Raw genomic sequence first — 144,179 nt, forward strand, 5'->3', positions numbered from 1 at the left:
AGGTACCGACCTATACCAGCTGATAATGGGTTGGGGGCGAGGTTTGAGAAGAAACTATCCACGGCCACTGGGATGCCGCTAGTCTGCCGCCCCCCCTTTCAGAACCGCCCCACCCGCAGGGGTGTAGGGGTACACGGCGAATGGCTCAGGGAGCAGGTGGGGAGCATGCTGGGGCTCCACTGTAGGCGCCTGGGCCAGTCAGTACTGCAAGTTTAGGCATGATGGATCTTAGTGCTCTGGCAGTCACCCTTGGTGCGCCGCTATGGGGCAGGTTTCATAGGGCGGGGACAGCGGTACAAACAGGGCCCACAGCATACTGCCGGGGGAGGGGTGGCAGCAGAGCTCAAGGGTATTTGGGAAAGGCTAGTCCGCCCCGGCACCAGGGCCTTGGGAATGATTGTTGGCGTCTTATCCACGGACCGTAGACGCAGGGCTCTTGCGCGGGGCTTAAGGAGGGTTTTCAGCTCGGTTACGATGGTCCCGGGCCGCTAGGTGGGCCGAAGATTTGAAACTGGAAATTGGCTACGACACACGGGGACGTGGTGCAAGCAGAGTGGAACCAAAAAACTCGGGAAGGGCGCAGGGTGGGTCCGTTTGCGGGGGCCCCCCTTGCTAACCGCTCACTTCCACATATTGGGGTGGTGCCAAAGAAAGACGCAGGCAATACAGGTTGATCCCACTCCTCTCCTGGCAGGAAGGGCATACAGTTGGAGGTTCCATCTTTACAGACAAAACACTGCCGCTGGGATGCTTCATCTCCTGTGCACTGTTTGAGCATTCTCTATTGTTTACGGAGGAGTTTTTTGCATGGCGCACTGGGACGGAGTCGGTGACACACTGCCTGGATGACTGTTCCTGGGGGCCAGCCCGGTTCTGCAGACTGTTGGCAGCAACTGACAAGTTTTTAGAGCTCACGGGTTACCTGGGGGTGCCCCTGGCATCAGAGTGGACACAATGTCCCAGTACAGTGTTGTCAATCATTGGTATTGAGTTGGGGTGGGGGCAATCGAAGCCCGCTTGCCGATAGACAAACAACTGCACATGCTGATGTGGATGGATGGGTCGCTGGCCACAATGGAGGTAACAGTTACGGTGGTGTGGGGTAGGACAGGTTCTGCTAGGATACCACAATTTTGGCTGTAGGGGGGGCAGACGTTCCGTGGGAGGTTGGGGGTGCCGTGGGCAGGTTTGACAATACTCCATCCTTACGTGCGTTTGTTGGCCAGAACTCAGAGGGGACCTGCGCAAGTGGCGCACATTTCTGGGGCGTGCCTACGACATTCTCATGGTGACGCCGGAGGAATGGGAAGGGGGACATCACGATCTCTGTGACCGCGGCTGGGGCGGGAGGCTTTGGGTTATACTGGCATGGGAGGGGGCGCGGGAGAATGGCCGGGACCCTGGAAGAACGTGAAGAAGAGTTTTGCTTTTCGGGAACGCATTACACTGGTGGTGGACGTGACGGTATGGGCTCGGGAATTGGCACTCGGGAAGGCGTGGACAACGTGTCAGTTGGACGGGTGGTGAACAGGCAATAAGCCAGGCAGGCCCGGGTGCGGAAGTGGCGGGGGTTTGTTGGTGCGGAGAGGTTTGGAACCTGATCAATTGTTTCAGGCCAGGCATGGGCCGGGAGTGGACACTGACATTGCGGACGCTTGGTCGCGCTCACCGTGGCAGAGGTTGCACATGCTAGTCGCGGAGGCGGTCAAGGGCTGGATGCCAGTTCCTGCAGGGATGCGGGATGTCGGAGACAAAGAGTGATACAGTTAGTGATGGGGTCACTGGCCTCGGCCACGCGAAGGCCATATGTGCAGGCTTGGAAGGAACTTCTTGAAGGCGCAAGGCGACGAGCAGGACAATGGACAGGGGAGGAGCAGGTGGGGCAGTTTATGTTGTACAAGAATGACAACGGTCAGTCTAGAGTATCTATGGCAGGTATGTTGTCGGGCATAACCTTCATGGGCACATTATGTTGGAGTAAGGTGCTTTCGGTGGGAGACTTGGGCAGGTCTTAATGAAGGTTGGACGCGTGCACGGGGAGGCAGCCCCCAGGCCTTTGTCAGTCGGGCTGCTGGCCGGCTGTATCGGGTCCTGCAGCAGATTATTCCGGGGTGCAGAAGAAGGGGTGTAGTTTGTCACGTTAAGGTCTGGGATGTATTTCGGGGCATTTCAGGTTCTGGAAATGCTGGGTGCGAAAAGGGGGAGGTTGACCCGAAAAGGGGGGGGGGGGGGGGAGGAGGAGTGCAGCTCGACCGAGCCAAAACGGGCTCCCAGCCTTGTGGGGACTCATGCCTTTTCGTATAGGGCTGACTACAGTCGCAGCAAATCGGGGCGAAACAGATGGTACGGGCAGTTCACAGGGGCTATGCGTGCTTTTTAAACAGGTTTGTGGTGGGTAGACTTTATGCGTTCAGGACTTCGGAAGTCGGGCTGCGCTATAACATACATTCGGCTGCGGGGCTCCGGGGAAGGTGTAGCATAGTGCTCATTTCTTCATCTCATATATGTGTCTTTCACATGCGGTGGCGGGGCCTGGCTGTGGTGGATTTCTCCATCTGGATCGAGGGACATTCCTTTGTAATATGGGCAGAGCGTTATGAGTTTTTTAAGGGAAAAGGTTTGAATTTGGGTTTTAGTCTCACTGTTGTTTCATTGTCCTGGCACGGTACGGGGGGTATGACGTGGCACAAGTTGTTTCTTACAGAATGAGTCAAGGTGATATTCGTTCCCGATGCTTTGCCTTTGCATGTGGGGGGACATGACTTGGGTCAGTGTAAGGCTGGGCACTGTTCAAACGAAGGAAGAGGGATCTCCTGGGGTTCTGGCAGCAGGGGTCAGGTCGTCAGGTTACATGGACAAAATTCATATCACAGAGGCACTGGAGGGGAACAGAGCGGCAAGCAGCGCTCGATGAGGCCAGGAGGAGGATTAACGGGCCTTGGTGACGAGAGGGCATAGGGTGAGCTTAGGTAGGCTGCTGTTCATTTCAGCGGAAAGGATGGGGGCACACTTGTCACGTTCTGGACTGGATTTAGAATGCAAACAACTCAAGGAGGTTGGATAGGGTACTGGACGTACGACAGTAAATAAAAAAATGTTTTAAAAAAAGGGGTCCCTAGTGGGGGGTGAGGGGGGAGGTCGGAAAAGTCTGGGCCCAGAATTTTCTGAGTGCGTTCTCCTTAGTAATAGTTGGTAGATCTGTTTACAGTTTAAGTTTATTGTTTGGAAAATGGCACTTCGGGTACACGCAGGAAGGGGAAGTAACATAGGAAGGTGGCCTAGATAGTTATTTAGGAAATGATAAGACGTTACATGTTTATGAGTCAGCAGGGAAGTCAGAGTTGGGGGTTTATAAATGGTTGAAAATGGGGAAACTTTAGGGGTGGGGGTGGGGGGTAAGGCAGGAAGAAACTATTTAGTGAGGTTTCGTTTTGAACGGCACAGGCCAAGGATATTTGTTGTAAGGTGCACCGGTCTTCAATAAAGCGGCCTTTTTCACACTTACCAAGCTGGTTGTGGTCTGTGCTGCCCCCCCTTTTGGCCCCAAAACAGGTTTGCACCAGGGCAAAAAACAATAACATTTTCTACCTATAAACTACGTTATATGCAGCAAACATTTTTAACAAAAAATGTGTTCGAAGAATTTGTTTGCGCTAATTGTGCTGTATCATACGAAGAAAACCACTTTCCTCAAACCTGGTTTCCTTTTTCTCGTTTTAATAGTGAAAAAATATTTTCCATTTCTTAGTCAGCAATAATATGGCAAATGTAGTCTGCTCTATTTTTTAAGAGGTGCTAAATTTTTAAATGTGTGAATTTTCCCCTTTACACAAGAAGGAAAAGGGTATAAAAGGGCCCTCAGTCCATTTCTGCAGCAGTCCAAAGTTTACGTAACCTGGCCTTGCATGTTTCTCTTGATGACATTAATGGGTGTGTCCTTACAGCAAGCACATAGTAGCCCTGCAACTGGAGTCTCCCCTGAGATTTAAATCCACCCTTTGGACAGAGGCTGAACTGCACAAACCAGTTCTGTACGTCATTGCCGCCATTCCCATGACAGTGAAAGTTATCACCAGGAAACAGCCAGGCGGGACTTACAGAAAAGCTACCAGCTGATGTGCGCCATACTTTATACAGCACCATTAAATAATGCAATAAACCCATTTTCACTATTCTATGTACTATTGCTTTCTGTTAGATGCATGGATAGGATATTTCCCACAAAAGATGAATTACAGCATAATGATGGGTACGCCCGTGGTGCTTTCCGTCTGAGGTTTCCTTTGCACATTCAGACAAAAGGCAGGAAAGAAGCGCTTTGTTTTATCAGCCCGGTAAGTTTCAGCAGAAGAATGGCAGCAAAACAGGATATATTTTTCAGACATCTGAAATTGCCCAGTTCCATGCGTAAGGCAGCAAGTTCGGTAATTTTCTTTAAATTCTGGAAGGTATATGCATGGTTTTATAATTGGTGAAACAGGACTACAAATCCCAGAATGCAACAAAAACTGGACTGGATATGGTACTCATGGTACTGGGTAGCTTGAAAGCCCTGCTTTTTCAAGGTGAGAAATGCAAGTTAAAAGCCATTCACAGCAAACGAAGAAAATATAGAGTACTGTTAATCCTCACTTGTAGGCACTAACTACAGGTGCAGTCAGACGAGGAATGCAATGTATTTCCTGAGCTAGCGCGTGACCGCTGCAGTTTCACTCACTCAAGAATGAACACCTGACCACAGCTCATTGAATCCATAGAGCCAGGCGGCACCACACCCCGGAACCCTGTTTGCTTTGACGGAACCGGTTGTATCGCGCCTTTGGCAAGTGTCTCTAAAGCGTATGTTAATACCAGACGACAACCGAGATAAAGGCTATGCATAATGCAGCATAAGTCACTTCCGGCCCGGCCGCCGCTCTGTCCGCCGCTGTCTCCGTCGGCTGGGGATAAAGCCCTGGAGCCTGCCCTGAAATGGGGGCTGCGTAGAGGTCAACGCGGGGTCAGAGTGCGTGCTGTCAATGGCCGCCCCGTCGTCGCTGCTCCTGATGCTGCTGGGGCTACTAGGGCGTGGTCTGACTTTTTCAGGTAAGGGCCAAATGATTAGTTTACAGGTGTGTGAGGAAATAACGACTCTTGCGCAAGCACCGGGTGGTACAAAACTACAAGCAAACGATAAGCAGCTCCACTCTAATTATGCGGCAGGGGAACACCAAATTATGCGCCAGGATTTTCTAAATTATGGGGTAAGAACAGGCAAATTATACACAATAATGCCGCACATTTTTGATAGCATTACTTCATTATTTAGGTGTCTTTCACACATGGTAATACTGTCCAGATTGTACCTCATTTGTAAGAGTTTAACAAGCAAATACAGAAATAACCAACTGAAAGACGACCACTCAACTCTATGAAGGGCATTCCACTGCACATTTCACAAAGTTTCAGTAACCTTAGATCCATTTGAGCTCCAACCTATTTTTTTGTTAAATCTGTAAATTATGCAGCAGTTGATGATTCATGTGGCAAATGCCGTAAATCTATAATAAAAAAAAAGTTGTACCACCTCTATGGGATCCTCTTTTCCTTGGGTAACATATGGTTGCCTCTTGGCCCCGTGTTGTCAGGAAAGCATGTTTACAGTTTTGGACATACATTTGACAACCTAATGCATTCTGGGATTATTAGTCTTGGCTTTCCTGTTTTACCCCAATTGGACTAACAAATCTAATAGCCAATGTTTGTAGCAGTAAAGCGTAAAACTGGGAACATGATGTCCTCACAGCACATAGGAATGTGGCATCCCTACGAGTATGCCTCTTTGGGTCAGGAATTTTGGGATTGCAAACCCTGGGATTCACAAAATCAACAAATTACATTTTGTAGTATAAGAAAAACATTTTACAAGTCAATAACTTTTTTCTGACTCGTACTATGGGTTGTGCGACCCATACTGAATCACAATTTGGAAGGGGGGTGTTAGAAGGACATTACTTCCAATTTGCGATTTGGTATGTGTCAATGGATTGCAACTAAACTCGTGACCAGCTGCTGACACCTTCAAGGGAGTGATGACTTGTTCCCAAAGGGGAGGGGCACCATTTGGATCTCCTTCCCTTTTGGGAATCGTGCTGGTCGTCTCAAGGTGAGTAGGTAGCGATCTATTGGACCATTTCCTGCTCTTGTTGATGTTTTCCAAAATGGTAAACATTTAGGGGCAGATTTACAAGAAACTGACGCATCTCTGCATCATAGCAGAGATGCGTCAGTTGACTTGCGTCACGCAAAAAAACGCTTGCGCCACCATGGATGCATCGCATTTACAATGCGGCGCACCATGGTGCAAGGATTGACAGATGCATCTGTTGCTGTAAAGGTCACGCATTGCTGGAGACGTGTAGCAAGCACAACGCAACTCCAGCAATGCTCAGGAAGGCCTATACCTATTGTGCTCTGTCACTCCTGCAGGCATAAGGTTTTGACGCAGTGGTGTCATAGAAGTGGTGCAGTGAAGACTTGTAGATTTTACTGCGCCACTTTTATGAGGCTTTTTTTTGTCGGAACGCCCACCCTGCAGACATTATACCTGCGTCAGGTATAATGTGGCGCAGGGCTTTACAATGTAACGCATCTCTCTAGATGCGTCATGTTGTAAATGTGTCGCAACGTGGCGCATTGTTTATGACGCCGCTGCGTCACAAAAGCGACGCAATGGCAATGCAAAAGTTTCGCAAGGGGCTTGTAAATCTGCCCCTTATTTTTTAACACCGGTTCCTTTCAGGAACTCAGGCTGCTTTAAATAAAAAGACTTACCCGTTTGGCTATATAAACACAAGGACATTGATCTGCTGTTCCTTAAAAGCCCCCATCCCTGTGATTGTAGTCAATCACAGGGGGGGTTTACAATTTCAACCTTCCAAATTAGTATTCATTAGGTAGGTTGTTCTACGATTACCTGCTGATTTTGAGAACCAACTTAATCGTATATAGGTCGGCTCACAGAATCAAGAGTCCACCCTCAAAATGGTGCAATTTTCAATTTTGCGGAAGGAATATTGGTTTATTAGGCCCAAAGTCACTAGGACTTCTTTTATCCTCTTCTGAACTTTCATTTAAGAAACCAGTGCTGTTATGGGGCTTGTAGTCCTGGTTTTGTTCAATGAAACCAATTAAACTAAAAGACCTGAAAACAATGATTTGTGTATGCAAAGCTACAGACTGGGATAGTTTTATCCCAGTACCACAAAGTCTGGGTTTTTCAAAGTATCACAAAAGTGCCACTAATGCCACCTAATAAAGCCATTGCCTCTTCTTGACTCGATACTGCCCGGCTGCCTAAGGAAATCTTTATTATCTTTTCTCAAGTTGCTTAAATCTGAGTAGTTATGGCCACCTTTGCTTACTACCTAGAATTTGGGTGACTATTAGACTTCATGTCATCACTGACACTATTTACAGTCCAGCGCTTTTCAAACCTTGGCAATGCATTCTGGGTGTTGTAGTCTTTGTTTTCTTCAATGCAGGTAGCTACATTAACACCTTTGATAGTAATGATGTGTTGATTAAAAGCCCTGTACTGAAATGCAGGCAACTTTACATCGAATCTAGCCAGTCTCTCCATTTGGGCTGGCCAAAATATTTGCTTTGCTAACTGTAGGAAGGTGGAATCTGACTAATGGTTGCCCCCAACTTTTTGCCTGGTATTTGAGTGGTTTTTGACTAGTCTGGCTGGGATCCTGCTATCCAGGACCCAAGCCTATCTGCTATCTCCTTAAAACTGATGTGAGTACCCTAGGTACCAACCGATTGGATGCTGAGGATGCCCTGACAGTCCCTTGTAGATGGTACCCTAGGTACCCAGGGCATGCGTCCCTCAGTAGGCCTACCAGGGCTGCAGAACTTATTGTGCCACCCTGGGAGAGCCATACAAACTGACACCACCAGACCACTACTGTAGTCTGGGTAAGGTAGTGCTAGCACCCCTTACAGGGATATAGGTACCCTATAGCCCACCCATTACAACACATATACTCTCATAGGTCACCCCTATAGCAGGCATTGCTAAACCTACAAGGCAGGGTGCTGAGGTATGTGTGAGGGGGGACCCCTACCTGAGTAGGGCCTCTCTGCAACCTTCGTAAAATCATTGTTGGGTTGTTTGTAGTGTAGCCATACCATATACTCTTAACTGCATTATAAGTCTATTGCAATAGCGTGATAACTTGAGAATGGCTACACAGAACCATATCGTGTTTGGTGTCAAACATGTAGGAATCCTACCCCCAGTCCAGCCATGGGCATGAGGGCACGATTCCCCCCTGCTAGAGGGGCAATATGGGAAAAGCGGCAGAATTTAGCCACCAATTTAAAAGTGCACACGTAGTGCAAAATGGCTACTACCCGCCACCCACACGACTCTGGCTGGCTGTTGCTGGGGAAAATCCCAGCCTCGCCAACTGGACAATAGGGCTCCTGTGGCAGGGAGGTGCTAGCACCTCCCCAGACAGGATATGAGGATTGGAACTGGGTGGGTGCACCATATATTGCCTTTCAGAGTTGCACATAGGCTGCTACAGGGCCTATATTCTGCATACACTGCCTGGAACCGGTTCAGGGGCATCCTGCCACTCGCCCAGGCGGGAAACACACAAAGGGGAGAGGGTGTAGCCACCCTTTCCCGCCTCACCTCTCATTGGTGGACACTACTCTGGACACTCCTCTAATCTTGGGGATAAAGGTGAATAACGTGGCCCCAGAGCCTCAGATTAATCTTGGACTTCACAGCCTTGACCTTCGACGAGCTGCTGCCCAGCTGACTGAAGAAATCTCCCTTGGGGTAAAGGAGTTACCCCCCTGCTTGGCAGGCACCTGAAACACTGCAAGTGACCCGGTTGGAACTTTGCTGCTCCTACAGACTTCGTAAACTCCCAGCAACCTTGAGGTGGGTTTCCTGAGCATCCCAGAGACCAGTGAGTATGCACAGCAAGTCTGAGCACCGTGGACCGCGTGAGTTCCGAGATTCCCAATACCCCAGGACACCGGCCACCTCTTGCGTAGCACACGACCCTGACAAGTGGGGAAGTTGTGCTTTGGCCCATTTTTGAGCCAACCACCAAGCAGCAATTGTGCCAAAGATCAGTGCCCTAGCCCCCTCCGGTGGCCCGTGGGCTCCCTTTTACATACTCCATTTTGATGCCTTCCGCGGTTCCTTGTCTCTCGACTTGTGGGCTCTAGCGGAGGACAATCTCAACTTCCAAGAGTACCCCTGGTTGCTCCAGGCCTGCTCTACAGTCTCTCCAAAGGAGACCTCTCACAGACCTCGTAGGTCTGCACCGTAGCTGATTTGTTCATCTTTCATGGGTTGCGGTTGCCAAGGCTTAGTGGATCCAATTCGGACACTAACACCGCAGCAACCCTCATCCGGTGTGGGAAAGTTGCCCTGCTAAAGCTGGCTTTCCTTGAAGCCTCCCGGAGCCCGTGGCTGCAGATCCAAGCTACACCTCTTTCCACTTGAAGCACCCGACATTGCAGGGCTCTTTCCTTTGAGCTCCCTGGTCACTGTGCCGTGACCCAGACTCTGTCCCCTCTGCTTTCAGGTTCTTCTCTTCAAGATCTACAACTTCATTCTTCACGGCATCATCGACGCTTTTGGCTAGCAGCAGTTTTGAACATTTTCCCATTGAAAATCAGCCCGCGACCCGGCATCGAAATCGACCTATGCACCCGGCTTCCCTGGGGCAGGTAACAGTGGTACCTCAGTACTCTCGTGGTAGTGGGCACCTCAAAGGCTTAACTCTAAGCCCTTAACTTTGAACTCCTGCTAGAAGTGTCTTTAATCTGTTTAATTCAAACCGCACCATTCTCCATAGACTATAATAGAGATCCCGATAGCAGCTATTTGCACTGCACGTGTCTCCCGTGGGTCCCCTTCCTCATAACCTGGGGTGGATTCTTAAGGGGCCAGCGATCCTAAATGCCCTAGACATTGTCTGTAGAATTGTCGTGGTTCTTATACCACTTTTTTAATATATGGTTTGGTCCTCCCCTGGGGCCCTGTGATTCCAGTGCTATTTATTGTATCTATCAATGCTTGTGTGAATTGTAACTTTGCCTCAGTCTCATAAAGAGACTTGTGGGATTCAGTCTAGAATAAATACATATATTTTATATATATATACCTGTGTGGGCTACTCTTTCATTTGGTCATTCAAGAGGTTATCTATGGTGAAACAATAAGCTTAACACTCCTTCAAGACTTAGCCTGAAGGCTGCTCTCCACATCTACCACTAGGACAGCTTTCTTTAAAGGTTGTCTTAAACCTATCATCAATAAGAGTCGAATTGGACTGGTGCAAGGTGTCCCCTATAACCAGGAGACAGCTTATGCCAGGCCAACTTCTCACATTGGTGTGCAGCGGTTGGATTCAAGCTTGCCATTGTTTTACCAGATAACAAATTGAATTTCTAAAGTGAAAGCCACTTGGTACCAAAGGTACATATAAATTCAAGCTTAGAATATAATAAGTTTTACTGAACTTAGGAGTTGTGTGTAGAGGGTTTAGCACACCTCGACTACAACTCAAGAAAGGGTTCAGTAGGCCACACCTAGTGTAGGTAGATACACCAGTACCACTACACTAGAAAATGTCTTTAAATGGAGGTGCCCATAAGGCTATGGAAGGATCCCAAAGGATCCCAGTCAACAAATATGATGATCTCTCCTTTGCTGAGCTGAGGGAGATGTGCACCACTAGGAAACTAAAGACAGCCAAAGGTGCCAACACCCAACGCCTCAGGGAAATCCTGCTCATAGCAGACTTTAAGCAGACTTTAGTGTCTGATGGGGTAGGCAGGTCGGGTGGGCATCCCTCAGAAGAGGACATTCTCAGAGTGGACTCTGATGAGGACCAGGAAGAGGAACATTTTCCTGACCTGGAAGAACCAGACCACTCACAACATGGAGGTGATGGCCCCAGAGGCACTCTCTCCATCCCTAATGGGAGGGTGGTGGATCCAAATAGAAGGAACAGATCCCCCTCAGAGGGGTCCAACCGTTCTAGGAGATCCAAAAAGACCTTTGCCTCTCCTCAGAGGAGAGAATCCTCCCAAGAGAGGAAATGCAGATTGCTCCAGTTTGAGCAGGCAAGGCTTTAGCTCAGGAGGCAACAGTTAGCATTAGACAGGGAGTCCCTGGAGCTTCAGAAAGCTTCAAGAAGGTGGGGTCTAGAGACCCCTGGTGGAAGTAATGAAACCCCTAGAGTTAGAGAGAAAGTCCCTGACAATAGGAACCTCCATAAGATTGTGCCCCCCTATCATACCGGGGAGGATATCCACAAATTGATCTCTGCTCTTGAGAGGGCCTGTAAAGTACAAAGGGTCCTAGTAGAGCAGTGGGCAGCAATCCTGTGGCTCTCCTTTGCAGACAAAGGAAGAGACAAGCTCCTCTCTGTAAGAGAAGAGGATGCAGATGATTACTATATCTTGAGGGATGCTTTAATTGATGGGTTTGGCTTAACCACTGATCAATATAGATTAAAGTTCAGAGACACCCAGAAAGCACAGGATCAAGATTGGGTAGACTTTGTGGATTGTGCTACCAAGGCATTGGAAGGTTGGTTAACTGACAGTAAAGTAAATGATTACAAAGGATTGTACAATCTCATTATGAGGGAGCAGATTCTTAATAATTGTCAGAACCAACTCTTACACCAGCACCTGGTAAACTCTGATCTGACCTCTCCCCAAGAATTGGGAAAGAAGGCAGACAAATGGGTCAGAACCAGGATCAGGCCCAAGAACCAAGGTGGTGACCAGAAGAAAGATTCTACCAAGCCCAAAGAGAAAGGTGGGGATAATAAAACAGAAAAGTCCTCTGAAGGGCCCCAAAAACCCAGTGCTGGGGGTGGGTCCCAAACTCCTTCCTCTTCCAACAAGAAACCATATTGCCATGTGTGTAAGCAGCCTGGCCACTGGAAAACTGACTCCAGCTGTCCAAAGAATGGCAATAAAGAAAATGTTCCTCCCATTGCAGCTCCAACACCTCCTGTTACTACCAGTAGTAATCCCCCAGGTGGTGGGAGTGCACCCAAAAACTTAGTTGGGCTTTCTTGGGGAACTCGGGTGAACTCTGGCCTAACCAGGTCCCCTACACAAGCAACTCTAGTCTGTGATGGTGGCATGGGGTTTGCCAACTTTACCATGAGTCCCAATATCTTGGGCAGGTACAGACAAGAGCCCATGATCAATGGTCAGAAGGCTGTGGCCTACAAGGACACAGGGGCTAGTGTTACCATGGTGACCAAGAGACTCGTGCCCTTAGAACAGCTTGTACCTGGGTTTAGCTACCAGGTGACCAATATAGATGGAATTAGGACAGACCATCCCATGGCAGTGGTAAAGCTCAGCTGGGGAGGGGTCACTGGCCCAAAGAGAGTGGCAGTGTCCCCAACCTTGCCTGTAGATTGTCTACTGGGGAATGATCTGGAAATCTCAGCCTGGGCTGAGGTAGACCACAAGGCCCATTTGAAAATGGTAGGCATCCCTGAGAGAGTGGATGAGACCTTAAAGGCCTCACCTTCACCCCAGGAGAAAGTTAAAGGGGTGAAGCCTGAAACTATGGATCACTCCACCCAAACAGAGAGCATAGGGGGAGAGGAACAGTCCTCCCCCCCACCAGACCAAAGGTGAGGGTCAAGTCTCTAAGGGAACTGATCCTGCCTCTTGTGAAGTAACTGCCCCAGAAGTGGACAGGCCTAGCCTGACCACAGCTCTGATGGCAGGGGATCCTTCCAAGATGGCACCCAGTCTAGAGCAGGTATCCTGCCCCTTTCTACCCTGCCTCAGTCAGCCCAGGGCTGCAGAGGTCAGGGAGGTCAGTGGACCCCTAATGGGCCCCTGTCCAGAGGAATCCCCTCCTCAGCAGATTAGGGACACCCAGCAGGGTAGTTCTAGCCAGGTGAATATTCCTCTACAAACTGAGGGATCCCCCTTACCCATAGGTACAGGCACCCCCCAGATGGACTTTGTTGGGCACAGGGAAACCTGGGGCATAGTTGCCCCAGACATTCCAGTGCCCTCCACTATTCCAACCAGAGGGACCCAACCCCCAGCTGTAGAGCAGCCAGAGGTTGACCCTTAGCGCCAGATATGACACAGTCATGGGCAGAAAGGCTTCCATGGTGACCAGTGACCTGAGGAGGTTGAGACCACCCCAAATAGGGCTTCACTTCCAGACTCATACACCCCACCAGCCCACCTCTGTACCAAAAACCAATACAGGTAATTCCCCTAGACTTTGGAGAAACTCTAGAACCCCTTCGGGTAGGATTTCCCAAGTGGACCATGAGACAGGGAGCAACCATGCTAGTGCAGGTTCTTCCTTATATGGCCACTCAGGAAATAAAGGCTTATCTGGACAAGGTTAGCCTTATCTCCTTTCGTTGGGGGGGGGGGGGGTTATGTAGAAAGTTGGAATCTGACTAATTGTGGTAAATAATTTAATTACCGGAACTTAATTTGATGCGGAACATTAATAAGAATAGCTCAATAAAATAAGAGGCAGAATCCGTGGTATTAGAGGTTCGGAACGGGCTTTATTCCTATACAAAGGAACATAATTCGAATTATGGGCCTTCTATTCCATCACCACGAAAGTTCAGGAAGGAAGGAACCCTACATTATTGACAGGTAATCATTTTTATAGAAAAGGCATTACAGTGAAACAGATGCAGGAGGCGTAACAGTTGATAACAGAGATAAAGGCATACATGCGTAACTAAAATGGGTGTAACTAGGCGTAACTAAAGAACGTCATTGGGTATGATGTCACAAATGGGTGGTTCCATGAAAGAATTTCGCAATGTCAGCAGAAATACTTGGCAGAGATGCGCGTGCAGCAGCATGACGTGTGATTTGACGTGCAACTAGAAGGAGAAAGGAACTTGACATTTAGCTCTACATGTGGAGACAAAAGTCTGGGGTTATGTCAACCTAATCCCAAATCATATGTAATATCCTATGTTTAAAGAACTGTGTTATCCAAAAAGAGAGGTCTCTTAGGATAGAATCTTATTCTATACTGACTATACTGACTGTTAGTGCGTGTACAAGCGTCTAAGTATCTACACTAGATGCGAGGGGGTAGGAATATTCCATGGTAACAGGGCTATGAATTACTGGCATGAGGGCAGCGAGGCCTGGCCCTTTGCGCGGTAGCTGGAGGAATGTTTACCTAAACTACTAGACAGGAATGCATCGGATGAGGGGCGAAGGAGAGCAGATAATCTTGAAGGTGAAATACAGTTTTTGGCAGGCAGACAGGCCGACAGGCCGAGTCAGGCACCGTTAGCCACGCAGGGAGTAAGACAAAGTTCATGGTCACAGATGCAGGCTCAGACTGGAGCTTTCAGAGGCAGAAGGCAAGAAAAGGCTTGGTGGCAGAATCAGGGCCTACTCGCCTGGACTGTAAAATGGGATAAATGAACCATATAAAGCCGGTGGCCTTTCATACTTAGGAATAGAATATCCGGCTCATTCATGGCGGATCTGAAAGAGGACATGTTGACGGTGGACGCACATGTATTTGCGTCTTCATAACTGGAACTGGAGGGAACATACATGTACTTGTGACTTATACATGAAACCGTTGGGGTCCAAGATAGGGGACATAACCGACCATAAAAATCCATATTTCCACATTCCCTCCTTGTCCCCTACTTGCCCTTAGGACATATCAATCTTCATCAATCCATCGATCTGTTCATATAACATCATTTGTTCTTCTTTCTTCTTCCGGGATCTTGAACGAAAACTTGGATGTGGGATACACGAGGTGGCACATAGACCACAAATCGCTGGCCCACATTGTAGACATAAGCAGCAACTGAATAGTATGAGAAAGCCAATACCTAGGAAGGAGAGCATTCTCCATCCCCAGGCTGACAACACGCCCCAGAACCAACCGGACCAAGTCCAGGTGCCTGGACTCTGGTGTATCTGGCTTACAATCTTATGAAGGCGGGTTATGGCTTTATATACTGATGGTGAATTTTCTGGTATGAAAATGCAACAACTTGATCCGATGACCCTACAAGCTCCGCCCCTATCGGCCAGGATGACGTCAAGGACAAGACGATTCTGAAGCACAACAATCCGCATAGCAGACTGCTCTTCTGTTAAATTGCCTAAGGCGGAAATAGTTTCGTTCACTACTGCTTCAAGGGTTCTGGTTAATCTACGTATCAACTTACTATTAGTGACTGTACCTATATAGGGGAAGAAACCTTTATTGAAATCTGTGTATTTTTCCCATGCTGTTTCAGTGTAATCGACGATTGGGAGATCTCTCTGCTGTCTATTGTGTACTAAATGAGTATTTCTATGATAATCAGGAGGAGCTAAGAAAACAGGTGGTAGGAGGAATGCTATGTAACAGGTACCATCCCAATCTAGAGGTAGGCGTATATATGCGGTCTGGCCACATATAAAGTAGGAATGACGAGAAGCTCTAAATGTAGACTTGCCTTGATCACTGAATTTTATCACAGTGGTGCATTTACTATGGCCCATGTGTATGGAGCCATTCTTTTTTATACATAGTTCCCCTTTTACTGGGAATACCGACATGGTGGACAAGATTGGTGTAGCTTCAGATTCAACGTTCAGGATCATGAGGTTAAGTGTAAAATTACCTAATCCATATACTTCATTTTCTAGATCAGTTCCTGTTCTTTTGGGAAGTCCCTCCTTGTTAGGGTAGCAGACTTTGAGCAAAACTAAGTTCAGGTTTCCCCATACCCAGTTGTCTTGATAAGCTACTGAGTTTGAATCTAAGGAATTAATTAAACTAAACCATGCTCCACAGGAGCCATTGTGTGTGAATGGATATGGAAAGAGGGGCAAAACTCCCTTATAGTTCTGATAGGGAGGGAGTCGGCCACATATCCAACAATTTGTAGCATTGCTAGTCTGATGGGAATGATGTAACATACTAATAAAAGTGTTGTTGCGCAGCGCAAATCTATATGACAACTCATGCGGGGGTAATTCACTAAAAGAATGTTCAGCAGTAACATTGTAAACATGTTTAGAAATAGGATAATATATGTGCAACAATATACTTGCAGCGATTATTAAAAGACATAAGAAAAACAAAATTAACAACGTCACTGTGCAATGACTACGCAGTGATTTACAGTACGCATGTTTTTTCAACTGCATTTGATTATTTCTTTCTCTATTCCGGTCCAGAGGATACATGTCAGAGACAAATTCAACCGATTCACCTTGGAGAGGACTTAAACAATCAAATTGTCTGACTGACTGGACCTCAATTTTAGTCTATATAGTTCTGAGTTCGATTGCTCAACCAAAGGGAGCTTTGAGTCTGTCTTTGAGGAAATACAGGGTTTAGTCTCTATATCGGATGGTAGTCCATAAAATTTCTTGATATGACTCGAGTGTATCCAACCTTTGCGACCTTCGAGCTTCACGGCTGTCCTCGTGGTGAGCAGTACAAGTTGAGGCGATTTCCACCTAGGATCCAGCTGAGTCTTCTGGTCAAAATTACGCACTAACACCAGGTCCCCGGAAACTACGTCATGGGGTTTCACCTCGGTGTTGTCGGGAAAGGCTGCAGCTACCTGTGAACGACAAGATTGTAGTGCAGACATCAAGGAAGCCAGGTAATCTGTCAGCATATTACAGTCAACGTCAGTTATTTTACGAGGTATAGGCGTCCCCCACATATTTGGTGGTCTACCGAAGATCACCTCATACGGGGATAGCCCTGTTCGAGAGTGCGCTACCATTCTCATGTAAAAGAGTGCAACTGGTAAGGCTACTACCCAATCGACACCTTTCTTTCTACATATTTTGGACAATCTAATTTTCAGAGTTTGATTATGTCGTTCCACGAGACCTGCTGCCTCGGGGTGTCGGACACAGTGAAATCTCCATTGATAGCCTAACAAAAGTGAAACGTGTTTCATTAGTTCGGATGAGAACGGCTGGCCGTTATCTGAGTAGACAACACGTGGTAAATCGTACCGTGGGAAGAATTCTCGAACCAACTGTTTGGCAGTAGTCGGGGCAGTGTAATCTGAGACCGGGTATGCTTCTGTCCAACGGGAAAGAGCACAAACAACTACAAGAACATATTTGAATCCTCGACATCGTTCCATCTGGATATAATCCATCTGGAGGACTTCAAAAGGGTGATCAGGAGGCTGAAATCCACCCTGTTCTACGGGAATGCTTTTACCTGGGTTAAACTGACAACAGATCATACAGGTACGAACTTTTTGTTTAGCTGCGGCTCGCAAATGTTTGTTGAACCAAATGTGTTGAATGCTGTCTAGCATAGCCTTTTCTCCTAGATGCGCTGGACTATGTATAGTGTTAATGATGACTTGGACCATTGAGTCGGGAAGAAACCATATAGATTTTTCCTTCGTCATCCATCCCTGATCTGTTTGGATCCCTCCTAATTCAGTCCATTTCTTTATTTCATCTGGTGTAGCGTGTGTCTGTATGTCGATTACGTCAAGAGCGGGATCCTTAACCGTCATGCAATGTGTCGGTGTCAGAACTATTGTCTTTGTCATGTCAGATGTGTGAGTTTGAGCAGTCTGTTTAGCTGTTCTATCAGCTAGATCATTGCCTTGGGAAATGATATCAGTAACTTTCGTGTGAGCTTTACATTTCATAATTGATATTGCAGTGGGTAGATGTATTGCATCTAATAAGGCATGAATGAGGGGTCCGTGCTGAATGTGGGCACCGTGAGAAGTTAAATAACCTCTCTCTCGCCACAGCACGCCGAAGTCATGTACAACTCCGAATGCATAACGTGAATCAGTGTATATGTTGACTTTCTTATTTGTGGCTTGAATACAGGCTTGTGTCAGAGCGATGAGCTCAGCTGCTTGAGCTGACAAAGTGTTAATACGATTTGTTTCAATGACTTCAGTGTCGGTTGTAACTGCATACGCGGCCACTAGCTCTCCTGTACTTGTTCTCATACATGAACCATCTACATACAACGTCAGGTCTGGGTTTGACAATGGGACGTCTGTCAAGTCTTGTCTGGGTTTCGTCGTGATAGTAATAACTTCAATACAATCATGTGCAAGTGGGTCTGTTCCGTTTACTGGCAAAAGTGTGGCAGGATTCAATGTACTACAACGTCTGATTTCTATGTGTGGCTGAAACAATGTCAATTCGTAACCGGTAAGTCTCGCTATAGTCAAGTGTTGTGTCTGTGTGCGGTTCAAGAGAACTTCTACTGCGTGTGGTACTTGTACTGTTAATTGATGTCCTAACACTATGGCATCGCTTTGTCTGATTGCTAAAGCTGTTGCTGCCACTGATTTCAGGCACGCAGGCAGAGCCTGAGCTACTGGATCTAATGTACTAGAGAAATAAGCACATGGTTTATGTGATCCTGCTTGTTCCTGAGTGAGTACTGACAAAGCAGTACCTTCGCGTTCTGTAACAAAGAGTGTAAACTGTTTACTGTAACATGGTGTTGCTAGGACTGGTGCTTGACATAAAGCTTTCTTTAGGTTTTCAAAAGCTTGTGTATGTTCCTGAGTCCAAGGGAGGACAGTCGATGTGGCCGCCTCCTGTGTTGTCAACTGAATGAGTGGTTTTGCTAGAAATGCATACTGAGGGATCCACTGCCTACAATATGAAGTGAGGCCTATAAAAGCCCGTACCTCCTTTTGTGTCTTGGGTATTGGCATGTTAGCGATTAACTGGATGCGGTCGGATGTAAGCTGCCTTCCCTCCTTGGACAGCGAGTGCCCAAGGTAAACAACTCGCTGGACACAGAATTGCAGCTTAGAAGGGGACACCTTGTGCCCCTTTTCGGCCAAAAATTGTAAAACCGTCAGTGAAGCTTTTTCACATTCAGGTTCGCTTCTAGCGGTGATCAGCAGATCATCGACATATTGAAGCAGTGCAGTGTTGACTGGCATGTGGATACTGTCAAGTTCTCGTTTCAGTGCTTGGCTATAGATGCTGGGGCTTTCTGTGAATCCTTGAGGTGCGCGTGTGAATTTAAAGCTTCGTCCATTTAAACTAAATCCGAACAAGTATTGGCTTTCCGGATCTATTGGGACGCTGAAAAAGGCATTCTTGAGATCAATTACAGTAAAGAATGTTGCTTCGGAATCAATGGCTGTCAGTAATGAAGAAATGTCTGGAACTACGGGGTATTGTGGTACAATACATTTATTTAATTCGCGCAGATCAATAACCAATCGATATACTGGCGGGGCTTTTGGATCAGTACGTTTAAGAATCGGTATTATCGGGGAATTACATACATTGGAGTCGGTTTCCACAACCACTCCTTGGGTAATAAGCTCGTCAATGATTTGCAGTAAAGCCACTACAGCATCTGGGGGTAACTTGTATTGTCGCATTCGTGGTAGTACCACTCCTTTCTTTAGTGTGACTTGATATGGTGTAATGTTCATGCAACCAACATCTGTAGGGCCTTGCGCCCATAAATGTGTGGGTAAAGTCTGCAGTCGGTGATCCATGTCTCGGGACACATAGTGCCCTTTGAAATCACGTAAAAACAGTCTTACTCCTTCCGGAGAACAACATATTATAGCTCCTAGAGCTTTCAATGTTTTTATACCTAACAAGTTTTCTGGACATGATTTAGTAAGCAATAAATCTGTAGTTCGTGTCAAGGGACCAATCGTAAGTGGAAGAGGCTGTGACACTTCGTTAATGATAGGTTTTCCTGAAAAACCAAGGGAAATATTCTGTGAGCCTGAGAGGGGTGCCCCTGGAACTTCACTACGTTTTATGGTTGTTCGGCTTGCCCCTGTATCAAGTAAAAATTTTCTATCTTGGCCTAATAGTTCACTGTGTACATAAGGTCCTTCTTGATCTACAGGGACCTCGATAAGGGGTAAGCCAACTTCCCTCTCTAGGCTGTTTCATGAGTATCGTTGATAATCAGGGTAGTCATACTGTGCGGTCTGGTACATCTGTCGTGTCGTTGTTGGTGTGGCAGCAATAGGCTGCGGTGGTGGAGCTGGCATAGACTGTTGCGGAGCTGGCATGGCCTGTGCATGCTGCGGGGCTCCTTGTTGGTTCTGATCCTGTCTAAGTGGCCGTGGTCTTTCTTTTGTATTACCTATGGCGATATTATGTTTTAAAACTGGACAATCGTGTACATAATGACCTGGCTGTTTACAATAGTTGCATGTCCCTTTTGCAGAACCTGCTGAAACACTGGACTGTGTCATACCCTTTTTATGACCGTCAGCTGGAACTGTCTGGGAAACTAGCATTTTCATTTTCGTGTCTTTCATGCGTCTTTGTTCATGTTCTTGTTCCTCTCTAATTCTGTTGTGATGGTACTGTAGCATTTGTAACATTTGTGACGGAGTGTTACCTTGCCAGGTACTCTCGAATTTCAATACTCTATTCTTAACTTGGGGCAGGGCATTTTCAACTAATTTTGTCACAAACAGATGTGGGTACGATTCGCTACTTGCTTTTATTCCACTATTTATACCAAAACACTTTTCGAATCGGGCATAAAAATCACTAGTGTCTTCATCTTGCTTTTGTTTACAGGCTGAGATTGCACCCCAGTCTTCCTTTTTCGTAGTTAATAAACGTGGCAGTACCTGTACTAGTAAACCTGGTAGTATTTTGGTCTTTTCCCCAAGCCCTAAACCTGGACCTCGAGCTGTTTCTTCGTTTTCTAATGCTGTCCAATCTATCTTTTGGTCTCCCACCTCCCAATCCTTTTCTTTGAGTTTTTCATAAATGCCCGCAGGCATTAATACCTTTAATATTTTCATAATGTCGGGATAGGTATACTCTCCCATGAGCAACATGTCTTTAATTTCACGGTGGAAACCCGCTGGGTCTTTGTCATGACTGGGTACCACTTTCTTCATTTCTAATAGTTCCATTTTAGATATGGGTGTGTATACAAACACACGTTTAAACTGATTGTCCTCACCTTTTATCGGGTGGACTTCGCGTAAGGGATTCTGTCTATCCATATAATACGTCGTTCTTTCCTTGATGGGCAGTGAGACATGTTCGGGGCATACAAAAAGAATGTACTGCTTTCTGGATTCTAGTATTTCTCTAATTAACTCAGTACCTGAACCTCTCCATTTATTCGTGAGTAATTCAGTCAATATATCAGGTAAGGGACCAGGATCGGAGTGTTGGCTTTTATATAATATAAGGAGTTGTTGAATCATGTAGATACCAGCTAAACGCTGTTCATCTGGGGTGAGGTTCAAAAACGTGTGCGCTAGTGTATCATCACTATATTTTCCGGGACTGTCAACCCAGTGAACGGCTGACCTGGCTAATTCTTGTTCGTCCATAGAATCTAGTATATGATAACCCCTTCGTTCTCAGAGTAATTTGTCAGCGGCTTGGAACGAATGTTCGGGGGACCTTATATTTATTATAGGGGTTTGGACATCTCTGTTATTAACTGGACGTATCGGACGTATCGGATCAGTAAAGCATCTAGTATTATTACAAGATCTTCCTCTACCTACATAGGCCATGGTTTCTAACTGTCCTGTGGGCAGTTCTAATTCTTCCTCCTCCTCGTTTTGTTCAGGCTGGTCTACCGCCAATCTTTCTTCGTGTATTCGTTCTACTTCTTTGCGGATCTTTCGGCACATAGCTACTATGCTTAATAGTTTATCATGTCTCCCCTCTGATATATTCCGACTCCATGTGGTAAGAATTCGCATTTCTTCCGGATTTACCCCTGGTCGGTCTTGATTTCTGACCACACAATTTATGAGGAAACGTAACAGTTCCCCCTGTATCTCCACTTTCTGGTACTCCATGGCTCTATTAATACTTTCAGAATCTCGCCCTGACTGGACAAAATGATATATATTTTCTAAATGTGTAGTCATTCCTGGTAGCCTCCCTAAATATATTGCAGCTCGTCGGATACGTAATGAGGCCAGCAGCATTTCATCCTTTTTGCCGGGCACAGGGTCATATCTACAATCTACTAGAAGTTCCTTAAGCATGTCGGGAGTTACTAGTTTGGGCGTACGTTGGTGGGCTAATTCTTGAAAGGAAAGTTTATTTACTCTGGGTGGCGTGGAAAAAATGTTTGTTGTACCTCCTGTAGCACCGCCTGGGGTGCTGGATGTGAAAGGATTCGTTGAACGTGATATAGCAACCATAGGTGTGGGTGCAGCTGTAGAAACAGATGTGCTTGCCGGAACTTGTGTCGGAGTTTGTTGTTGCGGAGGTACAGACGGAGGGTCTTGGCGTTGAACCCCCTCAGCAGGCGGTCTATGTGGTGCAGTATTAGCATACTCGGGAGCTGCGTCGTCTAAATAAGAGGAAAGAAAAACATCTTCTGCGGTTCTGGGATGCGCTCTGGGATGTGCTTTTATCGGAAACAATGGAGGTGGCAAGTCTTTTGGTATCTCCGGAGTAGCCTTACGTAACCCTTCGGCCAGAAGAGGATACATACCATTCATAAGGGCATTTCTTTGTCTGTCTACTTGTTCTGATTTTGCTCGGATACCTTCTTCAATTAATAGATTTTCTCGGACTTTATTTGAATTCTCCTTACTCTTCTCTTCCTGTCTGCGTGCTTTTTCTGTACGTCTATACGATTCTTTACGCCATAATTCAATGGCATCTTTCTGTGATTGTCTAGCTTTCTTTTTCCATAATTCTTCTTCTACTTTCATGATGCAATCTGCATCCCAGGTCCCAGCTGCGGGCCACCTCTGACTTTCTGGTAATTCCTTGGTGTAGTCTACCCATAAATCAAGAAATAATATGGCGTCTAGGCCATGTTTATGATACATGAAGTACCCTGGAGTGTCCCTAGGAGGAATGGGAACAGCTTCTTCGAGTACCCCTTTTCTAGTTTTGATCTGTCTTAATTTCGAAAAGAGCGGCATATTGAGAACTGATCTGATACCTAATTTTGAACACGTTTAATACAACAAAACACAATAATGAACAGTCATTCACACCACAATATGCAGAACGTATTTAAAACATTTAACATTTAATGAACAACAATGATGGCCATTTAGGGAACTAGTCACTAAGCATAATACTCGACACTAACTAGGTAATTCTGAATTATATACTAGACATACTAGATATACTGCTAAACAGTACAGATACACTGCTGAAACAGTGCAGACCGGATTTGTGTACCCAAACCCGTCTTGACCGGCACAACCTATGTGCACGTCAGAACGCCTCCCCGGCAATGGTACTCACCGGGTAGCTCGGAACGGAAGGCCTCGGAACTGAACTTGAACTGAACTTGGACCGGACTGGACTCGACTCGATACTTCGAAACTTCGGAACTTGGTGGGCCTCTGTATACCTCGGATCTTGCTCTCTCAGCTAGGCTCTGGTCGGGATACTTCGCACTTCTCACCGCCTCGTCTGGGTGTTGATCGCAGCCTCAGTTACCCCCGCTCGGCAGGAGGGAGATACAGGAAATCCTGTGGGTACGCGTTGTTGTCCGTCCAGCTGTGGCAGGAGACCGGGCCTGCAACGCACCTCCGGCGCGTGAGATGAGAAAGTGTCCCTGTTCGGGCGCCATATATGTGGTAAATAATTTAATTACCGGAACTTAATTTGATGCGGAACATTAATAAGAATAGCTCAATAAAATAAGAGGCAGAATCCGTGGTATTAGAGGTTCGGAACGGGCTTTATTCCTATACAAAGGAACATAATTCGAATTATGGGCCTTCTATTCCATCACCACGAAAGTTCAGGAAGGAAGGAACCCTACATTATTGACAGGTAATCATTTTTATAGAAAAGGCATTACAGTGAAACAGATGCAGGAGGCGTAACAGTTGATAACAGAGATAAAGGCATACATGCGTAACTAAAATGGGTGTAACTAGGCGTAACTAAAGAACGTCATTGGGTATGATGTCACAAATGGGTGGTTCCATGAAAGAATTTCGCAATGTCAGCAGAAATACTTGGCAGAGATGCGCGTGCAGCAGCATGACGTGTGATTTGACGTGCAACTAGAAGGAGAAAGGAACTTGACATTTAGCTCTACATGTGGAGACAAAAGTCTGGGGTTATGTCAACCTAATCCCAAATCATATCTAATATCCTATGTTTAAAGAACTGTGTTATCCAAAAAGAGAGGTCTCTTAGGATAGAATCTTATTCTATACTGACTATACTGACTGTTAGTGCGTGTACAAGCGTCTAAGTATCTACACTAGATGCGAGGGGGTAGGAATATTCCATGGTAACAGGGCTATGAATTACTGGCATGAGGGCAGCGAGGCCTGGCCCTTTGCGCGGTAGCTGGAGGAATGTTTACCTAAACTACTAGACAGGAATGCATCGGATGAGGGGCGAAGGAGAGCAGATAATCTTGAAGGTGAAATACAGTTTTTGGCAGGCAGACAGGCCGACAGGCCGAGTCAGGCACCGTTAGCCACGCAGGGAGTAAGACAAAGTTCATGGTCACAGATGCAGGCTCAGACTGGAGCTTTCAGAGGCAGAAGGCAAGAAAAGGCTTGGTGGCAGAATCAGGGCCTACTCGCCTGGACTGTAAAATGGGATAAATGAACCATATAAAGCCGGTGGCCTTTCATACTTAGGAATAGAATATCCGGCTCATTCATGGCGGATCTGAAAGAGGACATGTTGACGGTGGACGCACATGTATTTGCGTCTTCATAACTGGAACTGGAGGGAACATACATGTACTTGTGACTTATACATGAAACCGTTGGGGTCCAAGATAGGGGACATAACCGATCATAAAAATCCATATTTCCACATAATGGTTGCCCCCAACTTTTTGCCTGGTATTTGAGTGGTTTTTGACTAGTCTGGCTGGAATCCTGCTATCCAGGACCCCAGCCTATCTGCTTTCTCCTTAAAACTGATATGAGTGCCCTAGGTACCAACTGATTGGATGCTGAGGATGCCCTGACAGTCCCTTGTAGATGGTACCCTAGGTACCCAGGGCATGGTTCCCTCAGGAGGCCTACCAGGGCTGCAGCACTTATTGTGCCACCCTGGGACAGCCATACAAACTGACACCACCAGACCACTACTGTAGTCTGGCTAAGGTAGTGCTAGCACCCCTTACAGGGATATAGGTACCCTATAGCCCACCCCATTACAACACATATACTCTCATAGGTCACCCCTATAGCAGGCCTTGCTAATCCTACAAGGCAGGGTGCTGAGGTATGTGTGAGGGGGGACCCCTACCTGAGTAGGGCCTCTCTGCAACCTTCGTAAAATCATTGCTGGGTTGTTTGTAGTGTAGCCATACCATATACTCTTAACCGCAATATAAGTCTATCGCGATAGCGTGATAACTTGAGAATGGCTACACAGAACCATATCGTGTTTGGTGTCAAACATGTAGGAATCCTACCCCCAGTCCAGCCATGGGCATGAGGGCACGATTCCCCCCTGCTAGGGGGGCGATATGGGAAAAGCGGCAGAATTTAGACACCAATTTAAAAGTGCACACGTAGTACAAAATGGCTACTACCCGCCACCCACACGACTCTGGCTGGCTGTTGCTGGGGAAAATCCCAGCCTCGCCAGCTGGACAATAGGGCTCCTGTGGCAGGGAGGTGCTAGCACCTCCCCAGACAGGATATGTGGATTGGAACTGGGTGGGTGCACCATATGTTGCCTTTCAGAGTTGCACGTAGGCTGCTACAGCGCCTACATTCTGCATACACCGCCTGGAACCGGTTCAGGGGCATCCTGCCCCTCGCCCAGGCGGGAAACACACAAAGGGGAGAGGGTGTAGCCACCCTTTCCCGCCTCACTTTTCATTGGTGGACACTACTCTGGACACTTTCCTAATCTTGGGGATAAAGGTGAATAACGTGGCCCCAGAGCCTCAAATTAATCTTGGACTTCACAGCCTTGACCTTCGACGAGCTGCTGCCCAGCTGACTGAAGAAATCTCCCTTGGGGTAAAGGAGTTACCCCCCTGCTTGGCAGGCACCTGAAACACTGCAAGTGACCCGGTTGGAACTTCGCTGCTCCTACGGACTTTGTCGACTCCCAGCAACCTTGAGGTGGGTTTCCTAAGCATCCCAGAGGCCAGTGAGTGTGCACAGCAAGTCGGAGCACCGTGGACCGCGTGGGTGCCGAGATTCCCAATACCCCAGTACACCGGCCACCTCTTGCGTAGCACACGACCCTGACCAGTGGGGAACTTGTGCTTTGGCCCATTTTTGAGCCAACCACCAAGCAGCAATTGCGCCAAAGATCAGTGCCCTAGCCCCTTCCGGTGGCCCGTGGGCTCCCTTTTACGCACTCCATTTTGCTGCCTTCCGCGGTCCCTTGTCTCTCGACTTGTGGGCCCTAGCGGAGGACAATCTTGACTTCCAAGAGTTCCCCTGGTTGCTCCAGGCCTGATCTACAGTCTCTCCAAAGGAGACCTCTCACAGACCTCGTGGGTCTGCACCGTTGCTGATTTGTTCATCTTGCGTGGGTTGCGGTTGCCAAGGCTTAGTGGATCCAATCCGGACACTAACACCGCAACGACCCTCATCCGGCGTGGGACAGTCGCCCTCCCGAAGCTGGCCTTCCTTGAATCCTCCCGGAGCCCGTGGCTGCAGATCCAAGCTACACCTCTTTCCACTTGAAGCACCCGACATTGAAGGGTTCTTTCCTTTGAGCTCCCTGGTCACTGTGCCGTGACCCAGACTCTGTCCCCTCTGCTTTCAGGTTCTTCTCTTCAAGATCTACAACTTCATTCTTCACGGCATCATCGACGCTTTTGGCTAGCAGCAGTTTTGAACATTTTCCCATTGAAAATCAGCCCGCGACCCGACATCGAAATCGACCTATGCACCCGGCTTTCCTGGGGCAGGTAACAGTGGTACCTCGGTACTCTTGTGGTAGTGGGCACCTCAAAGGCTTAATTCTAAGCCCTTAACTTTGAACTCCTGCTAGAAGTCTCTTTAATCTGTTTAAATCAAACCGCGACATTCTCCATAGACTACAATAGAGATCCCGATAGCAGCTATTTGCACTGCACGCGTCTCCCGTGGGTCCCCTTCCTCATAACCTGGGGTGGATTCTTAAGGGGCCAGCGATCCTAAATGCCCTAGGCATTGTCTGTAGAATTGTCGTGGTTCTTATACCACTTTTTTAATATACGGTTTGGTCCCCCCCTGGGGCCCTGTGATTACAGTGCTATTTATTGTATCTATCAATGCTTGTTTGAATTGTAACTTTGCCTCAGTCTCATAAAGAGACTTGTGGGATTCTGTCTAGAATAAATACATATCTTTTATATATATCTACCTGTGTGGGCTACTCTTTCATTTGGTCATTCAAGAGGTTATCTATGGTGAAACAATAAGCTTAACACTCCTTCAAGACTTAGCCTGAAGGCTGCTCTCCACAGCTACCACTAGGATAGCTTTCTTTAAAGGTTGTCTTAAACCTATCATCAATAAGAGTCGAATTGGACTGGTGCAAGGTATCCCCTATAACCAGGAGACAGCATATGCCAGGCCAGCTTCTCACATTGGTGTGCAGCGGTTGGATTCAAGCTTGCCATTGTTTTACCAGATAACAAATTGAATGTCTAAAGTGAAAGCCACTTGGTACCAAAGGTACATATAAATTCAAGCATAGAATATAATAAGTTATACTGAACTTAGGAGTTGTGTGTAGAGGGTTTAGCACACCTTGACTACAACTCAAGAAAGGGTTCAGTAGGCCGCACCTAGTGTAGGTAGATACACCAGTACCACTACACTAGAAAATGTCTTTAAATGGAGGTGCCCATAAGGCTATGGAAGGATCCCAAAGGATCCCAGTCAACAAATATGATGATCTCTCCTTTGCTGAGCTTAGGGAGATGTGCACCACTAGGAAACTAAAGACAACCAAAGGTGCCAACACCCAACGCCTCAGGGAAATCCTGCTCATAGCAGACTTTAAGCAGACTTTAGTGTCTGATGGGGTAGGCAGGTCGGGTGGGCATCCCTCAGAAGAGGACATTCTCAGAGTGGACTCTGATGAGGACCAGGAAGAGGAAAATGTTCCTGACCTGGAAGAACCAGACCACTCACAACATGGAGGTGATGGCCCCAGATGCAGTCTCTCCATCCCTAATGGGAGGGTGGTGGATCCAAATAAAAGGAACAGATCCCCCTCAGAGGGGTCCAACCATTCTAGGAGATCCAAAAGGACCTCTGCCTCTCCTCAGAGGAGAGAATACTCCCAAGAGAGGAAATGCAGATTGCTCCAGTTTGAGCAGGCAAAGCTTCAGCTCAGGAGGCAACAGTTAGCATTAGACAGGGAGTCCCTGGAGCTTCAGAAAGCTTCAAGAAGGTGGGGTCTAGAGACCCCTGGTGACAGTAATGAAACCCCTAGAGTTAGAGAGAAAGTCCCTAACAATAGGAACCTCCATAAGATTGTGCCCCCCTATCATACCGGGGAGGATATCCACAAATGGATCTCTGCTCTTGAGAGGGCCTGTAAAGTACAAAGGGTCCCAGTAGAGCAGTGGGCAGCAATCCTGTGGCTCTCCTTTGCAGACAAAGGAAGAGGCAAGCTCCTCTCTGTAAGAGAAGAGGATGCAGATGATTACTATATCTTGAGGGATGCTTTAATAGATGGGTTTGGCTTAACCACTGATCAATATAGATTAAAGTTCAGAGACACCCAGAAAGCACAGGATCAAGATTGGGTAGACTTTGTGGATTGTGCTACCAAGGCATTGGAAGGTTGGTTAACTGGCAGTAAAGTAAATGATTACAAAGGATTGTACAATCTCATTATGAGGGAGCAGATTCCTAATAATTGTCAGAACCAACTCTTACACCAGCACCTGGTGGACTCTGATCTGACCTCTCCCGAAGAATTGGGAAAGAAGGCAGACAAATGGGTCAGAACCAGGATCAGGCCCAAGAACCAAGGTGGTGACCAGAAGAAAGATTCTACCAAGCCCAAAGAGAAAGGTGGGGATAATAAAACAGAAAAGTCCTCTGAAGGGCCCCAAAAACCCAGTGCTGGTGGTGGGTCCCAAAATCCTTCCTCTTCCAACAAGAAACCATATTGCCATGTGTGTAAGCAGCCTGGCCACTGGAAAACTGACTCCAGCTGTCCAAAGAATGGCAATAAAGAAAATGTTCCTCCCATTGCAGCTCCAACACCTCCTGTTACTACCAGTAGTAATCCCCCAGGTGGTGGGAGTGCACCCAAAAACTTAGTTGGGCTTTCTTGGGGACCTCAGGTGGACTCTGGCCTAACCAGGTCCCCTACACAAGCAACTCTAGTCTGTGATGGTGGCATGGGGTTTGCCAACTTTACCATGAGTCCCAATATCTTGGGCAGGTACAGACAAGAGCCCATGATCAATGGTCAGAAGGCTGTGGCCTACAAGGACACAGGGGCTAGTGTTACCATGGTGACCAAGAGACTTGTGCCCCTAGAACAGCTTTTACCTGGGTTTATCTACCAGGTGACCAATATAGATGGAATTAGGACAGACCATCCCATGGCAGTGGTAAATCTCAGCTGGGGAGGGGTCACTGGCCCAAAGAGAGTGGCAGTGTCCCCAACCTTGCCTGTAGATTGTCTACTGGGGAATGATCTGGAAATCTCAACCTGGGCTGAGGTAGACCACAAGGCCCATTTGAAAATGGTAGGCATCCCTGAGAGGGTGGATGAGACCTTAAAGGCCTCACCTCCACACCAGGAGAAAGTAAACGGGGTGAAGCCTGAAACTATGGATCACTCCACCCAAACAGAGAGCAGAGGGGGAGAGGAACAGTCCTCCCCCCACCAGACCAAAGGTGAGGGTCAAGTTTCTAAGGGAACTGATCCTGCCCCTTGTGAAGTAACTGCCCCAGAAGTGGACAGGCCTGGCCTGACCACAGCTCTGATGGCAGGGGATCCTTCCAAGATGGCACCCAGTCTGGAGCAGGTATCCTGCCCCTCAATACCCTGCCTCAGTCAGCCCAGGGCTGCAGAGGTCAGGGAGGTCAGTGGACCCCTAATGGGCCCCTGTCCAGAGGAATCCCCTCCTCAGCAGATTAGGGACACCCAGCAGAGTAGTTATAGCCAGGTGAATATTCCTCTACAAACTGAGGGATCCCCCTTACCCCTAGGTACAGGCACCCCCCAGATGGACTTTGTTGGGCACAGGGAAACCTGGGGCATAGTTGCCCCAAACATTCCAGTGCCCTCCACTATTCCAACCAGATGGACCCAACCCCCAGCTGTAGGCAGCCAGAGGTTGACCCTTAGGGCCAGATATGACACAGTCATGGGCAGAAAGGCTTCCATGGTGACCAGTGACCTGAGGAGGGTGAGACCACCCCAAATAGGGCCTCACTTCCAGACTCAGACACCCCACCAGCCCACCTCTGTACAAAAAACCAATACAGGTAATTCCCCTAGACTTTGGAGAAACTCTAGAACCCCTTGGGGTAGGATTTCCCAAGTGGACCATGAGACAGGGAGCAACCATGCTAGTGCAGGTTCTTCCTTATATGGCCACTCAGGAAATAAAGGCTTATCTGGACAAGGTTAGCCTTATCTCCTTTCGTTTGGGGGGGGGGGGGGTTATGTAGGAAGGTGGAATCTGACTAATGGTTGCCCCCAACCTTTTTGCCTGGTATTTGAGTGGTTTTTGACTAGTCTGGCTGGGATCCTGCTATCCAGGACCCCAGCCTATCTGCTTTCTCCTTAAAACTGATGTGAGTACCCTAGGTACCAACCGATTGGATGCTGAGGATGCCTGACAGTCCCTTGTAGATGGTACCCTAGGTACCCAGGGCATGGGTCCCTCAGTAGGCCTACCAGGGCTGCAGCACTTTTGTGCCACCCTGGGACAGCCATACAAACTGACACCACCAGACCACTACTGTAGTCTGGGTAAGTTAGTGCTAGCACCCCTTACAGGGATATAGGTACCCTATAGCCCACCCCATTACAACACATATACTCTCATAGGTCACCCCTATAGCAGGCCTTGCTAATCCTACAAGGCAGGGTGCTGAGGTATGTGTGAGGGGGGACACCTACCTGAGTAGGGCCTCTCTGCAACCTTCGTAAAATCATTGCTGGGTTGTTTGTAGTGTAGCCATACCATATACTCTTAACCGCATTATAAGTCTATCGCGATAGCGTGATAACTTGAGAATGGCTACACAGAACCATATCGTGTTTGGTGTCAAACATGTAGGAATCCTACCCCGAGTCCAGCCATTGGCATGAGGGCACAATTCCCCCCTGCTAGAGGGGCGATATGGGAAAAGCGGCAGAATTTAGACACCAATTTAAAAGTGCGCACGTAGTACAAAATGGCTACTACCCGCCACCCACACAACTCTGGCTGGCTGTTGCTGGGGAAAATCCCAGCCTCGCCAGCTGGACAATAGGGCTCCTGTGGCAGGGAGGTGCCAGCACCTCTCCAGACAGGATATGTGGATTGGAACTGGGTGGGTGCACCATATGTTGCCTTTCAGAGTTGCACGTAGGCTGCTACAGCGCCTACATTCTGCATACACCGCCTGGAACCGGTTCAGGGGCATCCTGCCCCTCACCCAGGTGGGAAACACACAAAGGGGAGAGGGTGTTGCGACCCTTTCCCGCCTCACCTCTCATTGGTGGACACTACTCTGGACACTCCCCTAATCTTGGGGATAAAGGTGAAAAACGTGGCCCCAGAGCCTCAGATTAATCTTGGACTTCACAGCCTTGACTTTCGACGAGCTGCTGCCCAGCTGACTGAAGAAATCTCCCTTGGGGTAAAGGAGTTACCCCCCTACTTGGCCGGCACCTGAAACACTGCAAGTGACCCGGTTGGAACTTCGCTGCTCCTATGGACTTCGTCGACTCCCACCAACCTTGAGGTGGGTTTCCTAAGCATCCCAGAGGCCAGTGAGTGTTCACAGCAAGTCTGAGCACCGTGGACCGCGTGGGTGCAGAGGTTCCCATTACCCCAGGACACCGGCCACCTCTTGCGTAGCACACGACCCTGACCAGTGGGGAAGTTGTGCTTTGGCCCATTTTTGAGCCAACCATCAAGCAGCAATTGTGCCAAAGATCAGTGCCCTAGCCCCCTCCGGTGGCCCGTGGGCTCCCTTTTACGCACTCCATTTTGCTGCCTTCTGCAGTCCCTTGTCTCTCGACTTGTGGGCCCTAGCGGAGGACAATCTCATTTTCCAAGAGTTCCCCTGGTTGCTCCAGGCCTGCTCTACAGTCTCTCCAAAGGAGACCTCTCACAGACCTTGTGGGTCTGCACCGTAGCTGATTTGTTCATCTTGCGTGGGTTGCGGTTGCCAAGGCTTAGTGGATCCAATCCGGACACTAACACCGCAGCGACCCTCATCCGGCATTGGACAGTCGCTCTCCTGAAGCTGGCCTTCCTTGAAGCCTCCCGGAGCCCGTGGCTGCAGATCCAAGCTACACCTCTTTCCACTTGAAGCACCCGACATTGAAGGGCTCTTTCCTTTGAGCTCCCTGGTCACTGTGCCGTGACCCAGACTCTGTCCCCTCTGCTTTCAGGTTCTTCTCTTCAAGATCTACAACTTCATTCTTCACGGCATCATCGACGCTTTTGGCTAGCAGCAGTTTTGAACATTTTCCCATTGAAATTCAGCCCGCGACCCGACATCGAAATCGACCTATGCACCCGGCTTCCCTGGGGCAGGTAACAGTGGTACCTTGGTACTCTCGTGGTAGTGGGCACCTCAAAGGCTTAACTCTAAGCCCTTAACTTTGAACTCCTTCTAGAAGTGTCTTTAATCTGTTTAAATCAAACCGCGACATTCTCCATAGACTATAATAGAGATCCCGATAGCAGCTATTTGCACTGCACGTGTCTCCCGTGGGTCCCCTTCCTCATAACCTGGGGTGGATTCTTAAGGGGCCAGCGATCCTAAATGCCCTAGGATATGGTTTGGTCCCCCCCTGGGGCCCTGTGATTCCAGTGCTATTTATTGTATCTATCAATGCTTGTTTGAATTGTAACTTTGCCTCAGTCTCATAAAGAGACTTGTGGGATTCTGTCTAGAATAAATACATATATTTTATACATATATACCTGTGTGGGCTACTCTTTCATTTGGTCATTCAAGAGGTTATCTATGGTGAAACAATAAGCTTAACACTCCTTCAAGACTTAGCCTGAAGGCTGCTCTCCACAGCTACCACTAGGATAGCTTTCTTTAAAGGTTGTCTTAAACCTATCATCAATAAGAGTCGAATTGGACTGGTGCAAGGTGTCCCCTATAACCAGGAGACAGCATATGCCAGGCCAACTTCTCACACTAACCCAAGCTCGTCCAGGATTCACTCTGTGCCTTTTGGCAATCAGAAAGAAATATGATAGTGTTTTGCCTCAGATGTAATACAGTTTAAGGCTCTCTGCATCCTATTTAGCCCTAACATAACATTACCACTCCGCTCCTGGAAGACACATCTGTTCTTTATCATGCCTAAACGTGTCTTTCTGCAGCGGAATGTCTCCATTCTCTTTAGGTCGATTTCAAAGGCAATGCCAAGTGTTTTATTGACTGGTTGCAGAGCTGGGGAATTATTATTCATTATCATTTTTTTTCTAATTTCCCTAAAACCATAAACACCAGTTTCTTTCCTAGTTACTATAGCTGCCAAGTGTGTCCTTGTCCTGACTTTTTAACTGTAAGAACTTTGCATGCTGGAAGGTAGTTTAATTATTCCATTAAAGGTATGTTGTTCAGTGTCCCAGATTGTCGTGGGCTGTTGGTTAAACCCTGAAATATTTGAAGGTGTTACACCCAACATGGGGCCCTAGGTAGCCAGGCATTAGTCTTACCCTGGAGGCTTAGTTATTTGCCTTACATGCCACACGTGAACTGATCAATCTTAGGGGGAGGTTCATCAATACTTTTCTTATTATATGGCTGTCATGTCAGTTATTGAATATGATGCATCAATGTTAGCACTGTAGTTACCAGCTGAAATTACATTGCCTGATTTATTACACAAATGCTAATGGCCCACAACTCATATTTATTTGCTTTGGAAATCTGTCTCCTGATGAAGGACACGTACAATGATGTGCAGTCCGGAAATATATCCCAAATAAAATGGATTGCCTTTGATAAAATAAAGACATTTTGGGGATTAGATTGCATGGGTAAAACCACTCCAGACACTATTTTCACCTTTAGATCGTTTTCATGCTAATTAGTGACATGTGCAAAATACTGATTTGACAGAAGTTTTCTATATTATAATAACTATGCACTTTTTCAAGTTGGTTTTTAATGTTCTCTTTTGCCACAAAAATAAAATCGTTTTTTCCCCCCGGTAAACTGTGGACCTGGAAGTTAATGCTTGTCTATCAATAAACTCTAATGGCTAAGTTTCCATTTTTGTTATAGAAATCCTGTAAAATAGTCGGTTGTTGGTTGAATGGGGAGTAAGACCTGGCCAAGCAGCAATCACAGTCTTTGTCAGGGTACGGTACAAGTAAATCCCAAATTAACCTGTTCTACCCCCTTGATTTCTTGGCACAGAAAAGCCAGGCTTAACTTAGAGGCAAAGTGTAAAGCATTTGTGCAACATTTCAAACACTAAAACAGTGAAAACACAACACAAAAATAACCCATAACGGACTTAGAAACAATAGAGTATTTTTTCATATATAAAACAAGACCAAAACAACAAAAATACAATCAGTAGAACCAGTGTTATACATTTTTAAAGATTTTAGTGAAAATAGTGCCAAAAAGCACAAAATGCCAACTGTGGATATCTGGTCGTGCTGGACCGGGACAAAGTCACAAGTTCAGGCTGACCGCATTGGAGCGCGGCCCGCCTACCGGGACCCTGTTAGGACCGCTAAACACAATACCTTAAATCCTGGTTGCGGAGCGATGCGAGGATCTGCGTTGAAGAAGTGCCACGCTGCCAAAGCAATGCGTCGGGTCCGAGATGCACCAAGGCTGCGGTGCAAGGTCCTGTTGTGTTGTCGTTGAAGAAACTGCCAACGCGGCCTGCGATGCGAAGTCCAGCGTCGGGGATGTGGCGTGCAGCTGGTGATGTGTAGGTTCCAAGGAGCTGCAAGGCTGCAATGAATGAATGAATGAAGGAGTGGAACTTGTAAAGCACATAGCTACTCCATCAGGAGTGTCCTGGTGCTGGAAGTTCACACATGACTGCACCCAAGGATGACTTAGCTCTTAAAAAGCCATGTTTCCAGCTGTTTCTTCAAGGTTGTCAGATCAGTGGTTGCTCTCAATGCTGCTGGAAGTTTGTTCCATGCTTGCGCACCCTGAAAGCTGAAAGATTTACCACCCCTGCCCGCCAAGCATACCATGGGGATGCAGGCAAAGTCAAAGGAGGATGATCTTTGAGATCTGATAGGTGCATAGCTGCAAGCATGCCTTCTGAGGTACCCGGCGCCCATAACATGGAGAGCTTTAAAGAATATTACCATGGCCTTGAATTTTATCCGCTCCTTCACTGGAAGGCAGTGTAATGTGGAGAAATTTGTCAAAGCTGCTATCGACGAGATATGCGAGTGCCTGGGGCATAGAGGAGCCACGTAGTCAGGGCGATGCGTCCGTTCCGGGTACTGCTAAGGCGATGCTGGTCTTTGTGACCGGTCCAATCCACGCAGCATAGGTGATTTGTCGATTCTGCAAGGGGATGCTGTGCTCAGCAGAGGAAATGCGTTAATTCTGATTGGGGATGCGCCGATCGGCAGAGAAGGTGCATCAGGGTCTGCTCGTGGATGCACCGCTCAGCAGAGAAGAATCATTGGCTCCGCTGGACAGCACCTTAGTCCCACTTTCAATGGTATGTGATTGGCAGGGTGGACTCACAGATAGGAGAGTCCGGGTGCAAGGTTGTTGGAAGCCTGTTATGTCTCTAAGACTTCAGACCAGGCGGCCAGCCAACTAGCCCTTGCAGTCACTCTGGGTTCTGGTGATGTAAGTCCAGTCCTTCTCACCCAAGCAAGAAGGAAGCAGGAAGCAGGTCAGGACATCAGGGCAGCAGTTCCTTCGGAGCAACAGTCCAGCAGAGTGGCAGTCCTTTCAGCAGCACAGCAGTCCTTCATAGGTCCAGAAGTGTACTGAAGAGCTGGTGTCTAAGGTCACCTGTTTATACCTGGGTGTCCTGGTTCTAGGAGGTAGGAGCAGTTTCCAGACAGTATCTTTAAAGTGCATGGAACTTCCTACCTCACCTGCCCTGACTCCAAGCTGGCTGAAGTGACAATGCAGGGTCGTTAGGCCCTTTGCGTGGAGACAGGACACAGCCTATTCAGGTGTGAGGCTGGCCCAAGCTCCTTCCTCCCATCCTGCCAGTGATGGTCTCTCAAGTCACGCCTAAGCTCCCATTGTGTGTAGCTGTTTAGGAGGAATATACAAAGCCCAACTGCCAACTACGCCCAGTCATGTTACCAGAGACAGGCTGCAGGCACCAAATGGTGACAGCAAGAAAATGCCAACTTTCTAAAAGTGTCTTTTTCAGAATTGTAATTTAAAATCCTACTTCATCATAAGTTATGATTTTAAATTATGATTTAAAATGAAGCATTCCCCAAGCGTGAAAGGTGCACTCCATCATCCCTGAACAGACCTGGGTCTTCCTCCTTAAGCCGCACACCGAATTAACATCTCTTTGGCAACAAGAGAAAAGCACACCATTCCCGGACAGGGCAGACCTCTCTGCCCCTACTCTCACACAGCCACACCCATCTCTCCCTGCCTGCCTGATCCATCTTAGACCATCTCAGCCATATACACAATCTCATATAAAACCCCTCCTTGGCGAGCAGTACCTAAAAGTTCAGAAACCCAAAATGCCCCCCAAAAACATCCAGCTCATACAGAGTCGAAAAATCTGACCCTCAAATGGATCGTAACAACACAGAGGCAGAACCGCCAACTAATCCCACAACAACTCGAATGTGATAACTCCACCCTCCCCACACCCTGCTCCCTGCCCTACCCCATCAAGATCTTTCCCAGCATCACATCTTTGGCAGGGTCAAAGCCCAGATACACTTTACCATAGAAAGAAATGCCAGCCAACTTGCCCACAAATGTCGAAGGCGACAAACCTTTATCAATGCACAATAGAACAAAACTCTTAACTCCCTGCTCAGTGTCCTGTCGCTCAAGGCGCATCAACTCTGAAGAACAGCCCAAAAACGTCCCAAATTCTCTCCATGCCAGCCTGTAACTTCTCTTGATGGATTCTGCGAATGACTTCTCAACCAGTCCAAAAACTCTCACTCCCCCCACGCCCAGATGTCCGCCGGCAATTCTGTCTTGAACTCCTACGCTCCTGGCACCAGACAGCGAAAATGATCCTACTGCGAATGAGACAAGGAATCAACGTTATCATTGCTGGCCCCCGGTACATGTTTCACCCAGAACACAACATTAAGCCGCAAGCACAAGCGCATGAACGCCCTCACAGATGTAACTCCCTCAAGTCTCTCGCTCTTTGCCTGTTCACCAGATCCACCACAGTAATGTTGTCCTTATGCAAAAGAACAGTCCTGTTCCTCAACTCCTTTCCCCAAACTGCCAGGGCTACCAAAAACGGCAAAAACTCCATTAATGCACTGCTTCATGCTTGACTAAACCAATGTGACGGCCACTTACCCGCACGCCATCTCCCATCCCAGAACAGACCAAAACCCAATGCCCCGGCAGCATCTAAGAATATCTGGACTTGCCACACCATATTTTCCTCCAAAAAGTCCAAGGACTTATCATTGAATTCCTCTAGGAAAGTCTGCCAAACACACAGGTCCACTTCTACACCCAAGGAGATTCATACCCTATGGTGCGGCAGTCCCACCCCCGACATTGCAAGCGTCTCAGCATGGCCATAAGTCCTCCCGCTCTCACCACCCTGCATGCAAAGTTCAGTTAACCCAACAATTTTTGCGCTGCCCTCAACTCAATCTTCCATTTCCCAATCACATGCAACAGAAAAACCTGGATATCATCCACTTTCCCCTTCAGCAGACAAGCCACCCATCGCACAGAGTCCATCTCAATGCCAAGGAACGTCAGCACAACGCTAGGCCCCTCTGTTTTCTTGGGAGCCAAAGGCACCCCAAAATCATGCACTAAGGCCTCAAAATGGTGTAAAGCCCAGACACAGTCCCCTGATGCTCACGTCCCAACAAATAAGAAATTGTCAAGGTAATGAGACACCCCACGATGTCCACTGCTTCAGCTGAAAAACCACTGCACAAAAGTACGGAAGGCACAATAAATGGCACAACCTATCTGCAGCACTTTATCCACATATATGGCACCCCCAAATTGCATTCCAAGCAAAGAGAAATCAGCAGGATGAATGGGTAGCAAACGAAAAGCGGACTTGACATCACACTTCGCCATTTCGGCCCCCCGCCCACATCTCTGTACTAGGTGCTTGGCATCATCTACAGAGGCGTACAGCACCCTGGTATCCTCTTCAGCATTTAATTTGTTAACAGACCCACCCTCTGGCCAAGATAGTTGGTGAATCATTCTGAACTCCCCCAGCTCTTTCTTGGGCACAACTCCCAATGGGAGAATAATCAAATCTGCCAAGGGACACTCAAAGAATGGACCCACGATCCAACTCTCCGCCACATCCTTGTCCAGATTCTCTACTACCAAATGAGGAAGTTCCCTTGCTGACTTCAAATTGTCCGCCAACCTTCGCTTCCTTGGACCCTGGTACCCCACACGAAACCCTTCAGTGAAACCCCACCTCAAACACAGTGCTGCCTCCCTGTCTGGATAAACAGAGAGCCAAGGTACCAAAGCCTCCACTTTAACTGGGGTAGGAGCCCATAGCTCCAGACGTCCCCTGGCCTCTAGAGGCGTTCCACTGATCTGCAGGGCTGGCCAGAGTAAAACATTGCGTGGTGGGATGGTGTCCTCCGCACTTGGAAAATTCATGCTTAAACTTACAGGGGTGCCGAGAGCAGAACCCCTTGTTAAAGTTCCAGCACGCCCCAGTGGTGGGTTCAGGTGGTGTCTGCGCAAATCCGGCTCCCTGTGGAGTACTGAAAGGATCGGTACGTCAGAGGCAGGCCACTGGCTGTATGCGGTGAAGCTGAGTATTGAGTGGACAAAATCCACTGCATCCAAAGCTCCGAATCCGCCTTCCCCCATGGCTTATCTGGATTGAGCCTGACCCTGGCCCTAAATTCCTCATCATAGCCCGGCCAGGCATAGCAGCATCGTCTTATGGTTATCTTCTACAGTCTCATCCTGTTATATTCCATATAGGTACCCTATATAGGCACAGGTAACACCTATATCTCTCCCTACATTACATACGTAACAGTTCATAGGGACCGACCTTTTACCTAGCTAGGACACTGCATTCAGAACGCGGGTTTTTCCCAAGTTCGAAACTCATACATTATGCATGAGACTTCTTGGAAGCACAGCAGGACTGACAGCAGGATGAACATCTCCTGTATACTATAGATGTATAAAGTTCAAGCCCGACATCATCCTTTAGGCTGACACAGTAACACAGCAAGGTAGGACCCCTGGGGAAACCTGTGGGTATATGTACATCAAGTCTTGCTTAGACGAAAAGAGGAGACCGTGACTTCCTGGCTGACACACTGACCAGAGACGCTGAGGTTCCTGCATGCAGATACTCCAGCTCCCAGTGGTCTAAAATCCCTCGCGGGGTGTCCAACTTGAGACCAGGACGGGGTCCCATAGTCTCTCCTTCCTCAGGTAATGGGGTTGACTAGACCTTAGAGGGATTCTTGGCATAACACCTACACAGATGCTAGGTATATTTAGGTACATCTAGTTAGAGAGGCATCGTAGGAGTACGCACTTTCTTATCATGTGTTTTATGTACTTATATATATATTCATGATTCCTGCAAAATGGTAGAACTGTACCATCCCTTTACTTTCATAGAACTGTTAATCATATATCTCTGCTACCGTCTAATGGTTGTTACAGCGAATCTATTTTACACTAGAATAACAACTATTCAATAAATCCTTAATGAAGCGCCCAGCCTGTCTACTCTTTGTATCTCTGAGACAAACTAAGTGAGCACGAGTGACTGAGCAAAAAGTAGTATATTGTTTCCACGATCCTGTGGGATCAGGTTTGTCATGTTCTGAAGTTGCCAGAAACTATTCTCTTCCCGATAAGAGGAGATTCTAGTGGCACTGTGAGCTAGCTAATGCAAACAGGCTAACATATCTGGTGGGGTGCTCGGAACCAGTCTGCCACCAAACCCACAGTTTGTTATCCGAAGGCGCAGATCCTGTATAGGATATATAGGAACTACACGACATGGCGCCACCAACGTTGGTTGGGTACCTATTTAACAGTAGAATCTGAGTAGTTCAGTCGTGCTATTCTCAGAGACCCCTACTCACAAACACCAGAGACGTCTGGAGTGGGTGGGCACAAACTCCGCCACAGCTTAGTAGACTAAAAATCCTATATATTAGCTGTTGGTTAATCAAGCTTGAAGGACACCGTGTCCCTAAAATTGTGCATTAAAACCTTATCTTTTAATTTCTGATGATGCCACTTTTTGACTGTGCTCAGGGTTTCTTTGACTGTCGTGCCTTGCTCCCCCTCGCTGGGAGGTGGTGGTGTGTCTCGAGGGGGTTCTCTTTCCTCCTCTCGGGGGTCTTTGTAGTTTAGTTCATGCAAGGGCGACAGGCACACTGCAAGTTGGGGGGGCTTTTCGGGCTCATGCAGGGGTGCAGGGAGGGGGGAGTTTCGTTTGGAATGTTGGGTTGGGGTTGGGTATTGTTTGTTTGTACCACAAGGCAGAAATATTGTTGTGTTATATTCATGGTGCTCTCTGGGAGGGGACTGATTGGTTTTGGCTGTGATGGGGGGTAGGGGACTGAGACTTCTTTCCTGGAATGTTAACGGACTGGGGGACAGGATAAAACGAGGGGTTGTCCTGCAGTTTTTAAAACGGATTTCACCTGATATTGTGTTCTTGCAGGAAACACCTTATTGGTAATTCCTTCTGTGCCATGAATAGGCGGGGTATCGCCTTGTTGCTCATTCGGGCTTCACCTCTGGTTCGAGGGGTGTGGGTATCATGGTTAAAACCTCGCTCCCGTTGGAGGTTGACGAGGTGCTCCATGATGACAGGGGGCGCTATGCGGCTCTGGTGGGTAGATGGGAGGGTAAAGTGGTTGTTTTGGTTTCGGTTTATGTCCCGCCGGGGTTGCAGACGACTACTTTTGCTGATTTGGGGCGCCTTCTTCTTGGGCTGCCGGAGGGGATTCTAGTGGTGGGAGGGGATTTTAACGCTGTGGTCTCCGGATCTGTGGATCGTCACCCGCCCAGGGATCTCCCCCGGGCCCAAACTTGGTTGTCTGGCCTCTTGGATACCCTGGGACTGGTGGATTGTTGGCGGCTAAAACACCCTGCGCAGGTACAATACACCTTTCATTCCGGGGCTCATGGTAGTCTCTCGAGACTTGATTATGTACTGATGCCAGCGGCGCAGGCGGGGAGGGTCGGGGAGGTGCGACATCTTGCTCGGGGTATTTCAGACCACTCCCCACTCTTATTACACTTTGATATTGTCTCCGGGATGGAGGGGAGGGTGGTCCCGATCAACCCCTGGTACCTGCGTAATCCCGCAATTCGCGCAGATTTGATTAAATCCCTTGAGCAATATTTTGGAGACAATGTGGGATCGGTTTCCTCTGCTGTTTCTCTGTGGGAGGCGTTTAAGACGGTACTCCGGGGGGAGGCCATGTCCCTCATTTCCCATTCCAAGAGGTGTGAGCGGGAGGAGGTCACCCGTATCGAGTCTGAGATAACTGAGTTGGAGGGCGACCTGGATTGTGGTGTTACGGACGATAAGCTGCATGCTCTCCGACTCAAACAAGCGGACTACAAGGCCCTAGTCACCGAAGCGGCCAAGGGCCTAAGTAGGGAGCAACAGGGGCGTCTGTATGACATGGGTGATAAGGCTGGAAAACTGATTGCGTGGCTGGATAAAAAGGAGAGAGCGAGTCGAGTTGTTCCGCTGGTCGAGAGAGTAGATGGGGTGTGTGTTACTGATCCGGTGGAAATTGTTGATTGCTTCGCAGAATATTTCCGCGGGGTGTATTCCCCGGTATCTTCTTGCTCGGAGGAGGATTCTCGCGACCTGCTTAAAGATATTGCGTTGCCCTCCCTCTCGGAGGAGGATAAATCGCTGATGGACGCGACTTCGACATCTGAGGAGATCGCCCTAGCCATACGTTCAGTTGCCTCTGGCAAGGCCATGGGTCCCAATGGCCTTCCCATTGAGTTGTACAAATTGCGGCCGGATACATTGGCGCCGCATCTTCGTGACATGTTCCTCGAGGCCCGGGCGGCGGGTTCCCTCCCGCCAGACCAGCGTCTAGCCACTATTGTGGTTATTCACAAGGAGGGGAGGCCTCGTGATCGGGTCACGTCTTACAGGCCCATTTTGCTTTTGAATGCGGAACCGAAAATTCTGGCCAAGGTGCTGGCTAATCGGCTGGTCAGCGTGGTGTGCGATCTGATCCATCAGGACCAATCCGGTTTCATCCCTCATCGCAACACCGCGCTTAATCTGCGGCGCCTGCATGGGGTGCTCGCGAGGGTTCCGTTCATACGCGAGCCGGCCATTTTGGCGTTCCTGGACGCCACTATGGCCTTCGACACGCTTGAGTGGCCATATATCTGGGCGACGCTGGAGAAGTTCGGGTTTGGACCGGGATTCATTGGCTGGGTGAAATTGTTGTATTCCGGACCGCTGGCGCAGGTGGTGGTGAATGGTAGAGTATCGGCTCCTTTTGAATTGGGCAGGGGCACGCGGCAGGGCTGCCCGCTGTCGCCTCTCCTCTTTGCGCTCGCCTTGGAGCCCCTGGCGGAGTGGCTGCGGTGGCACCCTTCAATTCGTGGTCTCCGATGGACTCCTGAGTATGAGGATCGAGTCTCTCTCTACGCGGACGATATTCTTTTGTATCTCGCTTCCCCGCGTAAATCGTTGATTGTGTTAGTGGATGTACTATATTCCTTTGGCCGTAACTCAGGCCTAGTCATCAACTGGGCTAAGTCCTGTGTATATGTCCTCTCAGGGGAGGCTCCTATCCTCCCTCGGGGTTGCCCTATCCAGGTTGCTCAACAGGGATTTAAGTATCTGGGTATTTACGTTACCCTGGACCCTGCGGCCCGATACACACAGAACCTACTCCCCCCCCCTCCAACGTTTGAAAGCGGACGTGGCGCGTTGGAGGCGCTTGCCGCTCTCGCCTCTCGGCCGGACAGCGCTGTTTAGGATGATGTCGTTGCCACGGTTTTTATATGCCCTACAAAACACTATGGATGTCGTTCCGGCTAGTTACTTTCGAGAGGTGGAGGGTCTGCAACGCCAACTGTTTTGGGATGGGAGGCCGCGGATCGCCCTCGCGAAGCTGACGCTCCCGTGGTACGATGGGGGGGTCGCCCTCCCTGACATCAAACGTTATTACTGGGCCACCCAGCTGGCTGCGATAAACCATGGGCTTTATGGGCCCGCCCTTAATCCGGCCTTTGAAATGGACAAATTGTTGTTGCCGGGTGGCGACTACAATCGTGCGCTCTACTCTAGATCGCTCGACGCACGCTTGACGGGTCCGACTCGTGTCGCGGTACGGGTGTGGCATGCGGCAAACTCGGCGATGGGGTGGAAGGATCGGCTGACCCGGGCGACGCCATTGTATGCCTCTGAGCGACTGGGTTGTTTGTGGACGACGAAAGGTTTCGAGAAGTGGGACACGATTGGCATCAGTAGGGTTGGCGATCTTTGGACGAAGAAGGGATTTAAAACGTTTGATGTGCTGAAAGCGGAATACCAGTTGCATGATAGGGAGTACTTCCGGTATGTACAGGTTCGTCATGCGTTGTGTTCCGTATTCCCGGAGGTCGCGTCCATCCCGGAGTGCTCCCCTTTGGAAGATAGAGTGCTAGACGGACATGTACCGGATGGCACTATCTCACTGATCTATAAAAAGCTCATCAACGATCGATCGGGACTACTGACCGCCCTTCGTGAGGCATGGGTCTCTGATGGACTGGAGCTGGACGACGAGGATTGGGTATCTGTGGTGGCCTCCCCGAAAGAGGTGGCCATACCGGCCCACCTTCGTTTCGTCCAGCTCAAAATACTCCACAGAGTCTACGTTACGGGACCGGGCCTGATGCGTATGGGATATGCGGTGGATGGGATGTGTAAGCGTGGGTGTGGCTTGTTAGGGACCTTCTTTCACATTTTGTGGGAATGTCCGGAGGTGGCTCGATTCTGGCGCGGTGTGCATGCGGTGTTGCAAGCGGTCACGCACGTTGCGCTGTTTCCCGAGGCCAGGAGGTGTTTACTGAATGTGTGGGAGCCGACCGATTACACGGTGACGCAAACGTGGTGGGTGACACTGGGATATATGGTGGCCAAGCGTGACATAGCACAATTGTGGGGCTCCCAGAGGTCACCCACGGTTTCGGTATGGAAGGAAAACATGGATTGGTGTATGTTCCGAGAAAAGGTGGTGTATGTGGCGAGAGGCAAGCCTGGGAAATGGGTAAAGGTGTGGGGCCCCTGGAACTCCTATCGCGGCGGGATTTGTACCCCACCACTGATGCCCGACTTGGCGGCGGCCCTGACTCCCTAGTCTGCACGTTCCCCTTATTCTGTGTTATCGTGATCACTCTGTCTCTGCCCCTGCCCTTCCCTCCCTCCTATTCTTGTAGGTTGGTAGGACCCTCCCGAGGGGAGCACATAATGTTGCCTAGACTTTTGCCGCCTTGTGGGTTTGATTTTCGTTTTTCGTTTTTCATTTAAAATGAAACCGCCAATTGCGATGATTGGGCAATGTAGCCGCATCTGATATCTTTGATCTGTGGGACTCTTACTGCTTGCCGCTTGTGTTTATAAATGTGTTTTATGGTCTCACTGTTTACTAGCGGCCGTCCTTAAGGTTGTAGGCCCATACTTGTATATCTATTGAACTGTGTAATAAAGGTTTAAAAAAAAAAACCAAAAAAAACAAAAACAAAAAAAACTTATCTTTGTTCCCTTGAACAAACTTTTTCTTTACAAAAATGACTGAGACTAGAGATAACCCAGTAGTGGATTTATAATTCTCAGCCGGAGAAGAAGATGCACATGCAATTCAAATTGCAGAAAAATTCTGAAAAACAGTCACCCTGAGACTACTAAGGCATGGATTATCATCCAGGAGTGGCATGGTAGCATTCGTGATTGAGGCACACAAATCTAACAAAACAGAGATATTTTATTCGTGGGTTATATTCCCAGCAGCAAATGCATGAACAAAGACATTTCACTCTTACACAGAAGGAGATGCACCAGCGGAATATTGTCCGTTCGAGGACATAGAGGTTCCGCTCACATACCAGGAACACTTATACTGGTTTAAAGGCGCCCTACCCCATATAAGGGGAAGAGGAATATTAGACCGGCTCGGAGGAGAAGGGGCAACATGGCCGATATTAGCAGCCTACACACCACATACTGACATTGACACAATGCCACAGGGAGACTTACTCATACAACACAAATATCTGATTATAAAATCTATAGAAACATGACACAATTCGTCTTGAGAACTTTTAAAGTCCAACCAGCAGTAGTTGCAACAAATGAAACTCAATCTCAGGGTACAGCAACTAAATTCACACCACAAACACTACATGCAGTGATTGGCAAAATGCCCACAAAACGCGAACAAATGCCATTCTGTGTAGCTCAGAAAATAACACAGTTAGAGGCAGTATTCCCGAATACTACCCCATATGAAAAACACAGAATGCTAACGATCTGCTTGCCATGGGGATAACACCACAAGTAGAGGATTGTACCACTTGGGGAACAGCTTTTGCTGCCATTTATACCAGAACTCATGGTATTCCTTCATTAGCGGTAATCCCAGATGAAGAAAAGTACAGAACAAGTACGGAGCAGAACCTGCTCTAAACTTAGGGATGAAGTTACTAGGTAACTATGCGAAGGTATCAGCCATAATATTAGCTAATATTAAATGGGAAGCAGCTTCAGTGGCTATCCACCAACGCCTAAAGGAGTTCAGTTCTTTAGAACAGGAACACGAACTACCTAAAATAATTGAAACTGCGTGTGCAGAATTAGGCAGAGACAGTTTAGGTGTGAAAGCTTTAAAACCACAACTAATGGGCAGTTCTGAAAAGGAAACTTCAAAGCAGACACATGCTTCTTCTAAAAAGAAGTGGGATAATAAAAAACAACAAACATTTAAGGGAAACAGATCTCAATATCGGGGTGGATCTACTGCACAGGAGCCCTCATAAAAGAGGTATAATCTCAGGAATAGGGACAATATTAGGAAACCTGACAAGTATCAGGATACTGATACACGTTCCTCTCATTCCTTTCAGGGTTCATCGAAAAACTCTGAGAGGGAAGGACGGTCAGAAAGATAAGAAGAGCCTACAAAGTCCAGAGACAAGCAACACACTCAAGAATACACTTCTAAGAAAGAAGAGAAGCCAAAGCAAAAGCCACAGTTCAAAAAGAAGAAGGTTGCAGGTCTAAAGATCAGACATGCCCAGAATTCTGAGGACTCGACTACTGAATGGGGAATGGGCTCAGACGATGCTACACAGTGCGGCAGCAGTAACAATAGCTTGCCAGAACCTGATGAAATTTCTGGTGATAGCGGACTTGAATGATTATATCACGGTAGAAACACCTGACATTAGGGTGAGTGTCCCACATAAAGTATATGAAATAACGCTCCAGATGGAGGGGGACAAGTGTAGAAAAGTGAGAGGTCTCCTTTGGGAGAACCTTACGTTTGGCTATGACATTTTGTTAGCTGAACGAGATTGGCTGCCAGTATTCGTCATGGATTGCCCTAAAGAAGAAACAGTAATTCTACCGGCATTCTCAGACCATATTCCCAGGCACTTGCAACACACATATGTCCGGGAGTGGGTCGTAGCCCAAGCTCCAGCATTATATAAAAAACATGCTGGATGGGATGAGGATTCAACCCACCACATAATTCCTTTAAAAAAATACTCCAACTGCACAGAGGCAGTATCCAATGAAGCAAGAAGCTAAAAAACAGGTCAGGGAGATCTTATATCAACTTGAACATCAAGGGGTGATTGAAACATGCACCTCTCAAATGAACAATCCTTTGTTTCCAGTCATGAAACCCGATAATACATATAGTCTAGTTTTAGATTGCAGACATTTAAACACTTGCACTAAGACATTTACAGTCCAAAATGCACACAGTGCCGCATTAATGAATAACATTGTGCAGAAAAAATACAAAACAACACTTGATATCTCAAATGGATTTTTCAGCCAAAATATAGCACCTGAAATCAGGTATCTAACAGCATTCTCAGCGCTAGGGTCCCAGCGGCAATTTCGTTGACTCCCCAGGGGTATAAGAACAGCACGGGGTTGTTTTTGGCCAGAGTAACAGAGTTACTACAAAATTTGGATGAAGAGGCATTGTCCTATGTGGATGATATTTATCTGACGGACGATGAGCTAGATGAACACTTGAATAGGGTGAATACCATTATTTTGGGATTTGCATCTGAGGGCTACAAATTTAACTTTAAAAAATCAAAAATAGCCCACCTCAGTGTCCTGGTTTTAGGATATGAGCTTTCAAGTAAAGTAAAAAGCCTGGCAGTCAATTGTTTAGAAAAATGTGCGCTGCTCCAACCTCGAAGATCATTAAAAAATCTACAATCAATACTGGGATTCCTAAATTTTGGTTGAACATACATTTTGGATTACGCAGAAAGAGTAAAAACTTTCTACGACTTTATTAAACCTGATTTCTCAGCAAGAAATTGGACATAGGAACACACAGATACACTATGTTCCTTACAAGCTGACATGATAGCTTCCAAACACTTACAGACATGCGTAAACGTACGCAACCTGGTGATCCGTATAATTGCGGGTCAATCCGGGTACACATATATCACATACAATGAAGGTGAGACAGTACCAATAGCATACAAATCACATCTGTACACAAATGCTGAGATGCGCTTTGCATCCACTGAAAAGATTCTGACAGCAGTATAGACAGCTGTAGTAAGAGAAAGAGCACTGGCTCAGGGGAAACAAATAATAGTAGTGACTCCGGTTCCAGCCTTTGAGGCTGCGACCAAGGCAAGCGAACCTAATGCTAAAGCCTTACATTAGAGATGGATACAATGGGCTAATTCTCTCACTGCAACAGATGTAGAATATAGGTACGACCCAAATTTAAAGACACAAGCATTCCTGCAATACGAACAAGAATATCCTCAACCTAATGAAATAATGCCTCTAGATCAGAATGAATATATCATTTACACTGAGGGATCTGCTCAACCGGCCATAGAAAGTAAGCAACAATATAGCGCGACATGTGCAATCGTTAAAGGTAGCATGCAGGATGGAAAGTTCCATCCAAGTTGCATTATAGCGCAATTTCTATGAGACTGCAAGGAACAGTTGCAGAATTAAAAGCACTGATACTGGCACTTGTAAATAAATACGGATCGAGAATTCCCCCACACGAATTGTGTGCGATTCCTTTTACAGTGTACAGTCATATAATGAATACCTGCAATACTGGGTTCAAAGATGCTAAAGCTGGCACAATTAAGCATAAAATGCTATGGGAACAGGTAGTGGAGTTAAAATCCGAACTACCAAGGACTCACATGATACATACACTGAGTCATCAGCGTGATGGCGTTCACGTTGAAGAGAATTCATTGGCTGATGAAGCCGCAAAGGGAGCTGTACGTACGGCTTCCGTAGCTGCAATCACTCTTTCTAAAATGAAAATAAACGGTGAGATTATGGTGGCTGTTATTGCTTCACGCAAAAACAGCGATGCAGTACCAAAAAGATTTCCACTCAAGTCATCATACAAGTTAGATGCCAATACAATTCCATTTGCTCAGATTCCTGGAGTGGGGGATAGAGTAATTCCAAACATGGATCGCAGGTTAGGTTTAATTCTAGAAGCACACGAAGGGATAGGTTCTGCACATGCTGGAGTAAAGGCGACTGTTTCTTTATTGAAACAACGCTATTGGTGGCCTGGTTTAACAAAGCAGACTCTGTCTTGAAATGTGAAATCTGCAGCAGATGAAAGGTTCCACCGTAACACATCCAGTGCAGACACCGTGTTAATAGCTGACGAACCACTAGTGTGTGTCTACCTAGACCACTGTGTCCCCTTGAAAAGAGATGGGGCTAAAAGGTATATCATGGTAGCAGTGGATTCCTGTCCAAGATTCCTATGGATGTGGCCCCAGCGCTCGGCTGATGCTCGAACTGTTATAAAAGATTTGCGAGTCTTCATAGGGACATATGCAATTGGCGCATTACATTCTGAACAGGGCCCTGCGTTTAGCTCTAGGACTTACAAGGAGACAATGGGAAGTTTGGGTGTAGCATTGCGGTACTCATCTCTGTACCATCCCGAGGGAAATTCGGTAGTGGAGAGAAAAAAACGAGACTTAAAACAATCTTTAACAGCTAGAGTATTACGCACGGTCGAAAGGTGGGTGAAACATCTTTAAGGAGTCCAGCGGGCTCTCAAAATCATGCCAAGAAGTTCTCTAGGGGGGGTCACTTCATATGAGGTTCTATTTGGGACAAGCATGTGGGTACCTGATCTTGATTGTGAAGGCGCAGTGGCGGACGAAAAAACTTTTGACATCCATGAACATTTGGCTGTTTCACAGGAACTAAATGAAACCAGGACAAAACAAAGTAATGTCCACCTGAAGCAGACCGCAACTAGGGAAGTCAAATCAGTCACGGAAAGACCTGTCTGGATCCCAAAAGTCGGGGATCTGGTCAGAGAGAAAATAGTGGAAAAGAAAGAATTTGGGCCATCCTACAGAAAGCCTGTACCGGTCCTAGCAGTGAAAGGAACAAGAACTGTACTTCTACCGCCTCTTGCTGGAAAAAAGGAGAAAGGATTTGTCTCAATTGACCTAATCAAACCACACTATGTGGTTGATACTGAGTAGTAGGCCACGTAGACTCCACAGTGGCAGACGCCCTCCTCTCGCTACAATTCAAGAAGTTCAAGCGGAAAGACTAATCACGTTCGAAGAGTCACCAGTACGGAATGCAGGACTATGCAACAATGCTATGGAACTAGTTCCCCTTGAACCAGAAGTTCAACTTCTAAATGAAACTCAACATAAAAATCTACGTCAACATGCCTCTACAAGAGCAAAGTACGATTTCAACTAATCCTGATGCAATTCCAACAATTGATCGAACTGCTTCTGGCTACTTCATAAACTTTGATACATTTTCTTTGGATCCACGTGAACCTGAAACGACGCCAGCCCAGAAAACAAGTAAGCAGCAAGTAAAAGACTTTCTGAACTTTCTTAGAAAGACTTACCTGGTATCACCATGGGTAGAACTGTGGGTACCTTCTGGGATTCTTTTCTTTCTTTTCTGATTACGCTTAGTGATAGTTTTTAACATGCTTATTAGTGGACAATACATTCGGCAAAGCTCTGCTGCCCAAAAAGTGAATTTAATTTTGAAACCACATCAATCATCTCACCGAGAACAAAGAGACTTATCATCAGTGTACATTACAGCAGTTCCTGTACCGGACGGTATAGTTTGGGACAAGGTTGATTTCGATATATTTGGCCCAACAGAATTTTTTTACAATTTCACATTTATTTAAAATATCGTTAAGTGATATCATTACCTCAAGTACATCTTCCAATGATTGGGATTTTGAAACTGTTAAGAACACATTGTCTGATTTAGAAAAATCTGCTGCATTTTTTAATAGTGAAACATTGGAGAACTCAGCAGATTATGAATCAATGTATTGTTATCCGCATTATGGTCATCACTTTTCGCATAAATATGCTAATCCTAGAAATGTGTTCACATACCATCAGTGGTGACGTTGTCCAACACCGCCAAAATCAGTTCAAAAACATTTGCACAAAAATTTCCATATTTTTCAGGGTTTAATATGTCTGACTCAACCTCATATTATTATAAGGTTGCACCAACATCAGCAAAGAAAAATATGTTAACAAACACCAAACAGATTTACTCTGCATCCTTTATTGCCCAGTTGTCTGAACAAGGTTACGACTTATGGAAAGACACCATAGACTTGAAATCGGTCTGGGGTACTAGAGAATGGCAAGTGCAGGGAACAGAAGCTCTATTTAGAGCGTGCATTATCCCTCAACAAATCATGTTTTTGAACGAGACGTCTTGCCTTGGACTAGACAAGATCAAAGACATGAACACACCTCGGCTGCCAACACCATCACTGACCGAGGGTAATGAAACATCACAAGAAAAGGTTACATTAAATGACATCATACAATACAATAGATCAGACCCTGATTGGAAAAAAGGGTTGATTTGGCCTACAGACACCAATAGTTGTCAAACTAGATTCATGGGTAAGACCGAAGGGTTCAGTATCCATAGGCCAGATCCATGCTATGTACAGAGAGAACATCCAGGGGTAGTGACATCCTACAGTGTTGGGAAGTTGTGCCTTGATTGGCTAGAAACCTCAACACTCACAGAGGTAAAACAGCACTTATCCTTTCTCACACGAGACATGGATCTTAGGGATTTTTTACTAGGTCCCAGGAAGCCACGTCAGAAACGTTTCATATATGCTGACATTTATGCTGCCTACAATGAAATTTGCAAAATATCCCAACAAGAGGCCGCAAGGGAATACGGGAAACAGACCGTATTAACTTGGAGAAATCTCTAGCAGTGGTAGACTATAGGTTAACAACATTGACCTCCAGGATATATTCCTTAGGCAACATTGTATCTTCTGCGATAGATATACTGGAACTAGATTTGGCCATATTACAACACGGGCAATGTCAGTTACGTTATATTATGTTGTTGAGCTGGACGCTGCAATCTTTGCTTGCAGGCTATGTGCCTTGGCGTTTTATCAACAGTACGTCTCTGTTTTCTGAATACAATCTAACAGATAGAGATGGCACAATGGGGAGCAAACTATACAATGCTGTGTATCGAAAAACTGCATGGATTACCATTTACAGTGGCAGAGTCACCATCCACAGAATGGCTAATCCTTGGCCACATAACTCTACCGGTCACTACTTTTCAGTTTCAGAATTGCCTTGAGCAAAAGCAGGCAGGCAGATATGAAAAAATGGGTAAGGAATACATTAAGGAATCTTGAAAATTACCATACAGATTTCAATGCCGGAGTGGGGATGGAGAAGTGTTTCTAAGCGGTACAAGCTGTGAGAACGCTTTAATTGGATAGCTCATATGTCAGGATATTATGCTGCACTGGGCTTGTAATGGTTCTGTAGCGACCCTGTCCTGTCATTTGAGGGGTGCCCCAGCTGCCGTGATTACTCCAGCCTTCAGGCTACTTTCGAATGGGAGTTACTTGATGCTGAACAGTCAAGGCTGCTGCAGAATGCTCCCGGGCATCGCATATCTGGTAACCGTGAGCTCCAGGGTTACTTGCTGTATGCAAGTATTGTTTCCACCGACACATACAGTCAGGGAGGCGCCGTTATGGCCTTCACTGAATGTTTCTTTAATACGGTTTGATACTCTAGCCAGAATGAAAGCCATGCTTTTACAGAAGTCTGTGCCCTTAACCTCCAGAGACTTTTGAACTCGAAATTGCAAGGTTTTCTTCTGAGATACAGGCGCTTATCCATACAAACTGCCCTTTACATTTCGTAGAAATGGTAAATCGTATCTTTAACATGTCTGATACGACTGGCATTGTTGTCCACCTATTTAAGACCATAAGGTTCTGGACTTCTAAGCACCTTTCAGAAGGTACTTGGAGTTGTACCAAACTTCATACACTCCGTATTCACAAGCATCTTTGGAGGACTTCCGCTGATCCTGTTTCTAATAGCAGGTATCCTGATTGCCTTCTATCTGCTATGCAATGGACGTCCCAGTCACCACGGAGATGGAAAGAGCGCTCCTGTAGCGAAAATACCGTAACCGAATGGTACAACATCTAGGCACGCCTCGTCTGAGAGAACGAAGTGCATCTTGGTTCCTGTCATTTCGACCAGTCTGGATGGACTGCATCTTACCTGTACTCCGATGCCTGTTTTGCAGAGAAGAATGCATGTTAGACCTTTGTTTGATACTCCCATCATGTGCGCAACTGGACGTGAATGATCTACTGCACCCAATAATGGCCCATGTTCTGCAATGTCCTCAGCGCATTCCACTGTTGTTGGTGGCATTCATTGAGCCACCAAAGGTAGTAACTGCACCTGTTGGTATGAACACCGGCTCCTCCACTGACACCCAGGCTTTGGAATGTGCACAGCCTGCCCCAGCACCGGCTGTGGTCAGCGTGGAACATCATCTGTGCTCAATTGACGTACTCTGCGAGGTGTTACAGGGGCCGTTTACTGCGGAAGCAAGCAACGAAAATGTTGCGTCTACCAGCCAGGACACATAAACAATTGACTCATTTTGGCTCGTCGTGTGCTGGAAGAAATTTGCCCTTTTTTACTAACAAGCTAAATTTGGAACGCAGATACAAAAAATGACATTCCTTTTCATTTATTTGGGCATGAATGGCTTTCTACTGCTTGTAGTGGTTCGGACTATAACCACGGACACTTTTTAGAGCTAGGGCCTGCAAAAACTTTTTCCTTTTACATTTTTAAGTCTTTTTAGAATTTTTTTGACATTTTTAAACATTTTTAGCTAAAGAAATGTTTTAAACACTTTGTGCGTACCAATGTCTAGTTAGAACGGTAGTACACTTATAGGTTATATATGTCGTCCAGTCGGAAGAGGAGTGGGTGTTATATTCCATATAGGTACCCTATATAAGCGCAGGTAACACTGCAGCCTTTTACCTATATCCTTACCTGCATTACATACATAAGGGTTCATAGGACTGACCTTTAACCTAGACAGAACACTGCATTCAGAACGCGGGTTTTTCCCTAGTTCGAAACTCATACATTATGCATGAGGCTTCTTGGAAGCACAGCAGGACGAACATCTCCTGTATAATATCTATGTATAAAGTTCAAGCCCGGCGTCTTCCTTTAGGCTGACACAGTAACACAGCAGGGTAGGACCCCCGGGGAGACCTGTGGGTATATATACATCATGTCTTGCTTAGACGCAAAGAGGAGACCGTGACTTCCCGGCTGACACACTGACCAGAAACGCTGAGGTTCCTGCATGCAGATACTCCAGCTCGCACATGGTCTAACATCGCTCGGGGGGTGTCCAACTCGAGACCAGAATGGGGTCCCATATTCTCTCCTTTCTCAGACAATGGGGTGACTAGACCTTAGAGGGATTCTTGGCATAACACCTACACATATGCTAGGTCCCTTTAGGTACATCTAGTTAGGGAGGCATCGTAGGAGCATGCACTTTCTTTTCATGTGTTTTATGTACTTATATATATTCATGATTACTGCAAAATGGTAGAACTGTACCATCCCTTTACTTTCGTAGTACTGCTAATCATATATCTCTGCTACTGTCTAATGGTTGTTACAGCGAAACTATTTTACACTAGAATAACAACTGTTCAATAACCTTATTGAAACGCCCAGACTGTTTATTCTGTGTATCTCTGAGACAAACTAAGTGAGCACGAGTGACTGAGCGAAAAGTAGTATATTGTTTCCACAATCCTGGGGGATCAGGGTTGTCATGTTCTGAGGTTGCCAGAAACTATTCTCTCCCCGATAAGAGGAGATTCTAGTGACACTGTGAGCTAGCTCATGCAAACAGGCTAACATATCTTGTGGGGGTGCTCTGAACCAGTCTGCCACCAAACCCACAGTTAATGTTATCCGAACGCGCAGATCATGTATAGGATATATAGGAACTACACGACAATCCTTCCCTTCTTTCCCCACTGTACCGTCCATTTGGACCCCGCAACCCACCACCTGCTTACTTACTCTCCACCTTTTTCAGCACCTCCGGTGCCGCCACTGCATCTGTCAGCACGGTCAGTGGGTTGTCCACCACATCATCCCCCACTCCCACTGACCTGCAAGGCTTCCCCTATGGCCCAGCATTCCCAACCTCCCATGCTGCCCACGAATCACCTTTACCTGGCAACACCTCACTGCCCACGGCCTTTTCTTTGCGTCGTCCTCTGCTGTTCTGGTGCCCGGTACACTTGGCACTCCCCTCGTCCGCACCTGACACCAGCCAAAACACCAACTTCGCTGGTTGTCCTCTCTGTCTTCCCATGCCTCCCCACTGATAGCCTCCTCATCTCGCAACTCCCCTTCCTCCCATTCGTCACTGTCATTCCCATAGTCAAGAATCCGCTCTGCATCACCCATAGGCTCTTCAAACCCAGGCTCTTACACCACTCATTTCTGCCATTGCACTGACACGCCATGCTGAAATGAGCGATCATCCGGCGCAACTCCTTGTGCGCAAGCCCTCGACAGAAGGGAAGCCGCCGCAGAACCCTCTGCTGCTTTGGACCAAAGTACTGGGGCCGTCTTGCACCCCACTGGCATCACCACCTTTCTCCTGGCCTCTGCCGCTGGTCTTGCGCCTTCGTCCCCCACCAGGCTGCTCCAACGTGGGAGGGTCCCCGGAGGGTCCCTCCCACCACCAGGCCCCCAAGCCGTACTGGCTCCCGTCCTAACTACCTCTCACTCTGGGTCCTCGGGGACCCAACCTACTGTCTCCTTGTACTGTGGCCCCCATCCCCAGGGCCCCCACTTGGCTGTCAACTGTCTGAGAATACCCAGCTACTGGGGCAACGGCAGCCGTCCTCTCCCTGGCCTCACACATCTGGGACCAGCGTTCCTCTGTCTCTTGAATGAGTAGGCGCTGTTTATGAATCTACCCCCTGCTACTAGTTTGCCTGGGGGCCCTTGGAAGCAGGGGGTCCCCCACTGGTACAGCTTTCCCTCACTCATGGTCTGGAATGGGTGATCCTGCCCCACTCAAGCCCACCCCTTCCAGGACCCCGGTGTGGCCTCCTTGCTTTTCTTTACCACAGGGCCCAGCTGTCTGTCTTTCATGTTTCGCAGGGGGAGGCCTTGCTGAGAGATCTACAGGCCCATCTCCCCCTGGGAGTAGCAGAGCCTTCTTCTGTCCCTCCTGTACGGCCTCAGCATTAGTAGGCCTCGCCCCCCCCACTCTCGGGCAAGATTACTGGCTCTATGGCAGATGGGAGACGCTCCGGGAGGCTCATGCCCCCACGAATATTCACTCCCGCAGCACGCTTCCCACACCTGCCACGGCCCACTGAGGTTTTACTGGCATGTAGCGGCTCGGCGAGGAAAGTAGCTACCACCGCAGTGACCCCGCTCAATGCAGAACGAGTTAGACACTGCATCCCAACCCAGGTCTGGTTGAGCACACCAGGCCTGAGGAGATTTTCCCTACCCAGAATGATGAGGGGAATCCGGACCGCCTCACTATCCGGCGCTGCCATAAGAGCTCCACCGGTGTTGTCCAGTCACGCAAGGTAGGCCTCACTAAAAACTACCACTTAAATTCTAATCTTCCCTCCCGGTCGTGTTTGGTCTCAGGAAGGCGCCGGATGCTTCTTTCCTGACACCTTTATAGCCCTACCTAAACCCGCCCTTTCCACCTAAGTTAACCTATCCCCCACCCTGTCGTATTGGCCAGCACAAAACACCCCAGGGAAAGACTGGTCTGCGACCTTCATTGCCCCTGGGGCCGACATTCTCTGCTACTGGTAATGTGTAGTTCGAAACCCCTCCATTTAATTGCTCCACAAAACGACAGGTGCAATAAATGCTAAATCTTAGTGTTCCATCTGTACCTCTACATGGATAGGAGCACAACACAATCATACACCAAAAAGTAGTGAAACAGCTTAGCCAAAATAACTTCCCTTCGAATTATGGTCAAGTATAGTTTACTTTAATTCATTGTGATCTGTAAAAGCTTACAGTTCTGTGCTAGAACGTGGTGGATACAATAGACAGACACGAACTTCTCTGATACTAGTTGGCTCAAATGGGAAAAAAGTTTAGTTCATTTATTTTTTCAAAAATACATTTGAGCGATTACACCACCATGCCACTGGGTGTAGCTGCGGCTCCACGTTGCAGATTTGCTTGCTTCCTTTGAAGCGCGAGTTCTTTTTACACCTTTACCGTGACGTTAACACCCCAGTTTATGCTTTTTCAGCTCTGGACACCTGCCTCCATCTCCACACAGAAAGGCTGATCCTGTCCCGCACCGGAGACAGCGTACTGCTTCAGTGCCAGTTCCAGTACAAACACAACTTTACACTGGACGAGGTTCACGTTTTGTGGGGAAAGGAGGTCGCCGAGGACGAGTACAGCGCTCTTGTTATATTTGATGGGAAAAACGTGAAAAGATTTAAAGAAAATACTTCCTTTTCCACGAATAGCCTGCTACAAGGCCAAGCAAGCCTGCTGTTAGAAAACGTGACGACCACAGTCAGTGGGACGTACTTATGCGACGTGACAGTGAAATCAGCCAATAGCAAGGGTAGGACGCAACTACACGTGATGGGTATGTATTACAAAGTTTTCCTTCTGTGCTAAGCTTTATCATAGGAGGCACTTGTGTCCCGTCTCGGTGTTGGATGACGTCACAGATGTAAATGCAAAAATTACTTCTGTATTACACATACACTTTCACTTTCGTCTCATAAGGTACCCTCTAAAATCCTAGCGCTGTGTTCCTTAACCTGTGGCCCGCGACTGTTTGTAAAAGTAGATATTATTAGGAGAAAAATAAAGTGCATATACATTAAAAAAAGCTAAATTTAAACTTTAGAGTTGTAAAACGCTCTATAAATGTGAAGGAATTTGAAATTGGAAGTTAAAAATCAAGCTGGTATCCTTACCTTCATTTGTGAGAGCAGTGGAATTACAGTAAATGGAATCTAGTAAGGACGATTGGTGGCTTAAGTGAAGAAGCACTTGTATGCTCTGAAAACAAGAGCATGCATTTGGAAGAAATATGCTAGAGTCCATCATATCACTTCGTCTTTTAGATATACAACTACATTTAAAAAAACCTCAAACCTCATTAAAATTATAATCTCACTTTTCGCATAGTTTTTTGTATCTGAATTAAATTAACATTGCATAATTTGTGTAGTTGTTTCAGGTAAACTTGTTTCTGTATTTTGTTCATTGTTTTGAGATTGAAATCATGGAAAATGGTTATTTGATAAAGCACAAGGGTTGGGGCATTTGGAGATTAGAGCACTTGGCAAATTGACCAGGCCAGGTGTCCTTTATAGCCTTCTAGCGGGATATACTGGCCATTAAATGCCTGCTCCAGCGTTTTCGGCGAGGGCCTTCAACAAGGGGCGGGACTTTAATAGTTGGTATAGCCCAGCTACGAAGAGGCCCTTAGAACATTTTACCACGAGAGGGCAGAATGTTCTAACAAAGACGTCTCGGAGCCCGAGGGGGTTTAATTCCCCTCGAGCTCCGAGAGGCCTTATTTTACAGCAAACGCTGTGAACAAAAGAAACATTCGAATGTTGCTCTGCAGGCCTTTACCGGCCCGTAGAAGCACGGAGCACTCCATTGTATTCAATGGAGTTCTCCACATTCCAATGTTCTAATAAGGCATAGGAAAAGTGGACAATTGTCCAAGGTCCCACTCTTTTATGGGTCCCCTAATTAGGTACTGAACACATGCTGCCCTGAGCCTGCCAGGTCTTCTCTATCCCACAGCCTCAAGAAAGCATGGTATTAAATGGTGGCAAATGTAACCCCTTTTCATTCCAATTTCCCTATAAAGTGTTGAAATTTTTTTTAAAGAATCTAGTATGCAGCTAGCCGTGGGACACTAGTACTGTCTATATTTCCTCTCTTTAAAAGACCCCCCCACCCTCTCCCCTGGGCATACACAGACCCTCATACAATTCTTCAGGGGTAATCACCCTATACACTCGCATACATATCAGAGAATGGACCACCCAGGTTTGAGCTTTGATGATACAGTAGCAGAAATTCTCAGTGCAACATCACTCCTAGCAGGAGATGGCAGTGCAGCAACAGGCAGCAAGAATGATGACTGGAAAGCCTTGCAATCGCTAAGGAAACTACAGATTAAGACAGCCCTTCACTGGATAATTATGACAGAATACCTACGAGCTAATTTAGCTCCTAATGGCCTTCTGGTGACACTGGCACCAAGGATCTTTTTAGAGGATCTAACCTTCCGTCGTGAATGGTCCAAGATTGCTTGGAAATGTACACAAGACTGGCTCATCCTAATAATCAACACGACCAAGCGCCTGTCCGAGGAACTCTTGATCCAGATCACTCTAGCTGAAAACGGACTAAAAGATGGGATCTCTATCACAGCATTTAAATCACGCATGGCAGAGATCAATGAGGAGATGAACGAACACAAGGAGTTCCTCACTAAACAGAAGATCACCAAACTTCAGAAGGATGTGAAACGCCTTGACCAAGAAAAGATCTATCCATATACCAAAGAAGAGTACGTCTTTCAAAACTATGAGACGACATCAGATGAGGGGAGCAGCATCCACTCAAGAAGATCGGGATCAACAAGCAGCGACTCCAGCTATGAAGGCAGAAATTATGCGTCCAACACTAGAGGAAATCCGAGACAACACCCGCCACCCCTATTCCAGAATTTCCCACCTCATCCATTCCTACCGCACATGTACCCGGACAGTGGATGGGACCTCAACAGATGTGGAACTTACCACCAGGACACCCGCTCCAGGCACCCCAATACCACCAATTCCCGAAACCCCCTTTTTACAACAGAGGGAGGGGCAAAGAAAGAGGAAGAAGAGGAGGACCGAGGAATGTCCAGTGGCAAGATCCAGAACCAATGACGTTACGGAGCAAGACATCAGGACAGAAACATTAGTGGTGAACCTTTCCTCCAGACCTCTATCTGAGGACGAATCTGAGCTCTTGGAGAAGGGCTTGGGTTTTGGCCCGACACCGTCCGAGGATTTATTCAGACTCCACCAGGAATTACATCAATTTTTCTGGAAGGTGAGACTCAGGGCCTTCTTCCAGGATAAACCAGAGACCCCCACTACCGGCACGGGTCTAAAGAATAAGTCAAAGTTCACCCTGACTGCGGCCATGACACCCAACGAAATACTCACCTTCATGCAAGCTATCTTGAAGCATGTCTCTACCATCCCAGCAAGGCGCCCATTCAACAATATGTCCAAGGAGGACAGGACTCTACTCAAAGCCGTCACTGAGGATACCAGTATCATCCTAAAACCAGCTGACATTGGCGACGCTATTGTCATCCAGGATGTGAGCACTTATGATGCAGAGTGCCGTCGCCAACTTACCAACACTAAATACTACCTGCCTATTGAACAAGACCCCACACCTCGATTGACGGCCAAGATCAAGAGCATGGTCAATGAAGCAGAAACCAAAGGATGGATCTCCTCACAGGAAGCAGCCTTCCTCATCAACAATGACCCCAGGATCCGGTACTACTACACTTTACCAAAGATCCACAAGGGGATCAGTCCCCCTCCAGGATGCCCCATTGTGTTGGGAATCAATTCACTGTTGGAACCACTGAGTAAGTTCTGCGACTTCTACCTACGCCCAGTTGTCACCAAAACACCTACCTACCTCAGGGATACTACAGAAGTCCTCATCTGATCGAAAATTTCAGTGAACCTGAAACCATCACATTTTTGGTCACTCTGGATGTGGAGGCACTCTACACGAACATTCCCCAAGATGCCACCCTCGCAGTATTGGAATCAACATTGCAGAACATCGATCCCTGGCCCTATGAAACTCCCATCTCGTTTATTTGTGAATGTGCCGCCCTAGCCCTGAAAGAGAATTTCTTTGCCTTTCAAAAACAGCTCTATCACCAGATCCAAGGCACCAGCATGGGAAGCAGCTTTGCTCAAAGTTTGGCATGACTGTACAGGGCCAATTTTGAGGAGAAATTTATCCTAGAGTATACAATCCCTACAAGACCAATATTGTAATGTGGCGTCGCTACATCGAAGATATCCTCCTTTTCTTGAGGGGCAACGAAGAAGAATGTGTCACGTTCTGCGGATGGATCAACACCCTAGATCCATTTCTCAAGCTTTCTGGAACCAGATCACAGGAGAGCATTACACAACTAACTACAAAAAACCCACAGATAGGAACAGCCTCCTCATTTATGGAAGCCACCACCCAAAATCACTGAGGAACAATCTTCCAGTAGGACAATTTTTACGTCTCCGCAGGAACTGCGATACCTTAAGTGAGTTTGAAAAACAATCTAAAATTCTGTCAGATAATCTATCCGAACGTCACTATCCCAAGACAATAATACGTCAGGCACATAAACGGGCCAAGAACAACCATAGGGATGCCGTCCTGGAAGTCAGAGATAGACCAAAGACAGACATAATCACACGTGTAACCACATTCACTCCCAATTCCAACAAAATCCAGAAGGTAATTAGAAAACATTGGGGAATTCGGGAGACAGGCTCTTTCACCCCAAGGCCCCCCCTCTCTTTGCTTTCAAACGCACCCAGAATTTCAAAGATCTCTTGGTTCACACACGTCCAAAGTGACTCCTTCCACACAATCTACTTTATGGGCATTACCCCGGTACAGGGCCACGACCCCTGCGGGACTTGCTCTGTCTGTCCCCTCACATCAGTTTCCAAACAGATTGACCTGGGTCTGGCTAGACCCTGGCTCCAGAAGAAACACACGAACTGCAATACGAGAAATTGCATATACATCATCACATGTCCCTGCAATAAGAAATATGTAGGTATGACCACAAGACCCATTAGAACATTGGAATGTTGGTAGCTCCATTGAAAACAATGGAGTGCTCCGGGCTTATAATGGCTGGTATAAGCCCGGAGCATCAACATTCCAATGTGTCTTTGTTCACAGCTCTGGCTGTGAACAAAGACTTCAGGGAGCCTGATGGGATTTCAATCCCCTCGCGCTCCCTGAAGGCTTTGTTTTGTTAGAACATTCTGCCCTCTAGTGGCAGAATGTTCTAATAGCCTTATAGCCCTTCTTAGCAGGGCTATACCGGTTTTTAAAGTCCCTCTGCTTTGTTAAAGTCCCTCGCCTTCGGCTCGGGCCTTTATCGCTGCAGCGGGCCTTTAACAGCCGGTATAGCCCGCTACAGCAGGCTATAAGGCTATATTAAACTTCGAATAGGGTAGCACAGGAGCACCATATGGTGTAGGAAAACCAACACCAAACTGTTGAATCACTTCTCTGAAAAGAATCATACCCCTGACAGTATCAGATGGACAATCATCAAATCCAATCCCAACTGGACTAGCAGCACATTATTCAGACAGGAACAACGCTGGGTTTTCCGACTAAAGAGCAACTCATTAGGATTGAATGATGAGATACCCTGGGCCGAATTGATGAATTAGAACCCCAGTAAAGCCCCGGCTGCAGTTACATGAAACTTCACTGCCCTGAGTTGGCACCTAGACATGTGACCTCACATTTATAACGTGCAATCCTCATTAATAGTGATGTCAGATCACCTTCAGGATCAGCTCGTAATGATTACGTCATCACCCAAGTGACAGGCCTGGGGCCACTTTCACTAGTTGCCCGCTAGGCACCGTCCACAGCAGCAGATTGTTAAATTCCACCACATTACTTGCTAAACAAAAACATTGGCTATGCGCATCCCTCAGGATCTCAGACGTACCACCACACCTAACCAACTGGCTCACATTTCCATTATTGCTTTGACTTTTTTGGGCTATGTACATCCCCTGAGAGATCAGAATTAACAATCCACTTAACCAATATCCTTCTATTATGGCCGCCACTGTTGCGCGCAGTTTACATAACCACACAGTCCGAATACATTACATCACACCAAGTATGGCCTCCAATACTGGGTGCGCATTATACAATGACACCCTCCCAATATGGCCTCCAGTGTCTCTAGCGTACACGGGGCAGCGCTACACAAGTTCCGCACATGCCCTGACCCATGAACCCACCACAACCGCCCCACCCCCCCCGGACGTAATTTCCACCCCAGCCAGAACTCGTGTGTATAACCAGACGAGCCGGTTCCATTCAACTACCGGCGGTCTGCGAGCGGCGGGGCAGGTAATAGGCGTCCTGAGAGGTGACTGAATGTGAGTATCTTCCTAATGTGTCTCTCCCAACGATCCAGGTAAATGAATGTTTTTACGAGACTGGTGATTAAGGACCGCATACTCACTAGCCTATTGAGTACCTATCAACCCACAGATATTCACCTCAAATTCCTCTACGATTGCCGGTGAGACCAACCATTCGAAATAGAGGGGTAGGCGGTTCTCTTGCTCTTACGAGTGGTGTATTTATCACATTTTGTGGCACTATATCACCACCCGTATTGAATGTTAGATTACCTGTACGCGTAGATCATCAAGACCAACACTTAAGGCTAACGGACTGCCACGAGCACCATGGCAGCAATGCCTTCACCTTTTTTGACATAGTTTTGAATTCAACCTCATAACCATGGGGCCCCCTACTGAGTATGTGTTGGAAAACGAGGCAGCATCTGTGAGGCCTGCACAAATAACATGACTACATTTGTCCTTCACTGGGAACCAAACACCCAATTGTAGCGCCTGACTCTCAGAGGGTAGCGTTGCAGAGCAGTCTGAGGCTTACTCAAGGGAGGTGGTGTGGGCTAGTAATCGCCATTTGCAGGTGCACAAAAATAACACTCAATAATTGATTGTCCAGTCTATACTTTGCTTTATAAAAGTAAGAGTACATTTATTAAACCCACACACTACTCAATACCACGCACCAATTTACAAATATACATAAGCTGTTGGAATTACTTTGTGACATTGCATAACATCTCCACCCCTCCCGCAGGGGGGGTGGGGTCTAGTACCACCACTCCCATGTATGCACATCAACTTGCCCCCAATGCAGTTAGTTGAACATAACCTGAAGCGAGGGCCCTGCGCACTGGCACCATCCCAGTGGCGACCCACCCCATTACCTCAACAAGCATTAAAAAGGGGTAAACCTGCCTTGGTGACACATGACCCTGACTAAGCATCTCCTACTGACCATAAAGTTGGCACCTCTATATCTTAAGGGCTAGCAGTCTGGGGTCTTCACCTAAGCGCAGCAGCAAGAATCCATGTTTACGCACACTTTAGAATGACAGTACTCATCACCTTGGTTGATCATTTGAATGCATTGCAATTACAGCCCCTTAGGGCATCACAGATGAAATCACAGGATTGCGCATATACAGCCAGACACCCTAGCAGGACTGTCTGGCAACATAGCCCCACTTGGTTTATGACATCTCCTTACACATTTGACTTACAGTCCCTTCAAAAGAAGTACTCCTGGCAACTACACTTCTCCTAGCAGGAAGGTCCAGCAACATAACTCCATTTAGCTTAACATCACCTTACACAGGTACTTCACTTTACACATGTGAATTTCAGTCCACCTAAAAAGAAATAACCAATAGTAAATGCATTTCGGTGCAATTACACCACTTCACCTCCAGGGGATGCCCTTCTCCAGACATCCCCCAACTCAGCCCTTCAATCCGTGATGCACTTCATAGTACACCCTCAGCTGTAGAACATAAGTTCCAGCCTAGAAGGTGTTAAAGGCTGGCTGAGTCCTGAAGGGGTTATTCTTTCAGATGCCCCGTGAAACTTAGGGGTGGACTGTTCTTCTTTATGCTGGGGGAAACTGCGGGGCTCCTGCAGCCCCCCTGCACCCCTTTTCACACGTGAGGGTGACCCCCTCCTCTGGGCACCAAAATGGCAGACTTCTTCGTGCTGTGGGGGGGAAGACTGGGCCTCTCCAGCGGCTCCCCCAGCACCTTTTCACAAGTGAGGGTGACCCCTCTCCTCTGGGGGCCACAAAGCACCAAAACAGCAGATTTCCAAATGCCCGGCGAGGCACCATGGGGCGCTTCATGCTCCTCTCCACCAGCCCCCGCCACTGGGTACACTCTCCTCCGCCCTCAGGGTCTCTGGCTCAGCAGGGTGCTGTCTTCACTGGGTCCCTGCGCCAGCCTCTCGCCAGGCTCTCCTTCTGGGACTTCTTCTCCCTGCGCAGAGGCCCCTGCTTCTGTGCACCAGTCCTGGGCTCTTCTTCTGGTGCTGATAGGGTCCTGGGGGCAGTCAGGGGGTCTCTCCTTCCAACTGCCCATTGCGCCAGGCTCCAGCACCTTCAGCCTCAGCCGAGCACACCCCAGGGAGCCCTTCTCTTCCTGTGCAAGCACTTTTTAAAAGTTGAGTAGGGGGCTGGCAGGAATTCTCTGTTGTTCCTATCAAACAGCAACACATCACTTCCCTGCCCCTGCTCCCTCCTTCTTGTCCAGCCTCTGAGCTTGTTCAATAATGGCGTTGTCCAGGGTTTCTGGCCACATGTCTGAAGCCTCATCCCCCACTCTGCCTTCTCTCCTTGTGCAGCCTGGTGCCTGGCACCCCGTGACAGCTGCTAATTGATGAGCCTGTATCCCCTCCCATCTTCTCTTCGTGGAGAGGAGGCCCTAGCTTGTGGAAGAAAGGTTATCAATCCATCCAGCTGAGGTCAGCCCTCAGCCTGGGTCTGGTCCTGGCTGGCTCACAGAAATATGACAGTTCTGGATGACCCAAAAGCAGTACAAATATGACTTTGGACTCTGCAGGATACCTCTTTTCACCTCCAATACAATGGGCTTTAGTACATGTCTGGAAACTGTAGGCCTTGTGGAAGTTATTTTAGCCATGGGCCCCACATTCCCTTAGGGAAATAATGAAGTGAAAACACAGTAAAACACACTGAGTTTCCCTGGCATGTTTCTTTCCAGCGTATAAAGCCTATTCCATATCACCAACCAATACTGCATAAGTCCTGCCACACCATTCACTTTGTAGCTGCTCCTGGACTGCGCACGCTAGGAATCTCTCCTGCGCAGCCCGTACACGTGTGCACACGCAGGTACACATGTGTCTGCATGTAACCAGCCCGGTGTCCCTTACTCCAGCTGCTGCGCAGTGGCCTGGTCAAGCCAGGGGAACACCGGTAAAATCCCCATGCAGTCTCTTACATCCTGAGTTCACTGTGGGTGAGTCCCAACTTATGAGGCTCCCCCACAGTAAAAGCTAAACAATTAGGTGCTCAAAAAGAAAAAATCCGGGCGGCCCATAATGTCAGAACCACCTTCTAACACACGCCGCGCCCAGCTGATTCCTACAGGGAAGAAGTAGCCACTCTACATGGGTACACTTCCCGTAGTCAGCGATAACTAGTTATAAGGGGTTCTGACCAGACCCCCCTTACTGACCAGTTATCCGCTTAGACCACCTACTCCTCCCATCCATGAAATCTCCACCCCTGACAGGGATCCCAGACTACCCTAAGAACCCCCCGGGCTCTAGGTTAGATACCTCTAGGTCACTCATGATCTACATGGACTCAGCCTAACTAGGCTCACCTTTGCCCTTGGGCATGCAACACTATGCCTACCACTTCTCTGGACAAGGGTCCAGTGCCTCAGCACTGATGCGGTCTTCTGGGATAGGTCTAAATCCCATCCCCGGGGTCACTAGCTGGTCTCCCTTCCAGAGTTTGTTCCAACCAGTACCCTCTCTCCGTTTTGGTCCTTGCACCCCAAAGATGCAATCTCTCTGGACCCTCACCCTCAGCCTGCCGCTGAGGTCATTCTGCTGCCACCACCCTTTCGGGATGACTGTCTTCCCTAAAGAAAGCACAGCCACTTGTGCTTCCCCACACAGAAAAGCACCCTTTGGCCACTGGCCTGGCTCCCTGATAGGACCTCAGACCGGCCTCACCACCACACTGGCAGTGCCAGGGAGGAACACTGAGGGTGCCTCATCAGACATCCTACAGCTCATTCCCCCCGTCAGTAGCTCCACCCGGAAACTACCCCGGGAACCTAGACCCCTTCCTTGTTCTCCGCTGCGAGAACAGGGCCTATGTACCCTTCCCTCCGAGAGGTGCGCTCTCCTCCCGGAGTACCCTTCGAGAGCCTGTGGGTCCCGAGTTAGCTAGACCCAGGCCCACCTCTCATGGCTCTCCCCGGTCTCCCTGCAGCGCCTTGGGAGACCGCCCAGGGACCTACATGGTCCCTGGATGGCCTGCACCACCCCTTATGAAGAGCAGGGTCCCTTCACCTAAGATAGGCCCCACCTGCCTTCAGGGTAGTACTACCACTCTCAGCCAGGGACCCTAAAGATCCTGGCTAGGCCTGCACCACCCCTTCGAAAAACACAGGGTCCCTTCACTTAAGATAGGCCCCACCTGTGTTCAGGGTGGTACTACCACTCTCAGCCAGGGACCCTAAAGATCCTGGCTAGGCCTGCACCACCCCTTCGCGAAACACAGGATCCCTTCACTTAAGATAGGCCCCACCTGTGTCCATGGTGGTACTGCCTGACAGAAGTCTACCTCTTGCCTCCAGCTGGGGGAACACCCCCATGCTCTTGGTCCTTGAGTCCAAGTCCCACAGGACCTACCTGACTGGTTACCGGCTAGGCCTCGCCCCAGCCACCACTTCAGGTTCCCTCCACCAGCTCCTGGTCTTCAAGTCCCACCGGACCTACCGGACTGGTCACTGGCCACCCGACCCCGACACCTCAGGGTCCACCACTAACCCTTCCCCTGGAAATTAGGGAGCTCATCGCCCCCACTCAGATCTCCACTGGGTCAGTTACCTAGCCCACCTAGGGTACCTAGGGGCTACCACTACACACCATCACTCAAGAACTCCCCTCCTTGGGGGCCACCCACTACCAGGGGCCACCCCTGGGTTGCTCACCTCCCCACCAGTTAACCTGGGGGACCTGCCGGACACTCAACTCTACCACACCCTCCTCCCACAGTGGGAAAAGTTTCTTGGGATCCCCCACCATGGGAACCCCTGGGGCGCTACTACATGGGGTAAAGAAACCTCCTGCCCCACCCTTCCAGTGGTTTTGGCCTGCGACATTAGCAAGAAACTTCCAGTGGGGGAAGGATATCTGGGGCCCCTCCTGTGGAAACCCTCCCTTCCCTTAAAAAGAGCGGGAACCTCCCAGGACCCCCTACTTCTCCTGTCCCCCTTGAAGGTCAATCCACCCCTACACCCCCACCTGTGATGTAGGTATCAGTTGCTGTCCCTATCTCTTGAGGAGACCCCCTTCTCATGCAGGTGTAGTGTATGTAGTGTTAGGGTTCAAAGGTGTACAATATGGCTTAGAACATTTGTATGCAATCATTTCCTGGAAAGCACCATCCCGCTAGCACATTATAATCAACATAGCGCGGTCATATCAAAACAGCTTACATTTAAACCATAATAGCTTCACATGACACATATGGGCGCGGGGCTTTTCCTTTCCCATACATTTAGTTCACATAACCAAAACGTTGAACCTTTCTCAGAGCCTTGCGCTCTTCCATTTGCTCATTGCTGCATAGGTAATGTGTGGCAAAACTGGACTTATCAAATGCTATAAATGCACACCAGAATGGGATACTATGTTTCCCGCCGCTAGACACCAATGTTGGAAAACGAGGCAGCATCTGTGAGGCCTGCACAAATAACATGACTACATTTGTCCTTCACTGGGAACCAAACACCCAATTGTAGCGCCTGACTCTCAGAGGGTAGCGTTGCAGAGCAGTCTGAGGCTTACTCAAGGGAGGTGGTGTGGGCTAGTAATCGCCATTTGCAGGTGCACAAAAATAACACTCAATAATTGATTGTCCAGTCTGTACTTTGCTTTATAAAAGTAAGAGTACATTTATTAAACCCACACACTACTCAATACCACGCACCAATTTACAAATATACATAAGCTGTTGGAATTACTTTGTGACATTGCATAACATCTCCACCCCTCCCACAGGGGGGGTTGGGTCTAGTACCACCACTCCCATGTATGCACATCAACTTGCCCCCAATGCAGTTAGTTGAACATAACCTGGAGCGAGGGCCCTGCGCACTGGCACCATCCCAGTGGCGACCCACCCCATTACCTCAACAAGCATTAAAAAGGGGTAAACCTGCCTTGGTGACACATGACCCTGACTAAGCATCTCCTACTGACCATAAAGTTGGCACCTCTATATCTTAAGGGCTAGCAGTCTGGGGTCTTCACCTAAGCGCAGCAGCAAGAATCCATGTTTACGCACACTTTAGAATGACAGTACTCATCACCTTGGTTGATCATTTGAATGCATTGCAATTACAGCCCCTTAGGGCATCACAGATGAAATCACAGGATTGCGCATATACAGCCAGACACCCTAGCAGGACTGTCTGGCAACATAGCCCCACTTGGCTTATGACATCTCCTTACACATTTGACTTACAGTCCCTTCAAAAGAAGTACTCCTGGCAACTACACTTCTCCTGCAGTGTGCCTCTTCACTTTAAAAAGAATCCCAGGTAAAAGCATGAGATTACGTAAATACAGCCCGACCCCCTAGCAGGAAGGTCCAGCAACATAACTCCATTTAGCTTAACATCACCTTACACAGGTACTTCACTTTACACATGTGACTTTCAGTCCACCTAAAAAGAAATAACCAATAGTAAATGCATTTCGGTGCAATTACACCACTTCACCTCCAGGGGATGCCCTTCTCCAGACATCCCCCAACTCAGCCCTTCAATCCGTGATGCACTTCATAGTACACCCTCAGCTGTAGAACATAAGTTCCAGCCTAGAAGGTGTTAAAGGCTGGCTGAGTCCTGAAGGGGTTATTCTTTCAGATGCCCCGTGAAACTTAGGGGTGGGCTGTTCTTCTTTATGCTGGGGGAGACTGCGGGGCTCCTGCAGCCCCCCTGCACCCCTTTTCACACGTGAGGGTGACCCCCTCCTCTGGGCACCAAAATGGCAGACTTCTTCGTGCTGTGGGGGGGAAGACTGGGCCTCTCCAGCGGCTCCCCCAGCACCTTTTCACAAGTGAGGGTGACCCCTCTCCTCTGGGGGCCACAAAGCACCAAAACAGCAGATTTCCAAATGCCCGGCGAGGCACCATGGGGCGCTTCATGCTCCTCTCCACCAGCCCCCGCCACTGGGTACACTCTCCTCCGCCCTCAGGGTCTCTGACTCAGCAGGGTGCTGTCTTCACTGGGTCCCTGCGCCAGCCTCTTGCCAGGCTCTCCTTCTGGGACTTCTTCTCCCTGCGCAGAGGCCCCTGCTTCTGTGCACCAGTCCTGGGCTCTTCTTCTGGTGCTCATAGCGTCCTGGGGGCAGTCAGGGGGTCTCTCCTTCCAACTGCCCATTGCGCCAGGCTCCAGCACCTTCAGCCTCAGCCGAGCACACGCCAGAGAGCCCTTCTCTTCCTGTGCAAGCACTTTTTTAAAAGTTGAGTAGGGGGCTGGCAGGAATTCTCTGTTGTTCCTATCAAACAGCGACACCTCACGTCCCTGCCCCTGCTCCCTCCTTCTTGTCCAGCCTCTGAGCTTGTTCAATAATGGTGCCGTCCAGGGTTTCTGGCCACATGTCTGAAGCCTCATCCCCCACTCTGCCTTCCCTCCTTGTACAGCCTGGTGCCTGGCACCCCGTGACAGCTGCTAATTGATGAGCCTGTATCCCCTCCCATCTTCTCTTCGTGGAGAGGAGGCCCTAGCTTGTGGAAGAAAGGTTATCAATCCATCCAGCTGAGGTCAGCCCTCAGCCTGGGTCTGGTCCTGGCTGGCTCACAGAAATATGACAGTTCTGGATGACCCAAAAGCAGTACAAATATGACTTTGGACTCTGCAGGATACCTCTTTTCACCTCCAATACAATGGGCTTTAGTACATGTCTGGAAACTGTAGGCCTTGTGGAAGTTATTTTAGCCATGGGCCCCACATTCCCTTAGGGAAATAATGAAGTGAAAACACAGTAAAACACACTGACTTTCCCTGGCATGTTTCTTTCCAGCGTAGAAAGCCTATTCCATATCACCAACCAATACTGCATAAGTCCTGCCACACCATTCACTTTGTAGCTGCTCCTGGACTGCGCACGCTAGGAATCTCTCCTGCGCAGCCCGTACACGTGTGCACACGCAGGTACACATGTGTCTGCATGTAACCAGCCCGGTGTCCCTTACTCCAGCTGCTGCGCAGTGGCCTGGTCAAGCCAGGGGAACACCGGTAAAATCCCCATGCAGTCTCTTACATCCTGAGTTCACTGTGGGTGAGTCCCAACTTATGAGGCTCCCCCACAGTAAAAGCTAAACAATTAGGTGCTCAAAAAGCAAAAAATCCGGGCGGCCCATAATGTCAGAACCACCTTCTAACAGTATGCATGCATTAGAATGGTCACCGCTGGCGTTGCTTTGCCGACCAAGGGTGACTCTTCACCTGTGTTTTTGTCGTCACACAGGTTGATACAAGGTGCAGCATTCTGTTATACTTGGCAGTATGTTGATTTGGGCATTTCACACGCAGCGTGCCCTCTGTAATAAAATATGATGACCATTGGCAACCTGTACCTCTTTCCAGAACAGGATATTGCCGTGACTAACATGTGACTCACATGTTTGTTTGCAATTGTCTGTATTTCTCTTTTGTCTTTTCTCTTTTATCACTAGGTTGGGTAATGGAACGTGATTGAGACGTTCTATTTAGCGTCTAGACGGATTATAGGGTGTCTTTTCCCTGACTCCTAGTTTTATTTTCACCTCACCTCACTTCTCGGTCCTCACGAAGCGCTCCCTGGATCCACTAGGGACCTACATGAAGTGCAAAACATGTTGACCTAACCTCACTTCTTTACACTTGTTTTCACGGATGTGAGAGCAGCAGTAAGATACTCTTTCTACCTCCTCATTTGTTTTAAGGAGGTGCTCCATATCCCCTGCATTTTAACCTTATCTTCCGGACCCCTGAATAAAACTAGGTTCTGGGTACTGTGAGGATAATTTTAACTCCCTCACTCACTTCTCCAGGCCCACACACCCGCATGCACAACTGCGGCGTCTCCTTAAAAAGATCTCTGATAAAATGCCCTCTCGCGGGGCCCATGGAGGACTGCAGCGCCACCCCCACGAGGAGCAACACCCGATGATGAAGCATGACACTCACAGGGGTGTGTGAGGGCACTAAGTCTAAAAGGCTAAATTCCCCCACCTGCTCTAGAACCCAACTTTAATGAGAAAACACCCTTACACTTTTTTCAACCACAATAGGTTGTCTTGTTCTCCTTTCTGTAGTAACAGCTACCCCTCAGAGAGTATAATATATTTTTATTTTCCGTAATTTCAGTCTTCCATCCCCTGTCATTTTCCCTCTTGTCCCCTTCCGAGTAGATTTTATGTCCTATATTATCACAGAAGATCTGTTTACAGTGGCAGTGTGGACAAATGAAAATGAGTAGACAGTAATGCTATCCCTCGGGTTAGAGCCTCAGATTAAACTGATTTTGCAGGCTCCGAGAACTAAAGCTCCAGCGCAGGCTACTGAACTGTCTCATTCACAGAAGCAAACCTACCTTTAAGGTCCAACTAAACTTGCAGGGTCTGGCCTTGCACAGTATTACTGATGATAACGTCCCTAAGAGCTTAATCAATGTAGATGAAAAAGTACTTCCCCATGAATCAAAGGAAATTACACCAGCAAGACAAGCCCCCAACTCATCATGAATCCAAGGTTTTTTTGTTTTAGATCAATAAATTCAAGAAACATTTTGTCACCCTAACACCAGCGTTTTATTTTTATTTAATCAATACGTTTGGTCCCTCAAATACCAGCTTTATCAACCCTCAAGGACAGAATCTACTTCACATTCAAATATACTAAAATCACATGCTATGAGTGCCCATCTTATGCTATCGATATTCACCAAATGCATGGATGCTAGGACGATCAAAGGTGTCCACATATGCCACTGATGTACTCCACTATGCATGGGATACCCACAACAATGATAAGGATAATGACAATATGCTTAGGCACTGTGGGACCACTCTGAAACAACTTTATGGGACATAGCGAACCTGAAAACCCTGCTACGTTAGAAGGCCACAAGGTAGATTGGAGCTGGTTGCCAGCAGTATTTGCTGGCCCTTCACTGAACTGAACACCATCTGTTATTTTGTCATCAGCACCCGACTTGTGTGAGTTGAATAATTGTTCTTGAAACATTGGGGATCTGTACAGTGGTTGAAGTGCATAAAAATAATTATGGGAACTGTGATGCTGTGCTCAATGGTGGTGGGGTGAGTGAGCATTGGGGCGGGTCGAAGGCATGGCCCAAAAACCTAAATATTCTGTAACTTTTTTCAGTCTTTCAACTTTTGGTAACTACATGTAAAATAATGCACAACTGAAATGATAAATAAATGCAAGTTAAGTTAATCAGTGGGAAATGCATTATCGAACATTATGAAACCTTATATAGTTAATGCACCGCAGAGGTCTGTGCACGTAACCAAAGAGCTACAGAAATGGAACCTGGTTGGTGCAGTGGAGAATAGTGACTTGTGTATGTCCAGAGTTATGAGACCCAAGTCTGTGGCAGAAAGTGCTGTGTCTATGCAAGTCACTATTTTAAACTTTCATTACACACAATATAAGATAGGCTTCTACATAATGCACCAAAAGGTTTAAGTTAAAAAAAAGGGCTTCCAAAATATAGCTTTTATTTTTTCATACTACAATTTGTTTTATAACTGTCCTTTAAAAGCACACACTTCACATCTCATCTGGTAACTCCCTTGCAACTGCAATATCAGAATCAGTTGGTTCTGGTTGTCCTGTCCATAAGAGAGAGGATGAATTGGATGTGATTTGTGTAGGAGATAGCAGTGATGTCTTGTGATCAGATTATGTTGGCGAGCTGTGTCATGTATATGTTGAAATGGGTGGGGTGCAGGAGGTAGTCCACCCAGTTCTTGATCAAGTTGTTGATGTCCTTTTGGAGGTTGTCTTTTGGGCCATCTTTCGAGTGTGTAGTATTTCATTTTGCTGTGAGATTAAAGTACTTTCTTTTTAACTAAGGATAAGTACTTTGTTGAACAATATGTTATTGTGGCTGTTGTTTGATTGTTGCGTTTTGAGCTCTTGCCCCTGCACTACCTCCATGAGAAGTCTTTCATTGCTCACACTCGCTAGCCTGAGTGTCCAGTATGCAGAGCCATGGTAGGACAAACCACAGGACAACAGTGGAAAACAGCAGCAGCCATCATGGCTGTAATCTCTATTCGCCCTGCAGCTTGATGAATGGCGACTGAGAAGTCCCAATATATGTCTGTGTCTAAGGTTCCTAAAACTTAAAATGGTTCTGCTTTGATCTAGTTATAATGGAATCTTTTGAAAGTTAGCTTTCCACTCTAATTTTAATATTATGTCTTACACTGTCGTTAAATACCCGGAGCCCATAGGGGAAAAAGCTAAAAAAAAAAAAAAACGATCCATGAATATGAGATTCAAAGTGCATCGAATACCATAGAATTTAGACATTTACATGTTTATTTTGTTTGTTACGAGATATAGTTATTGCAGTATTGTCTTAAAAATGTTCATGATTTAAAAGTAATTTTACAATTTTCAATATTATATTTTCTGCATTTTCTTTCTGCATTTTCTTTTCTTCATTAGGACTGCGTACATCCTATTCTAGGCAATCCCAAGTGTTATCAAGAGTAACCACAAACAAGTGCTCCCCACAATAAGTACATAGTCTTCTTTCCTAATGTATTTCTTCTTTCTCTTAGGAACTGGACATATTTGTGAAGAAGATCTTCCATTTCAGAATGTTTACAAGGCTCATGAATCAAATACTACTTATGGCTTCCCGAACCGATCCATCGGTGCTATTGTGGCGGTAGCAGTGCTATTGATCATTGTTCTGTCGACGGTGGTGTACGTGCGGTGTAAAAAACGTAAGCACTGATGCTTTTTGTTATCATCTTATCTCAGCGACACATTAGTCTTGAATGCAAGACATCACTGGTTAAAAATTGTAAATTACTCATGTTGCAAAGGCACCCCTTTTTAGGTGGTCAACCTCAGTTTTTCTTTTTCTAGGGACTCACATGCTTGTAAGCTTGAAAGTTAACACTGGGACACCGCTATCCAGTGCCTGGTTTAGGTGCTCTGACCCTAAAAACATGTCAAGGATTGGAACACGATTGGCACATTTAACTTTCCTATAAGGCCATAGTATATGGTGGAAAAATACACCCATGGCATGGGAAGTTAAATGTCACTCATAGTCTGCACCATCTATTGTACAATCCACTACAGTGGCACAGAAAACATGGTTCCAGGCCCACCCTGTGTAATTTCTTCTGCAGTATAAATCCTGCTATATGATCTGTCAAAATAACCCTTTTTAACAGGTGATAACCTCCCTTTTGAATATTAGTAAATCACCTCTACATAGGCCTTGTAGCTCACAAAGCAGTGTGCATGGTATTCAAAAGTGGGACATTGTAGGAGAGTAGATCTGCCTCTTATGTTGCCCCCACTTTTTTTGTGATGTTTACACTGGTTTCTGGCTATAGTCTGGCTGGGACCCTGCTAATCAGGGCCCCAGCCTCTTTGTTCTCTCTAAACAACATTGCGTGCATATTAGGTGCACTAGTGATTGGATACTGTGGTGCCTTATGAGTCCCTAGTATATGGTACCTTAGGTACCAAGGGCATAGGTACTTCACAGGCCTACCAGGGGCTGAAGCATGCATTATGCCACCCCTGGGAAGCAGACTAAATCTGACACCACAGGCCTGCTACTGTAGCCTGGGTGAGGTGGTACTAGCACTCCTCACTGAGATATAGGTTTACTATATCTCTCCTGCACACACATTTAAACCTATCAGTCACCCCTAAGGCAGGCCTTATCAATCCTGAGGGCAGGGTGCTTGGTTTCCATGTGAGGGGGTGCCTCTGCCTGAGCAGGGCCCCTCTGCAGCTCTCAGAGTCCATTCTCTGGGGCTGTTTGGGAATGCGGTCAAACCATATACTCTTAAGTGCATTATAACCTTGCGGTAAATGCTAACTTTGGGATGGCTGCATCAAAACATGTCGTGTTTGGTGTCAAACGCTTTAGAATCATACCCCCACACCAGTAACTGGTGTGGGAGTATGATCCCACCCTTCTAGAGGGATAGACATGTACCTACTGTGGAAACGCAGTAGAATCCTGAAGAGCCCTGGCATCACAAAATGGATGCCACCAGTCACAGACACTGGGCTGCCCGCCTGCTGATGACCGAAACTCGAAGTGGAGGAGGCCCAACAATAGGTATCCTGTCACAGGGAGGTGTGACCACCTCCCAGACAGGGTTTAGTGTATTGGGGCTGGGTGGGTGCACTCCTAGAGTGCTTTGAAGTCCTGCACTATTGGAGCAGTAGGCTCCTCTGTGCATACACCAGTTCAAACCGGCTTAGGGGCTACCTGCCCCTGCTCTGGCGTGAAACTGGACAAAGGGAATTGGGTGTAGCCACCCACTCCCCTGACCCGCCCATAGGTGGGGTCATAGAGCTAGTCCCTCCCTTCCTTCTAGTATAAGTTAGGGAACCCTTGCCATTGCAAATTAGATACCCCTGGACGATGCTCTGAAGATGAATCCCGGACCTTCGATGTTCCACTACCTTTGGAAGACGGAAGAATCTCCCTTGGAGTCAAGAAGTGACTCCCCTGCTTGGCAGGCACCAAATCTTGCAATCAACGGTCGCAAACTCCACCGCTCCCGCCGGAGCCCGAAGTCCCTGCAGCTCAGGAAGAGGATTTCCTGACTTCTCCAAGGCCATCGTGAGTCCCCAGCGACGCTGAGGCAAGTGGACCCCACGAGTGACGAGGAACCGCAATCCCTGGGTACCGTGCACTATTTTAGAGTGCAACCCCTTCACAACGTTCTACGAACCTGTGCTTTGGACCACGTGTGGTCCACGCCTCTAGCAGAAATCCCTCCGAAGATCAGAGGCCTACCCCGTCCCGAGTGACCGTGGGCCCCTGTTGAGTGGATCCTCCTGAGGCGTCTTCGTGATCCCTTGCCGGTTGGCTTGTGGGTCCCCTGAAGACTTTTCTACAGTTCCAAAGGGCTCCCTGCCCTTCCTTGCCCCGGGTCACTGCCAAGTGACTTTGAACACTGTCCCCTCTGCTTTCAGGTCTTCCTTCTTCTGAATCCAGGCTTGGATTCCCCCGGACACTTCTCCTGTTTTCACAAGCAGCAAGTCTTCATTGGCTCCCATTGAAAACGACGCCGCGTTCTGACACCGAAAGACACCTATGCACCCGGCTTCCCTGGGTGAGGTAACTTCAGCACTACGGTGCTCATGTGGGTGTTGGCTCTAGAACTACTTACCCTGTAAGTGACTTGCTTGTAGACTCTCCCGAAGTATCCTAAAACTCTTAATTTCCAATCGCGACTTGCTCCATTGATATGAACAGGGATTCGCGGCTGTGTTCTCACACTGCATGCGTCTCCCGTGAGTTCTTTACTTACCTGCCTTGGGTGGTTTTGTGAGGCCCCAGCTCTTCTGAAGGCCCTAGGCCTTGTACCCTTGCAAATCGTTATCTCTAAGTCTCTTTTTTAGTATATGGTCTGGTACGCCCCTAGGGCCCCAGCCATATTTGTGCTTAATTTATTGTGAAACGTTGATTTATGCACATGTTCCTGACTTCTAATCTCATAAAGAGATTAGCAGAGAGTTGTTAGTAATAAATACATATATATTTGATATATATACCTGTGTGGTATCCTTTCATTTAGTGATTCATGAGATTATAAGGTAAAACAAGCTGCTTTACATTCCTCTACAGACTTAGCCTGAAGGCTGGCTTTCTTTAAAGGTTTTCATAAACCTACTGCCATAAGAGTAGAATTGCACTGGTGCAAGGTGTCCACTTTAACTAGTGAACAGCATATACCAGGCCAACTTCTCACAGACATGTAGAAAAGTAATGTTTCCATATCCCTGCAATGATAATGCCCCAAAAGCAGTTTTTATTGTTGCAGACCCAGCGGTCCTCTGCACAAAACCAGACAGATTAAATAGTAATAATAAAATAGTAAAATCTCTGGAATGGGACCATCGCTGCCTGAGCCTTCAGGTTGCTAATTAGCATTGGCCCCTGACAGCTGCTCAGCCTGTACTTGGCCTGAATGAGTATGACCGTGGTGTGAACTTCCTCCCAGAGTTACAAAGTTGGTTAATTTGATTGACAGATTACTTTTAATGGTCAGGGATGACTCTATGGTCAGCTGAATATTCAGCTTAGTAATTCTGTTAGTAAAAGTGTCAAATTCTGCCTGGAAAATCTGTGTGAGGCACATGTAAAACATATGTGTTCTTGAAACTGATCAAAGAGGGCCAGCTAACAATTATTGTGCATCTCATTTCTGGTCCCTGGGAGGCCCTGCTTTGTTTTACTAGACATCTATCTACTGTTTTGTTGTGGGCCTAGGGATTGCTTCAAACTGGACTTTAGTGTTAGACGTGGGAGGAAACTACCGATTTCCCTATGACGCTCCTATACACACCCCACCCTCTGAACCTAGGTGTAGTGTGGCTGAAGACTTTGGCCATCTTTACATTTTTCTAGCACATAGTATGTTGGACTTGTTTGCAGTAAGGCAAACGGAAACTACTGCAAATGTGGACAGGGTTGTTCCCGTGAACTTTTACTCCATTGATTAAGGAGTGCCCAGAGGTCACCCCCACCCACTAGACTAGCTTTATAACACTTTCTGGACCTGCAGAAAATTAAAAGAGGACTGGAACTGCTATCTGTGAACAGAGAGGAGCCTGAACTTCTGCACCTATTCTCTTTTGTACCCAGGACAAAGAAGTGAAATGTAAATCCAGTAAATCCAGTATTTGTAAAGCGCACAGCTACCCGTAGGCATCCTGGCGCTGGGGGCCATCCGGAAGATTAAGCGAGCTATTGCCCAGAGTCACATGGTGCTGGGCTGACCTGCCGCCGGTGCCGGGGATAGAACCGTGATCCCCAGCGTCCGGTGTCAGTCGCCTTGGCCGCTGCGCCACACCTCTTCCCCAAGGTTCAATTGGGTGACCTCCTGTGTGGTAAAAGGGATGCAAAAAGCTGCACAAGGCCTGGTCTTCAAAATGCCCAGCTGGCTAATCTGGTCTTTACCTTGCTCTTCAACTCTAAGCTCCCTCCCTGTGGTTCTGGGTCCTTAAAAGTCTGCTCCTGTCGTTGATAGGTCACCTAAAGACAGTATAGAAGCATTTGAAAACTTCACCCCCCAGAGCTCCAGCAGGACCTGCAGAAAAAAGTGTCCAACCAGCAGTTCCACTGCATCAGGTTGAATTTCAGCTGCTTTACACCAACCCCATGGTCAGAGTCAAGGTGAGTACCTACCTTTCAGACTCTATTCCAATACAGAGCGGTACGAGACAAGGGTGTTCTCTTTCTCCGCTCCTGTTTGCGCTCGCAATAGAGCCTCAGGCAGAGGCATTGCGCAACCAACTGGGCGACAGAATACCCCTGGGAGAAGCCTCGCATCAGGTGTCACTATATGCTGATGACCTCCTTATCTACATTAGATACATCAATTATGATCCAGCTCACCTGATGTGTCTACTGGAGGATTTTGCTACACTTTCTGGGCTGGCTGTCAATGTGGAGAAATCCTGTGTGAGGGACTCCAGGGCCCTAATCTTGTCATGGGCGGGAAGTAAGTGTGGTGGGCTGCAGATACATTCTGCTACTTGGGCATTCACATTTACCATCACACGAACGATCTAGTTGATGGGAACCTGGGCCGGGCAGTGACATCCCTCAAGTCGCAGATGCGATTCTGGAGCACTTTAGCATTATCTGTAACCGGCAGGGTTGCACTTATCAAAATGGTAGTGCTCCCAAGCCTCTTGTATTATTTCACAAACTTGACGGTTTACATCCCGGCCTCCTCCTTTGTTCCCATAGAAAAACACATTCGGCATTTCATCTGGGGTAACGCTAGACATAGGAATGGCGGCTCCTTTCCTTGAGCATTATTATCTTGCCTCACAACTTCAGTGGGTGGCGCGCTGGCTCTCAGATCGCTACTGTGCAGACACTGCCACTATGCGCCCGCCCTATCCACTGCAACATATCATTAGTCTTTTTCACACAGGTGCACGTTCTAGACCACCGGAGCCTCTGTTACTTAATGTAGCCTACAGATGCTTTCGTAGGTGCCTGTTCATCACTCGGGGGGGGGGGGGGTGACCCCTTATGCTCCTGCGATACCTCTGGAGGGAACCCCTGATGGTCGCGCGGTAATCTCTCAGCGGATCCTTAGAACTTGGCACGAGAACAACATTCAGACACTTGGAGACTTGTATCGGGAAGGGGTACTTCTACCATACACCTCACTGGTTGAGGTAGATGGGCTGCCGCCTGGGCATTTTCTAACTCACTGTGCATTGATAGCCTCACTCACAACCAGGTGGGGGGACATGTCCAAGGAGCCGCACACACACCTCACCATACAGTACTTACATGTCATGGGATTGGGAAGGCACCTGACGCGGTGGTTTGCAACTTCCCTAAGGACTCATGCTGCAGTTAGCCTCGACCCACTGCGTCACAAATGGGAGCAAGATCTGGGGCACCAGCTCACTGACAAAAAAAGGGCGCAGGTGCTTGAGAGCCCTACACGTATACATCGCAATATGCGTTTCCGACAAATACAGCTTTTCGTCATTCACAGGGCATATCTCACGCCAGCGAAAATTAACCAGTACTTCAACCGGTTGGATGCAGAGTGGGCACCGAACGGGGGCTGACTTAATCCACATGCTATGGGGTTGCACCCGGGTGGGTATTTACTGGATCCAGGTGGCCTCCCTCTTGCGTACATGCACAGACCGAACGCTGTCACATGACTGGCCGACCTACCTGCTACATACGTTTCCTTGAACCCCTGCCACAAAGGTTACCTCGAGATCCCTAGACTTAGGGCTGATAGTGGCCAAGCGACTCCTTACCAAGAAGTGGAAAGCCCCCAACCCCCCCCTCCACCCCCCCCCCCCCACAACTTAGTGGCCTGGTGAAATTCGATGCTTGCCTGGGCAAAGGCAGAGAGCATTGCTATTAGACGCGAGGAAATACTGGGACCGCGCAAGACCTCCATTGCAACATGCTGGGACGCCCTTTACAGCGAGCTGCAACTCACTGTGGACATGGTGGGAGGGAATTCTCCCGCTCCGTATTCCATATCACTTGTACACATGGGCTGCTGCTAATTATAGTTGGGGGGAATCTTAGTTGGCATTCTCTGGTAGCGAGCAAGTAGCATATAATTTTCGACAGGATATCAATGGCTGAATATCAGCTACTGGGGTCTTAATATGTTCCTTGGTTATTGTAGGTTACTGCAATCTGTGTTTTCCTATTTCTCTTTACAAGAAACGTATGATACTACCTAATCCAGTGCAAATTAGGCCCAGACTAGTGGATAATGTACAGTCCGTATAATCTTTTGTGTACTTGCGGCCAGACATCCATAACTGCTATCCTAAATTGATTGCTAGACACGTAACATGATTATGTTTCTAGATTGGAGACTACCAACACTTCATGCTCCAGACAAACATTGTGCCTTTGAAAATCACACTATAACCATGTTATGTTGTCATATATATAACACACCCATGTCGTATGTTAAAATGTTTGGTTACTGCTTGCACGCAGGCTTCACTGGAACTGTAATCTCATTGCATTAAGAAAGGCAATAAAAACAAAATTGCAAAAAAAAAACAAATCAGGTTGAATTTCAGCTTAATACTGATCAAGGCTCTGATCATCTTAGAGAAAACAATTAAGCCCTATACTGCACTGGGACTTGGAAAATATTCAGTGAGAACCCTCCAAAGCTCCAGCTGCAGTCTTCGGTTCTGAATGGCAGCTACAATGTCAGCAGTGGCCGACTCAAGAAGGACATGGGACTTCAATGCTTTTCTCCCAAAAAGTAAAAAAGTCTCTTTCTGAAGAGGCACTTGGAAACTTTTGCAAACATTTCGAGTTCCAGACCTTCACTGGAACTAACCCACTTGATGTATCCGACCATGGCTCCTTCATGGTCAGACTCAAATTGGATCTACATCCCGGTCTACCACGCCCGATGATTATCATTATTGCTATATGCTTTTTGGGCGCTATTTTCTCTTAAATCTTTAAAGATTCAAATCTACAGTTTCCCTTATTGGAGTTTTGTCATTTTAGACTTATTTCACTCATAAAATGTTTCTCTCACTTTAAGAATGGTTATGTAGTTATATTGTGTATTGTATGACTTTTTCTAGTCTGCATGCACTTAGTAAAATACTTTACACAGTGCCTGTGATTTAAGCCTGTCGGCTTTCTGTCACAATACCATGGATTGAGCACAGATTTATTTGATTTAATTTGTGTGATATCTAACAGATGGTGGCTTCATCCTTTGAGGTGGCACTTGTCTAACTAAACAATAATCCACTTTCCTACACTGATGTTCAGCGATGGGATCTGCGCTTTTGTTTTTGCAGTGTTGCATAGTTTTAAAAGTACATCAACTTATGTTGGAGCAAAAAGTTTGTTTCTAACCTTAAATTGGTATTCAGAGTTTGAATTGTGTCAGTTTGGATTTTTTTAACATTTCATTTTTGGCTGCAATTTTAGCACCTTTTTCCATGGAGGTTTATCTGACAACCCTGACTGACCTAACTGTGGGAGAGATGAAGGCCATGTGTAGGGAAGGAGAGTTGAAATGGAGCCACAAGGCCAAGAGGGATGACTACCTGAAAGCCCTCCAGGCCTGGAAAACGACCCGCAAGGCACAGATCACCCCATAGGACAATGAAGGAGATCATGGAAATGCCCCACAAGAAGAGGATATAGGTGGCAACTGGTCCCAACATGAAATCACTAGCGCACGTTTCAGGACAGGGAGCAGTGTGAGCTCCCCTAGCATTGTGAGCCCCTCAGGACTGGCACTCCACCAGCTGGAGTTCAAGTAGAAAGAGAGCATAAAGGCCCAGCCGGAGAAGGTGAGGTTGGCCTTTGAAAATTAGATGCTTGTCATGACTCTTGTGAAGAAGAGACTGGCCATATCCCTGGAAGAAAAGGAGTCAACACTGGAGAAGCAAAAACGCACTTCGTAGCAGCAAATTTGTTTGAAATCTATCAGATGGTGGTCGTATCCTTTGAAGTGGACACAGGTCCACACCAAACCGTAATTAACCTTCCTACATTTCATTTTAAATTTCAGTAAAATATTTGAAAAAGAAAGTGACCCCTGGAAACCTTACAGATTTTTGCATGGACAGATTAAAAAATAATAACTATGTGATTGCAAATTAACAGGGTTGAATCATTCAAATTACATTCATCATGTTCTATACAGTAAAAGTGGCAACAGTACGGAATATACACCCGACGACAATCTGTCCTGAAAAATTGAATTTTACTGGATTTCTGGATTAAGCGCACCATGAACAAACCCAGGGGAACTAAGTGCCGTCAACACGCATCTTCAACACTGGATCACTACAAAGAACATTCACAAGAGAGGTACAGAAAATCAGGTGGGAGAGTCTCTGCTTCTTACTGACCTCTGTGAGAGGATTATTCTGAAAGGACCATCTCCGGTATGTTGAGCCAGAAAACATATGGCCTCCTTCTGAGTGTAAATGACATGAACTTCAGTGTTGAAATGCCCTCCAATAGAAGAAACTTTTATGCATGATCCACGGCAAGTGAACTTGAAGACTTTCCCTTAGGAAACTGTTGTTGTCAGATTCAGAACCTGATCAGGTCTTTCTCTTCGCTAAATATCTCTTCTGTTTTCACATTTGCACAGAGCTCATTGGAATCCCAGCAGTATTTTTCTCTCTGCTCATTCCTTTGGGCCATCGGGTAGGCCAATCACCACGCCACACCACACTCACTGTGGTTGAGCCGGCCGGCCCACAGCATTCTATGTGGGATGTCTTCAGTTGATCGGACACTGTAGGTAGGGTTACTTGGGTACAAGCAAGTTCATGAAGCTGACCACTGCAATACAATAGGAGTAGAACAAAGAAAAAAGACTTCATAAAGATTGTGAAATGGGAAAGCAATAATTACTCAATGGTGATCATTCGTGTTAGCGGTGTAAACTTGCTGTCTGATGAGAGCTTAAAACCATTCCAAATAGGAGTTGCTGTTGAAAACATACTTGTGTCCTCAGACCAAGGAGTTTGACCACAGCTTGGTCTTCACAGCATTTGGCTTAAGTTACTTTTAGGTGTTACCAAGCACAGACATGAACACAGTGCGTTGGCCGTGTAACCAAATTTGGCTTGTATACACCGCATGAGTTCCATATCATCCGTAAAGTAATGGAAACATTGGTTAAATATGCAAGGACTAAAGCCAAATTCCAAAGGTATGTGGCAAAAAGAATCTGGAAAAGGAAGGAGCACTAGGATTGCTGCTAAAGTCAACACTGGAGATAAAAAGCGATAAAAAGGCCTACCCTCACAATTTCTTCTTTGGTACGGTTATCGAAAAAACTTAACTGTGCTAAACCAGAGATCATGTCTGCTGGAGGTGCACACAAAGCATTTGATGACATGTGACTCTGAATGATGCGGACATATCAATAAGGACCTACAACAGGGTTTCTGTTGATGTGGACTACAGGCCACTTGCAGCCACTCTTCCCTTTTCATACAGTCCCCTGATAAACTGTAGCTCTCGACTGCCAGGCCAACAATATTTCAGAAGCCCCCATAGCTCTGCATACAGTACATAAGAACTATGCAGTGAAGTGTTCATTATTTACATGGGGAAAAGGATTGAGTATTTGCCGCACAGAAGCTGCCCTGCACAGCACAGCTTCTAGGGCATGTCTATCTTTATACACTCTGGGCCTGATTCACAAAGCACCTCCGCACTCATAGATGAGGCCCTGCACTCGTGGGGGAGTCTCTGCACTCATGGCAAAGGCCCTGCAGTCGTGGGGGAGTCTCTGCACTCGTGGCAAAGGCCCCGCAGTCGTGGGGGAGTCTCTGCACTTGTGGCAAAGGCCCCGCAGTTGTGGGGGAGTCTCTGCCCTCGTGGCAAAGGCCCACAGTCGTGGGGGAGTATCTGCACCCGTGGCAAAGGCCCCGCAGTCGTGGGGGAGTCTCCACACTCAGGACAGACTCCCCACAATGAGAATTATTACTGCGGAGATTCTGCCCCGTGTGCGGTGTCTCCCCCACGACTGCGGGGCCTTTGCCATGAGTTCAGAGACTCTCCGACAACTGCAGGGCCTCTGCCACGAGTGCGGAGGCAGGCCCTTTGTGAATCAGATCCTCTGTTAGGGATACAAACACTGCAGTAAAGCTGCCCAGCAGCAGGGGTGGGGCCTCGCCTGGGACTGCTCAAAGTCCTTTGCACTGGTACATTTGGTTAATTGCCTGCTGTGCGACTAGTTTGGAAATTGTCTGAACCTCCCTGTTCAGTAGGGAGTTAAGATGTTGACCATTTTTTCAGTCTGAATAAGGAAAGTGCAGCGTTGGGTTTGTAGGAATTTGTGCTGGAAGTTTGGTATTCCCACGCTGGGTTATTGGAACCACAATGCAAGAGCATCAACAGAACTCGACAATATTCTGTTTTAGCAACTGGCTATGATGCTGGTCTAAGTTGTGACAGTGGCGGTCCAGGTAGTCATTACTTGTCAACTATCCTATTTACTCAAAAATATGATGAAATTATAATTGTGTATGAATGTAAACTGTGCTTGGGGTCTGTCCTAGAGATGTGTACATTTTGTTCATTTCCTTAATTGAGCCTGTTTACAAGTTCTCACATACAAGAGATAAGGGGATAATAAAGCATACAGAGAGCCGAATTTGCCCAAGGTCAAACAATTTAACTAGGCAAACTAAGATAGAAATGCAGTACTGTCTGTTTCTCTGTCCATAACTTTCCCCGTATAGTACATTTATTGCATCTATAACACTGGCCACTTTCCCACCAGGGTACTATCCAATATATGTAGCTGTCCAGTATTGTCTTCTTTTTACAACTTCTTATACTCAGAGTATAGACTGTAAAAACACAAAGGTTAAAGGGACGTTATAGTTAGGTGAACATGTCATTTAAAGCATAGCCTTTTAAACTAACAAAACCACTGAAATGACCAGTTGTAGTTATTTCAAGTAACTATAACTCATGCCCTAAAGTACCTGTAACTTATGCCCCCGCACTGCACAGTGTTGTTATCAATGATGTAATTTCAGATGTCATTTGGGATTTTATTAATGCAGTCATTGACCATGTCATGAGTGATGAAATATGTGATGGTACAAGCAGTGCACGGCGAGGGGATTTGTTTCTACTGTAGTGTGAGTGGCCCATCATTCTCTATATTTAGCATTTAGCTGACGGGCCCCTAAACGCTAGTGGAGCATAACAAACGGCGCTCTGGTACCTTCTCCTCACTTGTCTTAAATGAGGAATTGGCACTCCAAAGCTTGGTTATAAAGATTTATTAAAGCAGTGCTGAGGTCAATGTGCTTCAGCTGTAACTGCATTGGTCATGACACCAGCCTCCATTTTTAGTTTAGCTTATATACGTCATAGTGAACAAAAACAACTTACTGCGTTTGGTTACATTTTGGGAGCCATCTTGTAACGTTTAGCCATCACTTAAATTGCATGAATTCCATTAAACACAAAATGCCTTATATCATAGATATTTTCAGTTTAATGTACAAACTCCTCATTTTATTTTTAGCAGCATAGTGCATTATTACCGTATTATTTATAATATCACTACAATGCAACATTGGTGGTTCAAATAGCAATTGTCAATACACTCTACTGCCATCTGTAGGAAAATGCCCTTCTACTGGGGGCCATCCCGGATATTTCATACAGTGTTTACAGCCAACATATTTTGGTAAAGCTGGGAAAATAGGATTAGATCTCAAGTCTCCTTGGGCCACGGGGGTTTAATCTTCCCAGTGGACCACATCTAGTCATGCACTGTGGCAATGGTGTCTGCACACCGCAGGGAATTGCCCACCTCATTGATGGTCTTGTTAAGTATTTTCAGTAGCACTCACTGATTTAATTGACCCTGTTTCTATGCAAAAGCAATCATTGCAGATAAGGATATTTATTTATTTTATTTGTGTATTTTATAAAGCGCACAGCTACCCCAACGGGGCGTCCCGGCGCTAGAAACTCAGGAAACAGAGAGCAAAGGATGTAGAAAGCCAAATTTAAGAAGAGAAGAGGTGTGTTTTCAAGGATTTACGGAATGCTGATTCAGTTTGGCAGGTACGTAAGGCAAGCGGAAGCTTGTTCCAACACTGAGTGGCACAGACCTCAAAGGATTTTCCGCCTGCTCGAGCTCGTTTGAATCGTGGGGTGTCCAGAAAGAAGAGGGAATTGGAACGTAATGTCCTGGAGTTCACATACGGTCGCAGGGTGTTTTTCAGATGGGCCGACCCATTGCCTTTAGACGCTCGAAAGGCCAGCGTCATGGCTTTGAAAACACATCTTTTGGCAATGGGTAGCCAATGCATTTTACGGAGGAGTGGAGACATATGATGTCTAGCGGGGACTTTCTCCACCAGCCGTGCGGCGGCGTTTTGAACCGTCTGAAGTTTATGGCAAAGGCCTGCTGTGATACCAAGATAGAGGGCGTTGGCATAGTCAAGATGGGATGTTATCAATGCCTGGACCACAGTCTTACGGCAGTCCGCAGGTAAATAATTTATAAGCCGTTTAATAATCCTGATCTTTGCGAAACAGGAGGCTGCTACTGTTTGTACCTGGGTGTTAAAGCTGAGGTGACTGTCCCAGCGTACTCCTAGGTTTCTGACCGAGTCTTTGGGGATGGGGGCTTGGCTCAGATCGACAGGCCACCATAGGCTGGAATCAAGGGGGGAAGGAGATTTGAAGAACAAAATCACCGTTTTACCTGCATTGAGTCGGAGGGAGTTGGCATCCATCCAATTGGAAATGTCTCGAAGGCAGGATTTCAGCGGGTCGAAAGCGGAAGCGGAAAGGGTATTGAAAGTGAAGAGTAGCTGAATATCATCGGCATAGGAGGTGGATTTAATCCCAGTCTGGGCGATCAGCTTGGCCAAGGGGGTGAAATAAACATTGAATAGGAGCGGGCTCAGGGAGGAGCCCTGTGGAACTCCCCATTTGAGTGGTCTGGGAGGGGATGTGTAGGGAGGGGTGAAAACCTGCTGTGAGCGGTCCGAAAGGTAGGATGAGAACCATTTCAGCACAGCGCCACCCAAGCCAAGGTCCTCCAGCCTCCCCAGCAGTGTCCTGTGAGAGACGGTGTCAAATGCCGCTGAGAGATCCAGCAGCACTAACACCACCCTCGACCCCCGGTCAAGCGTCCACCTCACCGAGTCAGCCATTTCAATGAGGGCCGACTCATGGAGGAGCCCATTGGATTCGATGTAGTTTGCCAACTGGGAGTGCACCAGCTTCTCCAGGATCTTAGCTGGGGCAGGCAGAAGAGAGATAGGCCTGTAATTGCTGGGAAGGTCCGGATCCAAATTAGGCTTTTTAAGGATGGGAATCAGGGAGGCAAGTTTCCATTTAGCAGGAAAGCAGCCTGTTCTGAGGGAATTATTCCAAATAAGATTCAAGTGGGAATTAAGTAGAGGTGCAAGTTTTTTGTATTGCTTGGCTGGCCAAGGGTCATTTGGGGAGCCTGATTTGCATTTAAGTAGTTCAGCCAGGGATTCTGCCTCAGAAACAGCTGCAAATTCGAGGAAGGTAGGCGACGATGGCAAGAGAATTATAGGTTCCTCTTCCCGTCCTTCAGCAGTGAAGGTGGGGAAGGTGGAATAGATGGTCTCGATTTTGTCCTCGAAAAATTGTGAGAGTTTATCGCAAAGCAACTGTGAGGCAGGTTGAGTGCAAATCAACGCGTTAGGGTCTGTAAAAGATCTAACTATATTGAAAATCTCCCTAGCGCCGTTGCTGGCGAGTTTGATTTTGGAGGCCAGATAGTCCCGCTTATGCTCCTCAATCATTCGACGATATTCTTTAAGGGCTGTTTTATAGATGATTTTGCTATCCATGGTATAGTTCTGTCTCCAGTGGCGTTCAAGAGATTTACACGAGGTCTTTTTCTGTCGGAGCTCGTCGGAGTACCAGGGTGCAGAAGGTACAGCCCTATGAGTTTTAATAGGTTTGATAGGAGTCAGAGCATCTAGGGCTTGACCGATCCACGCAAGGATATAACTATGGAAAGACACTGTGAGGCGTTTTCCTTGGATCCTTGTGCCCTAGCAGGACCGGACTGCCCGTAGCAGGCGTCGGGCGTTTCCCCGGTGGGCTGGAAGGGTGAGGGCCAGTTTTGCAGCAGATGGGCCCGGTTTTGTTACTGAGGGCCAGTTCTTTTGGCTGTGCTGCAATATCGGCTCCTAGTAACAGAAGCAGCAGTGTTTCAGATTTGCAAGCCCCACCCTGGGAGGCTGGTCTGACAAAATTGCCAGGGCTGCTTTGTGTTCCCAGTCTGTCCCTGGGTCCCAAGTTGTTACTGGGCAGTGTACATGGTAGATGCTGTTGTTTACCATTAAAGCCCGAAAACTATATCATTCCAATTCATGACCCGTATTCCAATATTATATTACGCGACCCAGGATCTGAATTGTAAAATTACAAAAATATATCAATAGATAATCAGCATACAATGTAAACCTTTGCTCCTTTTGTGCTCCTTCAGCAGTTTATTGCACTGGTTCTGATTTTAATTTATTTCTTAGTAATCTGCATTCAGTTCAAAGGCGATGTGTAAAGGAGAGGAGACTCAATACTGCCTACTCTAATTGCTTGAGGCTGTCAGAACTGTTCCATTGGTCAGCTCTTTGCACACACATTAATGTGGAATGGATTTCCACTCTATCACATTCCATCGTCATTTCCAGTTTGCTCTTGATGATCTAACCAACAAGGGAGTTGACATGTTCTCCAGGATCTGTCATCAAGATGTTGAAAGAAGGCTCACCCGCGCATTGGAAGAAGGCTCACCCGCGCATTGGAAGAAGGCTCACCCGCGCATTGGAAGAAGGCTCACCCGCGCATTGGAAGAAGGCTCACCCGCGCATTGGAAGAATGCTCACCCGCGCATTGGAAGAATGCTCACCCGCGCATTGGAAGAATGCTCACCCGCGCATTGGAAGAATGCTCACCCGCGCATTGGAAGAAGGCTCACCCGCGCATTGGAAGAAGGCTCACCCGCGCAGGATTCATCATAAGGCGGTGTGTCTTCAGAGAGAGACACATATTTAAATGCAGGGGGCGTCACTGTGGTTCTGTGGGAACTGGGCAAATTAATATATGTATAATTGTTCCTTCGAAGGAATAATTATGACATAATATATTCACAGGAATATGTGCCTTATGGTCGCTTATGGTGGTGTTTTTCAAATTAATCTGTTTTGCTGATCTGAGATTTTACGCACATGTCAGAAGGATACAGATTTCATATTTCGACTCATTCAGTACACACTCCATATATTTATAAGCAAAACAATTACCATAAGTTTATTTATAGCAAGTAAGATTCACAGTAAATATTGTGTTCCAATTTGATGGGCATATAATTGTTGAAAAATATTTCAATAGTCATTGATTTGGGTGTCTCAGTGAGTATATGTACAAAAATAATAGCATTGTGTTATCCTTTCAAGTTGTATTATTTGATACCAAGGGAGGATCTAAGATGTCTTTATTTTGAAAACTAATCACTATGGGCAAGATGCACGAAAGCATTTATCATTTTAAACGGACTGAATTGCTATTTCGGGCTGTCAGGAAATGCGAAATGGCCTTTCCTTATGTCCCTAGGCCGTTTGGGAATCGCAAAATGCGATTTCTACTCAGTAGACATAGCATTTTGCGTTAACCAAATAGGAAATCGCAAATAGTGATTTCCTATTTGCAAGCTCATAAGCATATTTACAAAGCATTTCCTAAATACACAATTGACATTTAGGAAATGTAATTACCATCAACTTCAAGGTGATGGTAATTATGTGCGATTTTAAGCAAGCACTCTGCTATAGCCTCCTAGGGCATGTGTGCGCTTTACATGTGCACCACTTTTTTCGGGGGGGAAGCCTTATGCCGATTGTCACCCTTGCTTTAGCATTTCTTAATTTGCAATTTAGGAAATCGCAAATTAGGAAATGCAAAACCATTTGTACCTATTAGCCTTTAGGCCCATAGGAACGAATGGTTTGGTATTTCCTAAATAGCGATTCCAACTTTGTCGGAATTGCTACTAGGAAATCACAATTTTGTACTTTCCATTTTGCATTCCTGAAAAAGCTATTTCTTGGGATTCACATTCAGGAAATGCAAAATTGGAATTTCGTACATCTGACTGTTTTCGTTTCAGTTTCACATGTTTTAATTGTTTCTTTGCACAGGTGCAGTAGTGGCCAGCTTCTTAAGTCTTCTTATCTGCTTGTTCTGATCAACAGGTTTTGGCCAGTATGACTGAATCTAACAGGCCTTCATTAGAACAGGAACTTACCCTTTTATTTTGACGTGTTTGCTTGGATTTAAAAGCTTTTATAAGTGTGTCCACATCATATGTGCACAGTGATACTCACTGAGTTGGATGGTGTGGCTTCTGGCAAAAGTGGAGGTTTCCAGCTTGTGTTTGAGGTCAAACACAATAATAAGTGGCTCAAATCTGACACAGTATGCCTTAATGACAATTTTTCAAGAAACACATTTGGAAAGTTTGCATAAACCTTTGCTAATGTTGCAAATAAATAACTTAGACAACCCATGCAGAAGATGGGGAGCAGCCCATCTCTGATTAGTTTAGCAATGTGTACAGCAAAGGTCAAAAAGTGATAACCGGATATTCTGCTTGAAAATATGGAAAACAAGTCAAAGGTACTTGATACCCTGATCACAATAATATGTACATTTCTCTATGTTTTTGATGTCAGACCTTAGCAAGCTATGACAAAAAACACCATTGGAGTAGATAACCAGCCACATTATTACTGATATTTTAGTCTGGCACCACCCTGTGGTGACATGGTCAAATTGCTAGTTCATGATGTATTTATCATGAGGGGAAGGCTCGATTACAGGAATGGGTCGTCAGGTAGATGAGCAGCAATGCTTCTGATTGGGATTATGTTGGATGCTTCCATGGTTGCCTTTGACCCCAGTTGTACATATAGTCTATCCTCCCTTCAGAGGGAAAATAAGACATCACGTTTGTCAATAACAACAATGACTGCATCTTTTATGGGTTGTATGTGAGAACATCGATAGCAAAAATAGTGTCGGACATACATTTTTGGACCCAAATATTGTTTACATAAATCTTGGTCCAGTATATCTTCTATCACCACTAATAGAGCAATATTTTTGTAAATTATATTTAGGAAATTGGGCAAGAAATACGAAAAAAGTGGTCATACCGGTGAAAGAGTGGAGCAAAATAGTTTGAAATAGTTGCTAAGCCCTACTGGTCAGGATGAAAAGTTTTCAAATGTTTTCAAACTTTTGCCTGGTGCTCCAAAAACCTCAGAAGTACACTTCTAAGACACTTTGACACTCACAGGGTGTCTGGAAAAGGCCAACAGCAGGGTCCAGTCCAGGTCCATTTGCTATGGGCCATCTTGGAACTATACAAAAAAAGCCTTATGCAGCTTATTGTGTCCCTGTAGCCACCCAGGAGGTCAACCTACTGACCCTTGGACTCCACGTCTTTGTCCTGTGTATACAAGTGGGACCATGTCCAACCCTTCATGTCCCCTCACAGGTCTCAAACAGCAGGTGCAATCCTTCTTCTGTTCTGATGGCGTTCCTGGGATAACGACTGGCATTAGCTTGGGGGTGGGGATGAATCCTGGGCACTCCCTAACCAAAGGACTTAAAGTTCCCGGGGCAACCCTACCCACTTTTTCAGTATTTCCTGTTTGCCTTAGTACACATAGGCCCAGCATTCCATGGACATTTTCAAGATGGCAAAAGTCTTCAACTATGCTAAACGTTGGCTCTGAGTGTTGTTTCTCTATAGAGGAGTGCTCTATGGTAATTGTTAGTGTCCTCCAACATCTAACACTAAAATCCAGTTTGAAGCAGGCCCTATGCCTACAACAAACTAGGATACAGAAGTCTGGTAGGAAAAAGGCAAGGCCCTACAACATCCAGACAGGGGATACACAAGTAATGTACTGGCATCCTAGTTTCTTCCTTTCAAGTGCCCCAAAGTGCTGCATGTGGCTCAAAGAGATCTGTCACTCAGGATATGACACTTTGGTGTCAACAGGATGCCAACAACCCCCATCCTGAAGACTATGCACAGCTCAGAGAAATCATTCCTGCCTATGCAGGCCAACCTATTGAGTAGCTCCTGGATGAATCTCACACCTCATTCAAGGCTGAAGAAAGACTGGAAGTTAGCAGAGGCTAATTAGCCTTTGAAATCTCCGATAAGTAAAGGGTAACTTCCTGAAAGTTCATTTTTGTTAATATGTATTAAAAATTCTACTTCGCAATTGAATTGGATTATTAATAAATATTAAAAATAGTGGTTTAAGTATTTGTGTAGGTGCTCCCAATCCAGAGATACGGTATTAGTATTTTAATCTGTACTCTTATATTCTACATAGGACAGCTATGCCTGCCACAGTGAAAATAGCTTTTAGAGCCTTGCCACTGTCCCACTTTTGAATACCATGCATCATACCTTGTGGAATACAAGACTTACAAAGGGGTGACTTACTAACATTTTAAAGGGAGGTTTTTACCAGGCCAAAAGGGTTATTTAAACAGGTCAAGCAGCAGGTTTAGACTGCAGTAATAAGACTTCAAATGCAGGTTTGAAGTCATGTTTTTCTCGTCACACTTGTGGACGGCACAGTAAGTGCTGCACTCCACAGGTGACATGTAGCCTTCCATGACATAGGTGCAGTTTCTACACCATATAATATGGCTTTGTAGGAGAGTTAAATACACCAATCAAGGATTAGACAATGTCTTCTTATTTTACGGGTCAGAGCACATACACTGGGCACTGGACAGCAGTGCCCCAGTGTGCAGAGGCTAGAAACTAGCAATTAAACTAATCAAGCATTGGGGATGACCACACAAAAAGGCTCATTTTCTCACAAACTATTGACATTTAGCATTCCAAGTTGCCAATAGAGAGGACACACATATCACACACCTATCTAATTGCAAATCAGAATAGATCTGTATGCCCCATTTTGTCAGTCAGAAGTGCTTTTTGACTTGTAAAATGGGTTTAGTACATAGCAAAAAGACATTTGCAGTTACAAACACTGTAAATTGCGACCTCAAATGGCTTGGTACATATCACCATGTATTTTGGTCATATGATATTTAAGCACTGATATTCTAGCACAATTCAAGAATATCATTTAGGGATTAAAAGAGGGTAAGTGTTGTGAACTGATAGCATATCTAAATGTTGGATGTGGGTACAGGATGTGTGGTTGGGCATAGTTACTAGGAAAAAAATATCGGTCTTGCTGACATGGCCCTGAGGTTAGTCGAATGGCTCTCAATAAAGATAGTTCTGCAAAAGGCAGAAAACAGCCATTGAGGAACCTATGATTGATTCTAACTCCTGTTTCATAGCTGTTTCATTTCCACCAATTAAGAAAGATTTAATCATACATAAGCAGACCCTGTACCAGATGATATGTGTTGTTGAGATAAATGCATCTGAAGGGTGATCTTGAGTTAAAGTGCATTGGTATCAATACTGTAAGTTGTCTTCATTTGGAACAATCCTGCATATGTCTTGAGAATTTTGTAAGCTCTACAAGCACTCGGAATGGGGAATGCATTGTCAAGAGAACTGTATCCTATTGTAGGGTCCCAACAGTCGCTCAAAGGAAAGAAGGCAGGAAGGAACGATGGATGAAAGGGTGGATGCATGGATGGATGGATAGATGGATCTCAGGTTGCCTCTGTAAACAGTGAGTCCTACTGTGCTAATGGCTGTAAAATGTCAATATCTGTTGAATTTATATCATACGCTACACCTGCAATAGGCCTATAGTAATGTAAGTCCGGCTTTAGCCAAAAATGGGATGCAGTAAATATGTAGCTCTATTAAAAGCTTAAATGTAACTGCAACTTGCGCGTGAAATCATTTGTCACACATCTGATCCGTCCCACAGATCAATAATCGAGGATCCCCTGAAATATCTGATATATTTAATATTGTCATTATATATTGTGTGGTGCTCATTCTTCTCATAAATACTTTATATACTCTGTTGCTAATTAATAACTTTCTTATCTTCTTTTGACCTATGTAAGGGTCTTCAGCAATGGAAGTTACTCCCTAAAAAGAGATGAAAAAACTCCGAAAGCAGAACAAAGTGTAAAAAGAGAAGAAGTGGGCTCCATGCAGTACGACACCCCAAAAATCGCATTCAACATATCACCTGTGTTTTCAAGACATTGAAACTCGAGAGCTGGTGTCCGTGTGATTAAAGCGATTAAAGCCATCGCACAAGATCTCGTTTCTATATAACTTTTTATTTTATCTGTGAATCCTACCTCATGGAGTTTGTTTGACTGCATTCTATAGCTTATCAGATGTTATTGGATATTTGCCAAGCACAATTATCATCAATCATATAATGCATATCCTTCCATTCGCCTGTCGGTGAGAAGCAAGTGTTGATGGGTATCTCGGAAATAAAGTAATCAGAGAAAGTCCTTTACGTTACCTTTAGCACAGATTTTTTTGTTCAGACAAAATTCTAATTTAACCAAGTATTTCTGCTGCTTCTTATTAGGCTGCAAAAAATATGGAATAGGACGCATATAGTTTCCATTTAAAAAGGTAAGTTCAAGTGGAATGTGAAGCTCTTAGCATTGGTGACTTGAAGCAACTGCATTTTAAAAAGCATTGACAAAGTCAGGAGGTCTGGTTTTAATACACTAAGGTGCCTGGGGAGTGCAGAATATAGACTAAGTCAACAGGAGAGAATGGTATGAAATAGACAGTATAGACCTGAAAGAAGAACACACTCACACACACACTCATACACACAAAAGGCCAATGAGATGGTTGTATCAGACAAAATAGTCATTTGTTCCATATTATATATTTTGTGTTTCACATTATGCACTGGCTATATCAATCGTAGTGAAATAATTTCGATCATACACTTAGACCAGACACAGGGTCTCATTATGAATTGGCTGATTTGTGGGGTGTGGATATTGGGGGCTGGATTTTCAGATTCTGGCTGGTATCCCCCATCAACCGATGACCATCACAAGTTATTTCACTCACAATAGAGAGTAACAAGAAAACACTCGCATGCCAGCCACTTTTCCACATGAGATTCACCCTATAGATCGAATATAGAGCCAACACTGGAAGAAATGCACTGGGTTGGAAGGCAGGGGTGTGCGGGATGGGAGGAGAGCACAGCAGGGCTGGATAATGCTAGGGGTAGAGTTATATGTTCCCCTGCTCTGCAGAAGAAGGGCAGACAGGAGTCACACTGGACCTCTGCCAAAACCCACTGCCCACACTTTCACCAGATAAGGATCTGCCAAGTCCAATGCTTCCACACCTGTAGCTACTGGGTCTGATTTTTGCAGACCCTGTAATCCTGGGTCTGGAACCACCAGGTTACTTTTTGCCTCATAGAGCCCTGTCCCTACCATAGCAGAGTTATTTGCCCCTGCTTTCACTACACTAAACACCTGCCTCTCATTTTGAATCACAATGTTATCTTCCCAAGGTGCATATCTATCCAGTCAGGGCACCTGCCCCTCCTTCCCACTGTGCCAGTCTCCCTTTCTTGGTTCGATGCTATCCATTATGATGACACTTGTTGTTCCTTCACAACTCTTGTCCTTTCTTCCTGAGATGCAAGTCTCTCCTCCTGGGAGCCCCCCCTCTCTTCCCATGCTCCCAGTTCTTCCTTCCCTGTGCACCTTGAGGAATAGTGGCAGCTTGTCTTGTTGATCACCATAACTTGCTGGACCTTGATCATCCCCCAGATGCGACTCTTCAGGCTCATACTGATGCTGATGATTGTGTCCATTTGGCAGCACCAAACAATCCTGGCAATTAGAGCCCAGAAATATCAAAACTGAATAGTAGATGGTCAATGGACAGACTAGAAACATGGAGTGAGTGAGGGAGGGTGGTACTCCTACCAAGAGTCCTGAGCCCAAGAACTCACCTTCCACACATAGCACTCAAACCCTCCAGTGATAACTTTCTTCTGCTCTTAACCATTAAAGAGGTTTAACATTTGTTATACTATCTGGTATTGTACAAAGAATTTACAAGTGATACATAAAAAAGATTTAACCTCATGTATTAATATAATTATACGCTTTAACTAAAAAGTAAAAAGGGTTGATACGCAGGATCACGGTTGTGCGAGTTCCACAGGACAGTGGCCCTAGAATTAAAATAGAAACCTTCACTTGACACAATCTAAAGTCAAACCTGTAAAGGTCTATTTAAAATTAGGAATCATTACAGAAGTCAAAATGGTTAGTTATTCAGAATCATAATCGGCATCAATAATCAATCAAATGCAATTGTGATAAGATCAATGTAAGTTCTACCTCCAAATAAGTGAATGGTCAATTCAGTTCAAAAGCAAAGAAAAGTCTCAGTATAAAGTCAATTGACAGACATGGAGTCGGCTTTCGAGAAACTGAGCAAAAGGTCTGGCACATATCCCAAAAAAGGCAAATTTTTAGGGGTGGGCGGAACTCTCGTAGTTTTAACCCTGTAGAATTCCGCGGAGTTACATAGAAACTCTGCGATATTCAATGGAGTTCTGCCCACCCCTAATTAACTACCAGTTACAACCGCAAAAACACTGCACTCATTTTTCTGCAAATAAACGAAATTGGCAAAACCCTAACAAAACATGTTTGCAGAATGTTTGTTACACAATATGCATTTCCATCACCTATAAAAGGCTTCCTTGACAGATCGACAAACAAGTAAATTCCTATATAAGCATGTGCAATAAGTCTTGTTTCCCTATGCAGAATTTTCCACTCACGATGGTAAACCCCATCCCCTTGCACCGGTGTAATAAAAGCCCTGCTGCCAAAAACATTATATTAGCCGGACCAACAAAACAAGGTGCCTCGTGCGCAATGTGAACATGCACTCATGCACACTTTTCAATGCTTACGTTTATAGAAGTGTTTGTGAGTCTCTTGAGTGATGCTCATGGAAAGCTTTCAGAGTCCCCCCAACATTTCCAAGCATGTGCTGTACTCCTCTTGCAACATGACTGCTTTTGGGCAGATCGCTCAGTTGCATGGCTCTCTTCCCCGTCTGCCTAGAGTGGTCGCTCTAAGAAGCAGGGTAACAGCATAAGGGTTGGAGGAGCTGTAGAGTGTGGACATTAACTTTCCAGTGATATCTCTGTCCTCGTCCCCCATGAATAAGAACATCAAAGTGCTTACAGAAAGCAGCACGCTCCTGCAGATTTTGACAATTAGGTTATTTTATACTTACTGAGGATGTATCCAGAACCGCTGAGCAGACAAATTATTATATGAAAAGTAAGACTATAAACCGTAGGACCCCCATAAATATCTCTAGAAGCAGTACCGATCATCAACAGAATCACTGGGCGCCTTCAAGCTTAAGCGCACCTTAAATGTCAGCCCAGTCTACGAATGATTTCTGCATATGCCCAGCTGTGCCCCCCCCCCGATGCATCGTATTACATTGCTTATGTAGCAAAAAGGACAGGGAAGGAGCTGTAGGCATTGACAAGCATCAGGCAAACAAGGCAATTGAATGAGAACAACATCCAGGTCCACACCCTGCTGACATGATCACGCAATTAAATGGTACAAAGGCCTTCTCTTGCCTTGATTTAAGAAAAGATTATCATCAGTTAGAGCTTGAAGAAGATCGCAGGTACAGTACAACCTTTTCTACACTCGTTGGTATGTTTCGATGCAAAAGACTGAGTTTTGGTGTGGCATGTGCTGCAGAACTGTTTCAAGACATCATACAGTCTGTCATGAATAAGTTCAATTACTGCTATGCCATATTGGTTTTCGTAGCTACCCAAAAAAACACGATAAAGCTTACAAAAGTATGTCATTTACTTACTGAAGCAGGTTTGACTTTGAATGCAGACAAGTGTGAGTTCCATCAGACAAATCTAAAATTCTTTGGCCATATCTTTTCTGATGGGGTTATTATACCAGATCCTGCTAAAGTACAAGTGTCGTCAAATGCTCATTCCCCACAAGATGTTTCTATGGTGCATTCATTTGTTGGCATGGTCAGTTACTGTTCCAGATACATGACAGACTTTGCCACTGTAAGTGCTGAACTGAGAGACTTGTCGAAAAATAATGTTGAATTTCATTGGTCACATAAATGTGAGAAACGTTTTAAGGAAATCAAACAAGCCATTTTGAATGCCACTGAAATGGCATACTTCAATCCAAAGCTCCACACAGGGGTTGTTGTTGACGCTAGCCCAGTCGTGTTAGGTGATATCCTCCCATTGTACAGAGGTAACCCGAATTCTTGAAGGCATATTTTGGCATCTGCAATTAGGAGTTTGTCCCAAACAGAACCGCCTTATTCACAACCTGAAAAAAAGCTTTGCTGTAGTATGGGCTTGTGAACATTTCCATGCCTTTCTGTATGGGAAACCTTTTACACTAGTAGCTGATCATCAAGCTTTACTGACTGTATTTGAGAATCCAAAGGCCAAAATAAATCCTACATTGAACAATGGGGACTACAGTTACAAGAGTATAATTAAGGATTCTGGTTTTCCGTTTTTACTGATTTTTACAGATAAATACAGACAGAAAACAATGTGTTTCCTGTCTGTATTTATTTTTAAAAGCGGAAAAATACTGAATATAGTGCTTCTTGTGAGAAACTCTCCATGCTGTTTTTCTTGAAGTCTAGGCAACAGCTGAGCAGGCAGTTAGCATGAAGGGTTAAAATACAAGATGAGATTTCCTTAAATACAGTCATATGTCAACATATATTTGCTGTGAGTGTAGTCTTTTGTTATATGTGGACCCCCTCCCCTCAGCGCCTTGAGACCCTCATGGGTGAGTAGGTCTCATATTTCCAGTTGTCTTCGCTTGTGCTGGGGCTTGTTAGCCTTACCTGTATCTCCGTCCTCGCAGGTTCTTGCACGCTGTGTGTCTCCCCTGCTGCCGCTACTTTCCATCGCGCGGCCATCGCAGGGGGAGACTACAGCTCCCAGGTTGCCCTGCGACTTGTCCCACAGCTGACGACCATCATCGCGCCCGGAGGCGCAGAAAACACAGAGGCTCCCTCCGTGTCGCGGGACGCGCGCAGGCGGAGCCGGGCTAAGCCCGGGCAAAGGGCGGGCCCTCTCTGGCCCTCAGAGGCCTGAGGAGCATGGACTGGGCCATTCCCTATGCGGCTGCGCCTTGATGCCACCCGCCCCTGGTTCGCTAACATCAACAGTAAGCTGACTCAATCACAGGTCCCCGTAAGGCTGTTACGATTATTCTCAACTGTTAATTCATATGTGGTAGTTGTTGTTTACCACCTACTCTACACGCATTTTTGCCTTGGCTAACGTACTAATTGTAACGTCTATCATGAGTTTGCCTGTTTCTAAAGAAAAACCATTGGGGAGAGGATACGCTAACCGAGGGACATTGGACAATTTTGTTATTAGACCTATCACAGAAATAGATAAGGACATAGTTCTTGATGAATACGGGCTGAGAGACGACGCTCTGTGGAGTATGTAAAAAACAGCCGTTTATTCCTGCCCCCCTCGCAGGTAGTGATGTCATCACAACTTAGTATGTCTCATGGAAGTGGCGGTCATCACGCTTCCTTTGGTGACGGCATGCCCTTACTCCTCCGAGACATTACCCCTCCACCTGATCTAGATAACGAGCAAATTGTTACCTTATCTCCTTTTTTGAATAATACTATATCTGAAATGGATGTTTCGTCGGATGATTTACCATTTTCAGTGCAGATTGTCCAAAATACTACTAACACTCTGAAAAGCTCTCGATTACAAGGTTCCCCAATAAAAAAAAGGAGGAAGAGGGGGACTCTAGTAAAAAAAGACAAGCCCAAAAATAACACCAAAACTGTAAATCCAAAGAACTTTACAACAAAAATGCCCATATCAGATACATTGGTTACTCCTTTACACCGTGTTTCAACTGAAACACTAGACACCATTTTATTGGAAAACATTGAGAAGTTGATTAGATCTTTTACGTTGCCATTAACAGAAAAATTAAAAACACTAGCCCGACAATTGAGGAAGCTAGAATAGGCAATTGGGGAGATTAAGGAGGGAATCAAGGAGTCAGCAAAGTCTTTGCCAGCCCCTCCACCCATTGTATCGACTTTAAGTACTAATAATCAAGAGGGACTGACTGTTAGAGCCAGCAGCCAGGTAAAACCAAAAACTCTGTACGTGACTTCTCCTCAAAAAATTTGTACAAATGTTCAACGTAAAGATAATGAGGCAGAGGCGGCTAGGAAATTAAATACTCAATCAAACTGTCAACAAATCACTATAACACGAACTGAGTGTGAAGATCCCGTTAGGACACTTGTTCCAAAAATTCCTAATGTAGATCTTCCTCCGGAAGCAGTCCCTCTTGTGGTGGTCCTCACTGGAGTTCCTCCCCTAGAGGACGGAAAAAGAGAAGACCACAGCCAATTAAAAAACAAAGTCATATTTTGGCTTAGGCAGAAACGTCCTCTTCCCCCAGAGATTAATGGAGAAATCCTTTCTGTTAGGCGTCTTTCCTGGTTAGGAAGTAGGACAAAAGATATCACGGGCGATATCCTAATAATTAATTTTAGAGATAAAAGAGCAGTAAGTTATATCCTAAATTGGTCTTCTCTCAAACCTTTCAATTCTTCCAATTCAATTGAGGTACGTGACCTGACCTATTTTTATCCCAGAGTACATTTCTCTGTTAAAAACAATCTGAATTTATTAATTCAAAACCAGGATGATCGCAATAGACTTTTACCTCAATGCCAGGACGTTCACCCTAGGCTCTCCTACAACTGTCAAACTGACCGTGCTACACACATATCACAACATCCGGTGGACTGTTTAAGGCCCCCCTTCTTAAGCCAGAGAGAATATTATAATTCTTCTTATCAACATAGGAACAACGCTACAAGGCCTTTTATTCAAAATCATAAACATGGCTCTGCACTACTTTACCCTCAGCCCGATCGTTCCATTACTCCAATTCACTACCAGTCTGGTCATTCAAGGTTTTCATTTCAACAACAGGAGCATCGTCCTCGCCCTTCACTTTGTTACCAGGATGATTACTTCTTACCTCTCTATAATCGTTATGCAGAACTAACAGACTTAGAAGGAGTGGATTGACTGAATTCACACGGAGTAAAAAAAAATGATACTGATAGATCTCATAAGGTGCCCCCCACCAGTATGGAAGTTAATTTCAACTTTGTTACGCATATTTCTCAGGTCTCTAACCCAAAGCGTACTCAGAATCCTTTGCCATCTACTGATTTACCATCTAAGCCCATAGTCCTAAATCAATCTGAGCACATCTTGCATATAGAACAGGACCCAAATTTTAATCCCATACTGAATTCCCAGAAATGTTTAGGGGAGGGGATAAAACCTCAAATTGCAGTATTATTTTGGAATATAGCAGGCCAACGCTCAAAGGTTACCAATGATATATGGAGGGATTTTAGTCCTAAATTTGATGTCTTAGCACTTCAAGAGACCTGGGCCATTGAAGCGATTCATATGGAAGGCTTCAAAACTTACTTTTCTCCTGCCCAACCTTCCATCTCAGGTAGAGCGAAAGGAGGTTTAACAATTTATATTTCAAACCTCCTTAATGTAAAGAAAGTAGTCCCCATGAGCCTGGACCCAAACACCCAGATCCTCAGGCTGACCTTAAGTAATAGGGACAGCTTCTTTATAGTGAATTTTTACAACAACCTCCCTGAGGCTGAAGCGATTACTGTGGTATCTCAGATGCGGTTTATATTAAACACCAGAATTATGAAGAGAATAAGCGAAGAGGTGATTATCTGGGGGGGGTGGATTTCAACCTGGGTCCATGTCATTTTACTGATAACAAGAACATATGTGGCATTTTGGACGAACTTGACAATCCAATTCCACATTTTAGACACTCAACCCTAGGTAATTACCTAAATGAAACCTTATTTGATCTAGACCTGGTTCAGGTAAATACCAGGAATGATAAGAAACAAATTCCGGCTCCCACTTTTCATGGGAGAGGATATTCGACAACTATAGATTATATTTTGGTTTCAAATGTTGAGAGGACCAAAGACGCTGGTTTCACCAGACATTTAATCCCGCTTAGTGATCATTATCCCCTTAGTATTTCTCTCTCTCTGACCTATAAACCGAAACGAGGCCTGGGAACCATTTTGTCACAAAATAACCTAGTGCTTAGCAGATTGAATGGCTACGCACTTAAATGGGGGAAAGTAGACCCTATGGAGACAACCAAGCAAGTGATTACGAGGGCTAATTCAGCTATCATGAAATGTCTCAACCCATATACCACTCACTCAGAGGTCATTGCAAGCTTTGAATTGATTGTTAGGGCAATCAACGAAGTATTGTGGGTGGAAATAAATCACACTTCAAAAAGGCAGAATGGTTGGTTCAATCATGACTGCACTGTTGCATATTCTAATTTAAAAACGGCGTTGAGAAAAACGACTAGGGTCCCACATGAGATATCAACGCTTAGGAAAGTCTACAATCTTGCACTAAGAACTAGGAAAAAAGAACTAAAAACCCAGCTCTGGGAGCAATTGCATGAAACTTGCTCCCAAAAAAACATGGCACTTTTTTGGCAAGTGGTAAAGTCTCCTTTCCTAACCGATAATACACATCATGCTAAGTTAGAACTAGCAATTGAGGAAAAGGAATGGGTTCTTTACTTTTCCAAAATTTTCTCAGCTGATAGGGAGTCATTCGAATTGCAGGATTTAGACCATTTGAATCTTAACCCCTCGAATGAAGCAGCCACCATCTACCCTATTGACCTACAGTTTTCTCTGGAACAAACCGCCTCGGCCCTGAATGCAAGGAAGAACGGGAAGGCACCGGGCCCAGACGGTGTTCCCGTCGATTTATTTAAAAATCAAGTGGACCTCTGGATCCCTATTTTAACCAGAGTCCTGAATGCATCTTGCAAAATAGGTCTATTACCATCATGGTCAAAATCCGTACTAGTCCCCATTTTTAAGAAAGGTGATCGGGACTCAGTATCCTGCTATCGCCCAATCTCCCTTTTAGACTCCCTGGGCAAGATGGCAGGTAGAGTAATTTTAGAGCAACTACAAGATTGGGCGGGCGATGGTAGGATTATTTCAGATCTACAGTACGGGTTTCGCCAGGGCCTGGGGACCATCGAGCAGGCCCTAAACCTTTCACTTTTGATCGATAAGTATGTGCACGTCAAAAAAGGAGATCTGTATATGGTTTACGTGGATTTGTCAGCCACGTTCGATTGTGTCTCCCATTCTAAACTTTGGGCTATACTGGCTGACATGGGGGCCCCCTCGAACTTGCTTATGTTTGTTAGGGAACTTTACGCTAATGCCACCGCAAGAGACCGCTATGGGGTGGGGGGGGGAGTTGACGGACGCTTTCCCAGTAGAAAAAGGGGTTAGGCAAGGATGTGTCCTAGCCCCTTTTCTTTTTACATTGTATACAAACGGCCTGGAAAAAGAGATGTTGAAGGGATCCCAGGATCTCCCGATGATAAATAAGCGCCCAATACCTGCATTACTTTATGCAGATGACTCGGTCATATTGGCACGTACCCCCCGTGAACTCCAAAAAAACTTGAATAGATACTCCACATTTATGGCAAGTCTTGACCTGAAGATAAATATAAGTAAAACTTTCGTCATGAGGGCAAGTTCTTGCCACAAAAATATAACTAAAATGAGGGGCATCTATCTGAATCAACAAAAAATAGCTACCACTCAAACATACTCTTATTTAGGCATAACAATGGATCACAAATTATCCTGGAAATCGGCAGTAGAAACTCGAAGACTTCTCTTCCTGAGAACAGTCACAGCCCTTCTCAACTTCACTAGGAAATTGGGAAACAGAGCTCCAACTGAAATCATCCAGATTTATAAAGCTAAATGTTTATCTGTGGCTTTATATGGGGCCGGCCTTTGGGGATTTGTGAACACGGATTCCATCCAGAAAGTTGAAAATTCATTTTTGAGGTTTCTCCTTTCAGTTCCGGGGAGTACGGGAACCTTTGCATGCCACCTAGAGCTGGGTCTCGCACATGTGGCGGACCTAGCAAAAGTGGAGCCACTTCTGTTATGGCGTAAAATATGGACATCAGACAAAGCTACCCTCTCCCAGTCGCTCCTGTCTGACTGCTTAACCATGGATAGCGTTCATTGGTCTAAGTGGCTGCGGTACATTGCAACTTTTCTTCATGATTTGGGCTGGGACAAATACCTGCATAATCCTACATCAATATGTGAGGTCTCGAGAAAGATCCTAAAAACTAAAGCACTTGCCCATCTGGAGGAGATGAGACTATTGAGTGAAGTTAGCAAACCGTCTGTCACTCATAGTCTAATGATTCAATCGGTACCCACAATACAGCCCTATCTTACTTTTAATATCACAAGCTATGAGCGCTATCTTTTGGTACGACTCAGGATGAATTTTTTCCATCGAATAGTCGCATTTCCAGTACAAAATAATTGGGCCAAAACTCTTTCTGTTTGTCCTTGTGATCTTATTTCCCCACAATCTACTCTCCATACCGTCCTCTTTTGTAAATATTTTACGGAAACTAGGAAAAAACTGCTTATTCCGTTTTTGAGGCGCACTGGCCACAGACAATGGCGCCCAGCTTTTCTCTTTCTACAGATGTTGGAGGGAGACCTGTTGGTATTTACAGTAGCTAGTTTTCTGAAATCTATTGTTCGTCATCGCAAGACCTTAGAACAAAGAGCTACTGAGTCCACTTAATGTTACTATTGCGATAACTCTAATGTTTTGACTGCGATTATAGAAAATTTCCTTAAGACCGAGATTTTCTTCTTAATTTGTAAATAATCATGTTCTTTTTAAGATTTGTAATTTTATCGAATGTTTCTGTTTTTATTAATAATTATTCTTTTTATTGTATGCTTTTTATGATTTATAACATAAATCGAAATAAAGTAAGATTGAATTGAATTGAGTAGTGCGCTTACAATTACCCTGATTGATTGATTGATTACGTGGCTGCTTAGTTTGCTAAAACGTGACAGGCATCCATGTTTGAATGCAGGTCGAAGAGTTATATAAACGCAGAAATATACCATTTTACAACTACATTTATTCTTGAAACACAAAATAAATATGGCTAAATACCATTAAGATGGGCAAAAAATAAATTTGGATAAATACAGACGGAAATGTTAAGAAAATAAATACCAAAACACCGGGAGTATAATTATACCATTGTGCATTGTCCAGGAAAGGATCAGAACTCTGCTGACTACTTTTCTAGAGTGCCTATACAAGGTCACAGTACTCCATCCAAGATGGCAGAGGCCTGTATTAAGTTCATTGTAAAATCTAACACACCAGCTGCCATTTTGTTAGCCCAGATTAGCACTGCTACGAGCCATGTTAGTGACATGTTAAAGCTGAAGGATATAATTACACGAGTCATGGAACCAACACACTCGACCGCTCACCATTGATGGTGAATAACAAAAATGTCAAGGATGAACTGTCCATAACTCAGGGGGAGTTACACTACGAGGGTCGAGAATCCTGATTCCGCGGAGTCTGCAATAGAAAATAATTGATGTGACCCATGAAGGACATCGTGCAATCGTTGCCACAAAACAATCTCTCTGAGACAGAGTCTGTTTTCCTTATCTTAATGACAAGGTTGAAAAGGAGTAAAAGGCCTTTCATCTATGCCACTGCCTTTCTACAAAACTACCACACCTTGAATATGTCAGATCAAAGCATGCATGGGAGAGAATACCAATTGACTTTTTCGGTCGATTCGACAATGGACACCACCTGCTGGTAATTATGGACGAATACTCACGATTTCCAGTAATTGAAGATCTTTCAACTAATACTCAAGAACAAATCATTGAAATTCTAGGTGGCATCTTATCGACATGGGGTATTCCAGCCATAACGAAGTCTGACAATGGCCTGCCTTTCAAAAGTTGAGAGTTTAAAGATTTCTTGGAGTATTTGAATATAAAACATCAGAAGAGCACACCTTGGTGGGCGCAGGCCAACTGACTTGTTGAGCATTTATGAGTACCCTAAAGAAAGCAGTGCAGCATGCTACTCTTGAGAAGCCCGTTTTATAAACCGTGTTGAATTCTACCTTGAGAGCTTATCGTTCAACACCCACTTGGCCATAGGTGAAGGTCCTGCAACATTGATGTTCGGAAGAGCAATAAACATCAAGTTACCTCAATGGACCAATCAGAGGAAGAAAGATGAGAAAGCGACTCATGAGAACGACTTGTTGAACAAACAACAGATGAAAGCATAAGCTGACCAAAGTTGACGTGTGAAGAACATCGTCTTTAAGAAAGAGATTAAGTGCTCGCACAAAAGATGTGGAGAAGAAAATCTGATGCTCCACTTGATTCAGAACCTTTTCAAGTGGTGTCAACCAAGGGACACATGGTGACAGCTTAACACCCTGGGAAGTCTTTTACCAGAGACTCTTCTCATTTTAGGTTCTTAACTAATCGTTCATCCGATCTAACAGTGGAAGGAGACACTGGGTCTGAAACATCAGTGACTGCTGTTGGTTCTACACCAGCGGCTCGGATTCGACATTGGTGATAAAGTTTCCAGTATCCAAGAACAAGATCAGGTCAAACAATAAAAGCACCGAAAAGATTGATTAAAGATCTTTGATTGTATATGTCTATCTATATATGTTAATTGACGTTGGCAAGCGAGGAAAAGACTCCTCTGTGTGGTTTTTTATTTTTGTTGCAACTCTGCGTGCGCCGCAGAGCGTGGAGTGTGGAAAAATCCTCAACTCTGTGAATGGAGCAGAGTTCATTGCCCAGGCCTACCGAATACTGGCCAGGTGGCATGCTGTGAAGCACAGGTATTTTAGTTGATATGTTTTAAGCCACGCCCTTCATTACATGGGCCACACATTTCAGAAAGGATTCCTACTCAGTCTTATTTGGCCACTCCCATTTTAGAGGCTCCCTTTTTCATTTCACTTAAAACATGCAGCCCGAAAGGAGAAGCAGGGGCAGCAACATCTTTCCTAGGGGAAACAACCTTTACAACGCAGTCATTACATCGCACTACCTTTACAACGCAGTCATTACAACGCAACATCCTTTACATCACATGCCATTACAACACAGCCATTACATCGCATATCACTACAACGCATGTCATTACAACGCATGTCACTGCAACGCATACATTACAACGCATACCATTACAATGCATAGTTTTTACCCTTACACTATCCAACACTTACCCTACTGTTGCACTCACTGGAGTGGGAAGAGTAATTTTTACCCCTAAACTATCCAACACTTACCTTACTGTTGCACTCACTGGAGTGGGAATAGTACTTTTTACCCCTATGCTATCCAACATTTACCCTACTGTTGCACTCACTGGAGTGGGAATAGTAATGTTTACCCCTACACTATCCAACACTTACCTTAAATGCAATGTAATGGTATGCGTTGTAATGGTATGCATTGTAATGTTATAATGCGATGTAATGGAATGTGTTGTAAATGAATTTTCTAAAAGTGCGTTGTGATGGCATACGATGTAAAATCATGCGTTGTAATGGATGTTGCGATGTAAAAACTGTGTTGTAAATGCATGCTTGGAAATTTGTGCGTTGTAACGCCATACATTCCTTTACTAGCAGGCTGGCTACGACATTTTGAGCCGCAGCAGAGGGGGCAGGATGGGCCCTGCCAAGCATTGGCCAATCTCCATGAAAGTTACGGCTTTAACTTCCATCAGTATTTAGCATGGGTACTGACCAATAGATAAGAGGCCTATGCACCATGCAGAATGCCTCACAGTGATACCACGTTCACTTGTTTGCTTAGGTGCTGAGGGCAAGCTGCCTCAGTATGGGCCTAAATCACAAAGGTAAACTTACACTATTTTGTAAGTTTAATATTTTTTCTGTGTTCACAGACTACGAGTTTAATTTTACTAATAGTAATTTTACACCTGTGGAGACTCAGCAGTCAGGAGGAGAACACAGCACATAAAAAGTTAGGACAGGCCTATCTTTTTATGTGAGGAGTCTCTGCCTCTAGTGTGAAATCTCCACAGTTGTAAAATTACTATTGGTAAAATTAAACTTGTAGTTTGTGAATACCTCCAAAAAAGTTAACTTCCTCAAAAGTCTACATTTACCTTTGTAAATCAGGCCCTATTTATGAAGATACATAAATCCAAAGGCCTAGCTGGCAAAAGTCATAGTCCCCACCATTTGTTCCTTGGTCGACCATTGGCAATCACCATCTTTTACCAAGCAGTCTTACTGTGGAACTCTCTTCCAAGCACCATCTAGAAGGAAATTGGCCATTATAAGAGGCTGGCTTAGTATATGGTGCACACTTATTCAAGGGAAGCACCTTGCACTAATCCAGACAACTCTTATGGTGATTTTAGTCTTCTTAGACAACCATAGAAAGCTGTGGAGAGCAGCCTTCAGGCTTTGCCCAGAAGGAGTGTTAAGCAGCTTATGTACCAGATCTAATCATATATTGTAGATTAAATGAAAAAGAATCACACAGTGTAGTTATAAAAATATGTCTACTTATTATACAACACTCACTAACACTTTGGTATATCTCCTACCCGGAGATATCAACACAAATACACACAATACTTCAATTGTAAACAGGTAAGTATGCACAATACACTGTGGTCTCCAGGGGGAGACCAAACCATATACTAAGACAGTGGAATGCGAACTGTGACCAAAGTCGGGACTTGGACCAGGAGACTCAGAAGAGCTGGGGAAACAAGGAACACCCAAGGTAAGTATCCAGAAACCCCATGGAGGCTGTGTGCAGGGTGGGGACACAGCTGCGTACTCAATAGAAGTCAAAGGGAAAGTCATGGTTGCAGTTCTGAAGAAGAAGGAAGGACCCTTCCCAGTGGACCCTGAAGAAACCCAGTGGAAGACAGAAGGTTAGAGTGTAACCTCACCCGTGAGTACCCCACGAACCAAGATACCTAAACCAAGTCGAGTGCATAGGTGCAAAGTGACATTGGAAACCGACGTAGATCACAATGGAGGACTTCATTAAAGATGCCACTGGCGAAGACTGTGCAAGAGTCCTGTGGAATACAAGGGTGGATTCTTGAAGAGAAGAACCTGCAAGCAGAGGGGACAGAGTCTATGCCACTCAGAGGTGACCAGGAGGCACGGAAGAGCAATGACCACCGAATGACGGAAGATGCAGGAGTGATGAAGGTGACCTTGCCACTGCAGCTGTGAGTACCAGGTAGTGCTGAGGAAGACCAGTAGCCATGCACGAGCTGTCCCATGTTGCAAGTTGAGAACCAGATGGTCGGTGTCTGGCGGGAGCACCAACAAGCCTTGGCAGCAGCAACAGATGTGGAAAACGATGAAGGAGCAATGTTAGGACCGGCAACGTCCAAGGGACTCACCAATGTAGGAGTAGATCCTGAGCATGCAGGGGAGCCCACTGAAGCAAAGGAAGACCCTCGAGAGGACCCACAGGCTGAAGGCACAGGAGTCGCAAGAGGACCTCGAGCAGCTCACCAAAGATGAAGGCCCATGGTACAGAGGATGCGGTAAGGACTAAGATCTTGGCATGAAGAGTTGCTGGAGCTTCTTGTAGCCCGAAGATCTCAGGAGTGCAGACCCAACAAGCCTTGGCAATGGCAAGTTGACGCGGTGCACAGGGGTTGGGTCCCAGCGGTTCTGGCGAGATATAGAGGATAGGTCAGGCCACGAAGGATTTGCAGAACCACCACTTGTGTTGCTGAGCCTTTCGAAGTCCGTGGGATGTCAGCAGCAGCAGACCGGTCAACTTCGTTGCAGTGCCTGTAGATGCATGGGAGTGACTTCTTCACTCCAAGGGAGATTACTTCAGGTGTCCTTAATGCCCACAGGTCTGTTGAAGATCCTGGATGAAGCACAGGCACAGACAACAACAAAAAAGTTGTAGAACAGCGAGACCAGGAGCAGCAGGATTCTTCTGTGATGCATTTCGGTTCCAGGCAAAGTCTAGTTAAGTCCAAGTGTCCAGACAGTCGAAGAGTGAGTTGGTTTCAGTCATGAGTTTTGTCCCACGACGAATCTGAGGACCTACCTACAGGTAAGCCCTTTTATTTACTAGGAAAGGGTTTAGGACGACTCGAGGGTCCCTCCCAGAAGAGGGGCTGGACAGAGGGAAGGATACTCTCATGTCCTTTGTCCAGTTTTACGCCAGAGGGGGAACCAAGGGCTCTCAGAACTGTTTCTAACTAAAGTATGCAAAGAGGGCACCAAACGTGCCCTTCAAAGAGACCCCACCTCAGCCCAATACACTAAGTCCTCTCTGGGAGGTGGTCACAGCTCCCTGTGACAGGAAACCTATTGTTCTACCTCACCCTGCTCGAGCTCAGCATCAGGAGGGCAGAATCATGTCTGGTGTCGGCAGCTGCACTAGCTTGCTGGCAGACCATGGAAGGCTGTTATCAGGAGTACTGGGGGTTTCCCGGAGGAGCCCAAAGTGCATGGAATCATACCTCCAACACCGGTAACGGTGTTGGGGTATGATTCCAACGTGTTTAATACCAAAGATGCCCAGGTTCTGCCCAGCCAATATATAGTTAGCCATCGCGTAATGGCGCGTGGCCACTATATGTATAAAAATGGGTGACCTCACTTACAAAGACAGGAGAATCGACTGCAAAGTTTTTGGGGGTGTCCTGCTCATGCAAGGCCCCCTCACACTTATAACCTAAAACCCTGTTTCAGGATTGAAAGGCGTGCCTTAAGGGTGACTTATAGGTTTTAAGTGCAGTGACCTCAGATATAAGGAAAAGTAAATCTGTAGTAAGTGGTGCTAGCACCAGCTTACACAGGCTGCAATGGCAGGCCTGTAGTCACAGTTTGATTGGTCTCTCATGGGTGGCATAATACATACTGCAGCCCATGGGAGCCCCTGATGTACATCACAGTGGATGGGGTCCTGATTAGCAGGATCCCAGCCAGACTAGTCAATAAAATCATACTGACACCAGGAAAAAGTGGGGGTAACCAGGAAAGCAGATTCTACTTTCCTACAGTCATCATGTTTGCTGAGCTCCAAGATGGCTCTGAGCAGCTTACGTTTAGCATTTAAAATAAAATGAAATGTCACTTTTGCATTTATAGTGAATTTCCCCTAACCACTATATACAGTTGACACATTCTTCATATCTTTGAAAACCCGTTTTAGAAAGTAGTTTTGAAAAATCCCAGCTTAATCAGAAGAATTTAATTATGAACTTGTGAACTGCCACAGTGTGGATGAAAGATTCTGGCTGATGTAACAGCCACTGTTTGTCAGGAGGGCCTGCAGGCATCCAGCAGGTTTGAGTGATGCGGAGAGGGAATAACCCATTGTGGCATTAGCGAAAGGTTAGAGCTTCCCTCAGGTGCATTTAGAAAGTTATACTGTGGCTGGGGCCAGCTTATAGCACCTGCTGACTTTTGATATTAATGGAAGCCAGCTCTGGTGGGAATTTTAAGCTAGAAACGTGGAGAAAAAATGGACAAAAATGCACAGGCATACTTTCTCATGTGATCTAGCTAAGCAAAACATCTGAAGGTACAGGAAAACACAGTTGTAGCTGCTACAGATACATACTTTAATGTACCCTCATACAGGGACCCAAAGACAAGTAACCACCACAACACATACACTAATAGATCTATCGTGATATTTATATATGTAGTAAACATAGCAAAAAATAATGGGAGCGCTGTACAGTGTGGAAGGTAATGAGACAGAATTTGTGTGATTAGATGGCCTGCTGGTTTGTAAGAGCAAATGTAGACTCTTCCTCCATCATAATGTAGTGTTTATTACAGAAATGTGTCTTCAGCCCTTTCCTAAATTGGAGCAGGGTGAGGTATTGAAGATCCAGAAATGAAATAGAAACAAAGATGATCTGTTTGCAGGTTCTTTAATGTAGAGAGCATCCAAGAGACCCCATCCTTCAACATCCAAGAATAACTGACACAGCGTTCAAGGAGTAACATTCTCCCTCAAGTACATTCCATATTAGAATATACCAACACAGTATGACATAGCCAAGTGACATAAGCCCACTCTAGAACATCACATCATCTCCCTCTTACAACCTAGAACACTACATCACCTCCCTCTTTTCCAAAACATCAAACCCAAAACAAAAATAAAAAACATAAGAAAAAAATGCACTGTGACAGACAATAAGCCTTAATCTTGAAATCTTTGAGGAATTCTCCTCAACCTGATAGGTCTCGACGATTCAGGTTGAGAAGAAATGGAGGGAACAGGTACAGCTTGAGACCCATCTCCCTCTACACATTTGGAAGGACATTTTGCAACCCTGTTAAGATTCCAAACTCTATGATCTTGAGTTCTGACGGCATTACCTAGAAGTCTTATTACTTTAATCGGTTGACCAAATTTTGACTTCCCGAACCTCCTTTCAGGTAGCTTTACCCTGACCCAATCACCCACCTGAATAACCGTTTTCTTAACACCCTTCTTATTGTCATACAACTCCTTTCTCTTAACCATTTTATCCATTTCACGATCCCTCCAACCTTCAGTTTTGTCAATAGCACCACCCAGTTCCAACCTTTTTGAAGTAACCCAAAGAGGATTCACCTGCGTGCTGGGGACCCTTCCTCTAAACAAAGTAAAAGGGGAAACACCAGTAGAGGAATGAGGTGTGACTCTATACTCATAAACCTTTTTAACAACAGCTTCCTCCCAGTCATACTCAGACACTAATGCCAGCTGCATGGTTTCCTTGAGCACCCTCACAAACCTCTCAACCACACCGTTACACTCAGGGTGATACAATGCAGCCCTTTTATGTGTAATCCCTCTTTCACAGAAAAATTCCTCCACCACGCTGGACACAAACTGCACTCCATTGTCTGTTAGCACAGATGCTGGCAAGCCTTCACCAGCAAAAAGACCATCAAGAAAGTTGATGACTGCAGCAGAATCAACACTGTTTACAATTTTGATGACTGGCCACCTGGAAAACATGTCCACACAGACCAAAACATACTGATCTCGAGACTTCACCTTAACCGGTCCAAGAATGTCTACAGCTATGTCCGTCCAAGGACCATTTGCTTGCTTTCTGATAACCATGGGTTGAGTCCTGCATTTAAGAACCTTGTCACTACCCGCACACTGAGGACACGAGCGCACCAATCTTTCAATCATAGTGTCCATTGCAGGCCACCAATAAGCTTCCCTCAGTCTTTCTTTCGTCTTTGCAATGCCCATGTGACTGGAGTGAGCATTCTCAACCAACTTTTGGCGTACTGCACTAGGAACAACCAGTCTACTTCCTCTAAAGAGAAGCCCATTAGAAAAAGACAACTCGTCTCTAACATTCCAAAAACCCTTAATCTCCTCATCACACACATGCTTCTCACACCACCCATCACGAACAAAACAAACAACACGCTGAAGAACAGCATCATCTCTCATCACAGCATTCCATTCATCCTCAGTAACCACCCCCTGGGTGACCAGACACACACTCCATTCTCCACCAGAACCTTCACCCAGAAAATAATCTTCCTCATCATCACCTTCATCCGAAACAGTGGTCCCACCAAGTCTTGACAAACAGTCAGCAAGAATATTGTTAGCACCAGGCAAATACTGGACAACAAATTCAAAATCTTGCAATGCAACGACCCATCTCCTTATCCTATGTGACACACGGTCAATCCCTTTTTTTCCGAAAACTTCCTTCAACGGTTTGTGGTCTGAGACTACAACAAACCCTTTACCCCACAAAAATTTTCTCAGTTTACGAATCGCCCAGTACACGGCTAGAGCCTCTTTCTCAACCACCGAGTAATTGCACTCAGCCCCTCTGAGAGGCCTTGATATAAACAGAATGGTATTGTCCCCTACATCACTGGACTGTAGTAACACAGCACCCAGTCCTTTGGAGCTGGCATCAGTCATAACGTATGAATCTTTAGTTGGATCAAAACTGGAAAGATTAGGAGCTTTTTTCAGACAATCCTTAATCAAGTCAAACTCAGAACTACAAGATTCATCCCACTTGAATTCACAACCTTTCTTTAGTAATGCCCTGATCTTTTCTGTATTTTGAGCAAATCCAGGAACAAACTTATTATAGAACTCTGCCATCCCTAAAAACTTTGTGAGTTCATCTCTACTTGCAGGATAATTCAACTTACAAATGGCCTCTACCAAAGACGGTTTTGGCTTAATCCCTGAGCCAGAAATCATATGGCCCAGGTACTCAATCTGCTTCACATCAAATTTGCACTTATCCAACCTGAGAGTGAGACCAGAATCCTCCAACCTAGAGAGAACTTGATTTACCCTTTCATTGTGTTCTCCCAAACTGGACCCGTACACAAGGATGTCATCTTGATAGATTTTGACCCCACTAACACCCCGTAAAGCATTTTCCATCACCCTTTGAAATACCGATGCAGCCGATATTAAGCCAAAGGGCATTCTAAGAAATTTGAAAGTGCCAAACGGCGTGATAAAAGCCGTCAAATCTTGGCACGAGGGATGGAGTCTGACCTGATGGTAGGCCGAAGATAAATCTAGTGTAGAAAAGTGTGTGGCTTCACCTAACGAGGACAACATTTCGGTGATGTTCGGAAGAGGGTAATGATCTACAACTACCGCTTTATTCAGTTCTCTCAAATCAATACATAACCTGGCCTCTCCGTTAGCCTTTTGGGCCATAACTACCGGAGAAACCCACTCTGTGGCTTCAATTTCTTGAATGACCTCACTATCCAGCAATTTTTTTAATTCCTCTTTCATTTTGTCTCTTACCAATAAAGGAACATTCCTGACCTTAGCCACCACGGGAATAGAATCTTTTTTTAGTTTAATCAGGTGTACGTACTTTTTAAGACACCCTAGTTTCTTTTCAAACACTTTAGGGAACTTACTTATCCATACACTGTTATCAGAGATGGAAGCAACAGTGGATAGATCCCTCAAACACACCGAAGGAGATTCATTGGGATCTAAAAAAAACCCAAGATCACGTTGGTGTGACCAACTGATTAACGAGTCCCCTTTCATTGAGACATAAATCTTCCCAGCCGTGATCCTCCCTTTGTAATCTATTGTTCCCATAAAATATCCCAACAGGCTTATGACCTGACCACCATAACCTCTAGGAATAATGTCAGGCTTAAATAGCTTCACTTTGGTGATTAAGTATTTTTCATAGAAAATTTTTGGTACTAAAGTGATCTTGGCCCCGGAATCAAACAACATATCCACCTGATTGTCATGAACCAAAACCTTCTCTATAGGACCATCTGCTGACTGACTGCAAATTTGTGATACAATCAGATCGCCCTCATCTTGCTCATAGATATCTACCTCATTCACCTTTTTTGTATTCTTGCTAGACCTACAACACTTAAATGCCCTTTTCTTTTACAAATAGAACATGTTGTTTTCCACCCAGGACAGTCTTTAAAGTTAGCTACATGTCCTGCATTTCCACACCTAAAGCACTTTACTGAGAATTTAGGATTCCAGTTCTGACGTAAGATCTTAGAGGAACTTGATCCAGATTGTACCGAAGACTTAACCAAATTATCAGAATTCTCATTAGGTTTTGTATTGATCTCTTTGACATCCGTGTCAGCACTTTTGTCAGTGACCGACCCCTTTTTTATGGCTTCAGAACAAGCTTTAGAGTGTTCGTGCATTTTCAATGTAGTGATAACTTCTTCCAACGGTGGATTATCTTTCTGCCAAAGTGCATCTTTCGCCTTCTCAATTGAAGAACCCAACATGAGTTGATCTCTAAGTCTTTCCTCCAAGCTACCAGCGAACGAGCAAGTGGAAGCTAGTTTGCGCAACGATGTAACATATTGTTCCACAGTTTCATCATGCCTTTGAACCCTCTTACCAAAATGATATCTTTCTAAAATCATGCTCATTTTTGGTAGATAATGTAAATCCATTTTCTTAATGCAGATTTCATACTCATTGAGGGAGTCTCCATCAGGTAGGTCTGGAAGGTGTTCAAAAACTTCCTGGCCCTCAGAGCCCAGGCAATGTAGAAAGAGAGCTGACTTCCTCTCTGCACTCAGAGACGTGCCACAAACCCTGGCGTAATTTGCAAAAACCTTTTTCCATTTAATCCACGGAATGGTTGGATCACCAGGAGAAGATAGAAAGAAAGGAGGAGCAGTAAAATTTTGCATGACTGCAAGCAGAAATAACAAGGAGCAAATAACCCAAGGAAAGATAAAATAAAATATTAGGGCAACCCAACCTCTCTTTTATACACAACTAAAAAGTCGTGTTTGTAAGCCTAAGAATACATGTACCTATACTGCAGTAAAAACAATAAAGCTGTGCAGATCAGCGTTGATAAAGCAATTGAAAAAGAACAACCATGCTGTGCAGATTAGCGTAGGCCAATAAATGTCACGAAACAGTTTTAAAACACAAGAAACGATCTGCAGTGAAAAACAGTAAAGCTGTGCAGATCAGCGTTGTCAAAGTAACTGAATCGCTTGATTAGCGTAGGTCAATAAATGTCACGAAACAGTTTTAAAACACAAGAAACGATCTGCAGTGAAAACAGTAAAGCTGTGCAGATCAGCGTTGTCAAAGTAACTGAATCGCTCCACAATACCTTAGCAGTTCTTGGACGATCCACAAGCCACCTCGCACTCAGGACGCAGTAAAACCAACCTTGTGCCTAACGCTGAAGAGTTGCCAGGCAACGCAGCGGAGACTGCGCAGTAGGTGTCTTTTCTCTGAGAGAGTTTCCGCTCGTTGACGTAGAGCGTACGGAAACGTGAGCAACTCGTTGCGAGGCAACAGACTGGGCCCAAAACACGGTAGGTTGCTAGGCAACCCCTCGAAGACTGCAAATGCCCTGCGCTTATTCCGGAAAACTTGAAAAAATTGGATATGAGGCGTCGGGACAGCCAGGCCTCCACCAGCCAGCGGGCCAGATCTGCGAGGAAACGCAGTGAAGCGGTGAAGAGCCACACTTTCCAACGGAGATCAGGTAACTGTCAGACGCTTTCCAACGGAGATCAGGGACATGCCAGACGCCTTCAAAAGATCGTGGAAATACAGCGGCAATATAATAGAAAGCGGCGGAGCAAGGATGTGAGCACTGAGCCTGAACTTGAACTTGAGGCACAAAAGGAAAGCCTGAGATCCGAAGAGATGACGATTATCGGTGAGTTGGGGTCTCTTGTCGATTTCCACTCGTCGCCAAAATGAGGTATTGAAGATCCAGAAATGAAATAGAAACAAAGATGATCTGTTTGCAGGTTCTTTAATGTAGAGAGCATCCAAGAGACCCCATCCTTCAACATCCAAGAATAACTGACACAGCGTAACATTCTCCCTCAAGTACATTCCATATTAGAATATACCAACACAGTATGACATAGCCAAGTGACATAAGCCCACTCTAGAACATCACATCATCTCCCTCTTACAACCTAGAACACTACACAGGGTTGGGATAGTCCTGATGCATACGGGAATGTCAGTGCAGATCCTGGTAGCATAGATGGAGTAGGCCTGTTGCCTAGTCTTATATCTTTACATTTCCTCATCAAAGTGTGTATATGTGTGGGTGATATGCAAACAGAGCAACAAATAGAATCTCACACGTTACAGCACACCTTCAGTTCACATAACACACAAGTCAAGCAACAAAAAACAGGCACACACAGACACACAGCAGTCAGGTGCACACAGAGAGACAAGGGGACAAATGGGCAGATAGGCGGATGCATAATTGGTGTTGAAGAGTCAGTGTCCATGCTCACCTATTAATTACCCCTTTCTAAATAGAAGAAAGTCACAGAATGTCGGTAGCCGTTTAATCCAAAGTCTTCTTGGAAAAAACTCACTTCTGGTGAGGAATGGCAGACTTCAGATGTCATGCCCAGACAATCAATGCCTTCTTTACAATTAATGCCTTAATCCAACAGACAGTGCACTCAGCATGCCCATTCCAGTCTTTGCCTAGCTGGTATACTCGTGCCTACCGAGCACTGGAATTTAGAATCTTCATCTTCCTCCAATAAGCATATGTGCAAAGTAGGGTGTTATTGGGAATGGCCCTCTCTGCAGGGTCACCCCCAAACTTTTTGTCTTTCTCCTCCTACTTTTTGCAGAATTTGTTTTGTTGACCATATGACTGGGCACTTAACCACTGCTAACCATCCCAGCGCTAAAGTGCTTGTGCTCTCTCCCTTAAACATGGTCAAATTGGTTTATACGCAATTGGCAGATTAATTTATGTGTAAGTCCCTTCTAGAGTGGTATACCTTATACTCAGGGCCTGTACATTAAATTCTACCAGTGCGCCCGCAGCAATTATAGTGCCACCCCCTTAAGTAGCACCCTAAGACATTTCTCAGGCCTGCCACTTCAGCCTGAATGCAGTGTTGCACTGCCATGTCTACTGGGAATTTTAAAGCCCTTGTGAAGACTTAAACTCCCCTTTTATTATATATAAGTCACCCCTAACGTAGTCCCTGTGTAGCCCATAGGGCAGGGTGCTATGTAAGTAAAAGGTAGGACATGTACTTTTAAGTATTACATGTCCTGGTAGTGAAAAGTCCCAACACGGCGAGGCCTCCCCCTCTCATAGGATAACTGGGGATTCCTTATTACATTTAATAAGCTGTAATTCCTCATTGAGAGGAGGAAGATCTGTCATGTTTGGTACCTATGGAGCTGTAAAGATAAATCTACCTTTATGGCGAATTCTGATTTTTCATTGCAATTTTGAACAATGCCAATTTTAAGAAAGTTTAAATTTTCCTACTCTTAGCCTGTGTGCCTGCAGGGTGTCTCTGATTGCATATCTGGGTTGGGTGACAGCTGGGCTTTGTATATTCCCTCTGGACAGCCTCACACAATGGTAGCTTAGGTTTGACTTGATGGGCCATCCTGGGAGGATGGGAGAGAGGACCTTGGGCATAGCCTCACACTTACACCTGAATAGGCTCTGTCCTGTCCACACACAAAGGACTGCATAACCCCCACCCCCGTAGTGAGTCAGGAGCCAGGGCACAAAGGGAGAAAAGCTCTTCTTTGAAGTCTCCCCCACTTCAAAGTCACCGCTGGGTATAAGAACTGAACCTCAGACGCTACAAATTCAGCACACTTATGGATCTGTGGATACCCTGCCAGGAAAAAGGACTGCTGTGCTGCTGAAAGACTTGTCACTCTACTGGATTGCTGCTGTGGAAGAACTGCTGCCTTACTGTGCTGTCCTGCTGCCCTCCTTGCCTGCGTGAGAAGGACTGGCCTGCATCACTTAACACCCAGAACCCATAGTGACTCCAAGAGCTAGTTGGCTGGCCTCCTTATCTCAAGTCTTAGGGACATAAAACACTTCCAGCTATCCTGCTTCTGCACCTGGACTCCGCTGTCTGTGAGTCTGCCCTGCCAAGTGGTGCCACCCCAGTCCTAATAATAATAATAATAATACAGAATTTTATAGAGCGCGAACAGTTACCTCTCGAGGAGGTGTTCCGGCGCTAAACGCAGAGCAGAGAAGCAAATACCGCGGTGCAAGTCAGCCAATTAGCACGGTTGGTTGAAGAGCCAGGTTTTCAACATTTTATTAAAGCAGGGTTCAGAGGGGGCCTGTTGGAGCTCAAGGGGGAGTGAGTTCCAAAGCCTTGCTACATTGGCCGAGAACGTTCTCCCACCCAACCGAGCCCTTTTTTCTCGAGGGACTATTAGCTGGATCCGGCGGTTAGAGCGGAGAGCGCGGGACTGCGTGTATCTTGGCAGCCGATCCCTCAAATAGGTTGGGCATAAGCCAAACAAGGATCTGAAAGCTAGTGTGAGGGACTTAAATTTGATCCTATGGGCTACAGGTAGCCAGTGAAGTGTTCGAAGATGCGGAGAGACAGAATGTTTAAATGGAATATGCATTAGCAGTCTCGCAGCCGCATTCTGAACCACTTGCAGGTGTTGAATTAAATATTTGGGCAAACCTAGGAGCAGGCCATTCGCGTAGTCCAGTCTAGATGTGACTGTCGCATGGACTACTGTTTTCCCGCAATTTACCGGAAGAAATTGCAAAATTTTGCGAAGGTTCCTGAGTTTGCCCAGACAGCAACCCATCAGCTGTTGTGTATGCGAAATGAAAGACAGATTATTGTCCCATCGCACTCCCAGATTTTTTGCCGAGGGGCTGGGGGAAGGGGGGGAGCCCATTGCCATTGGCCACCAGAGCTCAGAGGAGGGCGGAGTGCCTTTGCCAAAATACAGCACTTCTGTTTTACCCGTGTTGAGCTTTAGTTTATTAGTATTCATCCAACGTGCCACATCAAGGAGACAGCCTCTAAAACTTGACAAGGCTGCTTCAGACACCTCTGCATATGGGAACACAAGCTGGGTGTCATCGGCATAAGATACTGCCTTGACCCCCCAGTTAGCAATAAGTGTGAAAAGTGGGGCCATGTAGATATAAAATAATAGAGGGCTGAGCGCTGAGCCCTGTGGTACGCCGCAGCCCAGCGGCTTTGGCGTAGAGGAGGCGGACCCCAAAGCCACCTTCTGGGTGCGCTGGGACAGGTATGAATGTAACCAGTCCAGTGCTTGTGCTTGTATGCCCACTTCTGACAGCCGCATCATCAACCTTGCGTGGTCGACGGTGTCAAAAGCCGCCGAAAGATCCAGGAGGACCAGTAGAACTGAGTCTCCCGAATCCAACGACCACCTTATCTACTCAGCCACCTCGATCAGAGCTGTCTCGGTACTAAAGCCGGGTCTAAAGCCCGATTGAGTCTCATGTAGAATATTGTTGTCCTCTATATATTTGCTGAGCTGCGCTGGATCATTTTCTCCAGCATTTTACCTGGGGCAGCCAACAAGGAAATAGGGCGAAGGTTGCTGAGGTCCTTGGGATCTCCATTGGGCTTTTTCTTTAGTGGGAGCAGGGTGGCATGTTTCCATATATCTGGAAAGACCCCCAAAGAAATAGATGTATTCCAGACATGTAGTAGGGATGGAGCTACAAAATCCGCGATTGAACACCACAATTTAGGGGGGCAAGGGTCGTCCGGTGAGCCCGATTTGCAACAGCTTAATTCCTTCATGGCCGCGGGCAGAGAAACTGGTTGGAAGCAAGTTAACGGTCCACTTGTCAACACTATAACAGACTGATCTGATTTTTCTGTTAATACCTCTGGGCCAAATGTGTCATAGACATGCTTGATCTTTTGATCAAAGATGTCCGAGATTTCATTGCAGAGGCTGACCGAGGCCGGTATCTCCCTTTCAATACATCTAGGTTGAAAAAAAGACTGAATCACTTTATAGACTTCCTTGCTGGAGTGTTCAGCCTGTTCGATTGACTCAGCAAAAAACTGTTTTTTAGCCTGTCTGACAGACTTTTGAAATTTGCGGGAGGCCACCTTATATAGGGACCTTTCCTGGGACCCATAGTTTGCCCTCCACCGCCTCTCTAACCGTTTACATTTAGCCTTCTCAATTCTAAGGTCCTGAGAGAACCATGGGGCAGAGGGTGAATCCCTCTTAGACAAGGCACGTTTGGCTGGGGCAATGGATGAAATCATATTCCCAATCCAGTGATGAATCCGCAGGGCGTCAGTGTTGGCGTTCAGAGTTAACGGAGGTTTTGATTTGTGCCAGCACTGAGCCCATGGCGGTAGGGACAAGTTTCGACCATTGCCTTCTCATGTAAACGCGTTTGATTGGCATTAGTCTGTCAGCTGCCAAGTTAATTAAAAAGGGTACGAGCATATGGTCGGACCAGAGTAGTGGTAGGGTTTCTTCCATCATCACCTTTTCAACATTAGACAGGATGAGGTCAAGTGTATGACCCGCTCTATGTGTGGGGCCATTATTAATGAATCTCAAATTAGCGGCATTTAAAGTGGCCCTGAATGTCTCTGCTTGGGCACAATCCGTGCTGTCCATATGGATGTTAAAATCCCCCACTACAAGGAAGTAAGGATGGAGGGGGGAGCTCTGCACTATTACGTCCATCAGGGTAGTAAGGTTAGAGTCATTCCCACCCGGAGGGCGGTAAATGACTAGGCCTGCTAAGGAGGTCTGAGAGCCCACCTGAATGCAGAAGTGTAAACCTTCCACACCTGCAATCTGCAGAGTCCTAGACTCTTGGAAGCGGTCCTAAGATGCTTGCTGCAGCAAAACCCAAACATCTTCGATTGAACCAGTGCATCGCCGCCGTTGCATGGATCAGAACCGGTGCATCACCATCACTGTGTGGGCCAGCACCGACACATTGCCACTGTTGCGTGGATAAGTACCGGTGCATCGCTACTGCTCCGTGGATTGGAGTTGACGCTTTGCTTTCGGAACCACCACTGCGCATCGCTGCTTCCTGGGGCAAGGTCCTCATATCTCCGTCAATGACATCCTCGACAACACCACAGAGAACTCTGCATCGCAGCCCCAACGCTCATCGGGCTGATGAATCACCGCTCCTGCGTGGATCAGAGTTGATGCATTGGCTCACCTGCACCCCACATCTTCGCTGTCGACAGGATCATCGACATCGATGCAACCCAGACTAAGGTACTTTTTCTCAGTGTGCCAAGCCTGGTCCCTCTAGCCATCGTGGTCGGCCTTACTTTTTGACTTCGTCCTAGGCCGACGCTACCAGATATCCCTTGGTGCTATTTTCACTTATATCTTTAAAAATCAATGTCTTATTTTTAATTTAAAATTCTTGTCTTTTAAACTCTATGGGGCAGATTTACAAGCCCCCTGCGCCACCACTACATCTCTTTTTGTGACGTACTGGTGGCACATGGGGCTCCTCCATATTTACAAGGAGAGGAAAAGCCACCGTACGTGACTTTTCCTCTCCTCGTAAATATGGCCCCTTCACACGCAGCACTGTGCGTTCCATGGGTGTTGCTGTGGGTGTTCCCACGCAACACCCATGGAACAAGACACATCTCCAGATTTACGAGAAATCATAAATCTGGAGATGTGTGTGAATGCTACGCCACCCTAGAGGTGGCGTAGCGAGGCGCAACGAGGAGAAATGTTTTCATTTCTCCTAGTTTTTTCCTCTTTAAATGCGTGCTGCATTCTACAGCACGCATTGAAAGAGGAAAAAGCCTCCTGTGATTGTTTTAGTGCAGGAAGATGTCCCTTCCTGCACAAAAACAATCTCCCCACGACGCAGGCATCCTTGCACCATGGTGCAAGGGTGCCTGCGCCGGTGCATGGCTGCAGTTTGTGCGCCGGCGCAGGGGAAGGACAGAGGTGCGACACATTCTTGAAAATATGTCGCATCTCTGTGCTTTCCAAACTAACGCAGCACGGCGCAGCAAAATGACTTGCTGCACCGTGCTGTGTTACTTTGTTGTAAATCTGCCCCTATGTTTACATTTCAGCAGAGACTTGACTGATCACTTGAAAACAACTGCAAAAAATATGTCTATTGAGCAATTAGAAGTTGCTGTTTGGTAAAAGGGATGCCTTCAGTCAGTCAGTGCAGTCAGTGCATTGGCATGGAAACCAAAATGCCTGTGGGTTCTGACACATCTTTTCTAGTTCAATGCATAGTTATCTAATGGGACTCCTTCAGACCAGCACAACTAATGAAAATCGCTGATGAAAAATTACATTGTGCACAAGCTAGACTCCACTCCTGAAGCATACCTTGGGAATTTCTTTCCCGTCCGCCCAAAGCCTGGTGCTCCTGTGTTCCTTACTTTTGCTACATCTGCAAAATAACTTGCTAAGACTGCTTCAAACAGAATATATGAGACCGGAGCTAGTAATTGAGTGATGTCATATAAAACACAATACACAGCAGATCATTGTATAACAACTACTGGCAAAGCCAATAGGTTTCACCTATGCAACATCTATTGGCTTTGTCAATGTTTTTCTAGCAATTTTGCACAGCAGCGCGTGCTTCTGTGCAACATGGCTTGAAGTGAAAAAAACGTTTTTTCCTTTATGCCATGCTGCACAGCGGCACGTGCTGCTGTGTAATATGTGTAAAAACAGTGCTGTGGCACGCAGGCAGAAGGAGGATTGAGTGTGGCTAATAAAGCACAGACAGGAGGATGACAGGGGTGGGAAATAGTGCACAGACAGAGGGAGGAGAGCGGGGCAGTGGTAAAGCAAGCACAGTCAGTGGGAGGAGGGTGGGAGGTGGGAAAGCAACCGCTAACGGCGGGAGGAGGGCAGGGGTGGGAAAGCACATACAGTTGGAGGTTCAAAGCAACAACGGACATACGAGGGAGGAAGCAGCAACAGCGGGTGGAGAGCAGGACTGAAGGAGAGGGAATGCAGAGACATGCAGTCTAAGAGTATATGTACAAAGTAAGAAAAAGAGTACCTAAAGGAGCCTACGGCCAGGGAAGGGCACTGGCTGCAAACAGGAAGCTGTACTTGGTCTATGCTCCACAGCTGGGACATACAGGAAGCCCCTGGAGGAAGCCGAGGTGAGGAGGAGGCTTTGATCAATAAGATGCAAGAAAACAAGAAGGATGTCGGAATCAGCTGATGGTAATTAATGGTAAGCAAGGGGTGGGGTCTAAGCCCATTTTAATTTACAAGAGGTTTTGAATGAGATTTTGAAAGCACAGTGCAAGTGAAACATACAATTGAGTCTTGGTAAAGGAGAAGCACAAGAAAGAGTAATACCAAGAAGGAAGGACAAAGGTGCAAAAACAGAGCAGCACACATTTGTATTCATCAAATGAAAGACAATGCCTCAAATATAAGAAAATATAGTAGAGGAAGAGGAGTGAAGGAAAAGTGAACCACAGCAGTTCAGGAAGCAATGTGATGCAATGCATAGAGATGGAAAAAAAGAGACAAAGAAAGTACAGGGAAAGATCACTGTGAAGAAAAATAAAACAAACTGACATTCTAAAACAAGAAACAATGCCATGGCGAAGATAGCATGAACAGCTAAGTTCAAATGCAGGACAAAAAGCTAGAGAGAAAATCAGTAAATGTTCAATTAAAATAGGAAACGTGAGAAAGACCCGACAAAAGAGAGGAAGCCTGTCACAAAAGACAAGTCAGTGCTTCATTTGTAAGAAAGAACACTGTAAAAACCAATAGGTCTTGTCTTTCAGCCTACAGACTTTGCCGTGCTTTTGGCTATGATGAACAGCATTGCTGTTACCAATACTGTTTAGTTTCGGCAAAAAAAGGCTCAATGACGTCCCACTGTTGGCGGTCGCGTCATTCTATAGGCATGTGCATGCTTCACCACACAAGAGCATGCTTACAAAATGACACGAGAATCGTTTTTCTTTTTTTTATTGACCAACTAAATATGGAGCGCACCACTGACTGGGCAATAATAGAAATCTGTAAGTCTGCAAATGTGCTATTGTGACGGGCTGGCAGTAATTTGCTGCCTGGCCTGCCAAAATTCATTTTTTTTAAAAACAGCAGGGTGGGGGGAGCAGGTTGGGGGAAGCAACAGGAACTGGGTAGGGGCACGCTAGAGAGACCAACAAACGCGGGGGAGAAACATGACAGAGGTGCAACAAATGGGGGGGCGGTGGAGAAGCACATAAGAGAGACAGAAACACAGAGGGCTTTTGTGTGGGAAAGAAGTACATGGGGAAGAGAGCGAGCAGCCCCAAGAGAAAGCAAACACAGTGCATGGGTGGGTGCAGGCGTGCAACACCCATTGGGTTCAAAGGGCTTCAGCCCCCCCGTCGTGTGTGGCAGCCTGGGGTGAGACAGCTTCCCGGGCACATACAGCCGCACTCGAGCACTTCACAGGTCTTTAAAAGACCATTTGCATGTTAACGAGGCCTCGCTGTTGTTTCACCCCTTCTAAGAGGCCCTGCAGCTCCACTCTGCCTATTGCTTAAAGATGTAACCACCCCCCCCCCGAAATCAGCTCCACTCTGCCTATTGCTTAAAGATTCAGCCCCCCCAAAATTGTTTCTTAACTCCCCCCCGAAATTTGGCTCTATTTGCGCCTCTGGGTGGGTGAGTATTTGGTGGGGGGGAGCAGGACAACAACACAAAGAGGGTGGGATAAGACCTGCAAGACATGCACTCTGATGAGTACTTAACCAAAATAATAAAGAAGTTCACTAAAAGTGAGCAGTGGAAGGATACAAGTGAGTCAGTTAAAAAAATGGTAATGAGGCTATGCTGCAGGGGCGGGACAAACCCAAGATGGACAAGAATGCCACTGAGTAAGAAGCCAGGAGATGAGAGTGACAATAATGTAAACCAATGCTAAGCAATGGGCAGGATGGAAGGCCCTGTACGTTCGTGGTAGGCTTGCAAAAGGTCTTTTGTAAGCAGATAGTTTGCACTCTCTGGTAGGCGCCACCTAAAAGTAAGTACCGGGGTCTACAGTTTTTCTTTGGAGCCCATCGCCAGAGCTGCTAAATGAAGTGGTTGCCCATTGCTGATTCCACCAACATCCTCTTTCTTCCATCACTCTACAATTGCCATATCTTTATCTCACTTCTGCAGGTTATTTCGTACCTCTTTCTCCCTTTATCATTGTTTTCCTATCTTTCTTTTCCGTTTTCATTCTCCTGTTTCAGCCTTTCTCTCTCTTGCGCTGGGTCAAAGCCAGATGATGAAAGTCCTGCCCTAAATGAATGTCACTGCCACACTACCCGCAAAAGCCTGTACAAATTAAGCACTACGGCAAAGAACCAACAGGAGCAAACGGAGAATGGAAACACTCTGCATTTGCAACTTTAATGAAGAGTGAGACTGAGTGAAACTAAATCCTCTGTAGTAAGATGAGGCACACAAGTCGGCACAAAAGTGTGTATAGTCAGCTCAGGTGGCTTGAGACTGTTTGTCAACTGAGAAGTCAGTTATATCATCCATGTAATTCCACATTTAAGGGGATTGACAATATCATTTTTGTAATTAGTCAGCCAAGCGAGGCAAACTTTGGGAAGCATCTCCCTGAGCTAAGAGTGGTCCATCTCCTGATCTTCTACATCAACACTGAAGAATCCCTTCCTGCATAACAAGTATTATGATAGTAGGGGGGCATCTCTAGGTAAGCAGATTGGCAGTAGTGTGGGACTCAGTACACACCAATGACTAAATTTTCAAAGTTTCTTAAGAAGTTTCACAGCTGATGTATCAGCTCTTTTCCTCTGGGTGCACAGCCAAATAATTATCTACAGCCTTGTTACCTCTTGAAAGTCTTATATGGTTATAAAAGAATGTAACAAAAACTATTAGCTAACTCTTGCTTCCTCTCTACCTCCCACTCTCTCACAACCCCTTTTTTAGGTCTCGTCTGAGACAGCGCTTTAGCGCTGCTCTGGCGAGACTTATAGTAAGCGAGTTTTGGAAGTGCAAACAGTGGCTTTTCAGGCCTCCAAATACAGTGCATGTGCGCCGTCCGGGCGCGCGCACCATTTGGAGGCCTGAAAGCACTCGTTTGCTTTCACTTTCGCGGCCCCTTTGATGTCCTCAGTGAGCCGCACGGCCACTGAGGACATCAAAGTGCACACCATTTGCCACCCCCTTCCTGCTTGTTATTGTTTCCTTTGATCCCTATCTTTCCCTTTCTCAATCTCACCCTCTCCCTGCCTTTTACAACTGCGGCCGCACCACTGTGCCCGCCCCCACTCCCCCCTCCCACTCCCTCCTCGTCAACTTCAGTGCGCGCTTGTTTAAATTTTTTAAGTGCATTCCGTACTTGTCCCTTCTTCTATTCAAACCTGACTTTGCCCCTCACCTCGAGGTAACATTGCGAGTTGAACACTTTTTGGTCTGGAACAAATGTTTTCTGACCTGTCACGGGTGAGGTGGGAAATGTTTCCATCACATTATAATGAACGAGTGTAGACCCTCACGTGAAATACCTGAGTCCTGGATATTCGAGGCCCGTCACAGTCACAGCATGCCGCGGGCTCTGGGAGCGGCGGGCACAACATGGCACGGAACCACTCTCCAAATCAAATGTATTTCTTTTTTTCTTTAACGCTTTGCATGCAGCATCTAAAGTTGACATGTTATTTTTTTTGTGGGGGAGGGGGGGATTGATCTAACTTTAAGGCCATTCATCAAAGTGTCAAGCGCTCTGAAGTAACTGATAAAAGATTTGTCGCGCTATTAAATAACTTTAAAATAAATAAATAAACTCCGCAACCCCCGTCCTCCCCCCCCCCCCCACAAGTGATCGTGAAAGGTTTTCCTGGTAACACAAAAAATACTTTTATATGTTGGGGTTAACATCTCCTCGCTCATAAATATTTGCATGAGCAGCAGCGTCGGCCGGGTGGCGCTTCCCATTGATCGGGGCGCTGTGTGATTTCCCCAGCCGGTAATTTAGTTCAGAATCTGCCATTATTTGTATAAGCACAGCTGACTTTATGTTTTGATAAATGTGATTGGCGTGAAAAGTATTTTTTTGCACCGAACGCAGAGCTCAATGGAACATGCCGACAGAACCGTTTTAATGCATTTTGTTGGAAATGTGTGAACCAACCGAATAGCTTTTGTTCCTTCATAATTGTCTGTAAAAGTAGATGGAAACATCGCCATTACATATAGAAATGCGCGACCAGAAAGGGACATTCAATTTGGGCTGCATACATTACGATTTGCATCTCCCTGGCAGTAATGCAGGCACTCGGGATGGGTTCAATGATAAAAAAAAAAAGAGAACTGTTAAGTTGGAGCTATCTGACATGATATTTCAGTTGTATGTCGGCAAAAGCATCAGCTAAACAAACTTCAATACTCCTTATTAAATATACAAAACTATTTGTGCTCTGGTTCCCTCCTCCCCCACTCTAACCTTCCCTCCCACCCCATTGTAAATCACAGCAATTCCCCATCTGTGGAAGAATCGTATTGTAATGTACTCGTCTCAAATTAAATTTATTAGCCAACCAACCTAAACCGAAATCATATTTATTTTATTCCAACCGCACTTTTTATCTTGTAATTTACATTTATATTTTGCAATACAGCTGTCGTGTGTACTTACTAGATTAAGCCAAGATAGATGCTAAAATCGCAGTTAGAAGAATAGACTCATACTTTGATGTGTTTTTGGGGCTCTGTGTCTCAAAGTAAAGTCATAAAGATTAAAATACCCCCCTATACAGGAAACATTTTGCCATTAAGCCTGCTCGCCTAATTTGGCTATTTATTGCCAATTTACAATATATAACAATAAAATGCCGACCGACGGAGACATTTGGTGCTAAACGTAATCCCGTGTAATTGTCTCTGAACCTCTTAATATTTGCCCGCGCACTCATTGGAGGTTTCACTGGGATTCTATTGGGACGTCATGGAAACTCCTATTATCTGATTTGCTCCTGCCGGGGAGTGATCCCTGAATGAAGCAGTTTTCTCCCCACTGTCTCCTAAGTTGACCACTCACCATCCGTGCAACAGGAGTCGGTGTCTGCACGCTATGCAAACAAAGGGGAGCCTCCCCCGCCCCTAAATAGGATCAGCTAGTTGGGAGTCAGATATTTGGATTTTTATTTGCAAATGGATGCGGGCGATAAGAAATGCGAGCTGCCCGTGAAAACAAAGAATACAAGCATTTGCAATGCAATAGGTCTCGCAGCTACCCGAGTTTAAGCTGTTGGCATTGTAAATGACAATGCCTTTTATTTATGTTTTTAAAACGAAAACAAAAATAAAAGGCATTGTTAGTTGCAATGTCAATAGCCCAAACTTGCATAAATGCGAGACCTATTGCATTGCAAATGCTTGTTCTTAAATATTAGGACTAGAGGCACAAATGCACAAAGGGGTATGCACAATTTATAGAAATGATTTGAGTTTTAGAGGGAAGAGTTGACTGAGTACATTGCAGCATTATGCAATAAAATCCAGAAAAATAATTGAGATTCATTGACAAATCATTTTTGCATAAAATTCTATATCTTCTCCGGATGTAGGATGCATTCAGTAGGATGGTGCACCTGGTTGAATTTAGGGTCTGATTTGGAGTATGATGAACAGGTACTCTTGTCAAAAACATAGCAGATACCCGTCCACCTTTTTACAAGTGAATTACATTCTAATGCACTTGGAATAAGGTGGATATACGCATATTCCATAAGTGATGTCTGAGTGCATTATCCAATCCATATTTGTTATAAGCCCCTACATAATGGAGCGATGGATGACTTACTCAGTGATCAAAAGCTTGCAAGATGCTCAACTTTGCATCTTCTCATGCCACAATGCTCCATTGCTGACCTCATGTCAGTACACCATTAATGACTGGTCCACTGAGATCGTATGTCGTGATTTTACCAGTGCTGCTTGGAATCAACACCTGCAGTTGAAAGAATGAGCACGGTGTTCTTGAATCTGACAGCATAGACCTCTTACCCCAAGTACCTTGCAATGCACTCTCAAAAGTTTAGGGACAGCGATACATTTTTTAATTGTTTTAGATGTTCGTTATGAGTCAAACAGTGCCAGTGGTAAGTGACAAACGGGACTGCAAGGACGTAAGTCACTCACCATCCGTGTAACTGTGCCATCTCCATCATTTTTGTCTTTGTCTCTGCAAGCTCCATAGTCTCTCTGTGGGGCCCTGACCTTTAACCTATCACACTGCACATCTGGAGCACATTCAGGACACTCTTTGTTGTGTCATGATGTAAGGAGACTCATCAATGGCCAGCCGGCTCTGTAGTCTCGAAGGGGTATCCCTCCTCATGCTCTCTGCACAGGTCCTGGTTGGTGGCAGTAATTATAGGTGTTGAGATGCAGTAGCTGAATGTAGAGGAGATACCTATTGTCCTTGTCATGTGAACTAAGCACAGGGGGCTGGATCAGAAAATCAGGCGCTTCATGCTTTTTTTGAGTTTGTAATGTTAGCCAATATCATGTGGAATAATCATTGTGAACATTAGAGTGAGTGCACACTTGAGAAAAAGGTGAGCCAGAGTTTAGGATTACCCTTGACAGATTGTGATCATCTGTGAGTTTTAAGAATTGCATTTGCAAGATGGAGGGATGCCCCGAGGAGGACAAAACAGCCAGTTCCGCCACGGACACGTCCTTTTGTGTGTGGAACGCATCGCCGAGGAGCACATTCTTGATAGAGCGCATATTTGAGGAATGGCCATTGGTCAGAAGTTAAGAAGTGGAAAATGTCTGAGGGACTACGGTGACCATTTTAGTTTTGTGTGTGCAGTACATATGAGCATTTCAAAATTTAGAACATTCCTAAGACTGCGGTGTTCACTTTAGTTATTTTAGGTTTTTTTCCGTTTGCGGAGCACTTGAAGTGAGGAAATATGAATTTTATGATCAATTGTGTCCCCTATCTTAGACCCCAACGGCTCCATGTACATGCTACAAGTACATGTATGTTCCCTCCACTTCAAGCTATGAAGACGCAAATACAATTGTGTCCAACGTTAACATGTCCTCTTTCAGATCCACCATGAATGGGTCGGATATTCCGTTCCTAAGTATGCCTTGCCACCGTCTTTATATGGTGTACTTTTCACGTTTTTCAGCTCTGGCGAGTTAGGCCCTGAATTCTGCCATCGAGCTTTTCCTGCTTTCTGCCTCTGAATGCTCCAGCCTGGACCTGCATCTGTATCCATGACCTTTGTCTTACTTCCTGCGCGGCTAACGGTGCCTGGCCCGGCCTGTTGCCTGCCAAGACTGTATTCAGCCTTCAAGTTATCTGCTCCGCTCCTCGAGAAATACATTCCTGTCTAGTAGTTTAGGTAAACATTCTTCCAGCTACAGAGCAAAGGGCCCGGCCTTACTGTCTCCGTGCAAGTAACTCATAGCTCCTGTTACCATGATAGGCCCATGTCCCCTCGCATCTCATGTAGACACGTAGACGCTTATACACGCACTAGAAGTCAGTATAGGATAGCCTCTGCCTGAGAGACCTTTCCTTCCAGATAATACAGTTCCTTAAACACAAGATATTAGATACGATTTGGGATTAGGTTGTTCTGACATCCCAGACTTCTGTCTCCTCATGTAGGGCTAAATGTCAAGTCCCCTTCACCCTCCAGTTACACGTCAATCACACGTCATGCTACTGTGCGCGCATCACTGCCATGTATTTCTGCTGACTTTGCAGGATTCTCTTATGGATCCACCCACCTGTGTCATCCTCAGAATGACGTTTCTAGTACACGCCCTTATGCACGCCTATTGTAACGCCTTTTTTCATTACGTATGTGTATTCTTATCTCTCTTCTCAACTGTTACGCCTCCTGCATATGTCTTTACTGTAATGCATTGACTATATATATGACAACCTGTCAATAAAGTATTGCCCTATCCCTTCCCGAACCTTCGTGGTGACGGAATCCGATTGCCTGGTTCGAACCAATTCCTTTGTAAGGAATAAATCCCCTTTTAAAACCTCAAATACCACGGATTCTGCCTCTTATTTTTACTGAGTTATTCTTATTGAATTTTACCGCATAAATTAAGTCTAGGTAATTAAAATTTACCACATAATTGGCGCCCGAACAGGGACACCTCCCCCACCCCACGCGCCGGAGGTGCATTGCAGACCCGGTCTCCTGCCACAGCCGGACGGACACCTACGCGTACCTGCAGGATTTCCTGTACCTCCCTCAGGCCAACGGAGGTGACTGAGGCTGCGATCAACACCCAGACGAGGCGGTGAGGAGTGTGGAGGATCCCGACCAGAGCCTAGCTGAGAGAGCAAGATCCGAGGTATACAGAGGCCCACCAGGTTCCGAAGTTCCGAAGTATCCACGTCACGAGTCGAGTCGAGTCCAGTTTGGTCTAGTCCAGTCCAGACTTTCCGAGGCCTTCTGTTCCGTTCCGTGCTTCCCGGTGAGTACCGTTGCTGGGGACGCATCTAGACGTGCGCATTGGTTTGTGCCGGTCAAGACGGGTTTGGGTACACAGATCCGGTCTGCACTGTTTTAGCAGTGTATCTGTACTGTTTAGCAGTACATCTAGTATTATGCAGTTAGCTAGTTTTATTCTAATTATCATTGTTCGTTTTAAAATGTTTTAATATGTTTTAAATGTCGTGGTATGAGTGATTGTTCGATCTTCATTACTGTGTTTATTGTAATAATTATGTTCAAGTCCGAGTAAGAATCAAGTAGCAAGGTTTAAGATGCCGTTATTCTCAAAATTAAGACAGATTAGAACTAGAAAAGGGATACTCGAGGAAGCCGTTCCCATTCCACCTAGGGACACTCCAGGGTACTTTATGTACCATAAACATGGCCTAGACGCCGTATTATATCTCGATTTGTGGGTGGACTACACCAAGGATTTAGCAGAGAATCAGAGATGGCCCACTGCTGGGACATGGGATGCAGATTGCATCATGAGAGTAGAAGAAGCATTATGGAAAAAGAAAGCCAGACAGTCACAGAAAGATGCCATTGAATTATGGCGTAAAGAATCGCATAGACGCACAGAGAAAGCACTCAGAAAAGAAGAGAAAAGTAGGGAGGATTCAGACAAAGCCCGAGAAAACGTATTAATTGAGGAAGGTATCCGAGTAAAAGCAGAACAAGTAGACAGACAACGAAACAATCTTATGAATGGTATGTATCCTCTTCTGGCCGAGGGTTTACCTAAGGCCACCCTGGAAGTACCAAAAGATCTGCCACCTCCATTGCTTCCGACTAAATTGCTCCCCAAGACCGCAAAGGACATTTTCCTTTCTTCCTATTTAGACGATGTAGCCCCCGAATATGTTAATGCTCCGCCGCCACGCACACCACCTGCTAACGGCGCTCGACCCCGAGATAATCTGCCCCCACTTCCGCAGCAACATACTCCTCCTTCCGTTCCAAACCTTCCGCCCGTTCCTTCACTTATTCCTGCACCTATTCTTCCTACCTTACACCCAACGAATCCTTTTGGACCTAGCACCTCAGGAGGTGCGACAGGAAGTTTTCATACGCCGCCATCAGCGCGTCGATTGACTTATAGGGATTTAGCACACCAACGTACACCTCAAACAGCGAATTATGACATATTTAAAGAGCCTCTTACAGATTGTAGATATGATCCAGTACCCGGTAAAGACGACAGAATGATGCTATCATCAGTACGTCTACGACGAGTTGCGAACTATTTAATGATATTACCAGGAATGATTGATCATCTAGACAAAATATATCACTTTGTCCAAACAGGGCAAGGTCCAGAAAGTATTGGCGAGGCCATGGCATACCAGAAAGTGGACACGCAAAAACTGTTGTTACGCTTCTTCATAAACTGCCTGATAAGAAACAGAGATAGGCCAGGTGTAGACCCGGAAGAAATGAAAGCACTTAACAAATGGGGTCAGAATATAGCAGACGGAAAACATGATAAACAGAATAGTATAGAAAGTATGTACCGAAGGATCCGAAAAACAGTAGAACAAATATGTGAAAGAGAACAGCCTGAAAGAGAAACAGATGCAGATAAGACTGAGTCCTCGGGGGAGGAGGAACAACTAGAAATGACAACAGGACAATTACAATTACCAGCTAGAGAAATGATAGCTTATGTAGGTAAGGGAAGATCCTTTAATAATTCAATACGTCCGATACGTCCAGAAAGTAAGAGAATTTTTCAAGCAGCCATGTCAAATCCAAAGACCCCTGAACACTTATTTCAGGCTACTGATAAAATACTTCAAGAACGAATGGGGTACAATGTACTCGATTCTATGGATGAACAAGAATTAGCCAGGTCAGCAGTACAATGGGCTGACAGTTCTGATAAATATAGTGATGATGCGCTAGTACATACGTTTTTGAATCTTTCACCAGACGAACAGCGTTTAGCTGGTATATACATGATACAACACCTCCTTATATTGTATAAAGGCCAACACTCCGATCCTGGTCCCCTACCTGATATACTGATAGAACTACTCATGAATAAATGGAGAGGTCTAGGTACCGATCTAATTAAAGTAATTCTAGAATATCGACACAGACATAGTGCCTTTTTGTGTCCAGAGCTTGATCCAGCTCCCTCCATGGAAAGAAAAATGTATTACATAGACAGACAGAATCCCTTACGCGAAGTGCACCCAGTTAGAAATGACGATAATACTTTTAGACGCGTGTTTGTGTACACGCCTATAACTAAAATAGAACTATTGGAAATGAAAAAATTAGTGCCCAGTCATGACAGAGATCCAGCAGGTTTCCACCGTGAAATAAAAGACATGTTACTCATGGGTGATTATACCTATCCTGACATTATGAAAATATTAAAAGTATTATTGCCTGCCGGTATTTACGAGAAACTCAAAGAAAAAGAATGGGAGGTGGGAGAACAAAAGATTGATTGGACAGCATTGGAAAACGAAGAAAATGCCCGAACTGCAGGCCTAGGGCTTGGGGACAAAACTAAAGCATTACCAGGATTATTAGTACAAGTATTACCACGTTTATTAACTACGAAAAAGGAAGACTGGGGAGCAATCTCAGCTTGCAAACAGAAACCCGATGAAGACACTAGTGATTTTTATTCCCGATTTGAAAAATGTTTCGGTATTAATAGCGGCCTGAAAGCAAGTAGCGATTCATACCCACATCTTTTTGTAACGAAACTAGTCGAAAATTCCTTGCCCCAGGTTAAGAACAGAGTATTGAAAGTAGAGAGCTCTTGGCAAGCAAATACCCCGTCACAAATGTTACAAATGTTACAGTACCACCAGAATAGAATTAGAGAAGAACAAGAACACGAACAAAGACGTATGAAGGACACAAAAATGAAAATGCTCGTCGCCCAGTCAGTTCCAGCTGACAGTCATAAAAAGGGTGCGACACAGTCCAGTAATTCAGCGGTTCCTGTTAAAGGGACATGCAACTATTGTAAACAGCCAGGTCATTATATAAACGATTGTGCAGTTCTGAAACACAATATCTCTACGGGTAAAACCAAGGAGAGACCGCGTCCGCCTAGACAGGATCAGATCCAATAACAAGTACCTCAGAATGTACAGCCTATGCAAGCTGCACAACAGACCGTAGCGGTACCACAGCCTATTGCCGCAACACAAAACACGACACAACAGATGTACCAGTATGCACAAAATGACTATCCCGATTATCAGCGATACACATGAAACAGCCTAGAGAGGGAAGTTGGTTCCTGTAGATCAAGAGGGTCCTTATGTACATAGTCAAGTATTAGGGAAAGACAGAAAGTTTTTAATTGATACAGGGGCAAGCAGAACAACTATAAGTCACGACGAGGTTCCAGGGGCACCCCTCTCAGGCTCACAGAATGTTTCCCTTGGATTTTCAGGAAAACCTATTGTTAATGAAGTATCGCAACCTCTTCCTCTTGCAGTTGGTCCATTGACACGGACTACAGATTTATTGCTTACAAAATCATGCCCAGAAAACTTGTTAGGTATAAAGACACTGAAAGCTCTAGGAGCTGTAATATGTTGTTCCCCGGAGGGGGTACGACTATTTTTGCGTGACTTTAAAGGTCACTATGTATTTAGAGACATGGATCACCGGTTACAGAATGTCCCTGCACATTTATGGGCACAAGGCCCCACTGATGTAGGTTGTATGCATATTACACCATATCGAGTCACACTCAAAGCAGGAGTGGTATTACCACGAATTCGACAATACAAGTTACCTCCAGATGCTGTAGTGGCTTTGCTGCAAATCATTGACGAGCTCATTGCACAAGGAGTGGTTGTGGAAACCGACTCCAATGTATGTAATTCTCTTATTATTCCGATTCTTAAACGAACCGATCCAAAAGCACCCCCAGTTTATCGATTAATTATTGATCTGCGCGAATTGAATAAATGCATTGTACCACAGTATCCCGTGGTTCCAGATATCTCATCATTATTGACAGCTATAGATTCAGAAGCAACGTTCTTTACTGTAATTGACCTCAAGAACGCCTTCTTTAGCGTCCCAATAGATCCGGAAAGCCAATATTTGTTCGGATTTTGTTTAAATGGACGAAGCTTCAAATTTGCACGCACACCTCAAGGATTCACAGAAAGCCCCAGCATCTACAGCCAAGCACTGAAAAGACAACTTGACAGTATCCACATGCCTGTTAACACTACCTTGCTTCAGTATGTCGATGATCTGCTGATCACCGCCCGAAGCGAACCCGAATGTGAAAAAGCATCACTGACGGTTTTACATTTTCTGGCCGACAAGGGGCACAAGGTGTCCCCTTCGAAGCTGCAATTCTGTGTTCAGCAAGTTGTGTACCTTGGGCACTTGCTGTCCAAGGGGGGGAGACAGCTCACACCTGACCGCATCCAGTTAATTGTAAACATGTCACCACCCAAGACACAAAAGGAGGTGCGGGCCTTCATAGGTCTCACTTCGTACTGTAGACAATGGATTCCCCAATATGCATTTCTAGTAAAGCCACTCATTCAGTTGACAACCCAGGAGGCAGCGACTTCGACTGTCCTCCCTTGGACTCAGGCACATACACAAGCTTTTGAAGACTTAAAGAAAGCCTTATGTCAAGCACCTGTTTTAGCGACACCATGTTACAGTAAGCCTTTTACACTTTTTGTTACAGAACGCGAAGGTACTGCCTTGTCAGTACTCACTCATGAACAAGCAGGTTCACACAAGCCGTGTGCTTACTTTTCTAGCACATTAGATCCAGTAGCCCAGGCTCTGCCTACGTGCCTGAAATCAGTCGCAGCGACAGCTTTAGCGATCAGACAAAGCGATTCCATAGTATTAGGACATCAATTGACAGTGCAAGTTCCACATTCCGTGGAAGTTCTTTTAAACCGAACTCAGACTCAGCACTTGACTATAGCACGACTGACAGGTTATGAATTAACATTGTTCCAGCCACACATAGAAATCAGACGCTGTAGTACATTAAATCCTGCCACACTTTTGCCATTAAGTGGAACAGACCCATTGGCACATGATTGTATTGAAGTCATTACTATTACGACGAAACCCAGACAAGACTTGACAGACATTCCATTACCAGATCCAGACCTGACACTTTATGTGGATGGTTCATGCATGAGAACAAGTACAGGAGAGTTAGTGGCCGCTTACGCAGTCACGACAGACACCGAAATTATTGAAACGAAATGTATTGACACATTGTCAGCTCAAGCAGCAGAGCTCATCGCTCTGACACAAGCCTGTATTCAAGCCAAAAATAAAAGAGTCAACATATACACAGATTCACGTTATGCATTCGGAGTTGTACACGACTTCGGAGTCCTTTGGCGAGAGAGAGGTTATTTAACTTCTCACGGTGCCAACATTCAACACGGTCCCCTCATTCAAGCTCTGTTAGATGCAATACATCTGCCTACTTCGATATCTATCATGAAGTGCAAGGCCCATACAAAAGTCACCGATATCATTTCCCAGGGTAACGACCTAGCAGACCGAACAGCTAAGCAAACAGCACAGAATCAGACGCATGCAACTGACTTGACAAAGACAATAGTTCCGACATCGACACACTGCATGACAGTTAGGGATCCCGCCCTTGATGTAATCGATATACAGACACATGCTACACCAGAGGAAATCAAGAAATGGACTGAACTAGGAGGGATCCAAACAGATCAGGGATGGATGACGAAGGGAAAATCTACATGGTTTCTCCCCGACTCCATGGTTCAAGTTATCATTAACACAATACATAGTCCAGCGCATCTAGGAGAGAAAGCTATGTTAGACAGTATTCAAAACATTTGGTTTAATAAACACTTACGAGCTGCCGCCAAACAGAAAGTGCGTACTTGCATGATTTGTTGTCAGTTCAACCCAGGTAAAGGCGTTCCTGTAGAACAAGGTGGATTTCAACCTCCCGATCACCCTTTTGAAGTCCTCCAGATGGATTATATCCAGATGGAACGTTGTCGAGGATTCAAATATGTCCTCGTAGTTGTATGCGCACTTTCCCGTTGGACAGAAGCATATCCAGTCTCAGATTACACTGCCCCGACCACTGCCAAGCAGCTGGTTCGTGAATTCTTCCCACGGTATGGTTTGCCCCGCATCGTGTACTCAGATAACGGCTAACCGTTCTCATCCGAGCTAATGAAACACATTTCACTCCTGTTAGGCTATCAATGGAAATTCCACTGTGTCCGGCATCCCGAGGCAGCAGGTCTCGTGGAACGTCATAACCAGACTCTGAAAATTCGACTTTCTAAAATCTGTAGAGAGAAAGGCGTCGACTGGATAGTAGCTTTACCAGTTGCACTCTTTTACATGAGAATGATAGCACATTCTCGAACAGGGCTATCCCCGTACGAGGTGGTCTTCGGTAGGCCACCAAATATGTGGGGGACGCCTATACCTCGTAAAATCACTGATGTTGATTGTAATATGCTGACAGATTACCTTGCTTCCTTGATGTCTGCACTACAATCTTGCCGTTCACAGGTAGCTGCAGCTTTTCCCGACAACACCGAGGTGAAGCCCCATGAAGTGGTTCCCGGAGATTTTGTTTTCATAAGAAATTTCGACAGGAGGAGCCCGCTGGAGCCCCGCTGGCAAACGCCGAAATTAGTACTCCTGACCACGAGGTCAGCAGTGAAGATTGAGGGTCGCAAGGGTTGGCTACATTCGAGCCATATCAAGAAATTTCATGGACTGCCTTCTGATTTGAACTCTCAGCCCTGCCCCCCTCCACAGACTGACTCAAAACTCCCCCTGGTCGAGAAAACTGCTTCCCAGGTCTATAAACTGAAACTAAGGTCTAGCAAGTCAGACAATTTGATTGTTTAAGTCCTCTCCTAGGTGAATCGGTTAAATTAGTCTCTGACATGTATCCTCTAGACCGAAATCGAGAGAGAGATAGACAGAAACAGCTCAAGAAACGTGCATATTGTAAATTACTTCGTAGTCACTGTATAGTGACATTATTGATTATGTTTTTCCTAAATCTTCTGATTATTGCTGCAAGTATACTGTTGCACCTATACTACCCTATTTTCAAGCGTGCACATTCTGCTTACAATGTTACTGCCGAACATTCTTTTAGTGAATTACCTCCACATGAGTTGCCCTACAGACTTGCGCTGTGCAATAACACATTCATTAGTATGTTACATCATTCCCATCAGGCCAACAACGCTACAAATTGTTGGATATGTGGCCGACTCCCTCCCTACCAGAAATACAAGGGAGTTCTGCCTCTCTTTCCGTATCCATTCACGCACAATGGTTCCTGTGGCGCATGGTTTAGTTTGATTAATTCCTTAGATTCAAATACCGTAGTTTACCAGAGCAACTGGGTATGGGGAAACCTGAACTTAGTTTTGCTTAAAGCCTGCTACCCTAACAAGGAGGGACTTCCCAAAAGGACAGGAACTGATCTAGAAAATGAAGTATATGGATTAGGCAATTTTACACTTAACCTCATGATTCTAAATGTTGAATCTGAAACTGCACTAGTCTTGCCTGCTATGTCAGTATTACCAGTCAAAGGTGAATTATGTGTAAGAAAGAATGGTACAGTACACTTGGGTCATAGTAAATGTACTATTGTGATCGAATTCAGTGATCAAGGCAAGTCTACATTTAGAGCTTCCCGTCATTCCTACTTCATTTGTGGTCATACCGCATATATACGTTTACCGCTAGATTGGGATGGTACCTGTTACATTGCATTCCTTCTGCCACCTGTTTTCCTAGCCCCTCCTGATTATCATAGAAACATCCATCTAGTACACAATAGACCCCAGAGAGATCTCCCGATTGTCGACTACACTGAAACAGCATGGGAACAATACACAGACTTCAATAAAGGTCTCTTTCCCTACATAGGTGTTGTCTCTAATAGTAAACTGATACGCAGATTAACCAGAACCCTTGAAGCAGTAGTGAATGAAACTACCTCTGCCCTAGGCAACTTAACAGAGGAGCAGTCTGCGATGCGGATTGTTGTTCTCCAAAATCGTCTTGTCCTTGACATCATCCTGGCCGATAGGGGCGGAGCATGTAGAGTCATCGGATCGAGTTGCTGTGTTTTCATTCCAGAAAACGCGCCATCAGTATATAAAGCCATAACACGTCTTCATAAGATTGCAAGTCAGATACACCAGAATCCAGGCACCTGGACGTGGTCCGGTTGGTTCTGGAGCGTGTTGTCAGCCTGGGGGTGGAAAGTCCTATCCTTCCTAGGTATTGGCCTTCTCATAGTATTCAGTTGCTGCCTGTGTCTACAATGTGGACCAGCGATTTGCGGCCTGTGTGCCACATCATGTATTCCACATTCGAGTTCTAATTCAAAATCCCGGAAGAAGAAAGAAGAGCAAATGATGTTACATGAACAGATTGATGGATTCCTGAGGATCGATATCTCATGAAGGGTCCGTAGGGGACAAGGAGGGAATGAGGAAATATGAATTTTATGATCAATTGTGTCCCCTATCTTAGACCCCAACGGCTCCATGTACATGCTACAAGTACATGTATGTTCCCTCCACTTCAAGCTATGAAGACGCAAATACAATTGTGTCCAACGTTAACATGTCCTCTTTCAGATCCACCATGAATGGGTCGGATATTCCGTTCCTAAGTATGCCTTGCCACCGTCTTTATATGGTGTACTTTTCACGTTTTTCAGCTCTGGCGAGTTAGGCCCTGAATTCTGCCATCGAGCTTTTCCTGCTTTCTGCCTCTGAATGCTCCAGCCTGGACCTGCATCTGTATCCATGACCTTTGTCTTACTTCCTGCGCGGCTAACGGTGCCTGGCCCGGCCTGTTGCCTGCCAAGACTGTATTCAGCCTTCAAGTTATCTGCTCCGCTCCTCGAGAAATACATTCCTGTCTAGTAGTTTAGGTAAACATTCTTCCAGCTACAGAGCAAAGGGCCCGGCCTTACTGTCTCCGTGCAAGTAACTCATAGCTCCTGTTACCATGATAGGCCCATGCCCCCTCGCATCTCATGTAGACACGTAGACGCTTATACACGCACTAGAAGTCAGTATAGGATAGCCTCTGCCTGAGAGACCTTTCCTTCCAGATAATACAGTTCCTTAAACACAAGATATTAGATACGATTTGGGATTAGGTTGTTCTGACATCCCAGACTTCTGTCTCCTCATGTAGGGCTAAATGTCAAGTCCCCTTCACCCTCCAGTTACACGTCAATCACACGTCATGCTACTGTGCGCGCATCACTGCCATGTATTTCTGCTGACTTTGCAGGATTCTCTTATGGATCCACCCACCTGTGTCATCCTCAGAATGACGTTTCTAGTACACGCCCTTATGCACGCCTATTGTAACGCCTTTTTTCATTACGTATGTGTATTCTTATCTCTCTTCTCAACTGTTACGCCTCCTGCATATGTCTTTACTGTAATGCATTGACTATATATATGACAACCTGTCAATAAAGTATTGCCCTATCCCTTCCCGAACCTTCGTGGTGACGGAATCCGATTGCCTGGTTCGAACCAATTCCTTTGTAAGGAATAAATCCCCTTGTAAAACCTCAAATACCACGGATTCTGCCTCTTATTTTTACTGAGTTATTCTTATTGAATTTTACCGCATAAATTAAGTCTAGGTAATTAAAATTTACCACAGAAGGACTATGGTGTCTACTGTATTTATTTTTATTTTTGTTGTTGTCTCTTCCTTTGTATCCAGATCCTATAGTTTGGGGGTACGCAGGGTTTCCTACCTGGACAGGCCCTTGGAGCTTCTGCTTGGAAAGCTGCATGTAGGCAGTGATCACCACAATTCATTATGTCAAGAAACTCCCTTGAGGAGGGAAATGTGATTCTAACCTGGTTGGTTGCCATTTTGAATTGTAAAGATTCCCAGACTCTGCCGTGCAGTAGGTTACCCAGCTGCCAGGACATGAAATGATAAGCTGGATGGACCATCCCTCTGCCTTCCGAGTGCTTCTTTGAACACAAACCTGGGTGGACCCTGCTGTTGT

The 144,179-nt window shown here is 45.9% G+C and overlaps 1 protein-coding gene across 2 annotated transcripts; it reads left to right on the plus strand.

Annotated features, from left to right (window-relative positions):
- The first annotated feature begins 4,876 nt into the window (after positions 1 to 4,876).
- Positions 4,877 to 95,718, plus strand: LOC146821996 (uncharacterized). 2 transcript variants are annotated; one of them, XR_014963219.1, is made up of 5 exons: positions 4,877 to 5,085; positions 57,238 to 57,588; positions 74,751 to 74,918; positions 94,858 to 94,962; positions 95,309 to 95,509. XR_014963219.1 is itself a non-coding variant. In XM_085613096.1 (4 exons), the coding sequence occupies exons 1-4, from the start codon at positions 5,019 to 5,021 to the stop codon at positions 95,335 to 95,337; spliced, it is 615 nt and encodes a 204-aa protein (XP_085469222.1). In that variant the 5' UTR covers positions 4,877 to 5,018; the 3' UTR covers positions 95,338 to 95,718. The 2 variants fall into 2 exon arrangements, 1 of the variants encoding a protein (XP_085469222.1); XM_085613096.1 differs by lacking the exon at positions 94,858 to 94,962 and having other exon boundaries at positions 95,309 to 95,718.
- Positions 95,719 to 144,179: the final 48,461 nt, after the last annotated feature.

Source organism: Triturus cristatus, chromosome 6, assembly GCF_964204655.1.
Source record: "Triturus cristatus chromosome 6, aTriCri1.1, whole genome shotgun sequence".
In the NCBI taxonomy this organism is placed as follows: domain Eukaryota; kingdom Metazoa; phylum Chordata; class Amphibia; order Caudata; family Salamandridae; genus Triturus; species Triturus cristatus.

Excerpts from the sequence above, each read along its gene's own strand:
- LOC146821996 (XM_085613096.1), top strand. The coding sequence starts at position 5,019 with ATGGCCGCCCCGTCGTCGCTGCTCCTGATGCTGCTGGGGCTACTAGGG. Across the intron at positions 5,086-57,237 it reads GCGTGGTCTGACTTTTTCAG|CTCTGGACACCTGCCTCCAT; the intron begins GTAAGGGCCAAA and ends ATGCTTTTTCAG. Across the intron at positions 74,919-95,308 it reads GTACGTGCGGTGTAAAAAAC|GGTCTTCAGCAATGGAAGTT; the intron begins GTAAGCACTGAT and ends GACCTATGTAAG.